The 144,179-nt window shown below is 40.0% G+C and overlaps 3 protein-coding genes across 8 annotated transcripts; all 3 read right to left on the bottom strand.

Annotated features, from left to right (window-relative positions):
- Positions 1 to 12,579: 12,579 nt before the first annotated feature.
- On the bottom strand, positions 12,580 to 15,391 carry LOC111595196 (modular serine protease). The gene is made up of 5 exons (XM_023308791.1): positions 15,306 to 15,391; positions 14,564 to 14,873; positions 14,028 to 14,506; positions 13,413 to 13,965; positions 12,580 to 13,289 (listed from the first exon to the last, which is right to left on the bottom strand). Exons 1-5 carry the CDS (start codon positions 15,370 to 15,372, stop codon positions 12,785 to 12,787), a joined length of 1,914 nt encoding a protein of 637 aa, XP_023164559.1. The 5' UTR covers positions 15,373 to 15,391; the 3' UTR covers positions 12,580 to 12,784.
- Positions 15,392 to 18,216: 2,825 nt separating this feature from the next.
- On the bottom strand, positions 18,217 to 109,481 carry LOC111595201 (homeotic protein ultrabithorax). Of its 6 annotated transcripts, none has more exons than XM_023308803.2 (4): positions 108,491 to 109,481; positions 99,042 to 99,092; positions 81,015 to 81,065; positions 18,217 to 19,200 (listed from the first exon to the last, which is right to left on the bottom strand). In XM_023308803.2, the coding sequence occupies exons 1-4, from the start codon at positions 109,251 to 109,253 to the stop codon at positions 18,896 to 18,898; spliced, it is 1,170 nt and encodes a 389-aa protein (XP_023164571.1). In that variant the 5' UTR covers positions 109,254 to 109,481; the 3' UTR covers positions 18,217 to 18,895. The 6 variants fall into 6 exon arrangements, with proteins under 6 accessions (XP_023164571.1, XP_023164590.1, XP_023164581.1 ...); XM_023308813.2 differs by having other exon boundaries at positions 18,219 to 19,200; positions 108,518 to 109,481; XM_023308841.2 differs by lacking the exon at positions 18,217 to 19,200 and adding an exon at positions 47,431 to 47,786.
- A 21,441-nt stretch (positions 109,482 to 130,922) lies between these two features.
- Positions 130,923 to 131,386, bottom strand: LOC111595884 (dynein light chain roadblock-type 2). Its single transcript, XM_023309816.2, has one exon. The coding sequence runs from the start codon at positions 131,274 to 131,276 to the stop codon at positions 130,971 to 130,973; it is 306 nt and encodes a 101-aa protein (XP_023165584.1). The 5' UTR covers positions 131,277 to 131,386; the 3' UTR covers positions 130,923 to 130,970.
- Between the last annotated feature and the right edge of the window lie 12,793 nt (positions 131,387 to 144,179).

A 144,179-nucleotide genomic window follows, 5' to 3' on the forward strand; every position in this document is an offset into this window, starting at 1 on the left:
TTTCTTCTGATTTGTTTTGCTGTGCTTTGCTCTGCTTTAGCAGGCATCCTTAGCGCCGAGATTTATGACATTTTAGTTGGCAACGTCCACTTATCTTATCGCATTGTTGGCATCGCACTCTCTCGGCATAGAGAGCATCGCAACCAAGTGCCGACTCAGCTCTGTTGCTCTTGTAATGCATATCTTTGGCCTGACCTTACCGTACTGTCAGCCCTGCGAGTTGACGAGAATCTGTTTTATTGCCTAGCAACGAATCGGAGGTCATATCGGAGGCCTTTCCGCTGTGGTAGGTGTACATTGTTTTATGGCTGAATTAATGTAACTACCTGTGCGGAGTGCAAGCCGGAAAGCAAAAGTGCTTCGGCTGTGACCTAATAACGCGTAATGCCTATAATTTCTGCCAGACAATGGACATCGTAATGTGGCGTAAGGTCAAGGTCACAGACCGCTCACCCCAAATGTTTCACCTGTACTATTTAATGGAATTAATATTTGTAGCATTCCAAATTGAAGGCCAAAATACATGCTCTGTTTTCATTTTCCAGCTACTCGGCTACAGAAAGCCGCAAATGCTTAGATTGTTCTTGCTACCTTCATAATTGGCTTGAAATAAGTGTGATTCTTACACAGTTTTCTATACCTTCTTATTATATGGCTTAGCTTTATATTTAAGAACTGAAAATCCATTAAAAAGATTTCTTTTATTGTTTTTTTGAAAAACTATAATAATTATATTATGCAATAAAATTAATACATTCTGTCCAGTTCGAAAACGATTGGATAGTTGGGCACTAAGGCGTACGTAGGAAAGAATAATAAAATCAGGTATTTTACATTAAGAAATCTTTAATGAATAAATCTTTTAATGAATAAAAAGCATATATAAACATTTGCAATTGATGAGTAGACAACAAGTGCAGAAGAAGAAGAAGTAAATTGTGGTCTCAGATCCTGGTCAACTAGCTCGGGTTGGGCTCGTCAATTACCGTGTTGACGTTATAAATTACAACAATAAGCTCAAGGTGAAACTCCCACTAAATTCGAAATGATATAAGCCTGCTAGAAGTGCCGACGCCGAGCCGTTGCTGCCCCCCTGGACGGTTGAAGATGCCTAATTAATTTCCATTACAACGTGCCACGAGTTGCAATTTTACAACGCAGCGAGCAAAAAACGAGCTACAAAAATCCAAAAATACATAAAACAGAGCTGCTCCGCCCATATGTGGGTGGGTGGTGGAGGGTGGGGCTGACTGGAGGCGATTAAATTAAGTGGCGCATTAACAATTGCACTGCCAGGGACAAACTAAATCATTTTGACGCCACTTGCTGCGCGTCACAATTCACACAGAAATTCGTGTAGCTAACAGCGGATGAATAGAAGAGTGGAAGATGAGTGGAAAGTTGGCAGCGTGAATCGCGGGCTTTTGGGCAATTTGTCAAGCCGGCAATTGGCCGCACTTTGATGGGGTTGTTGATGGGGGTGCAGTGGCAGTGGCAGCTTCTTTAGACCAAAACGTGGCACTCAGTGAAATTGGCTCATTTGCATTCGAAATTTAAATTAATGCAAAACCGCTGAAAATGGCAAAGTTGGGCAAAACTTTTGCTACCGGCCGACTGTTGGCTATTGCAGGAGCTGCGGACGGACAGGCAGTGGGTGGAATGGGCTGGGGGTAGCGGGCGATCATAAATATTCGCTGGCGCTCGTTAGAGGCTGCCAACGAATGGACGCGAACGCGGACGCGACTTCCTTACTAACTACGCACAGAAAATCAAGTGGGGAAAAATGCTGCGGCAGCAGCTGCTGCAGCAGCAGCAACAGCAGCACAAAATATGTGGCCAGGGCGTGGGCAACTTTCTTGCCGCAGTTCCTTATTTCTTATTCCCAGGAGCCAACAACAACAACAGCAACAGCAACAGCAACAGCCACAGCAACGGCAAACAGAGCAACATTAGAAGCGGGATGGAACAGCTGGGGGAGCGTGTGTATGTGTGTGCGTCGAGAGCGCGCGTAGAACATCTTACTCGCTTTTTAAAATGTCCAATAAAAATTGCCGACACATTTCGCCCATATTTCTTCGGAATCCCATATAAATCACGCGCTGTAATCCCTCATGCTATCGCCGCGTCGTCTTGGCTGCCGCTGTCGACTTTGCCACCGCCGCCGCAGAGGACAGCAGGGCAGGAATGGGCAGAGGGGCCGAGTGGGAAGCGGGCAAGCGGGAAAAAACGGATGCGGCGGCAGGTCTGGGTCTGGGTCTCGGTTTGGGTATTGGGGCCTGGGTTCGGTTTCGGTTTCGGTTTCGGCTCTGAGTTTGGCAGTTTTGGCAATAAGAAAGTTTTTCTTTTCTTTGGTATGCCAGGCTCCGCATTGGCTTTGTTTAGGTCCCCGCGCCCCTCCATGGGGTGGGAACGGATACGGGAACTGGGACTGTGTCCTGGTCTAGGGTGGTTTTTTGCTTCACCCATTCTGTGTGTGCTCCAAGGCCTCATTATGGTGCCTGCGATTATTTGAAATTGCAAAAGTTTATTCATTGTGGGCGGACAGGAATGTGTGGCATACGTAAGATCGAAAGATGTATGTGCTCTGTACAGATAAATCAATAACAATACATGTGCTGAATTCAGATTTCAATGATTCAATGCCTGCGACTGCGTTCGGTTGAAATTCTCAAAACAATTAACAAAAACATTAAGATATTTCTGCAATTTTCGAATTGTATTGAATGAAATTATATATTTTTCTTTTAGTTTACCAAATATCTCTGAGGTATACCTCCAAATAATTGCCTTATTTCTATTCTTCGATACAGCTATCTGTTTACAGATGAGCTCTGCGAACTTAGGCATTTTTTAATGTAAATAAAATTCAAAATTGAAGAATCAATTATATTTGTAGCTTTATTTTCTTCAGTCAATTTTTTATGATTCTCTGGCAATTTTTAAACGAAACTCATGCTTCGAATTAAGTTTTAATAGAGTCGCTTTAGATATAGATATTGTTTCATAGCACGAAAGCCTAGGTAAGAGAATAGAAGTAAAACGAGTTACGAACTCGAGCCTAACATCACAACCTGATCTTGATCACAAAAAATTTCTATCTGATCTCAAAGATTTCTGCTCTATTTTAAGTGAATTATAAATGCCTATAAAACTGTGTCTTATGGATGAAGTCTATAGTTTTATAGAAATTTATTTGTTACTTTAATGAAATTATTTATATACAAAAAACAACAAAAATACTCCCAAAACTAATTGAAAATTAAGTTTGCATGACTTAGGGGCAAATGTCGTCCTCTTAGCGTCTTAATTATGGAGAGCAGCAACAACCATGCATCATCTTTAAGTGGAATGAGGCAGCAGCTCGTATGCTGGTTCGTTTGCTAATGTGCCGCTCCTCCACCCACTCCAGGGCTACTAAACAAACCGAAAAACGCGATGCGATGCGCTTTATGAACTCTACACACATCCATGCACACATGTGTGTGTGTGTGGATGCGTGTTGCTATCAACACCAAATAAATGTACGAAACACGCGAGAATAATGCGCGCATATTGTCCAAATTTGTTCTCTATAAATTTTATTAACAAAACACAAAAAAAAAAAAACAAAACAAAAACAGCAGCAAAATGAATTTCGCGCTGCTTGTTTACCGGAGAAGTAGCGCAGGACAGGCAGGATTCCGGATATGCACGGACTTGAGTGTGACTCGGCTCACGGAACAGGGCTGGGTTGGTTGGTTGGTTGGTCGGTTGGTCGGATTGTTGGTTTGTTGGATGAATGTTGGAGGCTGGTGGAGTATTTCTGATGCTGCCGAGAGGCAAAAGAACTATGTTTGGCGAGAGATAAAGCAATAAATTCTGTCAGAAATTTAATTTGATAATAAATCTTTGGTTCTAGCGCTACGGAATTTATTTGGCTCGCACTCACGCACATACACTAGTGTGTGTGTGTGTATATATATAGCATATGTATATAGAAATTCGTGCACATAATAAAACAAAAAGGGCGCAAAAAACGTGCGTGCACGCCAAGGATGAATGAGGATACCAAACATGACACTTATGGATGTTCCAGCACAAAATCACACTCATACACCCACACACACACACTCACACAGACGCACACACACACACACTTTTGGGCAACGGCAGGCAAGGATACGTCGGTGTTGGCGACATTTGCCGGGCTTGTTGTCTCTTTATCCCTTTTCAAAATATCACCTACACCTAAGCAGTGCAGCAATGTGTTTATAGATGCCTGTGTGTGTGACACCGCCCCCTCAGCTGACACATAAAATGGTTTCTAATCCGGTTAAGGGCCAAAACCACTCACGCTTTCAGCTGCCATTTGGCCTTATCACATGGAAATTGCCTCAAGCGTTGATAAGTTTTTAAGTAGCTTGCTGATGCTCATACACATACACTTCCCATCCACATACACACACACATTTACTAAGAACATATGATCAAGATCAAACGGGTTACATTTTGCCTAGCACAGTCATGAGTATAAGCTAACTTTAAAGGAGGAGCAAAAATCATTTTTTGTATATTGAAAATGTTAATTAGAAATAATTTTATAGCATACTTTTTGGCGCCGTCTGAAAGTGTGGAAATATATTCAAGGCATTGTCACTTTTTCAAGCTCCGTAACGTATGCATCAAAAAATAACTTTCGATGTTCGATGTTTCCTGAAAATACTTATCAGTAGTTCACACATTGCACCATGAAATAGGTCAACCAAAATATCGATAAGAGACATTTTCGAGACCATCTGTAGAAAAAACAGTTCACAGATAATAACCTTAACTTTAACTTTATAGAAAATCTTTCATAGTACAAAATATTTGATACAGTTTAAATATTAACATAAGTCTTATATGGATAAGAACTTTCTTAAGTGCTTAAGTGAAACACGTTGAGCATTGTTCTCATTGACGTAGACTATGTCCTGCAGTAAAATGGGTTTCTTCCAATCTGTGGCGCGCGACTTGTAACTAAAAATCAAAATAAATTAAAAATAATTCTGCTCGCCTATAAAGTCTTTAGCATTACCCTTTTGGTATGAGATTCATAATATTGGATCTGGTTATCCACGTCCCATAGTAGGGACAAATTGTGTATTTGTCAAAATCAAAGCTATTATAAAAATTAAAATATTTCTGCAGTGCATCTTGTAAAGCTTTGGGGTTAACTTCTACCTTCTCTAGTCCCAAATCCGAATGGGAAAGATTGTTGAATTTGCTTATGTTAGCTTAAATACAATACATAAAACCTTTAGTGTTAGTGTATATACATTGGAATTGGTGAAAACTTACGCCCCATATCCGGAACTAATTCCTTTTGCAAATTTTCCACTGGCGGCAACAGCTGAGAGATTTGCAGGAAATAAATTACCATCAAAGTATGCAGATGACTTCGCAGCTGAAAATTAAGATCGAGGCTTCTCGCTCTGTCCCGCAGATAGTGAACCATGTATCGACCTGAAACAGAAGCCCAAGATCTTCATAACATTAACAGTGAGATTACTATAGCAAATATATTCTAACCAATCGGCTGCAGATCCAGCAAATAACTAAGGAGCAGGGCGTGCTCAGGAGCCTCTTTTCTAGAGAAATTGAGATCCAGACTGTTGTTGGTTTGCATGTGAGTCATGCGTATGATCGGAACTTTGGTATGGACATACGTAACTATTTTCCAAGTTTGGTTAGCTTCTTTATGCAGCACATCGGCAGTCGTATATAATTGCTGAACAGCCGTGTGGGATGGATGGTCTAAAAGAAAGAAATATTTTTGAGTTTCGCTTACCTTATCTTTAGAAAAACTGAATACATACCAATATTTGCAAATATATCTAGATCAGAGTTCTCATTGGCCACACCCACTATACGAGAGCCAAAGAATTCAATGTTTATGGTCCGATTGGGATAAGCCTGTTTGAGTACCTTAAGCACGTCATATTTGATCTCTTGCTTAATCGGAGAAAGTCTCAGTTGATTTGCTGCGTCAACCTGCTGAACCAACTTCGGCCAATAGCTCTTAGACTTGCCTAAACATAAAATCGCATATTATTTGTATATTACGAGGATTACGAGGATCCTTACATACCAAGTTCCTCTTGCAACTCCAACAGTGGATAGTTCTATAAGTATTAGAATTTATTAAAGACATTTACAATGTTTAAAATAAAATATACTTACAATAATATCGGCTGAAGTTGTCAACAATATTCCAAAGAGAGCTGTCCACAAAAACATATTGTTTTTAATTGGGAAGTACATTGCCAAGAAATTAAAAAGTAGCGACAAATGTCTTCGACGGGCGCTTGAGCTCAACTGAATCGATCGTCCACAGGTTCCATTAAATTCTGACGCTCAAATAAATCTGAACCTCTCTGATTAAATACACTCCTAAAAACAAACAAAGCATATTTGATTATACAATGCATTTTTGAACTTTTTATAATATATAATAAAAATATATAATATATAAAACCAATGGCTAAACTGAATCAATTTCATACATACATATGTATACTCTATAGGATCTTTCAGTCTTTCTTCTGTTTGTTACATAACATGAAAAATTGGCGATAAAACAATTCTATATAATTATGATCTCTTTCGTTCTGTGCCTTGAAGATGACGCAAGTCGAGTGCGTCAAATTTATAGAGTAATGCTTGGTTTAACGCCAAATATGTTTAATCTGTGTTCATAATCTTTTGTTAAGTGAACCCCGTAGAAAACGAGCGGTCATTGAACAGTGAATAAAATGAAATGTATTTTTTATAAATTTTGGTATCTGAGAGAACTCTTATTATTAGCTTATACCTTTTTCCAAGTATTTCAAATGCACTTCGGAGGCGTAAATACGAAATCCTTTGCCAAAGCAAAAGTTTCGAAAGCAAACTGATTTCTTTTTCTGTTTTTGCGGAATCAACAAACTGGGAGAGCAAAAGCTGAAAAACTATTGGCGTCATCGTGTTGTCGGTGGCACAACATTCATCTTCCTCGCGCCGGAAACACCATTGGAAAGCTCAGCAGTAGCAGTAGCAGTCGCAGCAGCAGTAGCTCTGAGTCGGCACTCTGGGCAGAGTCTGTTCTGTTTTTCGCCAGAATTTAAATAAAAAGTGAATTTCTCATTTCGCTGCTCCTGCTGCAGTAGGAGCCACTGCCAGAGCTGCTGTAGCTGGAGCCCGCCGCAGTGAGTGATGGTTGTTGCTTGCTCACAGATTGAATGGAGTGCTTCCGACTTCCGGATTCGGGTTCAAATGCGAGCGCTGCACTTTCGTCTGGAAGACTGCACTGCACCGCAAAAACTTGACAGCCGTTGCGCCAAGCAAATCCCCCCCTCCAACACCGGCGCCCCTGCCAGCAGCAAGCACTTCTTGGATTGACTTTGACTTGGCCAAGTTTCTCATCTTGGGGCTGACAACTTTTTGCTTTAGTTTCGTTTTCTTGCTGCGACTTGATTGGGCGACGCCCGCGCAGCGCTAGGAACAGGCTGACCGAACCGCAGACACTTTGTCTGCCACCCGGCCATAAATCTAAGTGTGCGTCCTGGGCGACGCACTCGTCCTGCAATATATGTATATAGAAAATGAAATGATTGCGAAGCATCAAAGTGTTGGAGTTCACGGTGCGCCAGCTGAGAGTAATGTCTTCTCTGTTTTCCATATTTTTGCTGCAACAGCCAACCATCAGCAGCTGGCGGCCAGTTAAATTGTTTCAGCTCACTCGGTTATTAAAGTCGTTGAAGAGCGCAGCGGAAACTAAATGGGAAGTGTATTAGCTGGCAAAGCGGAAACGTATTAACTGATCGCATATCTCGGCGCCTCGTTCAGCATCAGCACCAATGCCGAAAACGACACCGGCATCGCCACCAGCAACGGCAGCTACACGGCTATTGCTGGCTGCAGCAGGCGCCACTGCAGCAGGAAACGCAGTTTTGGCTGCCCGCCCGTCTGGTCATCCATTGACGCAGGTCCGCAGCTGCTCGCTTGCCCTAGCCCCAACCAGCCCCAGCCAGCCCCATCACGCCACATTGCCAGCCTGGCAAGGATGCTCTTAATTTATGGCATTGAACTTTTATTGGGCGAATTTCTGTTCATTTCCATGCGTGTATTAAGAATAATGGATGCATGTGCCGGAAGTGCTTCATTTGAAAAGGGGCGAATCTGTTGCCAGTTTACCCAAGGCTATATAGATGCTTATATATATTTGTGCACGTAGATACCTATATATTTATTTATTTAAATAAACCTGTTTATTCGCACTGAGTAATTGACTGAGTGACTCACTGATTGATAATCCACGACAGCTCTATTCCTCTATTTATCAAATATGAATAACTGAATATCTGATCACATATTATATATGATCTGTATATATCTAAAGTGAGCTAAATGTCTCACAAATTGAAATACGCTCCATGCGTGCTTATTCATTGATATGAAAATATAATATCGGTCAGAGAAGAGGTCGACAGATATAATTCATAAGTGAATTTTTCTCTATTGCAGACTTTTTCTTTATTTCGCACTGTCTCTCACTTTCATTCTCTCCGCCTTTCTCCTATCTGCTCCATCTCTATTCTCCTCTATTTGATATCAGCAGTATTTAAATTTCCTTTAAATATTTAGCCTGCCTAGCACAAAATCGAAGCTTCAGCTGTCAGTAAATATATAAAATTAAATTAATTACAAAATATTTTTGCTGATATATATTAACAATTGTGCAACTTCATTAAATTTACGCATTCATTTATCACGACTCCATTTCTGCGAATTCCATACAAATGTGCAAACAATGCAATGTTGTGGTCAGCAGTGGCCTATCCGAGCACAATTTGGAATGACATTCAGTTGCAGAAATAATAAACTAAACGATCTTGAGGATAATATGTGAACTAAATGATCAGCTCTCTCTATTAAATTATCTTTTATCTGTTATGCTATGAGCCAAAAAAAGTCTATGAATATTTTATATTCTTTGTATGTTAAAGTATGCAAAACTTGCGAATTATAAATATTTAGTTCGTTTGTTCACGGAAGTCAAACTTTGTTAGTCTGTGCAATGCATTTCAAGTTCATTTCCAGGTCGTATTTAACAAAACTCAATGATAAACTCACTCGGCTGGGTTGGTAAATTCAATAAAAAATCACAGTGCGAAGTTGAGTGCAAAGAGTTGCATTTGCCACCGTGCAACCGCTAGGCGTTGCAAGTGCGTTTATGGTTTGATGATTTACAGTCACAGCCATAAATATTCGCACGGCCAGTGCGCACATTATTCGCGATTTATGCTGCGCCGCCATAATTCATGCAACAGCACATGTAAAATTTATGCAATTATTAATTTAACACTCCCACGCACCACGCACCACCCCCATCCTACCACCCTTTCGCTCAGTACCACCTCCACACCCTGTTCACTCTAACGCGTATTATCAGCTGAAAACTGGACACAAAGGCAGATCTAATCTGACCCAGCTAAGCGTTTTGGCCGTACAAACCAATTTGGGGCGACAATGCAACAAATGAACTGCTGGCAGTTGGGCTCGTTGCTGGGGCTAGCTCACCCACCCACTGCACCGCCACTGCACCGCCGACCGGCTGTGGAACCATAATTTACCCGACGAGCAAAAACACTCACGAAAATAATAAATGTCCAATATGTTAGCCTGGCTGGCAACATGGCAAAGTCGGCAAAAGAAACCAACGCCCACACAGCACAAAATCGACAGAGGCAACTGCTGTAACAACAACAACAACAACAGCAGAAGCAATAACAACAATGAGAAAAAAGCTCATTCATTTGGCATGTGTGAAACAAACAGCAGCTCCAAAGCGTGGCAGCCTAGATGTTGAGGCTGGGCAGCGGGCTACGGTCCAGTGAAGGTTCGTCCTGGGGCTGGAAGTAACTGCCGCAGCTCTTAATGCAGGCCACCTGCTAGGCTCGAGTGGACAGAGCGGACAGACAGAGTTCGGCTAGAGCATGGACAGCATGTCGCTCCATTAATTTGCCATAAAACAGAAGTGGACTAAAATTTGTTTGTAGTTGTCGTTGTTGATGTTGCTGTTCTTGTTGTTGCTCCAGCAAAAAATTACAAATGACACCAGGCACTACTGCCACTACTGTGACTCCAGCACAGGGCCGACCAGTCCTTGCTAATTTATGAACCTAACAATTTTGATGTTCTGTAAAGTGTCCACAATGACATATTGAGAACAGCACAAAGAGTAGATAGAAAAAATTAGGATATTAAAAAAACATATCTACGATTGAGAACATTATCCGGGAATGCATAAATTCAAAGGGATTAGAGCCTGGATCCTTTTTATGTCGTTGCATGTCAAGTAACGCGAGCTTACTTATTCCAAAAATAACTAGAATTTTTTCCAAATTTAATAAAATACTAAAAACAGGAATTATTAAGGCTAAAAGCGTTGATTATTAATTTCATTGAAATAAAAGTTATTGAAATTCAAAAGGCTGGGAGTTCTGCCAAGATTTTCAATATTGAATAAATAATAATAAATAATGTTTTTTATACCCTGATATAAGGGTTTTGTGCAAATGTATGTAACAGGCAAAAGGAGCCATGGCAGATAAAGTAAATATGTGTATTGTTGATCAGGACGACAAGCCGAGTCTATTGGGACAATGCTGTCTGTCTGTCCGAATGTGTGTACGCGTCGATCTCAGCATCTCCAAGAGCTAAAGACTTAACATTCTTTTTGTAGATCCGTTTATAGCACTCGCTTATCATATATTCAATAACCATTCACAATTTTTTTTGTTATCGATTAAAAACTTAATTGATATGCAGTTATTAAATTATATCTAGTACGGCTTAAGAGCTAGAACCTCCAAATTTTGTATTTATGTTTATGTATATTTTCTACAATTTTCATTTTTGTTATAATTTGCATACCGACACCAAATTTCGCCAAAATATTGAAATTTAAGTTCAGTTGGAAATAGGGTCAATAAGTGAAGTAGTTCGCATTTCTACCGAACCAATACAATATGTAAATCATATGCTGAACATTTCATTAAAGTCCATGAAGTAAACCAGAATTGATGAAACAAAACGATTGGCCAATTTGCAAAAGCACATGTCAGCAGCGCCACGCGCACGCATTTTTCCTATGCGTGTGCACACACACATTCAAATTCTTTTTTATTCGATTCGGAGTTGGTAGAGACGGCACTCGTAAGAGACAAGTTGTAGGCTCGAGCCCAGGCGGCGAAGGGTCGTTGTTTTTGTTCTTTTTTTATAAATTTTAGTTATGGTAGAGTTGATGCGCGTAATGTCACTTTTTATGTGTTTTTTTTAATACTCGATACAAACTATTGAAAATAATAAAAACGCTGACAGGACTGGGATCACGGTATCTACTGGTTGGGCACCCCGACTAGAGCTTTCAGACTTATTTAACTATTTGCTAAATTATTTTTGAACGAATTTCAGTTTGTTTGGCAAGAATTCTAAAATATTCGTTTCAAAACAAGCTTCAAACCTATTTCTGGGGTAGACATTTCAAATATTTGTAAACAAAGCATCGGCTAAAAACCCTGAGCTGAGAATAGACTACTTACATACATACTGACATACATATACTCCACTCTTTTGCCAAGCTTTTTCGAGTGTTTAACACATAATTTCAGCTCGCATTTTTATAATCAATTAGTATGTTTGTCAAAAAAATAGCGATTATATATAAATTGTGTGTGGTTTTTTTTCAATTTTGAATATTTACCTTTGAAATATTCCGGTTATAGAAACAATTATATCAAACGCAATTGCTCTATCTGGATCTGGTTTTTTAGTTTTCCTAAGAAATTATCTAGCGTCTTATTTCTTCTGTACTTGCTTACATTAGCATTAATTCAAATGTATTTTAATATGTGTAAATCAGTTTTATATTCTCAAAACTTAACACGAATCTGCTCGTTGATTGACAGCCCAAATGAACTGACTTTAAAACTGTTGAAACAGCTCCCTACCTTAGCCAAAGCTCCAATTTAACAACACATCTATGAATATATTCATATTCATAGACATATTAGTGCCTATATTTTAATGAAATTAGTATAGTATAGCCTATGCATACATATTTGTATATTTATAATATCACAAGAGTCGATTTAATATATTTTATATGGCTTTTCCCTACATTATGCTGCAGCAAGAGTATAAGAACTGACACAGCATAAAGCTGTCGATACTCGTTTCACAAGAGAGACTAGTTTAGCTTCACAAAATGCTGAATAATAAAATACTTAGAAACAAAAGTACTGTAACATCACCTGCCGTTTACTAAGGCATTATATACGCCGTAGCGTATCAGCGAATATTTTAATTCATTTTGAATATTTTCCCTTTGTAATATGTAAATAATGAATTCATTTTGTTACCTCTCCGTTTTAGCTGAATATCATTTACAATAATTGTCACTTTTTCATAATCACTCGGAAGTATTGAGTATTTTATTTAAGATATACAATTAAAAAAAAATTTTATAAGGCAACTAAATATATGTATTTGGTTTTGAGTAATCGAAATACAGTGAGAGAAATGGAACTATAAGTTGCCAATGCAATACATTAGGATATCAGACATAACTTTTGTCTATTGATATGTTAATTAGAAAATTATATTTTTTATGACTGATTATATGACTTAAATTATTGTGTGCATTTCCAAAATTCAGAAATGAATTGTTGCTTTTTTGCCCCATACTCTCATAAGTACTCTTCATATATGGAAACGAACTCTTTTAAGAGTTGGAGTCGATACTCTTCCGTATGGCACTCTTGATCATTTCATCGAAGTGTTGGATATTTGTCAGGGTTGTCAAGCTTTCGGCACACTGGCCGGCATTTGGAGCACTGCTGATGACACCGTACAGATAGTGGCGAGATCGATCGCGGGAGAAGGCGGGTGTCTCTCGCTTCGCCGTGAACCCGCCCCCGCTGTCGCCTTGGCAGGCCAGCGATCTGCCCTGTGTGAACATGCAGAACTTATCGGAACTTATGTCCCGCAGATGGGTGAGGCACACGGAGTTCATTTGCGATTTCGCTGGCACAAACTGCAGCTCGCGTTTGTCCTTAAAGTTCCATCCAGCAAATTGACCTTGCACTTCGTTGTTGATGGTCTCCTTTTCTGAATAGCTGAAGAAGTCCACACACACCGGTCGGATGACGTTGCTCAGCATGTATGGCCTACTTAGAAAGATCAGCGCCATATCGTTGAGGTAATTATCCTCCCGGCCCTTATAGCCACTGAAAGACGAATTTGTATTAGGCTTGTTGGTGTAACAATAAATATAAAATAAAATAAAATATCTTGCTTAGAAACAAGTTCTCTTCTTCCTTTTTGAAATGACTTAAAATCGCAATACTTACGGAGCAACTGTGATATTTTCGACCTGCCGCCTCTTGTCCTCGTTGGTGACATCGTTGTAGCCCCTATACAGCTTGGCGGCAACCACACGAAACGTGTCGAAGCTGTAAGTCTGCTCGCTCACCTGGTTGAACACACAGTGGGCAGCCGTGATGACCAGGTCAGGGGTGAGCAGGGAGCCACCGCAGACGAAGTTGTATTTCTTCTCGTCGTGCATGACGTAAATACCCACATGCCATGGCACCACCGTGTTATTGATCGAATAGCCGTTGGCCGAGAACTGCGTGATGGGGGTCGCAATCTGGCCACACTCCTGTTCGCACGGCAGGCGCCCACGACTCCAGAACCCACCGGGCAAGCATTTCATGGGCGACAGCGTAGTGCTGATTGATCTAAACCCGGTTGCGCAGTTGAAAATTACCTCGGTGCCAGGCGGATGGTAGCGTTCGCTGCAGTTGACCGTTTGACCCTCGTAAGTGCATGTGGGAGTAGTCGAATACCCATGGAGTATGTTCTTGGAGCGGCCCTTGGAGTCACGCAACGAGTCGCAGTATTCTGTGAGACAACGATATTCTTCATTAGAAACAAAGAGGCAGCTGAAGTAGACCGCTACTCACTCACGCATTTCGGTATGACGTCTGTGCTCCACTGTCGATTAGCACAACGGCTAATCTTTGCGCCCTCCAGGACGTAGCCGGAGTTGCAGGAGAAGAAGACCGTTTTCTTGATAATAGGCGGCTTCAGGTAGGCGCCGTGCTGATCCTTCATTATGGGAAGCTCATCGCCGTGAGGCAGTGGGCAACCAATCTGGTCTATCGGCAGCAAGATCGGTTGCTGTGTGGGTACGGAGGTGGTGTTGCACAACAGAGGCGCCTCGTCCGTGCCGTCGAAGCAATCCGTCTTGCCATTGCAAATCAGATCGCCGGAGATGCAGCCGCCACTGGCGCACTTGAAGGCGTATCCTGGGCACTCGATGTGTCCGCACAATTTGACAGATTCGTCATAGCCATTTACATCTCCGCAGTCGTTCTGGCCATCGCACAGATACTTGCTCTTCTCAATGCATATGCCAGACGGGCATTTGATCTCCTCGTTCCTAGAGGTAACAAAAGCATTTTTTGATCTGAATAATCCCAGCACTCTGGGTACTCACAGGCAGTTTTCCTGCAGCCGGACTTCGAGTTCGCGTACGTCGTCAGCAGATCCGCAGCGCAAAAGCGTCTCGTCCGAGCCATCGGCACAGTCAATTTTGCCATTGCACGCTGCCGTGCCGATCACGCATGCGCCATAACTGCACTCGAAGTAGGGCTTCGTGCAATGCTGTCGCTGGGACACACAGGTCATACCCGTCTCGTCCGACCCATCGGGGCAGTTCTTGGTTCCGTCACACACCTCGAATTTCGAAATGCAACTGCCATTATCACACTCAAATTGGATGGCACCACAGGCTCCATGCACGGATCCTTTTACGTATAAGAAAGTTTGAATTTAATTTCGAAAAATTGTATTTAACGTGAATTTGAGATCTCATGAATAAGTATTAGGCATTCGCCTAACGTTCTAAGTTGTTATAGCATGCTTAAGCGAGGCTTATCTATCGCCAAGATACACCGGGCATCGAATCCGAAAACGAAAACAAAAAATAATAACAGAGAGCTATTATACATATATTGTTGAGCTCTGCCTCATGTCATGCTCTCTTTCTCTCTCTCAATCTTTCTCTCATATTTCTCTTTTCTTGATTAAAGCAAATATCTGACAATCTTGACTCGATTGACGACCCCAGGTACTGACTCAAAGCAGACCTTTGCATTAACACACCAGATATGCAACGAGTGAGCGCATGTGCACTTATTTTAAGCCTAAGTAAGATTAATATTCTATAATTTACTTACTTGCAGTGAAGCTTAACAAAGTCACGCAGATGCATAGAAAACGTGACTTTAAATACTTCAATACCATATTAAATATTCCCAAAGTGTACTATATATACATATATATATATATATAAATATATATGTATATATATATATATTAATATGTCTTTTGCTGTTGTTATATATATTAATCCGAGTTTTGACTGAGAGAACTGTGCTATCAGGAAGCACTTGTCCGATCGACAGCACAAGCTAAACTGAGTTGGAAAATATTAAAGCAGCAATTGATATGAAAGAAAATATTTGCAGAACGTCGAAGTCTAAATACCCTAACACTCAGTCTTATAAGGACTTTGCTAGCTTAGAAAATATAATTTTCGTATTATTTTTATTTCATATGTCTATTATTTATAAACAAATTGTGTCAATTTAAACTGTTTTCATTGTGTTTATCTGGTACATTTATATTGCCAGTAAGAGACTCAATATACACTGCCTTGGCACGAGAATAAATTAAGGTTGTTAAGTGCTAAAACAAGTTTTCAGCAGAAGATACTCAGCGGATCTCAAAGTAAAAGAGAACATTTGCGCTCTTTGAGTACTAAAGTTCTCTTGTCTTATCTAGCTCTACCAGATATTGATAAACGTATACAAAAAGGTTAATTTATGTATTCACTCAAATGAAAACAAGTAAACAAGTTAAATAGAGAAAACGTATACCTGTTCATTATTCCTTGGACATACATACATATTCTCATAATGGAAGACTTATATGCGTCTTATAAATAATTATAAATTTACTGATTCGTTTATTTCGTAATCTTTAGCTTTCTAGTAAAAAAATCTTTCGTTATTAACATGTACATACCAATATTAATTGACCCATAGTTACCTGTAGAGGATACAGAATCCGCTTAAATGTATTTGATATGAATGCTAACTATCGATATATCCTATCAGGGCTGAACGATGAATGTCAATGATACAGGGTGGCAAGCAGCCGTTCGTGGCGCCACCTGCTGGACAGCAGTCCAACTGAACATGCGCTGATTTTGTAGCAGTCAGCTCCCGTCAGCCTTTGCAAAGCTGCGAAAAACGAGCATAAGGTGGCGCTAACATTTGCCGCCATCTGTGTGTCAGATTTGAAAAGTCGACATTTTTGAGTTTTAAATCAAATATTTATTTGCTTTATTTTGTTTACCACATTCTCACTGGATGTTTTTTCTTTTATTTAAAGTACGTATATTTTATATTGATAATTTACAACTTACGGATCTAACATAGAATGGCGTTAAATTAGAATTACATAGTATGCGAGTATAAACGATTTGATTGCCCTACACAAAAAGACATTTGGAATTTTCCTCTTTTAATTTGTTTCTCTGTGTGTTCATTTCGGGTATTGCTTGTTTCGTTTATACATGAGTTAGGTTTGGATTAGAACAAACATTATTAATGTCAATTGGGCTGTGAGGCTGTGGTGAGGGTAAAGTAAAAAAGCCACAAGAATGTACAATAATCGTAATGTAATGTTTTATTAATACATATACATACACATACACATATGTGTATTACATAAGTAAGTAGTAGGTAAGTTTGTAGAGTGAAATAAATTCTAACGCCGACGCGCTCCGTTCCATCTTTTACGTATATCCGTTGCTACGACAATTCACATTTAATTCATTAAGTATTGTATTTTAGCATCTGGGTTTCTTGTTTTTTTTTTATTTATTTTTTAGTTTTTGGGGGAGGGGTGGTTGGTGCTGGACCTCTCTTAGCCACGTTTGCCGCGCTTCTTCTTTGTATATATATTTACGTATATGTTTCATTTAAAATCTATAACATTTAACTTATCTCTTACGTACTGTCGTCTGTTTGTTTCTTTTCTCTTTTGCAAATATTCTCTTATTGTTGTTCATTTATACTCGATTTTCATGTAAAATACATAAATATAAATATATATATGTATATATAGGGATTTATGTATATATATTTATCTGTTGAACCTTATGCGCTAGTTACGTATACATCTTGTGAAGGTTGCTTGGTTAGCCCTTAAGTGAATCGAACTGAAAATAGTATAACACACAATATCTCGAGCACAGCTCGGTTGCAGTATCGACAATCGATAATCGATAATCGAGTGTGTTATCGGTGTGGGTAGCATCTCTATTCAACTTACGAACAATTAACGAAAACGAGATCAAAAGCAATTTCGCATGCACAATAAACGGGGGCGATGAGTACGACCCGACGATATCAAAGAACTCTAAGCTCTATAATTCTAAGTGGAGACAAAACGAAACAACAAAAATTGCAACTAAAATAATAACACAATTCATTCATTCGTTTTTCTTTGATTTTTTTTTTGTAGATTTTTTCAAAACCAATAATTTATTCGTTTTGCCGGAGCAAAATTTTTGTTTTTGTTTTTGTTTTTCTGCTTTGTTGTTGTCAGATAATCTCATAAACGCTTTTCATTAAACTAAACATAATAAAAATAGGATTTAATTTAGTTTAAAAAAACTTTAAAAATTACTTAAAGAAAACAGCTTCACGATTGTTGTTTGTGTTTATGTTTATGTTTGTGTTGTTGTTGCACGCTTAAAAAGCCTTAGACGAAAACTAAACAAATTAATTTAAAATTAAACAAAGTTAACTAAAATTGCATTAATTTTAAGCACGAACTATACACATTCTTTGTATTATAATAACTCTCTCGTTTTCAAGTTATTTTTATTTACCTTTCTATTATACCTTTTTTGTTTTTATTTATATATTTTTCATATTCTTTTACTTTGCTAACAAATTCTATTTATATTTAAGTTAAATTTTCAATAGTTTTGTTTTAAGTAATTTTTATTTTTGTTTTTTTCTTTTTTTAGTTTTGAATTTCAATTGGTTTAAAAACGCGTCTTACAAAAATTCATATCAACAGAATTTAATTTTTACTTTTTAACATTTTGAGTATTTAATTTAATTTTCGAAACGTTTTTATCCGAAAGAAAATAATATAATTTAAACATAGCAGTAAGCAACAAAGGGGATTTCTTTTATTTTATTTTTGTTTTTGTTTTTGTTATTTTTTTGGGGGGTTTTTGGGATGGGACAGGGCTCAGGGCTCGTAAACAACATGTGAACCGAATTTTTGAAAAATAAATTTGTTGCTCGTTTTAAACATAAATCTTACGCGGGCAAACAATTCTCAAATTTAGGTTTTAGTTTACTTCTAACACTCTTTGTGGAATTTAAATTAAATTTGTATTTCGTATTCGTATGCATAGATTTACGTATGTATGAATCTAGGTAAGTAGATTTCTTGTATTATTCCCACTACTTTTATATTCAATTTTTAGTTTTTAGTTTTTGTTTTTGTTTTTGTTTTTGTTTTCATTTACTTAGAGTCTACGAAATTTATTTGTAATTTTTGTTGCTGTTTGCTGCTTTACGTATTTTCGGTTGCTTTTCAAACAATTTGAAATAGTTGCTTTATGATACCATACAATATCAATATGATTATTGAATTATTGAATTAATTTAGGTTAAGTAAACGGTTTATTTGTTACAATATTGTTGCACTGGATGGGATGCAGCAAGTTGAATTCGTTCTAGTTCTGATCTAAATGCCCGCCCTGCACGGCCGCCGCCGCTGCCGCTGCTGCCGCTGCCTTTTGCGCCTGCGCCTGCTTCTCCTGCTCGTTGAGCTCCTTGATCGCCTGGATCTCCTTTTTCAACTTCATTCGTCGATTCTGGAACCAGATCTTAATTTGTCGCTCTGTCAAACACAGCGCGTGCGCCATCTCGATTCTCCGTCTGCGGGTCAGATAGTGATTCGTGTGGAACTCCTTCTCCAGCTCGAGCGTCTGGTAGCGGGTGTATGTCTGTCGGCCGCGTCTCCTCAGACCATTTGTGCCTGTTGAACACAATTGCAATGACAAATTAGTAAAACTTTAAGAACATTCTAAGAGTAAGTTCATTATTAGATATTCAGGTACATTGACAAAGCAAGATATCTATCCCAATGCAGTGTATTCAAATGCCTCGACAAACGAAGACAGCGAGTGTGGGTTCAATTGCCTCATTTGGCTTGATTATAAACATTTCAACAGGCACATTAAATTGAAAAATCATTTCGCAAAATTTGCAACAAAGATCATTTGTTTTGTGATGCTTGTTGTCGTTGTAGTTGTTGTGCTGTTTTTTGTCGTTGTCCAAAACATAAATATAAATTTTTCAGCAACGATCTGCAACATTTTGACGTAGGTTGGCAACAAGAAACCCAAACAAAACACAGCAACGAAAAATACATTTCATTTTTATAGCCAATGGCTGTTGCCTCTGAGCTCTTAGCTCTTAGCTCTTAGTAGTTGCCTGTTGGCAAGCTCGTAGCTTGCAGTTGCTGTTGCTGTTGCTGCAGTTGTATCTGTATCTTGAGCCGCAGAGATCGTTACTTTAAATTGAACGTTTGCTGCTGTGCTGCCGCCGAGCGACGTTCAAGCGGCTGTCAGTTGAGTTGCACGTTGCATGCCGCACGCTGCACGCTGCACGCTACATGCTGCATTCGGAATATGCTGACTGTCAGGCTTTCAGTTGTCTGCTACTTAAATTGCAGTTATGCCATTGTAATGCAACTTTAATTGGCCAAGCACAAAAGTCGCCAACAACACATGGAATGTGTTTGCACTTTAACGATTCCCGTATGCCTCCCTCACTCTACCTCTCCGTCCCACTCTCACGCTCTTTGTAGGCTTTGCTATTCTGCCGTGTTAATCTCTGATTTTAAATATTTATGAAGTTTAATTTGCCTCAAGTGCAATAACTCAATTTTATGTGCACTCACACACATTCGCATTCTCGACTGCATTATGCACAATCAGAAGAGCACACGAGCTGGAGAGATTTTATCAGATACTCCACTCTCCTTGCGACCTGCTGCCAATGGACAATGTTAAGTAACTTTCGCATTTTATTGGGGCGGTTTGAGTCTGGGCCTCGCCCGAGCTGGCCCGAGCTGGTCCGAGCTGGCCCGGTGCGGCCCGGCCTGGCAAAATGTTAAGTTAAATATTATGAGCATTTATTATGTTATAAATTTGGCCTAAAGGTATTAACAAATTTATGCCGACACGAAAGTCATAAAGTGAAAACGCATTTATCTTTCACATTGGCTCATGTACGAGTATTCCAGCATGCCAGCATGCATGTATCTGAGCTGTCTTCATTTGTGTTTACCTATGTGTGTGTGCCCAGACACACGTTAAATAAATGGCGAGAAAATTTTATAGACAATAAAAACGATATGAAAATAAAATTTCCACCATGCAACAAAGAAATTATCTACTTATATGCGCAGGCCATATACATACACATATGCACATATGCACATGCGTATATATATTTATTTTTTGTGCAAAAACATTTATTTAATTGGAAACAACGCAAATCGACTACAAAACATAAACATTTACATAAATTGTTTGGAAATCTGTGCATTTTGGGACTTATCTGATGTGGGAGGAACAGATAAGTCGTCAGATTGATGGCATAATAATACTTACGTATATGGAACATGGTGAAATATCTGTTTTTTATTGCCATGCAACTTGAGCTTTAAAGCAATTCAAATGTCATTTAAGCTAATTTCACTGCATAGGAAACTCTCTATTGACTTATGTAGAAACTATTTGCTGTGATCTTTAGACTAGACAGATTGCACTTCGACTTAATTTATTATTATTTTGAATTATATTTTATTTTATTATTTACTTGAACAAATTAAAATTTCTTTAATTGAATCTTTAAATTATTTTCATTTACTAAAGTCTTTATGTAGTAAAGTTCTCAATGATTTTATTATATTGACAATGATTTATTATATTGACTCAATCGTGCTGTTGCCAATCAAACTTATCTTTTCTGTTTTGGTTTTCTCATGGTATTCAGCACTCTCAAGTCCCTCAGCTCCCATCTGGTTGCCTTCAAATGCAGAAATACAAATGAAATGGCAACCCGTAAGCGCATAAATAAATTTATTTAGCACTAAACCTGTTTGCTGATTAACTTAAGTCTCAGCGCTTCACTTGGCCAGCCCCATCGGCCTTCTCCAGCGCCATTTCATTCGCTGGCTCACTCGCACGCTCTATCTGGCGCGCTGGCTGGCTGGCGGAAGTCCTGGCGCATGTCCTGTGCCAGTGGAATACATCACGCTGAGGTTAGCAAAAGTTTCATTTTGTTTAGGAGGCAACTGGCAAGAAGGCGGCTCCCGAGTCGCTTCCTGCCAGTACGTGCGTTGAGCTCAACAATTTTAAATGGAATTTGTCACGCGCCTGCCACAGAGCCGCCTGACCCCTAATGCTACTCCAACTCTACAGATATATATATATATTTATATATATAAATATATATATATATATAGATATATATATGCAAAAATAAACTTTTTACCAAAGTTTGCTTCTATATTTTTTTCCATCTTTGGCTTATTTTTTTCGGGGCTCACTTTTTTCTTCAGTGCTGGCCAAGTTTTAAATTTATTATGCGAAAAAGTGCGAAATTCATTTTGCTGCCGCGCTCTTCTTCTACTTCTTTGCTGCTGCTGCTGCTGCTGCCACATCTCCTGCTGCGCCACGCCATTTTCTTTTGTAGACTTTCGGAGCATTTTTGTGTATTTCTAAGTACATAATTTAAATGCTGGCATGTGGAACGGAGGGGGCACGGGAGGCAGGACTTCAACTAGACAATAAAACTTTCTATGGCAAGGCGCGAAATTTTCTTAGATTATTTAGACGAGTGCAAGCCTTAGAGCCGAGGGGAAAGGGGAAGTGGGGAGCGCCGTTGTCTACTTGAATTGTTAAGGCACACTCGTATATCTATCTGCCTCTGAGATACAATTTCAAGGTTCTGTCTGCGCGGCTGATGGCTGATTTTGGTTTTCATTTGAGCGCGGGGCGCGGAAGCAGCGCTACTTGCTGGATAGCAGCTGCGCCCGGGTGCCCAGTACGTGTTGTATTTTTTAACTTTAATTCCTGCGGGATTTAAAGTTTTGACAGCTTACGTGTTTGCCTTTGCTGCGAACTTTGAACCGAGCGCGAGCGCCCAAAAAGCAAGAAAGAAAGACACAAAAAGTAGAGCCCACGTCTTTGGCCAACTGCCACACAGTAGCTACATCTCACTCTCTCTACCTTCGTGCGCCTCTCGCTCTCACTCTCTCTCTCTCTCTCTGTTCGCGTCTCACCCTTGGCCGGGACGTTGCCAATAAATCTCCAGGTGACGGTGACTCCATGTTGCATGCGGCGCATCGTGTGATCTATGCTTCTATTATAACTATTTATATACACACAGATACACGACTACAGCTACAGATACAGATACATGTGGTGAAACAGGCCCAGCTACACGCACCAGCAGTGCGCATGTGTGTGCCATACACAGTTATATACAGGCTGGCAGGCAACTACTTATATCTAATTCGATTTCCCAGCTCCCAGTGCCAATGGCTCCCCTAAACGCTACCTACAAACCTCCTCTCTACCCTGCTCCGCCCCTTGATCTAATTTATGTTTTGTTTTGTCGTCGCTCCTGCCTTTGCCGGCACATAAAATTGTCACGCACGCGCCCGCCACTGGCCCAAAAACTGGGAAGAATCCATCGCGGTACACGTCTCGTCCAAGGTCTGGGAGTAATCAAGCAACAGTATTTAAGTGTAATTCGCTGGAATTACAAACGCTTAGCTGGAAAAGGGCTGAGCAGAGCAAAAGTAGTTGACTTTTATGCGATAAAGATCAGATCTGAGATTATTAGAAAAAAAAGAGAATCTTTTCTTTAAAATACTTTCTAAACTTGAAACCCAAAGAATTTTGATTCATCAGAAATTAAAGAATAAATATTTATATGCTGACCAAAAGGAAATTCAAATTTAAGTATTCAAGTCCAGTAAATACTTTAAGTATTTACTATTTGTTGTTCTATAATCCAAATTGTTGCTTTAGTGTACCACATAAATTAGTTGACAATTTCAGTAGTTTGTTCGTAAGTTCCACAGCTGTTTGTTTCGCTTGAACGGGTCCAGGCTGATTCCTGTCCTGTTTCCTCGCAAGCTGGACTCAAGGCCAGACGCAAAAGCTGTGCCAAAGTTGCTCAACCGGAAATTGTTGGACAGAAACCCTTTGTGGCCATAAGGTTCGCATACGCACACACATATAAAATCAATACAAAATCGATTAATTGAGTGTGTGATGGCCTCTCTTCCCCTTGCTTATTCCGATTACAACAACTCACGCTTTTTGTTCGCAATTTAATTAAATCTATTTTCGTGCGTGTCGCTCGTGGGCGTGTTTTCACCTTATAAGGTATACATATTTGTATGTATGCGTATAAATATCTATGTACTGCCCGGGTGTCGATAAAACAATTAAAGAGGGACGTACAAAAGCCTCAGAAAATCAAGCCGAAAGCTGATTGCGAGACGGAAAACTAATTTTCCGCACTGCCAATCGAGTCGCACTAAATCTGTCAATTAAATTGGCCGCAGGGAGTGCGATTCCCAGTGCGTATAGTGTGGGTGAGTGGCTGAGTGGCTGAGTGGGTGAGGGTAGCCGCTGTTTCCTCAGACGTGATTATGGTCTATGCCTATGCCGATGTCTCCCTACAGAATATTGATGTTTGCGGTGGCAAATGCGCAATTGAGTTGCAATTGCGAACACGAACGCAATCTTCGAGATACACAGTGCCGGCTGTATCAATACATACGTACGAATGTGTGTATATGTATGTGGTTTTCAAATTTTGAGCTACACGTTTGGGGTGTGCACAGCTGCACAGACACACACACACACACGCACACGCACACACCTTTCAACTGCATCTTGCGGATATGCAGCCAAACAATCGGAATTTCAATTTTTCTCCAACTCATATCCTTGCAACAGTAGCAGGCAATCAGCTTTTAATTGCACACACACACATACACACACAGATACAGCTATCTGCATATCTAGGGGAGCTCTGCTGACACTTTGGTAATTGACTTTGTTTGAGTTTGGCGATTTATACCAGCGCTGCAGAACTGCACTTCAAAGCCACTACATTGGGCTTGGCCCAATGGCTTATTCTTTCTTATTCCCAGCACAAGTTTACTTGGCTGCCTGTGCCCATTCTCATGAGCCCGAAATGATGTGCCAAAGATGATTAAGCGTACGTATATGAGCGCACTAAAGTGCCTTCCAAATTATCTGAAACTGAGCATAATTGTGGTCCCAAAAATTCACTTTGTCGATGGGGCCTGCTGGGCTTCGAATCTGCTCATGCTTCATTTCGCTGGAGAAATTGCCGCGTCGATAAAATCAGCTTAACGGACGGACTTAGGGCTCAGCTTCTTTTTGGGGCAACTGCAGCTCACGCATTCTTTCTTCTTTTCCTTCTTTTTATTTTGGCAATTTTAAGGTGCAAGCGCAACGCTCAATGGCCGCCTGATGGGGGAAGGGGTTGATTGCAGTCAAAACTGGTTTTAACGGCATGGCGGCAACTGGTGCTCACGCATGCGCAGGACACGCGGACAACCACTTGCCCAGACGGACATTTTGCTCGTCATTAAAATAATTCATTGCCCGAGCTGCCGTTGCAACAGGTAGCCTCCTGTGCACGACCAGACCAACGAGTGATCAGTGAGCAGCGATCAACAATGACCGAGGGATAAAGGCCACGAAGTGCAGCCTGCATTTAGTTTTGAGTTATGCATTGAAGCTTTTACGGTACTGCAATTTAATGAAGTTCATTATAAGCGTTGGTTGCAGCAGCCAAACAGAATGGCTGCTTTATTACTCTACTAAGTATAAGCTTTATACATCATTAGATATAGTCAGTTTTGTGTGATATCGAAATCTATCGTAATAGAGATGATCATTAATCAATGCACAGATTATTCAGCACATCTTGAGTCAATCTTTCCATAACTAAATATTGTCTACAGTTCATCTTCAATACGGGCTTAATCAAATTCATGCATGACTGAATATGTGAGGTCGTATGTTATAAATTTTCCATTAAGTTGTTTCACTTTCAAGTTGGATGCGATGAATTGGCCGCCATGTTACGGCAATTAAAAAAACATTTGAATAGACAATGAATACATCAGAAATTTATTGTCGCTGCTTGAACATGTCTTCTGCGTATGGCTGTATTGGATTGTGCTGGGTTGTATAATAATTCCGTCATTGGTTGACTGAAGCTCCAGATGACGACTGACCCAGTGGCCGAGGCTGCTGAAACGCTTCGAAGCGTCGAAGCTGAACAAAAAGCGCTGCGGGCTTATCTTAATAGCTCAATTAATGAGAGCCGTGAAACGCCCCAACAAAATACGAGAAATAGATATACAAAATAGAAACGAACCAGAAACAGAAACAGAAACGGAATGAAAAAAACGAAAACCAAAAACCAAAAACAAAACTCAATTTGAGCACGCAACACGCCATTTCCATATTTCCATAGATATAGTAGATACAAAGATACTGAAACAAGAGATACATACATAGATAGCAATAGAGATAGATGGGCATGTGTGAGTGCGTGGAACGCCTTCTGCTGTCGTGCCTTCATTTAAATAATCAACGACTCTATTTTGGCTCGATTCCATGGACAACCGACAGCTGGCGGGACGCGCAGAGATATATCTACAAATACTACAAGCGACTCTTAACAGTTCCCGCATGGGCAGAAGCACAAGCAAAAGCATTTGGAGAGAAGAGACGCGACTATAAAATGAAGTTATTCGGCAGCAGGCAGATCAAGCGCCAAATCCAAAGACCAAACTCGATGTCGGACATTATAAATAAATAAATAAGTGGCACGATGTCAAGCTGTTTCATATCGTGGAGCAGCATCGGCAGCAGAGGCGGCAGCAGCTGCAAGGGTGTGGAGCCAAGAGGGGAAGCTGGCAAAGACGATGGTGATGTGAATGTGGATATGGATGTTGATGTGGCCAGTGTCCAGTTTTGGCAGCGATATATTTTCAATTTTAGACTTCATTAGACAAAAACTAAAAACGCACAAATAAAGCAACAGCAACAGCAACAGCAACAGCAAGAAAAACAGCGTTCGGCTCTGACGCAATCGACAGCTCTTGATGATTATCTGGGAGAGTTATGGGAGCTGCTAGAAACGGAAATGTGCAACATTTCCGCAGGCTCTTCAAATGTTTTTGCCCAATAAAAATCAGCGCAAGTGTCAAGCATAAATTACACTGTGCAACAAAATGGCGGCTCGGGCTGATAAGCGGCAGATGCGATTATTTATGGAGCGAGCGCCGGCGGTGTGGGGTTGAGCGTGCACGCAAGGCAATCTTTGAGATACATTCCGTATCTGTATCTTTTAATTGCATTTGAGTGCGCCCCACTGATTTGACACGCCCACTCGCTTAACAGGCTGCCGTTTGGCTTTTTTTCTCTTGGTTTTTTTGCCGTTTGCCTTGTTTATCGTTTCAGAGAATCGCATCGAATGCGTTTTTAATTGCTTTTTCAATGGTGTTGCCAGCTGCGGCGGCCATTTGCAAGGAGAACGCCTCGCTGCCTTATCAGATGCCTCACTTGGCCCAGAAAGAGATTTTAAACTAGCTACAAGTTTCATATGAGCTATATAATTAGCTTAAAGTTCGCAGTGAGTTACCTTACACACCTTAGCTCATATTACACAGATGAGTGTGTGTGTGTGGTGTGTGTGGCAACTGCAACTTCATTAAGCGCGCATAAAAGTAAACAAGCTAAAAGTGTCGGAATTTCACACATAATTGGCACTTGAAGTTTTATTTTTATTTGCCACCCAAAAACTAAACGACAAACTTATGGTCCAAATGTGTGGGAGAGCCACAGCCAGAGAAAGAGAGGGGCAACAAGGGAGGGAGGGCGCCCTGGTAGCCTGTTGAGAGCAGCTGCTCCCTGGCAAAAGCCAAAAATTTCTTTTTCTTCTTCTTTTTTTTCATTGTTTCTGCTGTTGCCCTGTGCAAAAGTGAAAGTTTAGTGCAACATTTCTTTTAGGGTTTTCCTCTTTTTGCGCGACTTTTTCAACTCGAGGCTAGCCTGCTGCCTTTTGCCCTTCCTTTAGCTGGCTGCTAGAACGTGTGAAACTAGCAGTTAATTTCGCTGGCTGCGGCGTTCATATTCCTATTGCTGCAACCGATTCCTATGCGCAGTCCTCTGCTTGTAGCTATTCCTGTCTCGTCCATTTTCACAACTTGCCTTCCACATTGACTCCTCTGTGTGTGGGTGTGTGAGTGCAGGCGAGTTTGTCGTTTGGAAGATTTATGCTCAAATTGCTTTTGCGCAAAATCAACAAAAACAGCTATAGACGGCCAAAAGCACAATGGGACAGATATGTATTAAAGTTGTTATAAATTTGAAGCATTTTAAATTAATATTTTTCAATATTTACTTTGCTTTAAGGTATATTGTCTAAGTGTCTAATTGTCTTTTCAAATTTCCATAATTTCATTGTTGCACTGTGCGATTCACAATTTCATTAAGTTGGCCCACTGTAGCCTCAGCTCATGCAGTTGTTCTCAATTTTTGGCCTCAGTGACGCAGTTGCTGCTGGCTGCGCACTTTTGTCATCGTGTTTCGTGTGTTTCGTAATCAATAACATTTTCGCAAGTGAATTACATGCCATTGTTTTTGCTCTGGTGCCCCAGCCGGAGAAGCGGTAGCAATTCAGCAGGCTGACAATGGGCCAGCGGCAAGTGCTAAAGTTCAAAATTGTATTCGAGCTCCATTGCGGGCCCCCGCCACACTTTCTTTTATAGATTTATGATGCTTTATAATGAACTTGTAAAGTAATTATGCGCTGCGACGCGCTCACTCGTGTGCACCACCTTCGAGCACCACCCGGCTCATAACTCAGTCGCAACCCTTTTCAAAAAATGGCTGTCGTCTTTTTCGCGCGCGCGAGTATGTGAGATTTTTCACGGGGCAAGGCAACCACCCACTCAGCAGCCGTATCCCAACCAGCCATCCTGCCATCCTGCCATCCTGCCATCCAGCCACCGCTGCGTCTTGGGCCGCCGTTTACGCTTGTAATTACACGCTTCATTGTTGGCCTTTGCGCACACGGGCCAGGCAGCGTCCTGGTCGCATCCTTGAGCCCACTTGGAGGTAAGGGCACGAAGGCTGGCTTCATTTTCATGTTGTTTCATCGCCTCACTTTGGTGTCGTATATCTCGTTTCTAATTGGGTTTCGTTGTGCGCTGAGCGCGCTAATGTCAACCTTGTTGTCTTGCCCACTCCCAGTGCCAGACAGCCAGAACCGAAGCAGGAGCTAGTAGCAGCAGTCCCTATTCCAGTCTCGAGATTCACTTAGCTCATGCACATGCAAAACAAAACGTACTCCAAAAAGGCAATACCCATGCCACCTACACCTCCTTTTTCATAGTGCCATTAAAAGTGGGCGGCTGGGCGTGGTGTGGGTGTTCGTATGCTGCTTGAGCATGCAGGAAACGGAAACGTTAAGCTTCGTCGCTTCTTGGGCTGGCTCTGTCGCCAGTCTGTGTCTTTGTCTTCGTCTCTGCTCCACAGACACTCACATGAGTGTGTCTGTGTGTGTGCGTGGCAAGAAGCTGGCTGTGTTGCCTGCTGAATTATGTTGCATGCTTTTAGGTGATTTAGCTCACGTTCGTATGCAGAAACGTCTGCAACGCTTTGGTTTATGTTTTGTTTAACTAATATTTTATAAAATCTTGCTCGAAATTATGAACTGCCCCACTCCCGCCCCACCCTCTCTCTCTCTCTCTCTCTCTCTCTCGTTCTCTATCTACCTCCCTGCTTGTCTAGCTGGCCACAAGGCAAAGTTTCTTTATTTTGCTGCTTGCCAATTTCACACTCTGCCAAACGCTGCTGGGGCAGCCATAAGTTACACCCGATAGCTGCCCCGGAAAGGGGTCAGCCGGTAGAAGCCAAGAGTCTGGCAACAGCAAAAAAAACAAAAGCTGGCCAACTTTGCTGCCCGCCATTGGCCGAGCATAACGTATATTGATCTGTAAGATCTTAAAGACTACAACAGCAAATTTTGTTGCTTGGTAAACATATAACACAAACTGTTGTAGTTCAATTTAAATGTCTGTAACTAAAAACAATTTATCTTTGAATTTTATATTCATAGAATCTATATATATGACTCATATAATCTATTTATATGGCTAAAGTTGTTAGCCACAATAACAGAAATTTAATTTACAATATTCATTTAATATTTATCAATATGTCATAAAGATTTCATTCTTATTTATGTTAAAACTTGTTATTATATTAAAACTTTTTAACTTTCAGTTCCAATATTTTCTAGATTTTCCAGTTCATTTTCTTGCCTTTTCTAAAAGACTCCATTTCACCTCTATAGTTTATTGTATAGTTTTCATTCATTTGTCAATATGTGCATCAGAAAGAGCTTATATTTTCAAGCATCGCTCCATCCATGAAAGTTCCCAAAATTATTGTTCGATGCCTGACGCGCTTATTAGGCAAAGCGAATGGCGGCTGTCAGTCATAAATCAGAGGCAGAGATGGAGTCTGGGGCGGCTCAAGAGTTGCGACAGTTTATGGTGCACGGAGCTCAAGAGTTTTAAGACTCTTTTCACATATTAAAAAATCCCTACAACGTTTTGCATAAAAAATAAAGCACACACACACACACATGTCTCTCTGGCAGGGTGTGTGTGTGACATCATATCGTATATTGTCGCATGAATTTACGTGACCATATGTTGTCGCTGGAGCGCATAAATTCCAAGGGGCCACAGACTGGGCGACGGCTTCAGTGTTAACTCTCAAGTGGAGCTTCCCCTAGCCGCCAAGCCATTCTCCAACCTCCTCCGCACTTTTGAACCCTTGCAAGTGTTGATATTTTACTGAGTTTCTGCATATGCAAAAAATTTATTGAATTTAATTTGAAATCGCATAACAGCCGGCGACAGCTGGCACTGCGATAGTCTGTTACTTATGTGCCCACTAGTATATCATTCTCGGGTGGAGCCGTAGATCCGTAGATCCGGCCATTGATTCTATACGTAAGCCCGCGCTGGGCATATGAATATTTAAAATCGCATTTGGTCGCGTCGCCTAATGAAGCTGCGCGAAATTCGTTTTTAATTGCGACTGAAAATCCCGAAGATGGCGACCAGAAAAATTTGCTTTTAATTGCTGGCAAAGGCGGGCAGATGCCCGGCAAATGCCCGGCCCGGCATCCTGCTTGGGCACTTGTGTTTTTTAGTCTTTTGTCCGCCCCCAAAACTCGATTTCGCAGCTAATGGAAACTGTTGTTGTTGGCCTGGGCTTGGTCTGTGGCTGTGACTGCGGCTGTGGGGCTCGAAAGTGGGTGTCGGAGTTGAAGTCGGAGTTTGAGTTGGAGTTGCCGTCGACATCGGCAGCGGCATCGGCACAGCAGCCAATTAAAGGCATGACATAAATCCAGATGTGACTTGTATTGGGTGTTTCCGCCTGCGGCCCACATTCTCTCTCTCTGACTGCAGCACAAAAAAGACAGCGCCAAAAAATGTTCAAGATTGTTGCGAACAAAACAAAAAGTCGAGGAAAACTTTGCAACAGCGCAAAAGGTGGCACAACCAACCCAACCAAAGAGCCAAACAAACCAACAACCAAACAACCAAACAACGAACAACAAACCAACGAAGCGGCACTCGCTCGCTTTTCATGCTCACGCCCGTCGTTTCATTATACCCTGATCCCATTAAAAATGGGAAATCAGGGTATAATGGTTTTGTGCAAATGTATGTAACAGGCAGAAGGAGGCGTGGCAGACCCCATAAAGTATATATATTCTTGATCAGGACGACAAGCCGAGTCGATTGAGCCCTGTCCGTCTGTCTGTCTGTCCGTCTGTCCGTCTGTCCGTCTGTCCGTCTGTCCGTCTGTCCGTCTGTCCGTATGTGTGAACGCGTGGATCTCAGCATCTATAAGAGCTAGAGACTTGAAATTTTTTTTGTAGGTCCGTGTATAGCACGCGCAGGTCAAGTTTGTTTCAAATATTCGATAACTATTCACATTTAATTGTTATCGAATAAAAACATTATTGAAATGCAGTAAATAAATAATATCTCGAACGTCTTAAGAGCTAGAGCTTCCAAATTTTGTATTTAGTCTTATGTATATTTTATGCAATTTTGATTTTTGTTGGATTTTGGATACCGGCTCCAAATTCCCCCATATTCTTAGAATTTAAGTTTAGTTGGAACTAGGGCCATTATGTAAAGGCGTTTGCATCTCAACCATGCCAATAGGATATGTAGATCATATGCTGAAAATTTCATTAAAATCCATTAAGTAAAACAGAAGTTATTAAACAAAACGTTTGGCTAATTTGCAAAAGCACATGTAAGCAGCGCCACGCGCACGCATTTTTCCTATGCGTGTGCACACATACATTCAAATGCGTGTTTTCTTTTCTATTCCAAGAATTGAAATTGCGATTGAATTGTGCTGAATTATTGCTGCTACTTATGTTCAAATTTGCAACGTCTCGCGTAAGAAGGATAGTGGCTGCGTTGGTAGAGGCGCCGCTCGTGTGCCGCTTGGGCCGGGTTCGAGACCAGTGAAGATGAAATGTTTTTTACTGTTCTATTTTTTTTTTTAGTTATGAAGTGGCGGTGTTGGTAGAGTTTGTGCACGTTGCGCAAATAATACGGGTTCGAATCCTGGTCTCGCAATGTTGATTTTTATTTGTTTTCTTTTTTTTTTGAATACTCGATACAAACTACGGAAAATTTAAAAAAAACTCAGAGGACTGGGATCAGGGTATCTCCTAGTCGGGCACCCCGACTAGAGCTTTCTTACTTGTTTTACAATGTTTTTTTTGCAGGCTGATTTTATTTTTATTTTTTTTGTTTTGTATTATTGCATTGTACGAGTATTTTTCTACTTGAGTTGGCAGCTCCGCCTGCCCTGCCCTGGCCAAGGTTTCGAGTGTTGTTGCCTTTGCTGTTGTTGTTGCTTTTCCAACATGCACTTCACTTGCTGGCAAAAAGAAACCGCAGCTTATGCTAGTTGTAGCTGCCTCTCTCGCCCTCCCGCTGCCGAGCTTCGGAGCTTGTACCGTTGCGCACCCAGAGCTGTACGACTTCGCCTTGGATGCTCTCGCCTTTCCCTTGAGGGAGGACTGTGAGCGGGCAGCCCCTTGTGTGCCGCCACATTAAAATTCTTCCCAGCCGAGACCGAGAAAGAGAAACCGAACGGGACTGAGAACGAGAATGGGAATGAGACAGAGGCAGCGACTCAGTCCGATTTCGAGTCCAAGTTAACTAATTTATGTCGGACGACTTGGAATTAATGAATAAATGGCGGGGGCGCTTAGACGAATGGCCAGGCCATGCTTGGAAATATGTAAATTACTTGGCAAAAACAAAAAACAAAAACTTCAGGAAAAAACACCAACAACAACATTGAAAAGAACAAGAAATTGTTTACACAAACATGCAAGAAATGCCACACGCAATCTTCGGAGGGCAATGAAAACTTTCCTATTCTTCGCATACCATTTATAAAGTGCAAATTACTAAGGGTTCGCCTCTGAGCAGTATATGAACGCTCGTTAGAAAATATAAAACTTTAGCGGCCCTAAATTTCGAGTGTATCAAGAGATTATTTGGATCAGCATAATAATGACAATTTTTAATAAGCAGCAAGAGCCTCAAGAGGAATATTGTCGTAATTGCTCCTTTAAGAAAATCCTAACGCATAGCTGTATTTATTTTTTAGGCTTGTGTCTCCCATCTCTCACACCTAACACAGCGGAACAGCATTTGCCAAACTACCCTGAAGATATATAAAACGAAATATTTTTAAATTATGTAGAGGACTCGAAAGCGATTCTTCAGAAATAAAGACATCCATGATTCAATCACATGTGATATAAATAAATGTATGTAAGCATGAATGTATGCAGTTATAATTAATTATATATATTATAATTAATAATTACAAGATAAATACCTAGCTGTGCTGACGAGCACTATAAAGTGTTACACTTATTATTTGAATTTATTGTTAATTAATGATAAGATTTCAAGTAACGCGTCAGGAACCATTTGGGCCTTATGTTGCTGCCCTTATTAAAACGGTGCCATCTTCTGTTGTCCACAGCTACAACAACATATTCAGAAGCAGCAGATGAAACCAATAAAATTAATAATCATAATTAATATGATTTCTTCTTATCGAGGCGCGCAATTAAATTTGCCAGACATAAATCGAGCAGGGTCCGTCCATGTTCCCCTCGGTCCTGGCTGTGCGCCATATTAAAAATGCCCGCATTTGTCGCCCAAAGAAAGTTTGGCAATTAAATTGGCCCAACACATGACGACAATGGGGTAAACTGCAAGTGGATAGGGCGCCAGGAGCGAAGTGGCGGGATTAGGGGAGTACTCTGTACAAGAGAAGTGGCTCACAAGACGCTGCCCGGGCATTATCTCTGAGCAAACAGACATGACAGCGAGCCACAAATAATAAATCGCATAAAATATAATTATGAAATTTGTAGCTTGTTTGCTTGCTTGCGGGGAGGGCGATGGGCGGGCAGTAGATTGAGAGGGGGCGGGAGCAACTGGGCGGAGCGAGCCCTCTCAATGCAGTGCACTGAGTTAATACGCGACTGTAATTAACTTGTGATTTATTGGTTTAAGTTTTTAGCGGCGTGGCAACGCTTCATTGAGCTGCCTTTTCTTTTATTTTCTTCGTTTTTCTATCCCACTCCCTTCGCCGTCCATTCTTTTCTTTCATTTTGTTTTCTTTGTCTCGCTGCTCGTGGTTCATTTTGTGAACTTTCTCCGGGCGCTGCTTTATTCGCAACAAAATGTCTTAAAAGTAAAGCTAATTTATAAGTGGTCGTCCCACCCACCCGTTGCCCAACTGACACCATCCACCCGTGCCGCCCACAGCCCCTTTGGTGGCCGCCCACCTTTAATATTAAATGTTACACCAGGGACACATTTCGATGAAATATTTCGTAAAAAGTGTCTACGAGCGAAAAATGCGAGCCTGGGCCGCTCCTATTCTCAGCCAGTTTCACCTTTGGCCAACGTCTTGGTTTTTTGGACCTTGAGTCGCGTTTCGGCCAAGCACAAAACTTTCTCCTTGCGGCATTCATGAGCTCCGGCTCCAGCTACCGTACCGGGCTCGGCTCCGGCTCCACGCCTTCGCCGGCAGCTCACGCACGTGGCAGCTGGATGCGGCGCAGAGGAACGAAAAGCAGAGAGGCTGAAGATGCTGCTGGCATTCTATTCTGGCTTCATTGTTGTTGCTTTTGTTTTAGCGCCCGCCAGCCTGCGTGCCAGAGAGAGAGCGATAGAGAGGGGTTGAGGAAGAGTGAGGGGGTTGGAAGGTGGGTGGGTTTTTTTGGCCTGGCAGAGCACAAGAATTATTACCGACCAAATAAGCGATATTTCTCGAGGGATGAATGTGCTTTGGTGCGTGTTTTATTTTATTTCTTTGAGCTACTACCCGCCAGCTAACGGTACATGCCCGCCCTTTGCCTAGGGGTGGGTTGGGGGCTTCACTGTATGTATCTGTGTATGTATGTGTGTGTGTGTGTGTACTAGTTGTATCTTGGTACGCATGGCTGCCACGGCAAAGGAGGCGCCTGTGCAGGGGAAATGTCGAATGCGAAATTAAGAAAACATGGCAGTAAAATTGGGTAATAAATCATTGGGGGGCCTCAAAGTGTTGCCTTCTATATATATATATATATATATAAATGTATATAAATATATATATATGTACACACACAGCTGGAATTTGTTGCGCTACAAATTATATAGATTTTGCGACATTTTGCTGGAGTTCGCTGTTGTGCTAGAGAGATGAGAGTCCCATCTGCTGTGCTGCGGGCTTATGGAACATTTTCAGTGATTCAATTAAAAGCTAATAAGCTATGGATTCTATTATAATGTACTTTATTTATAGCTACTGGAGAAGCGAGCTATTATGTTTATTTGTAGCCCACATTATCATATATTCAATTACATCAGCATTTTATTTTGTGAATTCCAGAATCTTTTCTATGTGCTATTCAATGAGCATCATCAGCTGAAGATTATCAGCAACTGTTGCACATAGCCGTACACCCACTCTGCTCTCTTTAGTATACCGTTAGTTGCTTTTACAGTCGATTGCAATTCCCATAATCCCCACATCGCTGGACACATGCTCAGTTGCATGTGTGTGATTAAAATGGCGATATGAATGCATAATAATATCAGAGTTATGAGTGTTAGGCCCGAAATGAAAAAAGGAAGGAAAAAAGAAATGCCATGCCAGAGCCGACCATCGCATGGTACCCACTGACGCATGATGCTGCAGTGAACTAAGCGGCGGGCGCAAAGTGCAATGCCCCTCGCTGCCCCCCTCCACTGCTCCCTGGGCATGGCCATCAACGCCGGGTGAGTAAGTGAGCTGAACTTTGATGCCGCCACATTCTATTCGCATTTGCGCTGCAACTACGAGTACCTATGGCCATATATCTGCAGCGGCCGGACTAGGTCTGGCTCGCACCAGCGCCAGGCAGGCCGCCTGCTATTCCTTTTTTTGGTATTTCTGCGAGGCCGAAGCCGAAAAGCCGTAAAGCCAGCGGCGGGACGAGGAGCACGACGCACAGGCAAAGACTGCCGCCGTTGCCTCTGGAAGATTTATGCAGTTCATATTCACATTTTCCAAACGCCGCATACCAGGCGCAGCATTCGAACGCAGTCGAGGAGCGACTCACATGGCTATGGACATTGTAAACGTGCCTAAGCGTATGAGCGAGAAAGAGAGATCAAAAGAGAAAGAGAGAGAGTGAGAAAGAAAGGGGCGAAGTGAACGGCCAGTCGCAGTTGTTGAAGCTTTTTTGGAACGCTGAACATTGCAGTTTGATATTGCTGTTGTTGTTGTTGCTGCTGCTGCTGCTGCTGCTAGCCCCAACAGCACACAGCCACATCACAGTGGTGTTTATATAAACAAAAATGTATGAAATGTAAATTAAAAATATTTAAAATGGTTGTTTAGCAATTTTAACCTAATAATAATAATTGACTTCAAATATTTCATGCATCGATATATATATATATATATATATATATATATTTATTCATATATTTATATACAATGCTAGAAAAGTGTAAAGCTCATTTGGGAACTATTAATACATTGAGAAATGTCTTATAATTTCAGCCTCACTGCATATGGAATAATTGAAGTTAATTTTATTCGAATCATTATTATATAACTGTATACATTCTATATTCCGTCTATATTTGCCTATATACGCACCACTGTGCGCTGCCTGGCTTTTGGCCTGGCCTAGCGCAATTCTGGCCAAATGCTGTTGGGGCCACATTGGCAGAGCGGCGGGGCTGGTGGGGCGGGGCTTTGGCTGCTGGATGACTGCAGGCTCGTGCAAGCGTTTGGAACACACTGCATATTAAGTTATTGTATATTAGGTGTTAAATCAGATAAATTTTCGCATAATACCGCATACAGCACTCGGATTTTCAAAGATTAACGTGGCGCACACTGTTGTTGGTCAGTTGTTGTTGTTGTTGTTGGTGTGTGCACGCGTGTGTGTATGAGCTGAGCTGGGTCTGTGGCTGCAGCATTTCGCAGCTGTTTTAATCATTTGAATGCTGCACATTGTTTTCATGCCCGCCCCCTCAGCTGCCCGAGTGGCAGTGCCAGCTCTAAACACTGTTGCACTTTATTTGCAACAGTGTATGTAAGTGTGTGCGTTAGTGTGTGAGAGTGTGTCGGAACTGATAAACATTATTGGACTGAGTATTCCATAGTTTTCGCAATCGATTTGATCAGTCGACCGGGCAGACACAATTGCATTGTTAACAGATTATTAAAATTAAATATAAATTTATGGAAATTTATAATTGCAAAATGATTGCAAAACAAGCAACAACAACAGCAGCAGCAAAACAACCAGAAGCCAAGGCAAAAAAAATCGAAGTGCATGAAATTTGTCTGCGGGCGCTTCATTAAGGCGAAAAAATAATTGTTGCTGTAAAATAAATTTCACTGTTATTAAACAAAAGCTATTGTGTTTTATGAAAAGCGCATAAATAAAATGGCAAAAAGGCGACGCAGCGTTCGCTCCAAAATTTATTATGACAAGTTGCTCTGGCACTTTTATCTCTCGGCACACAAATTTTGCAGTCGCCCAACAACAACAACAAGGGCGTATACACATATATACTTATATAGTGTTTGTGTATTATACAATATATAAATATATATATATATATATATATGTGTGTATGTGTGTGCAATAAAATAGCCGCAAAACAAACTCTGCTCAAAAACTGCTCTGCTTGGGCAGCATAAACTAACTGCCAGCCCATTCAAAAACACAGATACACACACACACACATCCACACAGAGACTCATAGCTCTAACAAATTCAGTCTGCTAGCAAACTGAAATGACAAATAAGTTGGCAATATAATTTGCTGTTTTGGTAATTTTCCTCGCATTATTAGGCAATTAGTTAAGTTAGTGAGTGGAGTTAGCGACAGAGCCGAGATACTTATAATAATGTTCACATATTAAGGATTGTCAATTAACTGAAATAAATAACTATTTACTATATATATATAATGTCTAACAGTGCTGCAATTTATAGCTTTACGAAATTGTCTGCCTTGAGATTTACGTGCGTGAATCAGATTTCTGCCTATTTATTTATTGCTCTAATTGGTTAATTTATGATTTTGATTCAGTTACATTTGATTTACAAGCAAAAATAAATTTAAATAATAAATAATATTCCATATTTTATTTGGCTTCCGCCAGCATTATACGCATTATAGAATACATTATTGCTATAAGTGCAAGATTGGATGACTTTGCCTTTGACTGGTTCAGCATTTGCTTGTGCCTTTGCTGAACTATTTTGCGCTTCAATGGCTGCAACATGGCCAAGAGGGCGCTTTGGAGCCGTTTGCATCCTGCACAGCAGGCTGGCCAAGATGCGATCTAGATGCCGACTACACTGCTGGGGCCAACAACTCATGGCGTCTGAGTATGTGCTAAGATGGGCACACGCAAGACGAGACGAGCATGCAAATAAATTTGCAGATTAAACGCATAAACAAGACGAACATTGGCCAAGGAGGCATTAAGAGTTGCCGAATGCAATTGCAGTAAGTGAGGCGCGTATTTAATTCAATTTATAAACGTTGACTCAAGCAGTTGCTAAGCTCTGACTCGAGTTGATTAAACGCAGGCAACAGATTTTATTTATTAAATAATTCCGTTTTTTTGCAAATTTGATCTGCGATTTGTGTGCCGGGACGAAAGGCAATCGCAGCTTGATTACGACTGCTTGCGGCGGTGGGGTTGCATGCCCCATGGCCAGGGACACGTTCCCGAGTCAAGAGTTGCGAACCAACTCTGACTGGTCAGCAGGTTGATTTGTTTTGGCCAGTTGCTGTTGCTGGTGGTGTTGCATCGCTGTTGTTGTTGCTGTTGCCGTTGCGCGCTTTTCAAATTGCCCGTTGAACGTTCGCCGGGTGAGTAAAACGATTACCCGCCGGCTAGGCCTGCTTTGGTTAGTGCTCGCGTATGTGTTGGAACAACTATTATTAAGCGCGTTCACTAGTTGTTGTTATTACAAGCTTCGTTGTTGTTGTTGTGGTTGTTGGTGGTGGTGGTGGTGCGGCCATTGTTCTGCTTTGGCTGAAAATTATTATTCGCATGCCAAAATGAATTGAGCTGGCCGAGACGTTGTGGCAAGAGGCTCGACTCTTGGCATGCAACATGTTTAGTTTATTCATAAGCTCACACGCACAGCCACAGAGTGTGTCTGTGTGTGTGTGTGCTGGGAGTGAGTGCGTCGGCACATTCAAAAGTAGCCGCTCTAAATGAGCGGGCTTCAGCGCTCACTCAAATTGCCCAGTTATTAAGTAAATTGATTTTAAGTACGTTTCGAAATTATTTGCCTCTAAATGTTTTGTTGCCTTTGCCCCCGCTCGGATTCTAACAACATTTTCGCGCTGCTTTTTGTTGTTATTGTGACAAAGTTTTTTTTTTTTTAATTTTATTATGCAGTTGCGATAAGAAGTCGAGCATAAAAATTGATTGTTAACATCGCCAGCAATTTGCTGCTGATTTCCATTAAGATTAAGCCACGCTAAAAGTGCGGCATAACATGTCCGAAGTCTGAACGATAATTACGAAAAACGTAAGTAATTAAAAAAGATTTTTTGTTTTGTTATAAAGTTTTTAAATTGAAAAAAATTTAACGAAATTCTATGTTTTAAATTTGATAAATTATTAAAATAAAATTGAAAATTATATATTTGCTATATACACATATATTAATGTCTTTACTTTCTATTTAAATTTTATATATTGGCCTTTTATTTTTTAGTTTTATCTCTTTCTAAGATCTTGGAATTGATGGCTGAGATAAACTTGTAGAAAGTTGTTGGTCGCGATTACGATTTGAGACTTAAGCTTATCAATTTTTAGTATTTTTTTATCTCACTTAGTTAAATATAGCTATTGCTGGCTAGCATAAATTGCATATGCAAGTTATTCTTGCAACATGGCAGAGCAGCTGCACATTGCCACAGCTTGCTTGCATGCGAGCGGCATAAATGAAGTTTTCTATTAACTGACGTTAAATTTAATTTAATTTAAAACTAACAACACACAACGTGGCCAAATGAGCGACTCGCATGCAAAATGCAAACAACAAACAACAAACAACAAACAGCAAACAGCAACAAAATTGTTTAATGATAATCAGCTAGTGGAGGCACGCAGAACCAGCTGCAGACACTTGTTGGGCAGCAGTCAATGAAAACGCTTCATAAACAGCGCAATTAAACTAATGACTGTGCCCGCCACTGCGCTCACCATGATGGGCCGGACCCCGGTCTGCGGCGAAAGCCAACGGCGATCGCATAGAAACTGCCGGCCACACACGAAGAAGCTAAGGTAGACACAGGTTCGACAACATCAACAGCAAACAGCAAACAGCGAATGCGAATGCGACTGCGAATGGGGCTCGTTCATCAGTCGGGCTTTTGGCACTTGCGCATATGATTAACCTGGACTCTTCGGCGGTGCTCGCGGAGGTGGATACGTGCATACGTGAGCCACGTGCAGTGCAAAGTGGTTGACTTGATGAAATGTGCGCGATTGTCTAATGGGTCGCCAAATAGGCAGCGGCTCCCTCTGCAACAGTTGCAACTGGATGAACCAAGCTGATGTATTGCCCGTTGCACATTGCCCGTTGCTTACTGCCTACTGCCATTGCATCTTTAAGTCGCAGTTGTTGTTGCTCTTTGCCATGTTTATGGTTGCCATGGCAGCAGCGAGTCGAAGCAAACCGGTTTTTGCTTATCTTAAAAACTCGACTCAAGTCAGGTAGAGCAACAGCAGCAGCAGCAGCAGCAGCCACAGCCACAGCCGGTTCCGAGTGCCTACTGTGCTACAGTCATCATCGTCGTCGTCGCATGTTGGTGGTGGCTTTAATGGCTTCCGCCAGCGGATCATAGGAGTGAAATAAATGGCCAGACGGAACCAATAAACGTCGCGCGTTGTTCGTTCATCGCTCGTTCAGCCAAAATGAGTTAAGAACTGTGGACAGTTTGCTGCAGTCGTTGACTCATTGCGATTTATGGCCAAGTATAAGAGCGAGTATAAGACGCAGCAGAGGGCGGCACAAAGGTAGAGGTAGAGGCAAAGGAGGGCTGCATATAGCCGCAACGCCCACGGAAAAGTTGCTGAAAAATTCCTGGCAGCCATTTACTTGTAATAATACATTTTGCATTATAATAATATCAGACTATACTTTACGAAAAACGCCACGATGCATATATATACATAAAAAGTCGTATATAAAATTGCCTAGGCAGTCATCAATCAGTCGGAGCTCAAAGGAATTGACCTGCGCCAGCACTCGGCACAGCTGCCGATGTTCCTGCTGCTGCTGCTGCTGCTGCTGCGGCTGCCTTTGGGGTGAATGTGAAGGTGAAGCTTTGGCCAAGACGCTGTCCGTTGCGATCCGCTGTTTGTCCGGTTGAATAATAAAAGTAATTGCGTCTTTACCCTTTAGGGTTAGCGAGTGGAGCAAATTGCGACTTGAATGCAATGCGCTTTTCTATAAGCATAAAAATTGCTATAATTTGCTGAAGATTGCGCTTTATCCATAACCATAACAATGGCCACCCCCTCGTCCACCCTCCACCTCTTCCTTCTGCCTCTCCCCTTCTCCTCTTCTATGCCAAACCAACAATTTATTTTCCCTGAAGTGCATTTAATCAATATAGACAATACGAACAGCTTTGCTAACTATTTATTATAAATGATGGATTGCTCTGAAACGTTTAAAGTATTTTTTTGTGGGTGAATAGTGAAGGGCTGCTGGGAAGGCAGAGCACAAATAGGCTTAGTTTATTTTTCAAAAAAAACTTTAATATTAAATGAAATCTGAGAGAGCGAAAAGAACATAAATATTTAAAGATATTATTTAAAATATTCTCTTAATTTGTACACAGCGTTTGTATACCTAAAATGCTTTAGTCTTTCGATGAATGCCGACAAACGAAAACTATTTCAACAATCTGCACTTTATAACTGAACCTGCCCAATGAGGCAAACATCGTTTTGTGGCGCCACATGGCTGGCTTCTGCATGTTGTTGTTTCTTCTCCTGCTACTGCTGCTACTCCTGCTCCAGCTCCTGCTGCTGCTTGTTTGCTATTGGATTTTGGTCTACTGGTTGGCAACGGCTGCTGGCAGCGCCACAAAGTAGATAACAAATATTTGCAGGAAACCATGAGCCCCTTAATTAGTGTAAAGAAGCTCTCGAATCGCCCTCTGGCTGTAGGTTGGGGTCTACAGAACTCATAAAATGCCAGCAAGGAAGCAATTTATCAAAGTTTTGTTGCTTAATTGTCGTCCATGCGGTGTTGGCAGTGAAAGTTTTGGCCATTTGCTCGCTCCAATAGGCAAATAAGGGGGCGTGCGCAGGCGACTGTTCATTTAGCAGCCCGGATTCTGGGCTAGAGCAGAAGTCTCTTATGAGAAAGGACATTTTTCAGTTGCCCCTGCGACAGCAAATATCATCGATTTTGCCTCACTGCAGTTTTCAAGATATTTTCCACATCATAAATACATAAGTACGCAAAGGTTGGGAGATTGGGAGGCTAGGAGGCTGGGCAGGCTGTACGGGGTGGGGGCAGGCGAATGGAGCTGAGCGTAAACACACGCTTCTGTGGACTGCCGTCACATTTATAACAATTTAAAATTGCACGAAAAAATGGCAATAAAATCCCACAGACAAACGAAATTACGTGACCAATGTGTTTTATTACGATTTTATTGCGAAAATGCGAAGAAGTCAGGCGGTCACAGGGGAAATGGGCGAGGGGCGAGAGGCACGGCGCATTGCGGGCGGGGCGAACCGCAAATATGACTGCGTCTGGGAAGCGCTTTATTATTTATCTTTCGGCTGAAATCGGCACAGAAGCCAAACAGAAAGCAGAGCAGGAGGTGTGGATGGAGCTGGCGCTGGCGAACGAGCAGGAGCAGTTGCTGCCTCGTATGGCACGTGAGCGTCTCGAACGCGAGGGTTGCAACAAGAGTAGCTGCTGCTCTTATTTATGCCTTAAACTTCTCACGTGTCAGGTTAATGCGATATTTATGTGCTGTCACCCAACGAGAATGCCAACTTGTGAGGCCCTCAACCCCCGCAGGACAGGTTCATCATTTCGCTTCGTATTTTCTGCTCGAAAAACTGTGTCAGCCAAGTGATTTAACCACCAACACCACGGGGGCTGCAGCACTCGCCAAAGGGGTGGACTGGCTTGGACTGGGGGTTGCCGCCCTTAAAACACCATAAATGGCCAACCAAAAAAACGCCCCTTGGCGAGAGCTGACCGAACTGGCCAGGGAGGCAAATGTTTATATTGGTCTATTGAAATTGTATTTAGTTTTGTTGTTGTCAACATTTTATTAAGTAATTTGCATACATTTCCACAGCAGCATATGCTGCCCGAAAAAAACAACAAAAAGGATCGGCAAGGTGTGGAAATTAAAGAGCTGATTATAATGCTAATAAAGGATTTGCATCAGCCATTTAATATTACCAGCTTAAACATGAGTTAAATAATTTTAGAATTAAATAGATGACTCAAATATATGAATACAAAGCTAAAAGCTAAACTTAAGAGCAACAATGAAAATACTATCGGGAAACTAGAGACAAAAGACTACATATTTTTAAATGAGTTTCCTGTTTTATATGAAATATATAGTTTAACTAGTAATTAAGTTCCTTAACAGCTAAACTGAACACTCAATTTCTTTCATGTTTCTGATATATTGCACTTTACTCAGCAAGCCAGTCATGTTGATCTGTGCCAAAAAAGAAACAAATCTATATATATGGAGCTCTACTGTTGGCAAAAAAGTTGCTCAAGAAATATCTTGGACCAATAAAAATGATAAAGATTTGCGCTGTTTTTTTTTTCATGCGGAAATATAAAATTGAATTATTGCATGCAATTTAAAAACCAACAAAAGCTGACAGCAGTCGAGCTTTTAGCCAAGCAACAGCAACAACAACAACAGCAACAAAGAGCATTGCCAAAAAATTTGTCAAAATAATGGCGTCATTCTGCAGTGGCCGCCGGAGGGCTAGCCAAAGGGTCTGGTGGGCGGGGGCGGGCGATGGGCTATTGGATGTGGGTGTGGCGGGCGTGGCGAGCCGACAAAGATGCCATAAGGCTGCAAGGAACCGCCGCTGCTGGCGACGCTATGGTTTATCCTTTTATCCTTTATCCTTATGCTTTTTTGCACATTATTTGCTTTTGCAATTCAAAGCGATTAAGTGCGACGACGAGGCAGAGGCGAAGGCGAGGACGGCGACTCGAGTCGACTCGACTCGGGGGTCATTAAGGACGACATAAAACATGTTTTTGTTGCAATGGCTATAAGTATCTGTATCTGTAGCTGTATTTGCGCTGTGTATCTGTGTATCTGCAAGCGTTCGCGTGTTAGTATATAAAAATATTGCATGCCTAATGGCAAAGCCGAAAGTCGTATAACTCAATGCAACCGCCGCCTAACCCCTAAAGCTAACCCTAGACAGCTAACTGGCCATTAGCACAAGCGGTTGCAGCCCCATGTCGCATCCACAATAAAAAACAAAAGGCATTTCCAAAGTAAGCCCATTTAATAGAGCAATTATGACCAGTTGAAAGTCGAGAACGCAGCTGAGAAAAAAAAAATAAAATAAAAACTGAATTGAAGCAAAGTCGAGCGTCGCGGCCATATTTCAAAGTGTTTGCCCGTAACTAATTAAGCAATTAATTTTCGAGCAGAGCCCGCAGTGAAAGGCAAGCGAGATACACTCACACTCACACACACACATACACGCCCATATACCCAATACGAAATGAGAACAAGTTCAACAAACTTTTCTCGAATATAATTTACAGGCTGCTGTGAAATTATTTATGCCTGCCTACCATATACTATGTGCTGCTCGGTGCACAGCCCATATCCAATTGCTTGAGCCCAATCCTTTGCTTTTGGCTGTGCCTCATGCGTGCGCCGTGGCGTATGCAACACTTTTCCATTCGAGGCCTGCGCTGTCATAAAATATGTTAAACGCCCGAATTGCCGGAGGGTGTGAAAACTTGAATCAAAGAGCAAAGCAAAAGCACGCTGAATATTTATGATACGATTAGCAGACTTTTGCTGTTGCTTTGCAGGTTGCAAGGAGACCAAATTTACGCTGGCCACATAACTAAAATGGAAACCGAGCTGGCTCCGGCGGGCGAGCTTTCTGCCTGTGCAGGCAAGGCCAGGCTGCCAATTAAGCTGGGAGTGTGCCGCATGAATATGTAAATAAAAGCAGCTAATAAGTGGGTGTTTAATAACCGGATGGCCAACAACCAAATGGCCCAACGACCATTTCAGCCCAACCAGAGGGCCCGAAATGTAAGAGCAATGCGAGAGCTGAGCGCAGTTTGTCAACCGGCAAAGGTGGAAAAAAAGGGGCAGCCCAAAGGGACGAGGTAGCAAAATAAAAAAAGGTAGCATGTTTAATTTGCGTGGCATTTGCAGCTGCCTGCGGCAAAAAGATAACGAAATAAAACGTTTGTCGGCATGGAGCAAAACAGGGGGCAGCCGAGGGAGCCACGTAAAAACAAAAGCAGAAAAAAGGCAACGGCCAAAAATCGGTTGTAGCGCAGTGTAAACTAATTAAACGACGCGCAAAAGTGTTGCATGTGTTGCAAAATACACACACATACACACACTCTTATAGATATAAAAATATATATATATTTGTATATAAAATTAATATGTACAAGACTATATACATATATGCATAAGGATGGCCACAAAATGGCAATAAACGCGTAGAGCCATTAAAATTATGATTAAAATTTAATTTAGCGAAAATAATCAGACTCGCCTTTGATTAACTCCAAACAAGCGCGCAATTAAATCAAAATATTCAGTGAAAAAAAGGTAGAAATGCACGGCCCATGAATTCCATTAAAATTCAATTAAAAATTGAAAATCAACAATGAAAAGCGCAATAAAAACTAATAATAATCGTAAGTTAATGACTGCTCATAGGCTAGGAAGCGCGTTCAGTAGCTGCGACTGCTCGACAAATATGCTTACAGCTGTGGTATATACATATGTACAATATGGTATATATGTAAACATGCATGTGGTTCGGTCAGGAAAACGCATTTATTCATTCATTATACGCAGACAATTAAGTACCAGGAATTTCGTAGCACCATAAATTGCTGCCGCCCAACCCTTGGAGCTGGGTATACCCCATTCTGGGCAAATTGTCAGGTCAGCTGAAAATCTACATATGCACTGACCAAACAACTATTAAACTATGTGGGGGCTGCACAGAGCACTGCCCGGCCATCAACTATGCCTGTGAAAATTTTGGAAAATTTTCAATTTACTCGCTGAACGGCCATTTTGCATTTGGTCGCGAGCATCATGGCCTCCACAAACCGCCCCCGAAACAGTCCCTATAAGGGTGGCACAACGGACCGGCGTTTAATTGAAAATTCTTCAAATCATATTGAAAACGATTCGCTAGACGCAACTACTTTTAAACCCAGCATAAGGTTTGGCAGTATCCAATTTGTGTGGAAAATACTATTGAAGACTTGCATAATCAGAATACTTGAAAACATATATAAAGATATATAAATCAGCACAACAATTATTGAAAGTTATATTTCACAACTAAAATTGGTTAATTAAAGTTAAATTGAACGAAGCCAAAACAGAATTTGTTCTCTTCCCTTCTATTTCCCGTCTTTCTTCCTTTCTTATTAATATTTATCAGATCAAATCATAATTTCTTCAATTTGAACTTGGTCTATACTATATCCAACACTTACATGTCCACATCTATACGGGAATATACATATTATAAGCCCTCTTACTCCATTCAATATATTAATCGGAAAACCATTTTAGAGACTTTCGTTATCTCTGCTCGCGAGTCGCTTATCAGTGGCTCGGCAAATGTAACTTGTGACGTGTCGTTATCGCGGCTTACTTTTGTGAGTAAGTGTATTAGTGTGTGTGTGCTCGAATGTATGTGGCTCACAAGAAATCAAATTACTTTCGTATGCAAATCAGCGGCTTTTCTGCAGATTTTTTTTGCCAACTTAACCCCCTAGCCGCTCTCGCAACTTCGAATTTTTTTCCACGCCCAGGCCGCAACATTGGCAGACAGTCAGAGAGCTACAGATAGCAGACACGGCATTTGATCGCCACCAAATTTATCTCAATGATATGCAGATAAAACTAACAAGTACCAAGTTTCGTTATTTCTCTTTCCGTTCCCCTTTAGCCCTGCCTTCCTCTCGTTCGCTCAGCTCTGCTGCAGCGCCTCAACATGTGGCTAAGAGAGAGACCGAAAAAAAACTACATTAGCAAATAAATTTATTTAGCATTACAAAAAATGAGGTAGCTGAGTGGCTTGGCAAAGGGGGCAAAGTCACAGGGCGGGCGGTATGCCGTGAGGGTGTGTGCGGGCGCCATGAATTTATTTAAGATGCTTATTGATTGGATTTGATTTTATGCTATGGGAAAGTAAATTTGCGCAAATAAATTTAAATGAGGGCGTTGAGTTTGCAGTTGCTTTCGGGCCCCACCCACACTTGTGGGCAGGCAGCAAAAAATGTCTATTTTTTCCGAGCGAAACGTAAGCTCGCATGTGTGCCCATATTGGCAGCAGGCACTGTAGCACACGCATGAGTAATTTTCCAATTTTTGTTTCGCATTTGCAGCTAATCTGGAAAATGGATTTTTCTTCTCACTTGGAGAGGGCTGGTTTATTCTTCTCATTCTTTGGTTGAGGGGTATCCTTTAAAAGTTGTTCGTATTTATTTATTTACTTACTAGAATCTGCTTTTATCTTGCTTTGTCAATGTTTGAGGAAGAAGTGTTTAATGAAATTCAGCACTTACCTGAAAGATAAGAAAAATATATTTAGTTAGAGCAAAATTGAGTAACAATTTGAATTATATAAATATTATTTTAAGGAAGCTATGAAATATTTTTAAATGGACTTTCAATTATTTATGAAGATTATATATTATTTACAATTTTATCGGCTTAACTTAATCTCAAATTCAATCAGCTAAAACATGCATTTCGACCATAATTATATGTTCTTTTATATCTCTTATTATATGATGTTTATAGCATGCTTTTTAATTACTCGCCCAGCTTGGTTGTGCCCCATATTTTTGTGGAATAATTGAGTAAAATGAAATAATTAAAATGCGTCGCATAAAGTAACTTAAAATGCTTTAACGACCTTTTGTTAATAACGCAAAGTGCAAATGTTCTCACGCTGATTGTTGCACGGTTGCTCGGTTGCACGGTTGCAGGTTGCTGGTTGCACAGTTGCACGTTGTCCACTGGCCATTTACATGCGTTATGCCAACTGCAATAACAGCAACAATAACAACAACAACAGCAGTTGCAACTGTGCGCCACACGCAATTTTCATTTGCTGCTGTTATTAAGTGATAATTGAATTTTTATGCCCGCGCCAACAGGCGACACGAAATGAACTTCAGAGCCTTTTGCAATTGCCAGAGAGGTCAGCGCGAGAGTTAAGATGACCCGGTTCATAAAATGAAGCTGCAGCTTAAAGATGACTCAGTGAGTCAAAAGGTAAGACTTTTTGATGCCATTCAATGAAATACATTCTACTCGACTATATATTTTCGAAAGATCCAACAGTAATGCGATCATATATTTATATTTGTAATTATTAGTTGTATTATTTATTATTATACTATTATTTAATATACCTTTTTTAAAATTTTTTGTATTGGAATTGTTAGATATTTAAATTTTTCTAATTTTATTTAAGCACTTTATTTTATCTTTTTTCTTATTTCTTTTTTTTTACTATTTCAACTTTAACTATTTTTCTTGCCCTTCGTTCAGACTTTCGTCCCGCTGCTCTGGGCCATATTGCCGCAACTGATGTCAGCTCTGTTTCCACCAAATTGTGCCGCCAACTTTCTAAATGGACAAAATTGCCGCTGGGCCATAAATCACTCGAGCAGCGCTGGGCCTCAATTTCGGGGCATGTAACGCACTTTCTAAACAGCACGAAAGACCCAGAGATAAAAACAAAAAACTGGGCTAACAAAAAACTCGAACTGTACGACAATTGTTATGAAAATGTGTCAACAAAAAAAGATAAAGAAAAAACAACAGAAACACTATATGAAAAAGAAGGACAATTTTGCTCTGCAGCTGCTTTATGACAGGTCGACCTGTGACTGTGCCAGGCGAAAACCGCAAACGGTGCAAAAATTATGAAAATTCATATTGCCGCACGCACTTGGCGGGAAACTCGGAAATTTGGCACGGCACAGGTATTTGCCCATTGTCTTTTTTTCTATTTTAGGGCATCGCTGCGGGTGGTGGGCGTGAAATTTGCATGCGTCAATGGAATATGAAAATTTAGAAACTGTTGCAATTTGCAGTTGCCGCAGTGGCAGTTGCAGTGGCATTTTGCGTTGATTTACGGCCAGTTGCAGGGACGATCATAAATCTCTTCCACGTGCGTATGTGTGTATGTGTGTGGCAAATATTTTGGTTGCAGCGATTTCATGCCCCGCAGACGGCAATTGCATTGCACTTGGGCCCATTTAATTTGTGCAAAATAAAACAAAACTAAAGAAGCAAAGCCTCCGTACAGCCGGAGTCCAGCCGCAGCAGCAGAGCAAAAAAGGAACAAGTCGCACACATTTCACGCGGCTTCCACAAAAGGTAAGAGTCGGCCCAAACCCTGTCTCCGTTCCGGGACGACAACGAAAAGCAATTTACAAAAAGCACGCAGCGTTTAGATCAAAAGCAAAGACGACGTCGCCAATGGCAGGACGCACTGCAAAGGACGCAGGCAGCGGGAGAGGGGCACACACAAACGATGCTATACAACGCAAAACACATCATTAAGTATAAAATTCTTAAAATGGAATTTTAAATCATTAAAAAAACGCTACAAAAAAGTCAACAACAGCCGCAGCAACAGCGGCCAACGAGGAATTTGCAATGCGTTTGCTTTATTTGGCAGTGGCTCGCTGAAAGCTGCAACAGCAGCAGTGGCCACATGCAACCAATGTCCAAAATGGTTGTGGCAGCTACAGCAACAGCGGCTACAGCGTGCAGCATTTTTTTTATGTACACGCCAAGCCAAACAGCTTGAATGGAAGTAATGATGCTGCCCCAAACGTTGTCCAAGTCTTGAGAAAGGCGCGCAGTTGTTGCATTCGCAATGAGTTGCTGTTGTCGCTGTTACTGGTTGCTGGTTGCTGTTGCTGTTGCTGCTTGCTGGCTGCAATGGCAATCAGCAACATGGCCGCCTGGGCAGCCAAACGAAGCTGAACTGCCATCGTTGCTTTTATCGGCATTTTAGCTCTTTTCCTATATGCAACACAGTCCCGGCTGCTGCTGCTGCTGTTGCTGTTTGCTGCTGCGCTTTTTGGTTAACATGTTGCCGCTGCACGAATTCTATGTTGCACTCGGAATTTGAAGTAAATAATTCTTTGCTGTTCGTTTTTTTCAAGTGCTTCGTGCTCGTTAAGCATTTTGCTCTGCGATTTCTTTTATTTTGTTATTGTTGCTGTTGCTGTTCCTCATAATGCACCACCAAAAAAAAAGATAATATATATATGTATCTAAATGTCTAAAAAGCAAAGTAAAAAGGGCGCGCCAGCTGCGAAAAGTGGTTCCGTTTCGTTTATCTCATGTTTGGGTGCGTTCTGCAGTCTGCCCTCCTTCTATATAGGATACATATAGAGCATAATACGCTGAGTAAAGTCGTTTTCAGCAAGTGACTCACTGGGCGGCATAATGACGTCAGTATTGCAGATATGGCTAATCAAGGATTAATGATATATTCATCTTCAGCTAAGTGCATTAAATGGCAGAGCAGTTAGAGCTTAAAGTGCTTAAGTGAAATGCTAAAGCATGAGTCCAATTCAATCTAAGGAAAGTTAAGTGCTTAAGTGATGGAACTCGAAAACTTACAAATATCTATCAAAAGTACAAGTCTGCAAGAACAGTCTATTTTCTATGGAACTTCATATTTTTTGTCTCTCTAAATATGTTTTCAATGACATTATTATTTGCAGCATAGAAAACATTCCTCAATCTTCTACTGCTTCGTCTGCCATTTAAAATCAAAGTTGTCTGCGGTCCTGGCAAAATACTCCACATAGCTGGCAATCAGAGAAAACGCGCTGTAAACCATTAAAAGCTTAACTGGTTCTGCATTTGTATTGGCTGGTCTCCATCTTTCGGCCTGGACAAATGCCCGAGCAAATAAATTCAATTTGCGACTAGTCGACGAGCTGCGACAGGTTTTTGCCGCATTTATCATCGCATCAACATCGAAGACAGCGACAACGAGGACGAGAGACAGGCTCACATGAGATGCCAGCTCCAAATGAAACGCCATTTACCAATTTATTTATTTATATAAGGCGAATATATTTTATAACCCGCAGCAAATGCAGTCGAGCACTGAGCAGAAAAAGAAAAAAATATCTTGGCTGGAAGAAGGCTGCAAAAAGAGAGGAAAAAAAAACAAAATGTTGTATGAAGTGACCAAACTAGTTCGTTAAAATAAATTCGAGAGCCACTAACAATGTTGCGCGGACAGCCAGACGGACGGATGGACGGATGGGCAACATGCAACGGCTGCCGCAGCAAAAGAACCAGCACAGAGCAAAGAGCCAGAGCCAGAGCCCGGGTCTCAGGTTCCAGTTTCGCTCCATGTCGATGGATGCGGCAGGGCGAAGATGTATTCCTTTTGGGATGTTTTTAATTTTTCTTTAAAGTCGTTAAGCGTCGTCGTTTTTTGCGCCTGCCTCGGCCTCGGCCTCGGCTGCCTTTTGTATGTGCCTCTGTTCGTTAGCTTGCAATGGAAGCTGGAAGCTCACAGCTCGACGCTGGGAGCTGGAGCGCGCCATTGCCATTTGCTTCCTGCGTGCCGCCGCGTTGCCTTTCTAATGGAGTTTTGCAGATAACAGGCAACGACAACGGCAACGGCAAAGGCAGCAGCAGCAGTAAAGGCAAAGGCAACAGCAACAGCAGCAGCAGCTCCATCTGCACCTTCTACTTGCCTCGTCTGGCCCCCTCTCAGCAGCTGCTAAGCATAAACACACACTTACACGTACTTGGGGCAATGGAATGAAATGAAATTAAACCCTTTTCGGTGACTGTTGCTGAAGAGGAGCGTTGCCGAGAATGGTTTGGGGCAGCAGCAGCAGCAACAAAGACAAGGGGATCGGGGCTTGGGGCATGGGGCATGGGGCATGGCAAATAGTTGCAAAAAATTAACATTATTGCAATTTCGCAGCCTCGGAACGGGTGTACGCGACTAACAAGCAATGCGCCAGGGACGCAGAGGCCAAGTTGCTAGCTAGCCGCCTGCCTTACCTGGAACCCAACCAAACTCTCGTATAATTGAAGATCTTGACTGCGTCGAGCCAAAACAGCGGCACATAAATTGAAAATCGTTTAGAAAATTAAAGAAATGAGTCTGTGAATTGGAGGCAGAGATGCTCTAGCTGGAGCTGGGATTGCGTGAACTGCCCGGACTCGACTGGCTGCTTTTACTTCTGGCCATGGCTCAACTCTCGGCTCGTATTTCTATTTACTTTTAGTTGCAAATGGCAATGCCGACAGTTGCAAGCCAAACAGGCAAACAACAATGCAGGCAGCTAGACAAGTGGAGCAAAGCAAAGAAAAATAGCAAAAGAACTTTTTGCCATTTCTCTAACCCCGCCGAGCCCCGCCTTCAATCCCCCGACGACAGGCAGCATATGAAAATTTCTAAAGTTGCGCTGCAGCTAGAGAAAGGCAGCGAGAAATGCGGAGAGAAATGGCGACAATTGTTGGGCACTCCTTGAAGAAAATGATTTCCTTGCTCCTAGAGCTGGCTTGCATTGCAAATAATTCACAAGTTAAGGTAGAAGTTTCATTTTATGCATTTTTTAAAAATGTCTGAAATGATTCGCTTAGTTTCAAGCAGTTTTTCACTTTGAAATTTATTAGAAAATAAATGAAATTCAAATTGTTTTAAATGAGTATTTAAATTGACTTCATTTGAAGTTTTAATACAATAATAAAGTCCCGAATAAAAGAGACTTTAAAGTTTACTGAAAGCTTTAATAGATGAAATCTATGTTCAACCAAATTAAGTATGTTGGATAGACAATTTGTGTGACATTGTCTAATTATGATTTTGAAACTATTCTAATTAAATTTGTTGTCAAATAGCTGCATGTTAGCAGCTAGCTGCATGTTAGGAAAAACTTAAAAGGTTAGGACTCCTGTCGCTCTATTGAACGAGCTTCCATTGGGAGCTTAATGGATCTGCTGCACTAGTAGTTTTACCTACGCCAACGACTGCTATCGCATCCAACATTCAATTGTAGTTTTGATTACGAATCAACTGCCTTTGGCGCTGGCCAGTAAGCCGCTGCGCTGTGTGTTTCCCGCTGTGTCTGCAATGATAACAGCCATTCCACAGTTCCCACTCCTGTTCTCACATTCCAGTTGGCCATGTCGAGGCTCTCAATTCTAGAAATCGCGCATTTACTGGCGGATTTCTAATCTGTCTTCGCGTGCTGTTTGCTTGCATGCGAGCATTGCAGAACACGAGCAACATGCGATGCAGTGCCCCGCCCCGACCCTATCTGCCCTAGCCCTACCTTCAAACGGCAGCAACATCAACAGCAAGCAGGCTACCACATGCTGTGCTGTCCTGTTGTCCCTGTTACACACACACACACTCAGCTTGCTGTACTCTTTACACATCCACACACACACACATTTATGCAAATGTCGGACCATCATAAAATTGGATTTGGCAGCTGATTCGGGGGCTATTTTAAGCCGCTATTTCGCGCACAACATTTCTGAATTAAAATGCTGGCCTGCAATAGAGAAATTAAAATTAATTTTAGCCAACGTTTCGGCCATAGCATTTATTTATTTTTAGTTTTTCATGTTTTTGCTTTTGTTTTTGTTTTTCTGCGTCGCAGATTTTTCAAAAAATGTTTTTGCCTTATTTTTAGTCGCATTTTTGTCGCATTGCGAATCTCTTTTGCTGTCTCTCTCGGTTTTTGTCTCTGGGCCGACTAAATAAATTTCGCTTTAAGCGTTTTCGCCACACTCCATATACAAAAGGAGCTGCAGGAGCCGCAGGAGCAGCCAGCGCCCAAATAGCCAACGTTAATAAAATAAACAAAAGGTTTGCCGCCAGCTTTGGCCAGCTGAAGAAACCGAAGTCGAATGTCTAAGACGAGGTCATGGAGCCAGGGGGCAGTGGGGCATTGCCTACAAAGGTGAGTCGCAGTTGCTGCAGGTTCGCCAGCTTTTATTTGTGTGTTTTATTGTGGGCATATCTCAAAAGCGAATCTTTCGGCGGGTCGAACTGCGGCGTGAAACAGATAAAAGCAGTAGACGAAGCAACACATGGAGAAAATACAGCAACAATGCGAATGCATAGCCAAATAATGGAGAGCGGATAAGCAAAAGAAGACTACAATAATATCAATAGAAATACTGCACTCAGCACGACTCACAGATACCCATTAAAAGCTGCCGATAGTCTCGAAACATATTTAAGTTACTTTACTACTTCGGATAAATGTAGAGATATTATTTAATGTCTATATTTTTAAGACAATGTGATTTATATATATACAATTCGATTTAGATATATCCATATATATATATATATATATATATGTGTGTATGCATGATATATATATAGCCATTTAAATTGAATTTAAATTTAAATACATATGTTTTCACCTTAAATTCAGATATACAACATAAATAATATTGTCGGCACTATAAATTTAGCTCTGTTTGTTTATCTTCCGAATATCAAAGAGAAATATCGAAAGAATTTAGCAATATATGACAACAATTCTATTTTTGAATAACAAATTTTATCTAACTATATTTTTTTTTATCAGATTTTCGAGTTTTTCTTATAATTAAAATATTAAAACAAAATATTATGAAGACCTTCTGTTACAATCGCGCACAAGTCGCACCGCCTTAAATACTTTTGGCTTCTGCCACAATGTTCGAGCTCATTTTGCAACATTCGCCTATCGCCCAGCAGCCAATGCCTTTTCCTGTAGTTGGAGGACTGCGTTTTATGCTGGCGGCATCAAGGCGCTGGCCCGCCTCCGCTCTAACGCCTCCCTCGCACATATGCAAATAATGCAACATGCGGCGCAACATGCGACTTGGAGCTACGTTGCACGTTCCGCGTTTTGTGGCAGCCCAAGACTTGGCTCCCAGTGCAGACAGGCAACCAGCCAGACAGACGGACAGGCAGGCAGACAGCAGGACAGCTGGCCTGGCAGTCAGACAGTTGGGGTGCATCCGCATCCTCAACTGCCTTCGTGTATCGAAGATGAATAAGGAGCTATTTTTACTTTTAAATCTTAAACAAGCATTGCTGCTGCTCTGCCCTCTCCCATGGACTGTTGTCGCTGCGGATGCGGGTCTTTTGTGGCACTTTAGCGCTGGCGGTGGCAAGTTTCTCAGGCCCCAAACTCGAAACGCAGACGCAGCTTGATGATGTTGTTCGTTGTTCGTTCTTCGTACTTCGTTGTTGCCCTTGCTGTACTTGTCTCATGTTGTTTTGTGGCGATGTCATCGAACTATTGGCAAGTTTATTTTCTTTCTTTTTTTTTGGTGTGCCGCCGAGTAGACAAAACAAATTTGGCCACGTATGTACGTAATCCATAATATCTGTTATGTTCTAATCCGAATGCCTGGGCTCACTTCAGTTTATGTTGTCCGAAGCTTCAGGTGTTGCTGTTGCGGTTACTCGAACACTGCCAAAAGATACTTCGGCATCCACAAGATACATTAGTGCCGTATGTCTGAGGCATCTTTGTGTTGTGGCCAACGAGTGGACTTACGGTCTTAGCCAGTGTGCGATTATTTAGACACTCGCCTGCCTAATCGTACACACAAAAAGCCAAAATGCTTGCCAAAGTCAAGTCAAGGGTCCCCCAGACATAAGCATGGCAAATGCACATATTAAATTTTTGAGAATTGTTGCGGATGGGGGCGATGGCAACCAGACGACTGAAATCCTCATGTGATTTATGCAATTAGCACTCAACTAAGTCTGCTTAATGAACGACATGCCGCTGGCAACACTCTGGCAACGCCGCCAGGCGACGAACCGTGGCGCCAATGAACGCTCCGGCAACTCCCACAAAAATCAAATTATAGCCGAATATACAGCTACAGCTGCTGTTGCTGTAGCGCACTCCAGTTGGAGGAGTCCCTGAGCATAATCGAATTTCCACGAAAAAAATCCACATAATGTGCCGAGTAATTCGACATGGCAGCATTTGCCCGATCGGGTTCTACTTTATGGCCTGCCAATTGGTAGGCAATTTTAATGCATATTTCATTGTACAACAAAACTTGGTCGAGGGATAATGTCCGATGTCCCATTGAATGCTTGTCTAGCTCTTGTTAAACTCTGCCTCCCTCAGTCTGTTCCTCTATGCCTTTCTCTCTCTCTCTCTCTCTGCTGTTTTAGGGGGAGTTGTACTCCATATTGAATTATGATTTATGACTGGAACATGTTGTAGCTGGCGCAAGGGTACTTAGAATACCTACGTGTACAAGTGTGTGTGTGCGTGCATGTATGTGTATCTGTAAAATGTGCACATATGCGCTAGTTAGCGAGACATTTGCTGCAGTGCAGCCCAAAGTTAGGAGCTCGGAGTTGGAATCTGAAGTGGTTGTCGTCCCAAAATAGCGACATTTGTGATGCACTTGAGAAAGGAAAAATGGAAACAGTCGCCATGTTTAAAAAATGTTTCCAGTTCACAGTTCTTCGTCCGATGGGAATGTATGACAAGTCAATGCAATGTAATTGGAGCTGCAATGCCTGCAATGGCCTAACAATTATCCCATTATCCCATTCGGGAACATTAACAGGATGTGCATAATCTCTAGAGTTTAGCTGTGTATAATAGAAATTTAAATGAATATAAATTTGGAGCGTAAGACTTCAGCTATGCGCATTATGTGTACATTAAGACTTCAATTGTGAGTTGTGTGTCTATGAGTTTTAGACTTCGGAGCTATCAATTTAAGTGGCAATAGCAGCCCTTGGAGTCTGTAGAGTAAGGCTAAATCGTATGTCTGGATCTGTTCATCTCTATCTGTTGATAAAAGTAAGGCAGAAAGTAGGATAAGAACTCAATATAGATTATAGATGGGATATATGAAAACTGCTTTGTCATTCTTGAAAATTGCTTGTAAGAATTTATTATCAAGGAATGCAAGGCACAGGATCTGTGGAAGATATTTTTACCACTAAAGTTAGATATGTTTGGTCAACGGAATTTCTGATTAACGCTAGCCACACAGAGTAGCCAAACGTAGTTTCTTGATCTTTATAAAAAGTTTGATCTAAAAGATGTTAAGAAAAGTTCTATCTATCGATTGCGTGTTCAGCTATTCAAGAGGCGTTTTTAATTTATGTAGTCGAGCTGGGCACCCTTGACTTGACTGGCCCAATAGCCTGCTAGACTGTTGTCGACTGTCTAATCACCACAGCTGTCAGCTACATTCATCCGATGCGACAATGAGTGGCGAGTGAGGCTATTCAAGTGTCGTTGTATTTTAACACGTGAGTGACTTTTATACGTGGCCATTGTCTGGAGATGAGTCGTTTTAAAATGCCAGCCCAGGCACAGGCACAGGCACAGGAAAATTCACACATACGCGCGAAAGGGCACAGGAGGAGCGGGACGTGCGGTGTATGTGGTGTGCAGTTGTGCGGTTTGTTGTGGCGTGTTGGTGGGGCTGAATTGAGCAATGGAAATGGGGACGGGCGCTGGGGATGGAGCGGCAGTTGTTCTCTTAGGACCGCATAAAAATGCCATATAAATGTGACAATTTAAATGCCAACGACCAAAATAGTTTTGAATGCGGAGGGGCTCTCAAAGGAGGTGGGCGGAGTTACTTCACGTGACGAATTCGTGACGTGACAAACAAACAAACGAAAAGAGGAAAAAATGGCAAATAAAAATGAAAATGGCCAACTTACATTTATTTGCATTTTCAAGTTTCTGGACAGTGCGCGAGGAAATTTTGTATTTTTTTCTCTTCTTTTTTATCGCTAGAGACATTTGAATTTGGCCACGTTTTTCGCTTTTTGTGTGTGAAAGCACACGACGAGTTGTTGGGCACATTCCTCATTTCAGTTTAGCCCGTTTCGTTCCGTTTTGGTTTGGTTTGGTTTGGTTTGGTGTGGTTCGGTCGGGCTCCTTCCTTCCGCTTTGCGGGCTCTTCACACGACACATTTTCCACAAGAATGAGTCCAGCGACATTTGCATATGTGTACCAGAGTGTGTGTATGTGTGTGAACTGTCAACGCGCCATAGAACTGTCAACTTGATGGTAATTCTGAACAAAGCCATGAAAACTGCCAACAGGATGAGGCGCTGTATCCGAAGGGCTTGGAGTCTCCGCTTTCACTTGTCGCGTCGCCGTCTGGTTTTAGCTTTTTTATTCTTTTTATTTTGTGTGTTGGCCAAGACAAAGGCGCTGATGGATTCATAGAAATTAAATGGCGTGCTTTGCCGTATTTCGACACAGACAATTTCTCATTCGAAATGCATGCAAACATGGCGTATTTATGAGGCCGAGGCGAACCACCCACACAGAACGGCTTTGCCGCAGGGGTGACTGGCAATTAGTGCGACACTTCCGCTGCATCTTGAGTGCCACATCCGACGGCGATGGCAACGCCTGATATACACACGGCAGCAGCATGGAAGCAGCTCCAATTATAAATCAAATGCTGACAAATGGGAAACTCTATGGCAAGATTACTCGTATATTCCAGGAAAGTTCTATCTACACATATATTTCAGCTAGCAGCTCTTATCAGCTGATGTAACAGTTCATTATGAATATTTGTTGTAACTGAACTTTGTCTACGACTCCGACTGCTGCGCCAATCAACGCTCTTAATTGCAGCCATTATTTTTGCATTTTTACATTTTTTCCTTTATAATAAAAAGAAACTAATTTATTTTATATGCATGCGTGTCATAAATCCTAACGATTTATGCTCATTGCAAATTTATTGACAGTTCCACATAAAAATAAAAAAAAAGGAGCGAGAGGAAAAATGTGCAGCGCCAACAAAGTTCAAACAATCAACGCCATTGTCCGGGCTGGAGGGTTACGGGCAGCAGGCCGGGTTGCTGTTCATTTTGTCTACATTTCACAGTTTTCATATATCGATATATGGACAATTTACTATCAGCAACAACTGCAGCAAAGGCCGCGCATCGCATTCTCGAACCCAAAACAAAAAGCGAAAAGGCCAGTAAATTATGAAGTCCCAAAGCTGCACTTCAATTAAAATGCATTTTCCCAGTTTATGAGCTTAATCTCATAAACAATTTTTGCATTGTTGCAAAATCCTTTTTGTTTGTCGCGATTTCTGACTGTCAGCAGACGGTTTAAATACTTTTTTGTTAAATACAGCACAGCAAATTAACGTTAACTGAACTTTAGAGAGACGAGCAGGCAAACACTCTTGTAAAGAAGAAGCCTTAAATAAAGCAGATTACAAATTCTATTTGAGGATAGAAAGGATAGTGAAAATTCTAAAATTCAGTTTCAAAATTTCAAATTTATTGCCATGAAATAAATAATTGAGGAAAATATGAAATATAATTATTTAACTTGAATGTGTACATAAACATTTAGTGATAAACACAATATTTTTTTTTTAATGTTGCAAAGAGTTTGAGGAAGAAAAATTTCCAAAAATTAGTGGCTCTAAAAACACAGAAAAATTTAAGAAATAGTTGTATTTTTGAATTTCTCAATATTTTCTCTTTATTTCATTAAATTAATATATTTTTTCTATGAGATATGAGATGTTTCACATGAAAAATTTTCACTTAGAATATTTTTCAAATGTTCTCTATCAAAGCACTACTTATACTAGGATATGTTTCAAATTTCTAACAGCGAACAGAAGCAAAATAAGTTCAATTTTATTATAAATGCCAACTCAACATTTATAAAATTTAAATTCTCACTATTTATTAGAAAAATAATTATTTAACTAGTATATTTAAGTTTAAAGGTATATTCAAAGATCAGTTTTCACTCAGCAATATTCTAATGCTCATCCGGTACGATCTCTCGATCCATCTTAACGCATTGCCCACTAAAATTGTCGCACAGCCAACGTTCAGCACACAGACACCTTCCTAATCTTTAACCTGTTCGTTAGCTCTGCTGTCGCTTTATACATTTTGCTGTTCTTGTTGTGTGTTTGTTGTCTTTTAATAACTTTATAATGGCGTGTTGTATCACGCGCTCGAACTTCGTGTGGACACGCCCCCAAAAAAGCAGCGATGCCTGCCGACTCACACACAGCCTGACCCCTGTGCCTGACAAACCAAACAACAATTGCAAACTGCTGCGAGTTGCTGTTCTTGTTGTTGTTGCTGTTGTCTCTGTTTGTTGTTTGTTGCTGCAGTTCGTGCGATTCTTTTTTCGGTTATCGACAATTTTCAATCTATGCGCATAACTCAAGTGTCGGCGCAGCAGCAACAGTAACAGCCACAGCCACAACAAAACCCGACACCCCAAAGTCCGACCCGCATAACAGCGCGCGACCCCTGCTGCCCCGCTCCGCCGACTTCGCGACTCCCACTCCCCCTCGCTCTGTTCGAGGCATATGTGCAACTTCCGTGCACGTCTCTTAACTGATGCTGCGTTGCCTCAGCCTGGGCAGCGGCTCGTTCTGCGGGCCCCGTTTGCATCAAAGTTGGCAATAGGCAGCAAACAAAAAAGAGGAAAAAAAAAGAAAAAAGAAAAGAGAAGCAATAGAACAACAGCGAAATAATATTGGCAACATTTTATTGCACTGTGACCTAGAGCATCTGTGGCAGCCACGTTCGCTACTGAACCTACTCGATTTTGACTATGGTCGACTGGACTATCATGCCAGCGTCATCTCGCTCTGGGTTCAGTTCAGCCGCCACCTCCTTATCGCCAGCGTCAATAACAAGCCACCCGACGACATTCATTTTGGTCCACCCTAACCCCACAAGCCTCTTCGCCTCTCCGTCTCTGTCCAGCTCAGATCCTTGTGCGTCTCGTTTTGCTGCAAAATTTACATCCTGTTCGGCTGATGGTCGTTTTACTGTTTCCGTGCCGGACTCCCGACCCGGACCCGGAGCCGGAGCCGGACTTGGAGCTGTGGCCATTGCCACTGCCGTAGCAGGTTCTGCAACGCATATGAATATTTTGCAGCAGAGGCAACAATAAAATCCATGACATCATAAATATCGATGCGTTGCCATTGCGAACATTTTCGGTGCGGGCTTAGCGCACACACAACACACACAACGCACAACAGAGCACAACAGCCAGCAGGCCCGTCAGGGTCATACATTTCGTTGGGTGGGTCGTTGGGGGCGTTGGGGTTCACACCCGCAGCAAGGCGCCGCGCGATAACTCGATAATTATGTCCGCTTTTGTTTATTTCGCACATCGATTACAATTTTCGACTGCTGTGGGAGCCATTTTGTTGGCCGGTTGGCCTGTTGGCCGATTGGGTTCTGGCCTGGTCAGCCAGTGGCATGTCCCATTAGATAGGGCAGTCAAGGGGACTGCTGCATACGTCATAGTCTCAACACTTGCAGAATTTACAAACTTAACCTGTCCAAAGGGGTAGAGCGAGTGCGACAGTGAGCGGGAGGTGAGACTGAAATGCATCAGTTTCCCCCAAAGGCAGACGTAACTGGCCCACAGGTGAAGCAGGCAGCCAGGGTATCTAAGGAGAGGGCACCTGCCTCTCTCTCTTTCTCCCTGTCTCCGTGTGTGTGTTCGTCTGGCGTCGCCTACTGCTCATAAGTAAAACGTTGTGAGCAAAGTTTTATAAATTATCCTTGTGAGAATCCTTATTTATGGCGCGTGTGCAATTTTCATTTTATCGCAGTAAAAGCAAAGTTAAGTTAAGCTGCCGCCAGCACCCGTGCGCCCGCCCCCTTCGTTGCCACCCCTACAGCCGCCAACTGCAACTTTGCCAGCAAATGGAGGCGTTGCAGCAGCAGCAGCAGCAGCAGCAACAACAACAGCAAATCGGTCATTTCTCTCTCGCTCACGCTTGCTATCTCTATCTGCGGCGTTCATTTTTTATATTTGCCCCGGCGAACTTCAATTGTTCAGCAACAAACACAAACACAAACACACCCACACCCCACACCCAGACACCTACACACACACAAATATATAACTCCGACTCTTAGCTCAACTCGAAACCGAACCAACTCGTATATTGCACAAATGTCTGTCCAAGATTCAAGTGTTGCAAAACGCACAATGGAAAAGTTTCGTGTTGGTAATGTTCAACGTATAAAAAAGGGTTCATAATATGATTGTTGTAATGTTGTTGTAAAGATATAATTTAGAATCTCTTGAATGTGGAAATTACATGAATGCACATTTTGATAGATCAGCAAACATTACTGACATACAACTAACTTCTATATAATATATAGATTAGATAGAAAATAGAAAAGATAAAAAATATAATTACAAAAAAATCCCGATACTTTCGGACAGAATTCAATAGTCATTCACGAATTTATATATGGATATAAGAAGTTTAAAAGAATAAATAACAATAGCAAATTTTAAAAAATGTTTTTAAAATTGATTGCAATTGTAATATTAATTTTTAAGAGAAGAGAAATCAGGAAAAATCTTGTAAAGGATCTGAAATTATTGTTGGATGCACAGCTCCTATGATAGCTAATAGCATTCACTATAAGAAGCCTGCAAAGCCTGGTGGCAAATTCAACCCTAGCTTGCATATTTATAGGCTATAAAATACATATAAAAGACATTCATAGATCAATTTAGGTATTCATAAGCAGCTATCATTCGCTGATCGACTCAAAGATATATAAATTATATAGAATTTGCCATTTTCACTCAATAATAATGATCTGAGTACTCATAAATTGAGAGATTAACACAGTCTGACGTTTTTCTTGCCCATTGTACAGACACTTGCCAGCACGATTGCGGCATAGGGCGGTGGTTGGGTGGGTGTACGAGACGAAGTAGTAGAAAATGGAGATCTCTCGTTGAGCTGCCAAAGTTTTTTATGGCCTGCATATGAATATTATGCGCTCGAGTATAAAATGTTGTTGGCCACACTTCCTACGTTTCACTTCCTGCACTCGACTCGACTCGCCTTGCCTCGCCCCGGCTCGCTTCGGCTTGTCTCCAGAGCACATCTTAAGCACACATGCATATCTTATATTGTTAGAGGGAGGGGTAGGGGCCTCTAACTGTTTCTATAGCCTCCACTTACAATGCACAATAACAATAACAACAGCGCAGAGAAAACGCTTTAAGAGGCGGCTTTAACTTTGAGACTGAGACCCAAAAAATAAAAAACAGAAATCCCCGCACTTGGCCAAAGTTTTCTTTGTTTTCCCTGCAACCATCTCTCTCGACCACGCTCTCTCTCTCTCTCCTTCTTTATCTCTGGCTGTGTGTGTGTGTGCGCAAAAAATATTTAGCTAGCAAAGTTTTATTGGCAAAATCTGTTTATGGCTTTTGAATTTTAATTAGTTTACATTATGTCGAAATGTTGCTGCCTCGCTGCACGCCTTGCCCCTTGCCCCTGGCGCCCCTCCCACTTGTGGCAGCCACACAATGGAGCCAGAAGAACTAGTGTCCTGGCTGGCGAGAAGAGTTTTCATTACTATTTGTCTGCTGCCTTTCCGCACAGCAGCCGCAGCCGCATTTTATGCGCAGGATACAAATGTACATGAATAACTAAGCGGCAATAGGACTTCAGTTGCTTGCGTCTGCCACAGCCTTGACACGGCGGCAGAAGCAGGGGCCAAAGCAGACGCAGAGATGCTGTGCTGCATGCGGCCTCTGCTTGCGGCAGGATCAGCGCCAAACTTTGGCAGCTAACTGCGAACGTGCCACGTTGCAAATTTTAATTCGACAAAAACATGCAACTGAAATTGTTATTGGTTATTTGGTAGCTGCTGCTGCCACTTGCCACATGCAACTTGGCCCAAATGTGAACTTGCATTAAGAGTTTCACTGAGCCTTATTTTTTAAATTTTTTATAAATGCATTTGCTTCTATCTAATATTACTTTCTATCTTTTATATCTTACTATATATTATATAGATTTATTTATATTAAATTCTAATCTTTTTAAATCGAGTCTACTCAATCTCTTTTAACATTAAATATCACATTTTTGCAACTGCATATTTAGCAACAATTAAATACTCCAATTGAGTCAATTTTTTGCCAATTGCCGCAGCTTTCAGCGCTCGGACATAAATATCCAAGGAAAACTTGGCAATTGATTTTAATGATTGACTGCAGTTGCTCATATAAGGCAGCGGCTAATTAACGATGTTGCATGCCGCCTGTAGCTGCAGCACACATCCAAAATGGCGACAAGTTGGCAAAAAAAAAATGTATAAATAAATATATATATATATGAAAACCTTTCTGCAAGTCAGCCAAATTTGATGCAGTGCAGCCAAGCGGCGACAGCAGCGGCAACAGCAGCGGCAACTGCAGCAGCAGCAACAAGAGAATCGACTCCACTTTTTGCGCATGTTTTTGCTACTGTTTTCAGTTCATTTCAAATCGTTTCGTTTGTTTTGTGTGCATTTTTATTTAATTCATTTTTCACGTTTTTGCTGCTGTTGCTGCTGTTGCTGCTGCTGCTGCTGCTGCTGCTGCTGTTGTCGTTGTCGTTTGGGGGCTGCAAATGTGCAATTAAAGAAACAGGTTACACGCCCATAAATCTTGAAATGCTGGCGACTTCGACGTTGTTGTCTCAGGCAGCAGCAGCCGTAGCAACAAAAAATCAACTACGACAGCAACTGTTGCCGCTGCAAATGTATTCGTATTCACATGTCTTAATGCTGACAGCATTTTTGTGATTGTCTGATTTATTGCCAGCCAATTGATGACAAATAAATTACGTGCATTTTTTGCCATTTGCTTTTCTTGCATTTTAGTTGACGTTTTTCCTTTTAGCCGGCTTTGCCCGTTTTTGGTATCGCGTCGGCCTTTTTTTTGGCTTTTTTTGTTGTCGCTGCTGCGGCTGTTGCTGCTGTTGCTACTGCGTTAATGGCTGTGGTAATTACTTTTAATTGCCATTGTAAAGTTTTCGCATCGCACCAAAAATGGCAGCGCCTCAGCATCTTGGCCAGGCCTCTCTTGGCCCTGACCGCTTCCCATGACTTGACTCAAACTCCGCCTTGGCTAACTGGCGCCATTTGTATGCCCCGAATAACTATCTCAAGTAGGAGTTTATATTGTTTAATGTCTGTAGCAAGCAGCGCGCTGCAGCATTCAATTGTTAAATCAGATTTAAAAACATCTTCTAAATCGTCTTTATTTAAATGTACAGATAGAAAATGTATCCAAAAAAGTAACAGATGAAATTCTTTGTTGAAAGGGAGTGTCAATTCTTAAGACGAAAAGAAAATTCATTTTCATTTTAAATTTGTAAACTTTAAAGTCATTTGCCACTGATTGCTTAAGTTGGAGCAAAACTAAGCTGAGTTTGCTAATCTGTCATATATCGACTAGAATTATATGCTTTTTGAAAGTAGCTGGATACGAGATGAACTTATAAAATGTCTGAGAAAAAATCTCTAGCCATTTCCTTACATATATATAAATTAAATAATTGCCTTGATTTATATTTATAGCTTATGTCTGTCAAGTTATCTTGAAATATCCATCAGAATCAAATCTTCTTATGCAATAACTTTTTGCATAGATGATCAATAAACTGTATATTCATATAAAAATAATATAAATATAATTTATTTTTAATGACATTTCAAAATAAACATTTCATTTCTACTAGCAGGGAGATTAGAATTAATAAATTGAAATTCACGATGATTCAGACTGAGTATCTTAAACTGAGTTTTAGTGTCAGCAGAAATAAGATATATAAATAATATAAGAGTTCAAAGAAGATAAGCATTAAACAGTTGCTGACAATAGCCAGAACAATTCATAATTATAGAAATCAAAATCAAACTTCATGATTCACGTATAAATAATAAGTATGAGGAGAATTAGCCCTCTTAATTAGTTAATTCAATGCACAATAATTATTTACAGTATTAGGTTGTTCAATGTAGAAACAAGTTAATAATAATTATTGTAATTATTTGGGAACATTTGGCAAATTTTAATCGCCGCATTAAGATAAAAGCATTGTAAATAAAAAACACTTTCTTCGACATTTATTATTTAAAGCGCAAATTCGAATTGATAATAAAAATTTGTTTATCACGATTGTTATTAACTTGTTATAAGCTTAATTTATAAACACTTGCCAAACACATTTGTTTGTGTGATTTCTTTTTGTCTTTATTTTATTTTTGTCGCCCTTCGAAAATAACTCGAATACAGCTCAATTGCCGCTTGTTGTTTTGATGTGCCGCCCCCTTTGCCTTCAACAGATATATATAAATATTTACATATATAACATGTATGTATATATTTTTATACATATTTTAATTATGCGCCTCACGATTTTGTACACAATTTGAATTGGGTTGACAGCGTCGAAATATTTCGTTTCTCTCTTATATTTTTTTCGGGCAATCTTATTGAGCTGAACGCTCAGGTAAAACGTGACACTTCCCAAATGTGTACCTTAAATATATTTATATATTATATATATATATATATATATATATATATATATATATATGTATGTATATACATATAAAGTAAGCTAACTTGCAGTGGACATCTTTATAAATTGCGCCAAAATAATAAAAAAAGCTGCTCAACATAAATCAAATGAGATTTTTTGTGTGGAAATTCTGCGGGCGTGCTGCGATCAGCATCGGCTTGAAGCTGAGCCCATCTTTGGCTTAGGTATCCCGTTGTGCAGTTGGCCAAAAGGGGCATTTGAATTCGAATTCAAATTTGATGTCGAAGTCAAAGTCGAAGTTGAATTGAGCATTGCGCAGTGCGCTGTACGCTCTCGTAGCTCACGAAATGTTTTATATCTCGCGCATATTTAAACAATTTCGGCTCGTTAGTTAAGAAAACGAGTTTGGGCCAATAGCGGGCAGCGGGCAGCGTACAACGGACAATCGGCTGGGGCCAGACAATCATAGCAAAAATCACGAAGTGTCCTTAGCCGGAGCAGCAGGGCAGCCAACTGCGGCAAAGGAAATGATTGCATTTAAAATTCAAACTCGACTCGGATCGTTGGAAAAACAGCTGAAGTCGGCGCAAAAGCCATGTCGCCACGTTCTCAGGCAGCAAGGGAGACACGGAGGAACGGCGACAGAGGGACACAGGGGCCACACAGCGGCGCTTGGTAAGAGGCTCAGCGGCCATTTAGGCCGCGCCAGTCGACGAAAAACTTACAATACAAAAGGCAACGGCAACGGCAGCGGCAATGGAAAAAAAAAACAGTCAACAACTGAATAAAAAACATTTTCGAATACAAATGTTGGCATTGCATAACAAACGTTTTCTAAATGAGGCTAACTAAGCAGGCAGCGAGGCGGCGGGGCTGGCAGCATGGAGTGGTCTGCATATGTTTGAATTGATGATGACTTTTTCTCCTTGTATGTATGTGCACAGCACACAGCCCCCTTCACTAGCCGCCCTACACCCTCCGCACCCTTTGGGCCCCACCATTTGGCCTTTTTAGCCGTTTCGTGTTTGGTTTTTGTGTCGTGGCTCTTTGCTTGGCTGACTGGCTGGCTGGCTAGGCCTGCGCTTGGTGGTGGTCCGACTCTCCGACTGCGACTTTTTGCATAATAAGACCACAAAACTAACGGTTAAATGCTGGTATGCCCCCCACTCTTCGTTGCCCTCTGCACACACACACACGCTCAAGTTTTGGCCGTCCTGACCGGGCAAATATTTGATTTGGTCTAAAGGTTTTTTCTTGCTTTCCTTTTTCTATTTTTTGCTTTTTTTTGCTGGCTCCGTCGACATTTCTATGACTGATTTAATCAGCAGACTTTGACAAGAGCCAGGAAGTCGCCCAACCACCACCTGCCTAACCCCCTTGCCCCCTCGCCCCACTGACGCCACTCTCGGCTCCGCTCACTTTTCTGTCGACTCAGCCAGTTAACGGGAAAGGCACACGGCGCAAAATTAAATTAATTAGAAATCTGATAAGCTCTCCTACTCGAATTGCGCCTCAGTTAATTTGCAAAAACTGTCAAGTTCTGTGTAGCCAAGAGCACAGAGAGTGACCGCGAGAGAGTGAGAGGAGCAAGTCAAAGGTTGGCATTAAGGCAGATAGTAAACAGTAAACTGAATTCTAATTGCTTCCAGCATGGCGCTAGTCGAACCATTAATATTTTATATTTATTGGCACAGACAATAAAGTCCTCATAATATTTACTGTCTGTCACCTTAGACACGACTATGGCATTGCCATTAAAAATTAATTCCCAACTGAGAATCTGTATTTAGAAAAAAAAACAGGTGCTCCATAAGAAGGTCTTAGGTCATTCAATGACATTTACTGCACAATCAGTTAGTTGTGATTTCGCTTGTCAACAAATGTAGTTTAGATGCTCACAACTATTAAAACGTTTTCCTATTTATATATGGACTATGAAAAAAAAAAAAAAAATATATATATATATATATAAAATATATAATTATATATAAAGAGAAATGTTTATGTATATATTTCTACACAATTTGGAACTGAAGTATAATTATTCTTTCTTTAACTGAACTTCTCATAAATAAACTATTTTAGCTGCGTCATTTTAAGATTCTGGATAAAAGCGAAAATTTTTATTTTAGCTGCTTCATTTGAAGATTCGTTTTAAAAGATCAAATTTTGATTTCCATTCACATCCAATTTAGACTTTGTATCTCAATAATTATTAGATATACTATGTTTCAACTGCAGCTGAAAATCTATTTGAAAGGAAACATTTCTGTTATATCTTCAGTTAACATTTGCATTTGTTTTGGTTAAATATTCGAAATGAAATGAAATTCAAAATAAAATTCAGAAATGAATTTCAGTTCTTAGTTTAGGTAATTAATTTTAGTGATTTTTACTTCGTTTTCCAAAGGCAAACCCGACTTTACGTAAATTATCTTCTTTCACTTGTCTTTTGCTCATTTGTGCAGCTATTTCGTGGTATTTACCTGCAATTTGTCGACTTTGTGCTGCTTCTTTTTCGTGCTCCTGGCAGTTGGCAGTTGCTGGACACTTAATAAAAAACTGACAAATGCCAGGCGCACTCGCGGCCTGTCTACCTAGAAGGCAATGCCAAAACACGACTTTATCTGCCTATCGGTCTGTGCAAGAGTGTGTGCGTCCGTGTGAGTGTGTGTGGGTTCGCGTCCTGTCTGCCAGCATCCTGCGAGCGAATTTTCAACGGAAGTGCAAATTAGCAGCGCTGCCGCCGCACGAGGCTCGCGCGTTTCGTTTATGGCACTTGGAACTATATTTTTTATGACCCAACAGATTTTTAAAAAACAAAGAGGCAACCTCAAGGCTCAAGGACGAGTCGGGACCTTGACTATGTTGCCGTTAAAAAGTTAATGATCAATCATAAAAATATGCTGCTGCTCATGTGTTTCGACTTTTGGCTAAAAAATGTGTGCTGAGTGCATAAAAAACCTGGGAAAGGGACTCGCTCAAGGATAAGTCTAGCATTGAATGTCTCAACGTCTGCCAGCAGTCGTGCCGCCTTCAATTTACGAGCATTTGTACAGAAATAACGCGGCATGAACAACATTTCTCATTCGCTTGGAGTTTTCGGCACGAAATTCTTGTCATGATTCGATCGAATCCAGAGGACACAGACACGATGTGACCAACAACAAAAGCAACTAGCACAGCGAGTGGAGAAAGAACAACTGCAGCTACAACCAGCAACGTTCACATGTTGCACTTCGGGGGTCACAAAGGTTCAGCTTCAGTTACAGAGTCCAAAAGTCGTGGTTCAGATAACAAAAACAAAAAAGTGCTGAAAGAAACGTTGAGAACTTTGTTGATGGGAGAATTGTCAACTACTGAGAGACACACATACAGCTGTAACTGTAGCTGATCGAAGCAGCAATCCAATTAAAACTATGCTCAAATCTAAGACAAAGTCTAGGCAGTTCTCAATAGATGAGTTCTCTAAGTGAGAACTGACAAAGATCAAAGCAGACGATAAAGAAGCAATTCATAAATAATCAGTCATGAATATATATATTTTTCTAATAATATTTCTATAGATATATATTATATTTTAGAGGTATACCCTATACATTTTAAAATAACTATCAATAACTGAGTCCTTTTGACGCCACGCTGAGCTCATCTATATTTTTTGAAAGTATTATATTAAAATACATATTTAATATATTAAAATTGATATAATTGATAAATATATACATGAAAATGTTATAATAAATATGAAAATTTTATTTATAATAGTCAGAATACTTTCATATCAAGCTTCAAGGCATCATAGCTTTATAAGCCTATTAGATACATATTAAAAATAAAACATTTCCTCAATGAAATAAAACGAAATAAATGACAAACTTGCTATCTAATATTAAGTCTAACATTCAGTTATAATCTAGAGATTAGGCACTTGTCGTGTAGCTGAAGACTTTCGATAACACCCCAACAAGACGATATATATTTCCACTATATGCACAGATCTACGACATACTTCATTGGAGCAGATCAAATAAAATTATTTATATTTATATATACATATGAGAACAATAAATCAGGCAAAACTGACAGAAAATTTGATAAAAAAGCAAGCGCAAAGCTGATAAAACGAATATAAAAGGCAGACGAACTGGACATTGGGAGGGGGAAAGACACAACAAACTCGTATAACATTTTAATAAAGAATCATAAATTTTAAAAGAGACGACAACAAGAGGAGAAAAAAGACACAAGAAGTTGATGAAGAAGAAGACGAAGCAGCAAAGACAGCGACAAAAGCGACTTGGAAGATGAGCGCTAAAAATAAATAAAACTATTAATCAGTGGAATGTTGCAGGCGAAGATGGGGCAGAAATTTTCCCTTTGCTCGCCGCCTGGAAAATGAACAGCGCCAGCGTTTGCGGCCATAAACAATTTTTAAAACAACTCTTTTTGCCAAGTCTTGTGCTAAGATGATGATGATGAAGAAGTAGAAGCAGAAGAAAAAAGGCAGCAAGACGCTTTGCCAATTGTGGCGCGGTTTTTCAACTGCTGCCAAGAAAAGCCAAGAGGAAAAGTGCAGCAACAGCAACAGCAATAGCAACAACAATAATATGAGACAGCAGCAACAGGAAAACAGTCGAACAAAAACAAAGCACACTGGCAGAGAGCACAAGAATGCGACACTGTCCCTGTGTATAGAAATGTATGTGTGTGTTAGTTGAGTGAAAAAGGGGGCGGGCTTGGCCGACGGCATAAGAAATGCCACTTGCGAATATTGTGTGCCAACGATAAACACTTCACTTCGGCCATTAAAATCAGCCAGAGAGAGAGAGCGTGCGAGAGCGAGAGCGAGCGCACAGCCACACACACAGTTACTAAACCAACGCACGGAGATACTCACACACACCACAAAGGCACTCACACGCACGCCAGCAGTAGCCGAGAGAGCGAATGAGTGGCCAAGAATGAACATGAGTGAGTGAGTGAAAGAGCGAGCGAGCGCAAGACAACAGCCCAAATGAATAATAGCGTTGCCGCAAGACAAATAACCCAGCCTTTTCTTCATATACGCTCGCTCGCTCTCGCACACGCTGAGCTTATAGGCGACGAGCATGTGCGCGCGCCTGCTTTGACTTATGGCAAATAAATCAGGCAGACATTGTGTGCACTGCTTGTGTGTGTGTGGGTGTTTGCCTGTATGTGTGAAGGGGAAATAAAATTCCAGCACTTGCTCACACAGACTCGAAACTGAGTGACAAAAAATGTTGGGCACTCTTCACACGTAGTTAATGTTAGTTGTACCTCCGCTTGTTTATTAATTAACAAAATGAAATTCATTTAATATTTATAACATTTCTTACCGTGCGCGATTTACGAGCGACAATCGCTCAAATTTTGTGCACATAAACAATTTATGCTTTCGGTTGTGAGACGAGGCGACAAATGAGCATAAAGCGTATTAAGCACGTCTTTCGCCTGGAAATTTATGTGAGAACCAACAAAGACAACAACAGCAGCAACAATACAAAGCACTGTTGCTCGCATTTTAAATACAATTTTAAATGCAATAAATAAATTTAATTTGCAACACACGCGACGCTGCTTATTTCTGTTTCTGCTTCTTATTCGATTTGCTTTTTGCGCATGTTCCGTAAATGTTGCCACAAAATAAACAGCAACGAAAAATTACTCAACTGCAAGTCGCATGTTTTATGGCCGCAGGGCTGCAAAATTTATCGCACTTGCCGCGCTTTCTTATGCGCCGCCATAAATTCCATACACACACACAGCCACATCGAACGAACGTCAGAGAGAGAGAGAGATTGGGAGAGTGACTGCGAGAGGACGCAGCTTGAAGCGAGATTTGGAAATATTTCAATGTTCGACACTCGATTGTGTTTATTTATAGATTTAAGCTCTTTTTAACAATTACTTGCTAAACTTACTGCACTTGACACTTAATGAGCGCATAAACAATTCGATAGCAACAACAACGTACTCAAAATCAATAAAATATTACAACTCACGGAGCGACGCGGCTCGACGCGGCTCGAGCGCTCATCGATTTATTTATGTGTGCGCGCCGAAAACAGAAAGAGCTCAGACTCCGTAGCACACGGCCAGACGCTGAAGAGAGCGCGCCTTCTCGCCTTGAGCTTGAGCGCTTTTTTTGCATAAGCTGCCGGTCAATAAAGCACTCATTTATTGCCTCGCTTTATCATCAAAAGCAGCAGCAGCAGCGACGTCACTGGAATGGCAGAGCATTCGATTGTTATATGGGTCAATTCCACTGGGAATTGTATGAGCCGCTGGCCTGCTTAGCAGTGGCCGTCGGAGTTTGCATGCCGCACACAATTATATAATAGCGCCATTGCGATGCATTAAAAATTCAGTTAATGAATTTTATTTTAATTTTTGCTAACACTGTCATTTAAATTACAGTCAACACCTCATCAAAACGAATGTTTTTCCACCCATACTGAACGCCTGCGATGCATTTTAATGAAACAAACTTCAATTGTGTGTGTGTGTGTGTGTGTGTAAATATGCGTGAGAGGATGTTGTGTCTATGTATGGCTTACGATTTATGTTCGATTCAATTTGAGCTGCATCTGAATCTGAAATCTGATCCCGCGTAAAGCTTACTAAAGCTTTGCTCGGTGAGCCCTTCTTAGTTGCCGCTAATGTCCAACAGATGGCACTGCATGGCCCGCTTGACTCATTTATCGTGCTCGTCTCTCTAACTCTGCTCAATTACGGCTGAGAATGAGCGACGGCCAAGCCCTAAAAGTTATTTTTGGCAAACCTACACGAACAAGTCATGAATGTCCGTGGATGCAAAATGGCATTAGTCAGACGGGGAGAGGGTATTTCACGTGCGTGGAAACACAAACATTGAGAAGTTTATGAGTTCACCGAACGAATGCGAAGCGTGCAGCATTTACAATGAGTCAAAATCAAGCGGAACTGGCAATAAGTGCGTAGCGATCAGTTGTAGATCAAGCTCAATAGGATTGGATTTTAAGTGTTTGGATTAATAAGTAATTAAGAAAATCAATAATGCATTCGGTAAGTTATATGTTAAGCTGATATGTTAAGATCAAGTTTGAAATTGTTGTTAAATTTGATTTATGTATTTGTATAGTTTCTTTAAAATATTTTTGTTTCTATTTTCAGGCTGATTCTTGACCTCCCCAATGCTAACGCCTGTCACATTTCAATTAAAGTGCTGATAAACGCTGTTGATTTATGCCAAAAACTTTTTCATTTTCCCTAAGCGATATAGAACTGTGGCCCTTGGGGAATTCAGCAGGCCGCAAAGTTTAATCTACACAAAAAATAATAAGAATCTTGAAATATTCGATTTCACCTATGTCGCGGAAATAACTAATAGAAACCTATACACGAGTTTATTACGAATAACAAAAAGAAAAAACAAGAATTTATGAAATGTTTTTGTTTTATAATACAACATTGAACAGACTAATTTTTGCGAGTGTACCACTTAGTGGGTGTAACTGTTGTCTGTTTGAAAGTGTGCGTGTGCCTGTGCGTGTGTGTATGTGCGAGTATTTCTGTGTGTGTGTGCAGCTGAAGGCACAATGATAAATGTGAAAAACAAAAAAAAAGAAGAAATTGGGTGAATAAATAGCCCAGATTCCGTTGAGCAAGCAGAAAAAAGGAAAAAATAAAAAAGCTGAATGAGAAAGAGAGCGCGAGTGAGCGTGCGAGTGCGAGAGAGAGTGGGAGAAAGAGCAGCAAGGCAAGTGGAACAGAAACAAACAAAACTTTGCTTTGCCAAAGGACAAACCGCTAAAACGCTGTGCGAAAAGCGAAAAGCGCAAAGCAAACAGCGCGACGAAGAAGGAGAAGTAAAGACGGCGCAAAGTCGAAAAAAGACGACGAAGACAAACAACAACAAACAGAGCTCCAAATGCCATTTATCAATGGCAAAGGAATTCGGAATTCAGTGCGGAAAGCTACAAAATGTTGTGGAGAGGGAAAATAGTAGCAAAAAAAAATTAAACAGAACTGTGAGCGAGAGAACATTAAGCACAAATATGAGAAACTAAGTAGAAATTGGAAGTGGAAGCTGAAAAGAGGGGCACTTAAATGGACTTGACATTTATAATATATATAATATATAAATAAATATATATATATATAATGTAAGCTAAAATTATTTTAGTTGGAATTAATAAATAGTTAGACAGAGACGAAACAAAGCTTAACTTGTGTTTACGTATTTAAAAAAAAAAACAACCCTTAAGCGTGTGTAGGTAAACATTGAAGGGTTGTGACCATATTGATCTATTAGGACTTTCAGTGGAGTACTTGGGGATGTATATTTAGTATTCAAAATAAACATGCTTATTCAGTATCGAATGATATCTATAGAGTAGATATAGTTGAATATATCAAGCAGCAATATAGATTAATATAGCTTAGACATATTTAAGAATATATTTGAATATATGTGTGATATGGATCTTAATATAGACTGAGATATGTTTGATATATGTATCTAAATAGACATAGCATCTTCCAAGATAGAGAGAAAGATACGAAATCTGATATTATTAATAAGTAAAAGTCTTATCAAATAATTATATTAATGTTTCCATTTTTTTATCATTTTTATATGTCAGGTACCTAAGTCATTAAATATGATTAATATTATATATTTTGCATGTATATAGTATATAAAGTAAATAGTTTATTTGCCTTATCAAAGAAGCTTATCAAGCTGTCTAATTTAGCTGAGAAACCTCTTGGATATCTTTTGTATCTATGTAAACACATGCATATCTTTTAAATTGCTTTATATTTCTCAGCAGACCAAAATATTCTTCTATGTTGACCGATTTTTAAGCCACACGCACACGCGGTCTACACGCAATCAAAATATAAAAAGAGATATCCAAGTAAAGCTAGCGACATAAATAAATAATTTTTATATGCGTGCTACATCTGTGTGTGTGTGTGTGTGTGTGTGCGTAGGTGTGTCTGCTTGTGTGAGAGAATGTGCGAAACAAGGATAACATGACTGATTATGTAAGCAAATGTGGCTAAGGCGAGGACGCGCACAAACAAAGCTCAACGCAGGCAGAGCTGCCACGCCCCCTCAGCCTGCCAACCCGCCAGTCCGCCCGCCCTTTGCCAGCCACCCTCCCACGCCGCAGCCTGAGGCGCTGTTTTTCTGCTTGGCCTGCCCTTTTTTTCGGCAGTTTGCCGCAGCAGGTTGATTTCCACACACAGATACACGCAGGCTGTGCGTGTGTGTGTGTATTGTTGTGCGTGTTTTTGAGCAAGTGGCACAATTTTTATTTTACGAACGCCTAATGTAATAAAGCCCGCCCTGAGACAGCCAAAGGCTGGCTAAAATGTATTGCCTGCGTTTAGCATTTCGGGCGATAAGGCCAGGACCAGCAGGACACACAGAGAGCGAGAGAAGAGCCTGCAGCTCCCGTAACAAATCTGAGGTTGCCAACCTTAACAGAGCGCATGGGAGCCTGGGGGGTGGGAGCGCGGGCGCTGTGGCTGGCCATGTGTGCGGGCGAATGTGTTTTGCGCCTGGAGCGGGGGTCAGCGGGCATAAATCAAACCGAAAATTACGCACGCATTCATCTGCTGAGCTGGCAAAAGAAGAAAGAAATATCTGCCACATTGCCCTACAAACGGTGGAAGCGGCGGCGGGGCTGGGGGCGTGGCAGGCGCTACAAATGGGGGTTGGCAAATGGCGGAAAATATGGGTAACTGTGCAAAATTTAATGGCGTACGAAAATCAATAAAAGGACGTCGTTAACAGCGGCATCTTCAGGTAGAGATACCTTCCCATGCATTGCCATTATTATATTTATATTAGACTACTTTCTCTTCCTCTTGCCTTTAAATTTCTGTGCTTCTGCATAATTTTATTGCAGGTCGTTTGTTAATGCTAAATGGCGACTTGTTTATACGCGCGACTCCATTGAAATTCAGCGCCGTTTGTCAAACTGCAAAAGGTTCAAGTCGAATCGCCGAATTGGCGAATTATAAATGCAAAATATTGCTGTCATCGAGCCAATGCTGAACAGTTAATTCCAACTGGCTACTAGTGATATGAAACTTGTGAAAAAATCATAATCAAAACTGCATAAATAATAATTATTGATCTAGCTCAAACTTTGACCTTCAAAAAGTGTTTGGTTTGCTTTTGCAGTTTGCTTTCGTCTCTTTAGATAAATCTAGTTTTTTTTTTTTGGCATTTCATATACTATCAGCTCAAGCATCTCAAAGGTAAAGGTTCTTCCTTCAGTTCTGTGGGCTAAGCAAATATTATATATATATATATATATATATATATATATATATATATATATATATATATATATATATATATACTTATGTAAATCATGTATTTATATATTTTATATTTTATAATTTAAAGAATATGCCAAGTTAAGTATAAGCTATGCTTTAGCGTAGAATTAGTCTTTGAAATTATTGCAAAATATCATTAAATATGCAAATGCAAAAATTACAAAACAATTTGAGAGAAATTGCCATGAGTTTGACAAAAAACCAGTCGAGGCGTTAAATACTCTATTCCTAAGCAAAGATTTGATTTTTTCTTTATGTGAGTTTTTTATTTTAAATTGATTTAGTATCTTCAGCTTAAAAGTTTTTGCCTTAAGTGTTGTTTAATATTTTAAATAATTGCTTTATACAACTCAGAGCAGATATAGTAAAATTTATATATAGGTTCTGTGAACTCGTTTAGATTGTCTTTCATGGGAAGCACTTGGCACTTACTGCAGCCGCCATAAACTGGCCGCCAATTAACTAATTTGCAAAAGCTTCTCCGAGGGGCAATTAAAAGTACGTGGCGCATGGTGCCAGCGACATGTGTGTTGGATAGAGATACAGAGACACACACAAATACACAATTGTAGTTAATTAACTAGGAACTGCAGCCAGTTGCTGCTTTACCTGCAAATGTCAAATGCCAAATGTCAGACGAACTGATAATTTTCTAAATAGTTGGCTGACAGATAAAACTTTACAATGTACCGGAAATCGTTCTAATGGAACTTTAGAATCGGGCGTCCAAATTGAGAACCAATAACATTGATCTCGAGCGACACTGACTGCTTAATACTCGTTCAGCTGACCATTTAATATATATGTATCTGAGGCGAAGGTCTAAGCTAATTCAACTGAGCAGCTTGAAGCTTGTTGCTTTGAAACTCTGAGCGATATATTTTCCTGTCCATTTGGGAGTATAATTCTTGATTGGTTGGTTGAGGAAACGAACCAAGTAGAGGAGTTTAGATGTGCTATATGTTGTATATGTCAAGTCTCTTATGAGCATAGATATCGTCTCTACACTTTCAGTCTCTACCTCTAAGCTCCTCGAAAAGTATAGATCATAGAGCTAATATGTTGATTTCTCAAGTCTCCTATGAGCGTAGGTCTATCGTCTTCACACTTTCAGACTCTACCTCCACCTAGCATTGGTAATAATTGAGTTTCTGATATAAATAGAAATTAAATTTAAGGAAAACTCTTATGGTTCTCATGGCATGCACTCAATGTGCTCTTATTCGCCTTACGAACGAGTATGAAAACTAAAAATTACCTCAAAATTAGGAAAGAAAAACGAAATATTTGGCACACGCTCAGCCAGTTGCCCACTTCAAAGCTATGGGCGGGTCGATGTTGCAGAGGGGCTGGGAGGATGCGTGAGTCCAATTGCTTCGTTTCATGTTTTGCGCAAAGTGGCGCCAAAGTTTATCAACAATTCAACAAATTTAGATAGTTTATTGCACATTATTATGCTCCTATTGTGAATTGCGTGCCAGTTGGAGCCCCTCGGGCAGCCGTCGACCGTCGACCCGGCGTCCCATCGATACAAGACATTTGCTCCATCTTTATAAATAGATGCTTTGTTATAATTGTGAACGCGAGTGGCGAGTGCCCGACATATGGCCACGAGACCACAAACTCGAGCACGTGATAATATTCCGAATTTGTTGAGTCTGGATAAGTTTCTGGAGCACTATAAATAGATCGGTCAGCTGATTGTATGTTCCGATTACAAGGAAACTTGTAAACAAGCGTGTTACAGGCTAGTGTAATAATTATATATAATTTCTAGCTTAAGTATAGACCGTTATAAGTGCATTAGATTGCGGTAAATAACATTGTGATCGATTTCCTCTAATGGCTAGAAACGACTTTGAGAACGTTAAATAAATCGCGAGATTATGTTTACATATATATATCTTTATATAGATCTTGTGGTAAGTATTATATACAGATATTTGAATATATTTAATCTATGTTTTATTTACATATATAATGTGTATAAGAAAAAACAACAGATATTTATTTACACTATTTTTGTTTGAATTAAATATTTACAAGATATTATGCCTATATATGGAGCTGCATGCATATTGATATAAAAGTTATACAATTGTATGGGGGTTCCAAATTCCTATCTCTGAGAGCAACCAACTGTAAATCGAAACATTAGCCAGACACAAAATCATTTTAATCAATTTAAGCTCGATGTCAACCCCCAGCTGAAGTTCTATGACAAGTTTCTTGGGCTATAGGGGGAGGAAAACCACATTTATATACAAATATATAAACATATACATATATATATATATATATATATATATATATATTACAGCTGTAAGTATATTTCTATGGGCTCTTTATTAATTTTCTAATGGATTTTACGTTTCTGCGTTTGAAGATTTCAACAATTCAGATAAATATTTATGCGCAGCGTCTCGGCTGTGAGGGGGGCGCAGATACATCTAAAGATGCGGATGCGGATACGGATGCTGACTTGCTGACTTGCTGACTTGTCTGCGACAGTCTTTTGGGTCCCTTTTTTATGGACACACACACAGCCATACACATGAGCATTGATTACGATTGGCAAGTGGCATTTAGTGAGCAAAGTTTGTTTATGTTTTTTCTCTTTACTGGCTGTGCGTGTGTGTGTGTTGGTAATTTATGCGCCTGTATAAATTGCCAATAAACAAACCACATTTGGAAAAGCGGAAAGCTGCAAAGGTTGCACATTTGAGCCCTGTCGCTGACAGCCAAAACACTTGAGGCCTGGTTAACACAACTAAAAACACACACAAAATTAACAACAATTAACAATTGGAATCGTTTGTGTTGAGAGTTGTTAACTCAATTGCGTTTAATTGGCTGCTGCCTGGCCTAAACGATGTGTGTCTGTATGTGAGATTGCATGCGAGGGAAGTTTGGTCGGTTGCCGGCTGCGTGCCCCAAAGCGGTTTACGATAAAGTGCAGCATGCTGAAAAATTGCTAACAAAATGATACGCTTTGTAAATGGTGCTCTCTCTCGCTCTCTCTCTCTCTCTCTCTGGGTTGCGGCTGCAATTTTCGCACCCGCTTTTCTTTGCGTGCCAAGTGATACTTTTTCCACACACATACAAAAAATGAAAGGAAAATCAAATCAAGAAACGAGAAAATGCGCCCAGTCTGTGGGGCGGCTTTAATTGTGCAGCAAAGAAAACCTAAAGAGCAAGCAGCTGTGTGTGTGTGTGCAGGTGCGTGTGTGTGTATGTAAGTTGACAAACTGAATAATTGCCAATTATTTGGCAAGTTTTATGAGCTGATAATTTCACATATTATATATTGTTAAATTCATATCGCAAAACACCTATGAAGTCAATCTGCTTTCTCTCTCTCTCACTCACTCTCTCGCTCTCTCTCTTTGTTGGGGCATGCACATGCTAAAGTCTATATACAGTATATACAGTATATATTGAAATATATGTGTTTGTTGATAATTTTGGCAAATGCACACAACATTTACAATTTATTGGTATTTTGAGTATATTTTAGGGTTTACCTCTCTCGCTCTGTGGGACCTCCTTTGACTGACACACTGGACACACCAAATGAAGAGGATGCAATATGCGCAACAACAACAACAACAACAACATGAACAATAACAAAATTCAAGAAATCAAAAACAAAAAGAAGTCGAAGAAGCATTTTGATAGGTTTCAGATGAAAACAATTGCGGATCATGTGAATGGATTGGACAAAGGTTTTTCAGATTTTTCGAATTTTTCATATTTTTCATATTTTTGTGGGAATGGCTATCAAAAGTTCTGAGTTTTTCATTGGGTTTTGGGGATCTTTTTTTTTGTTTTGGGCACATCAAAATTCAAAAATTTCTGAGCGCAGCAACTGATACAAAAATGTATAAAACAAACAAAAAATTGCTTTAAATTGTCAAATGAAAAATATTCAAAATATATTTGTAAGACAAAAAGAAAACAAAAATTGTAAAAAATATATTCGTAAACTATAAGCTTAAGAAATGAATATAAATAACATTGCACTTACCTAGCCAGTCTGGTAGAAGAGAGCCCGCAAGAGATTCTGAGTATCTCTTACCTGAAAAGCAATAGAAAAATGTTTTGTTTAGTTGGGAGTGTTTTTACGGCCAAATGCCTAACTTGGGTGTTAGTATTAATATTAACAAAGAAAAAGAATTAAAATAAATAATTATTGTTATAAAGCATCAAAATTAGTCCTTTATAAATATATTTATAATTTTATATAATTTAACATAATTTAATAATTAGTAAGAAAGTTAAGTAATCATAAATAAATGTTAATTTTAATATAACAAAATAAAATTATTTAAATTTTAGTATAAATCAAATTAAATTGAAATATATAAATTGAAAAAAGTATTTTTAATATTTGGTAAAATTTGTAAAAATTAATTGCGATTTAAATATTGCATAAATTAAAAAATATATAATATGATAAAATATTATGTATACAGTATTTTCTGCAAATAACTGTCTGTAGGATTATCAAAGAAATTTATATTTGAGTAAAAAATATTCAGTGGTTGACAATAAAATAATTAAGAAAATTAAAAAATGTAGTCTGTTTAGGCTTATCATTTATGTAATTTAAGTTATGTTTGAAAATTTCCACAATTGTTTAAGGAAATAAAAAGTTGCCTTTCAACATTCAAATGGCTAAACTAAATTTGGTATATTTCCATCTGCATTTTCCACTAGATATAGCTGAAGGATGGGTGTGGGGCACTATAAAAGACACATGACTGCCAGAAGAGCGGCAGGGTTTTCATAAATTTTAGCCAGCTTCGCGGCATTCTGTATTTGGTCTATATGCATGTAAATAAGCTCGGATAAATCATAATTTCAAGCTTAGCGAGCAGCCAGCAAGGTGCAGGCCAGGCGCAAGCTGCCTCGCTCCTAATGCTAATCTAATAACTTTAGCCGTCTACAATTTATTTGTCCTAACAGCAGCGCACAAAATTATGCACATAGCACGCAGCCGGCAAAGACTCAGAGCCAGCTCCCCAGCTCCATCTCCAGGTAATCCAGGTACTAGTCGCCATTATGTGCCAAGGAGCTGGCAGTAAGACATTGAAGCGCGTCAGGTGCGCGCATTAAAAGTGCTTCCTTCCCTCTTCGCTCTCTCTACTAAATTTCTGCCAAAGTTTTAAATAATCGAAAACGACTCGACGCACTTGGCGAAAAGTTGAAACATGCAAAATTTGCATAAATAACAACTAAATGCAACTTGACGCTCAAAATGGCGCCAAATGATGAATTGCGACGGGCCGGAGTAGAGCAGGAGAAGCCAAATACTTAATAAAGATATTCTCAAGTGTTTGCAAGTGCCAATAGAAGCTGGTTACTTACGGCAAATGCTGAATATGCTTGCTGCATAATTCATTTCTTACTACATTAATATATTTTTTTTATTATTTATAGTAAAGCACATTTTAAATTATTTTTTTTTATTTATTGTATAATTTTGATATTGCTTTACAACATTTAAATTTGAGTTGAAATTTAATTTCTTATACAAATTTTAGAGGCACTCAGACACATTTGAAATTTGATTGTAGATTAAATATTTTATGATTCGAAACTGATCTGAGAAATTCGTGTTTCTAGACAGTTAAGCAAACCAGATTCTAAAAATTGTTTTCTTTTAAATCATATAAATATCTGCATTTGTCTAATAAGATTTGACATCAGTTTTTAGTTAATTAAGTATATTTCGAATTCAATTCCATATTCCGTTCAGCTCACCCAGTTTGCGTTCTGTCTGGCCGTAGCAAAACACATTTTGATTTCTGATTTGTAATGCATTTTTTATGAACTCTCAAAGGCCGCATCCTGTGCCCGCCTTCTGCCTTCTGCCTTCTGTCATTTGGCAGCCCAGTCAACTAGCCCAGTTTCCGCGCTGGTGTCAAAAAGGGGCGTTACGCAGCTGTTGTTGTTGCTGTGGCTGGTTTGTTTATATATTTTTGTATTATTCTTGTTGAGTTCGTGTATTTTTTATGCACGTCTGCGCTTTTGTATGCAAATAAATCAGCGACGCCGCGTCACATGTCGCATTTCTAGCCGGTTGGGTAGGGCGGGCAGGGGCCAGTGGGCCAGTGGGCGTAGCCGGGTGGGGGCTCTGGCATTTGGCGGCTGTGCTGGCCGCATTGCGCAAAATCATATCTCACACTATTTGTCAGAGCAGAGATACTTTTATTTTGAAATAAATTGCAAACTCTTTTGCCAGTTTGTTTGGCTCAACTGCATTTCCATATTCGAGTCGCATGCCAGGCGATATTTTATAATGAAAATCCTCGCTTGACATACGTGTGTGTGTGTGTAAACTGCAGTACACATACAATTTTCACATTTGACTAAATTTATCGCACAGTATTCGGGATTTGCGCCAATGAAAGAGCAGCCAATAAATAAATTAAATTAATGGCAGCTGCCGTTGATTTTTTGTTGTTTTTCTGTTGCATCCCTTTTAGCCACAAGCCCCGGCCAGTCAAGGGTTAAATGTCTATGCGACTGTTTATATCATTAGCTAAATCTACACAGCTCCTTCCATCGGACATTGGCTATTAGCTAACAATACTGGCTCGCCTTGCTCTCCGCCCAACAGTCCCCTGCGCTGCCAAGCGTGAGAGAGTAAAGTCCCTTTGCTGGATTTATTATTTTTACAAGATAAATGCAACATTTTACATTGGAATTTACGGGCGTGTGGCAAAAAACAACAACAACAGCAACAATAGCAACAACAGCGACTACAATGACAAAGTCAAATGTCGCTGCACAGTGACTTGCATATGCCGATAATGGTATGAAAAATGTGCTCATTAGCAAGAGCTGAAAAGTGAGTAAAGTAGAAAAACTCTTAAAGCAGATATTATTAAAACACCTGCTATAAATTTGTATAATATACATGGCTATTTCATAGAAGATTTTTCTTTTAAATTAATTAAAATATTTCAATTGACTTTCTATAATTTTTTAGAATTTATAGAAAGGCTTCAGAGAAGTTATATAAAATAAAGATCAGCTTTTAATTATGATGAAATTATGTTCATTTTTCTAGATGTTTATTTTGTTGTAAATATTATGCATAGTTATTACATTTTCTATGATGTTGTCTATAATTAATGAATTTATTCTTTTATTTTAAATTTTTATTTTTGGAGCTAGACTAATTTGAGTGTACGATAAAAGATAAGCTTTAATTAATTTCCCTAATTAACTCAAGTTCACAATGATTGCATTTCATAATTAACTAAATTTTCCATATTTTGTACCAGTGTGCAACTAGTATAAATTTCATGTGGCGGCAGCAGCAATACCCAGCGACCATTTGGCCATTTGGCCATTTTCGATAAAGCACATTTAAACAAATGAAAATCCTTTAAACAAGGATAACAGCAAGCGGCCAGCCGGTGCGTTCAGACAGCAACAGGATCACACAGTGTGTGTGAGTGTGTGTGTGGAGCATGCGAGAGACCTGCACAATGTAACCCCACAAATTCGACTCGCTGCGGCCCACCCTTGGACTCACTTGAGTGTGTAATTGTGTATTTATTTGCGTTATTTGACAAAATATCAACAAGCACAATCAATCCTCGGCAGTTGCCAGGAGGCAGTCGCCAGTCGCCGGTCGCCAGTCGCAAGTTGGCAGTTGGCAGTAGGAAATCGGGTGTCGGGAGTCGTGAGTTCTTCGACCCCCCACTCGCAACTCCATTGGCAATTGCGAATGCTGCCATATGTCTGCCATGGTAGCCGGCAGAGAAATCCATTTAAATTAAAGCTGAGCTGCATTCGAAAAGGCATAAATATCGAGTGGAGTGAAGAAGGGACGCCAGGCGGGGGTCAAAGAGTTGCTATTGTGACTCTGACTGTGACTCTGACTGTGTGTTCTTGCCTTTGCTAACTTTCAATTTGAGCTGAATTCAAATTTAGCCCCGGCAACAGCCCAGGCCAAAGGCAATAAACTCTCAGACTGTTTTTTATTTTTCTATTTTCTATTTTGTGTTTTTTTTTGTTATACAGTTGAACTTTGGCTCAATTCTCGCACAAATTTAGAGACTGCAGAGTGCAGGCCCCGGACTCGCAATTGTATCTTATGCAAATTTACGTAAATTAAACAAAATCTTTGGAAAACAGAAAAATAAGTATTTGCTATTTATGTATATGCAAAACTTGTGTATCGAAACTTAAGTTATTAAGCAGCGGCTGTTCCCAAAGATTCTCGACTTTGGTTCAGGTAGCTTTGCCCAGTGCCCAGTGCCCAGCCCAGTGAAAAATAACATTTTATGCAAATTATTCGAATAAACTAGATTTTGTATAACGTTGTAACTTTTAGTTTTAGTTTCAGGCCTCATATTTATTTAAAATTCTTAAATTTATTTATATATTCAAATACAAGACGAGCGCTGTCATTTTTGGCCTTCTCATTGACGCTCTTCAAGACAGAGATGATTTAACTTTTTTTCGTTTCAATCAAGGTGTAAATATCTTTTAAGAATCGTATAATCTAATTTCGAATCACGTATTTCATAAATGTGTTCGCCTGAGCAGTACTGTTCCATGTGCAAATTTCCTACTGGGTTGTCAGGACCACACAAAGATAGACTGCACACATAGACTCATATGTGCTCGCCAATATGGCTGTGTATGTGTGAGTGTGTGTGTGTGTGCAATGCGGCAAAGACTTATGGTTTCAGTGCCGGAATTAGAAGCTTTCTGCTTGCATTTGCACCGAGCTGCACTTGTTGTTGTTGTTGTTGTTGTTGTTGTTGTCGTTGGAACATTTGTCGTCCTTGTTGCTGCTGCTGCTGCTGTTGTTGCCTGCTGCACCTCCCGCCCGCCCACGTCTGCCAAATATATTGCAAATAATTCTCAATATATCGTAAAATGTCTGTTGCTAGTACAGTAAATATGCAAAGCTCGTTTAGCGGTGCAAATAAAGGGTTAGTTAGGTCGCCAAGGGGTAGATGCGGCAGAGGGGTTGAGGTAAGTGCTATTTCCGAGGGGCAGAGTGTTGTGCTGCTTGCTGTGACTCTTGGTCACTGCGGCTGCGAGGACTCTTTCGGCGACTTAAATAATGTCGAATGTCGAATATTGTTTAAGGACAATCCACAGCTCAGGTCAACTAATTAGGAGCACATTCGATGCTCCCAACACAGCCACACACCCACAGCTATATATACAGTGAAACATATGGCGCTGAACTAAATTGACGATGGGTCGCACACTTTGACAGTTAATTTTGCAATTGTATTTCAATAACAATAAATTCTGCACGTACGACATGAGATACGATGTTGTGTACGCGACTGTGCGTGTATGTGTGTGTGTGTGTGTGTGTGTGAATGCTTCACACGCAATGCAGATAGAGGACGACCACACCCTCCAGCTGACTGGCTGACTGCAGCGCCCACAATGACCAAAACGCATTTGGCGCATACAAATACAAATAACGCATCTAATTAAATTTTAGCTGCAGTGCACACACACACGTACAGTAAGGCCCCCCTAAAAGGGCAACAACAACTGCTGCTGCACTCTCTGTGCATACACATTGATCAATTAACAGACAATATTTTCATTTGTCAATGGGTTAATTTATAAGCAAATCAATGGCGTTGCATTAAGCCCAACCCTCTGCCAGTCCTGTGTGTGTGCTGTGTGTGTGTGGGGGTGGGGGTGGGGCTGCTAGTGTACATGACATTTGTGCCTCATTTCCTCAATAAGGCAAAGCGTGTGCCGCGGCGCCGCGCCGCATGCCAAGCGAACCATATTGTTAATGGTGCAAAATCCGGAGGGCAAACACACAAACATACACACACACAAACAGACATGCACACACACACACACACACACACACACACACAGTGACGCTGTCGCATGGCCGACAGGTGCTGCAATGGCCGGCTGTCTGCGCTCTGCATGTGTGTGTGTGTGTGTGAGTTGCTGCTGTGGGTCAGCACTCACCCTCAGCTGCTGCTGCAGAGGGTTGCAGACGTATGTGCGCTCTCGCTCTTTCTCTCGCCTGCTCCCTCTCGCTGACTGCTTGCAACTGTTTCGTTCTAGTTGGAATCCCTTTGCCCAAGTAGCAGTTGTTGTTGTTGTTGTTGTTGTTTGGTGTGTGCTGGCATTCCATGGCAGACAGCCGAGGAATGCCAAAAGTGCATTGCTGCTGTGTATGTGTGTGTGTGTATGTGTGCGTGTGTGGCTTGCAATTGTTTTCAAAGAAGTCCCCGAACCGTGTGCTAAATGTCAAGTTCAAATGCCAAAGTTCTTCAAATGAAATGATGCTTCGCCTTCTCGTTCGCCCCTTTTCATTGTTGTTGGCTGCCTCGTTGCAGCTGCAACTTTATGATCTGTGAATTTGTTGCCAATTTGCAGTTGTTGCTTTAACCGTTTAGTTAATTTGGCGAACGCGAACTACTTTCACATGCTCCCCAAGCAATTCTTGGCACTTAGTTGGGCATGAGAGAGAACTCTGAGCGAAAGGTATTTAATCGGGCTCAAAATGCTAGTGAATGCTGCTTATGTCAGCTGAGTTATTCTTAGCTCTTTATACCCAATCATAATCAAGTCGTGCGCTACTCCAGAATTTACTTTTAAACTTAAAAATCCGTGTCAAATCGATTTAAATATATATATTTATTCTCTGTGCGCCGTAGAAGCCTTTGGACTCCTTCAAGTCGCACAGGAACTCTTAAAAGCTCTACGAGCTGCAAATAAATGTTTTCTATGTCAAGCGCACACAAACATGTATTATTACACACACATACACATACACAGTAATATACGTGTGTGTGTGTGTGTGCATATTTATAGTATGCTTGTATTTGTGTCTCTTCTAGTTGGGCGCGTGTGTTAAGCTTCACTTGAATGTGATTTATGTGATCCGTTTCAAATTTATTGCCACAAGTTTTGTTTGTACACACACTAAGCGTGTGTGCGTGTGTGAGTGTGTGTGTGTGTGTGTGTGTGTGTGCGAAACGCTTTCATTGTAGAATTACCGCGTGGTTCGCTGCGCTCCCCATAATGCTGCTACAGTTGTTGTTGTTGTTGTTGTCGCTGTCGTTGCAATTGTTGTTATTGTCACTGCGCCCAGCAACTGCCAAGTGACACAAACAAACGAAAGTACAAATACACAAAAAATATGTAAAGAAAATGCCAAGGAACGGCACAAACCCCTTGACAACAATGGTCTGCAGGGAGAGAGAGAGAGAGACAGAGAGACATAGAGAGAAGGAGGGCAGCTCTGACTAACCGATGCACTACCAATTGCAGTTGCAATTGCAAGCGCTTGACGTTGACGGCCTTATGTGGGCCATGGCATTAAATGATTGAATTGCCAACTCTATATCAGTCGGCTTCCTCTTGCCCACTTTTGTGGCGCTCGGCTAGCGCCTACTTAGAGCTCGATTCAGGTCTAAGTCTCGACGCCTGCCCGCTCTGCCAGCTGTGGAGTAGTTACAGCTGCTTGGCCTGGCGTTTAGATACCAGAACGTGACGAGCATTGCCAATGGGTGCTGTGCACTCTGAATATTCTGTGTGCCGCAGTTGTCAGGTGGAGCTCGTTGCCACCCCCGCCTTTTGCCACGCCTCGCCCATGCTTAATAAAGTTATGAAATTGCAATGCGTGCGTCGAGTTTTGCAGTTTTAAGTGACATTTGTGTGACAGACATGCGCCCGTGCATCCGTGAGCCGTGAGGTTTCGTGTCACGCACAGCTGTCAGAAGTTGTGCCAGACGAGACGAGGGGGTGGCTTTAAGCAGTGGTTGCTGCCGATGCTCACAATGGGCGACAGTAGACAAATCTTGCAAGAGTTTTAATGTTATTTGTAACTTTTTAGATAGCTAAGTCTTTGGATATGTTTTTACCGTTGATATTTAATGGTATTTAATATATATTATTTATTAAATTTAATTTGATATTTATTTTTCTGATTTTATAATTTTTTTTATATATTTTTAAAAATATTTTGTGCTATAATTATTTTTTAAATATTATTGTTATATTTTATTATTTATTTTTTTATTTACTTATATAAAATGTAGAATAGTATTTTATTTTCTTTTATTTATTTTATTTATTTATTTACGCTTTAAAAATAATTTTAAGCATTAATAAAAATAAATGAAAAAGTTCTTTGCACCTTTTAAATAAGTTTTTGAATTGTTTCAGTTGTCTGTTTCCCCTTTATTTCATTCTAAAAAAAATCTAAGATAAAGACTAAGTTAATTTATTTCGAATAAAACAGTTTTAAATAATATTAAATACTTTAACAAGTCCAATTCAATTTTATAAGTATTTGGATTTTCATTTAGCTTTTTCATTCATTCTTTCCCTTAACCATATTCCACTGTCCCTTTTCTGGCCGAGTTTTCTTTGCGCTTTACGCAAATGTTTTCAATGCGAAGGTCAAGTGATTTGTTTATGAGCCCGGGACGCACAACGGTTAGCAATTTGTTGTGACATGTGTAAGCGGCACGCCAGCAACAATAACAGCAACGGCAACGGCAACAGCAACAGCCACGGCTACAGCTACAACAACAGCGACAACAACAACTCATTAACCCATGCTGAACTCTGAAGCCCCAACCCAGCAGCCAAGCAGCCAACCAGCCAACATCTGTCAGCAGCCAAGATCGTGACGCTGAGCAGGTGGGGAAGGAGAACAGGAACCAACTGACAGCTACAAAATTGAGTTAGTTAACAGTTTTATACGCAGGCGCGCAGATTTTGCGTGTTGTGCGAGGAATGCAGCCAACTGGGATATGGCCAAACGAAACTGAAGACGGTCGACGGGACAGATAACACCCAAGTCTCCAAAGTCGCCAAGACTCGACTGACTGCGACTTCGACTCCGACTCCGACTACCAGACCGAGCTCGAGTCAACAGAGCAGCCAAGTGACACTCACAAAATCTGACAGAGGCAGCGGCTTTAGATGTTTCTCATTGTTGTTGCTGCTGTTGTTGCTGAGTGACTAGCGCGCATGCGCAGCCGTTTTGCTTTATTACAAGGAGAAGGAGACGAAGCAGCTCGCTGGACGCTGGCCGAGACCGGCGTGCGCAGGCGCGCCAAGTGACACATGAAAACGAAATGAAAATGACAGTGGCAAGTGACAGCATCGCCATCAGAGGCAGACGTGGCCAAAGACCCAATGACACTTGCTTAAATTGCGCTTAACATATTCAATTAAGTTTCTTTCGCCTGGCAGGCATTTGCAACTTTACGTATTCACAGATTGTTGCTCATAATGAAAAAAACATGGTGTCTCATTTGAGTTTATAAATTAATTATTTTACGGGCCAAGGATGCTCTCTATATTTATATAAATATATAATAATATTATATAAATATAAATTTATTATAAGTGAAACAAGTTTTAATAAGTGCTGTCTGCTCAGAAATAAAGCTTTTATGGGATTATCTTCTATGAGAGTGTAAACATTTCAAGGAAATATTTAAGTAAAATTCTAAAATTCAATTATAATTTTGATACAATTAATATTTAAGCTGAAGCTTTAAAGAGCTTCCAAAGCTGTTGTAACAGCTGCTTTTACGTATTTCTTACAACTGATTGAATCTGTCTCTATTAAACTTTCTCTCTCTCTCTTCCTTAAGCCCTCTTACGCTTTTAGGGCTTTCATAAACTAATAATAGATATCTGCAACCAGTTTATATATTTCCCTAACTCGTTATCGCTTATTCTACCCCTTTCAGCTCATGTCATTGTGGGCTTAAGCTGACTGCAACTGGGACTTGACCATTGTAATTTCATTTGTAATTAGCTGAATGCGGCATGAGTCGCTTCTCAAATGGCACAGTGGTCCGCAGTGGGCCAAAAAATGCAGCCAAGTGCCAAAAAAAAAAAAAAAATAAAAAAAGTGTTGCTGCTGTTGCTGTTGTTGCCTGGTTGTTGCTGTTGTTGCTGCTGAGTTTTTGGTGCGACATTTTGGTGCGCCGTATGCCATATTTTATTTCCATTGCCAAAAGTGTCATGTTACAGAGATTTATGTGCGCTGTCACCACGGACGACGATGCTGCTGCCTTTTGAGCCATGTTTGCTGTTGCTGTTGTTGTTGTTTCTGTTGCTGGGCAGTTAAGTGTAAATGCTTATGCACGTGTGAGTGTGTGTATGTGTGTGTATGTTCACGCCCAAAATGTTGTCATGTTTTGTGACGTAGAGAGAATTTTTATATGTATAAATAAAAATGCGTTGTCTACCAATTCAAATGCACGATAAGCAACAGCAGCAGCAGTTCGAAATGCTTGACTCTCTGTTAGTTATCAGCACACACACACACACATACGCACACACACATTTGGTCAGGCATCCAATCAGTGATTTATGAACGACCGTTTTCATTGGAAAGTGTTGCGGGAGTCGTAACTGTAGGCATTCTAGCCATTCGATTCTAGTCGCACTCTTTTACCTGTTTCACAGAGGCCTAGAGCCTCGTAGACTGCTGACACTTTCTTTTTCCTTCACTTCATTTGCAACAGCAACAGCAGCAACAAGAACGACGACGAGCGCAACATCAACAACAGAAATTGGCGCCAGAGGCAAATGGTTCGATACGCATTGGTTCTATTTGGGTTGCGTCTGGGCTCAGGTGTCAATACACTCGCATTTGGTAGCCGCAGAGGCGGCCATTGGACATGCCCTGTTCATACCCTGATCCCAATCCCAATCCAAATCCAAATCCCAATGCCCAAGTCATAGCCAAGCACTGACAATGACATATTTGGCTGGCACTTTCATCGCACGTCCATGTTAATATGCTCAAGATTTATTGCCTCTCGATGACAAAGGAAATGGCATTGCATGTCCACTGTTGTTATAGTTGTTGTATTTGTTGCAGTTGTAGTTGTAGTTGTTGCTCTATGTGGGCACCATTTTGTAGCTGCTGTGGAAAGTTGCATAATTTTTATGGGCGCTCGTTAATAGATCATCAATTGAGATTGGAAGCCATTTCGATAAGCTGTGGTGGGTCGCATTCGAAATTCGTTTGAACCCGAAAAACGTTTAGGAATGTCGTTTCGATAGTGGTTGCTAACAGAGAGTGAAAATGCTATCTAGCTGAGGATTTATTAAATTGAATATCAAATAGGGGTAAGTTCGAAAAAGGGTTTTATAATTCAAAATGAGTTTGCTTTGAGGATTAATCTAGCAGTTGGGGAAGTAAAATTTAAGTACTGCATCTGAATGAAATGTTCTTAACTTTCATACAGACTAAATTCACAGTAATAAATATCTAGAATATTATCAAAATACTTCGGAACCTTCTCATATTATCCTAATTATAGCTTTTTCATATGAAAATTTATTTGACTAGAAAAAACATATTTTTGCCTTCATTTAAGTTCATTTAAAAAGCTAAATGCCATAAAATCTGCTCAAAAACGAATTGGAAGATCCGGGTGTAATAGGTGCTCTGTATAACACTTTTTAGCTGGCTGCTGTTATACGCTGCGGTCAGACTTCTAACATCAAACGCAACTCCAAGCAGAGGCAGCCGCAACGAACTCGCATGGCGAATATCGTATACGATCATCGAGAATCCAACTAGCCAGCAAAATGTTCCAATTCGAATAATAAAAGGTGAGATTCATTCAGACGCAACGCTGAGCGCACATAAATTAAAAGAAAACCGGCTATGGCTGAGCAAAAGATGATCAATCACCCTACCCAGAGAGAGAGAGAGAGAGAGAGAGTATGGGTGAAAGAGAGTGAGCGAACAACTGAGCACATGGCATACCTGTGCTCTGAGCAAGCAGTTCAGCAGCTCGCTCAGGTGACGTGTGTATAGTTTTCTGTTTTTGATATTCTATTTGCTGTACCTGTAATTCAAAATGGGTTCGCACAGACACAGAGACAGTTGCAGCTGAACAGTTACAGATACAGATACAGATACACAGGTTGCAGTTGCGATTTGACTGATGGCCTCTACACTTGGCTGGCGGAGATGGCGGTGACATGACGTGAGTGTCGCCTGCTCTGCGATCAGCTGATCGCCATGATGGCCGCGGCCCAAAGCAGGTTTCCGTCTGGTTCGTTATTAATCATTAGCACGCAACAGAGAGACGGAGAGAGCGAGAGAAAGAGAGCGAGCAAGAGATACAGCAGAGAGCGAACAAGCATTTGAAATTTGAAAACAATTTTGATTTTGAGCTGTAAATTTATGGGCAAAGCACAAGCCGACGGTCCACACAGCGCGACATGCACAAAAGTCATTTATTTATTTTATTTGACCTAGAATTTTGGCCAGCAGTAGCTGCGATACATATCTGCAAGATACACAAACTCGGCGCATACAAACACACAAAAAATATATGAAATAACAGACACACGCACTTCCGCTGCCAAGGGGCTGAACCTGAAGCCTAAGCCCATAAATTATCTGCACCACGTTCCTCTACTCTACTTCTACTCCTTGCTGGCCTGAGCCACAACTGAGCTTCAAGTCAAAGTTGCCTTCGCAAATCATAAGTAAATTTGTTCAAAGCAAAATCCGCAGCAAACGAAAATCCACTCCACAGAACTCCTTCATTTGCCAGCTGACCGCCGAGGGAGAATGTGAATCGATCCGGCTACCAACTCGCAGAACGGTATCTCTATAGCCAGATCCTATCGCAATCGCTATCTGACAGAGGCCCCAGTTTCTGATTCAGTTTCGGCATCGGTGTCTGTCTCGGTTTACCGCCGGCATTTCGCCAACAACGCGCGCTTCTATCTGACTCTGTGTGTGCGTGCGTGCTTGTGTGTGTGTGTAAATATTTTGATGTGGAGCAAATTGCTTTTTGGCGGTTAATAAATTTTCAAATTAATTGACTAATTGCATACCTACAGCGTCGCCCAAGCGGGCAACCAAAAAGATACAGCAAGAACAAAAAGTATCTCAAGCTGTGCAGCAAGTGAATTTCGACGCGGATTTCTTATCGTTTGGATTAACGTTCGTAATTACGGCTCTAATGTCACAATTGTCAGTTGCCTATATATACGTATATATAAAACAAATGGCCACGAGTTCCATAACATTAACAACAAATGTAAAGTGGGCGTGCCGGCGCCCCAAGATACTCGGATAAAGTGCAACCGTTCATTAGCAGCCGTAAACAAATGAAGCGAATACAACGAAGGAAGCAAAGCAAATAAACGTGGTTCGTGGTCTCGCTGGTCAAATGCCAGCTCTCTGGCACTGCAATTACAAAATTATCATTGCTTTAAAGGTATTCTCAATTTTAATACTTTTAATGGATGCCTCTCGTTCCCCGACTGCCAGCAATTGGAACAAATGTGTAATTGTTTAGCAAATGTTTAGAGTCAGCTCTGCCTCAGATAATACAAGTTTATGGCACAACTAAATCTATATGAATACTTCATTTGGGAATTCGAATTGGCACTCGTAGTTAAGTTTCTGGTTCATTGGAGCAACTTTTGTTTGTTATTCACGAGTTCGACTTAATGAACAACTACGAACTATGTCAATATGTCGAAATGTATGTGAGTTTATATATTATATATTATATATTATATATTATATATTATATATTATATATTATATATTATATAAATTATATATCACAAAACAAGAAACAAGCTTGTAACTATCGCCTTCGTATATGAACTCATTAAGTTAAAATTGGACTTTCTAATTTTTGATTTGTTTAGGTGTATATAGAAATATGTACCTAGATCAATTACACTATCCATTGTAAAGATGATTTCGTGTCGCCTTCCTCTGCACTTCTCATGAATTCAAGTAAGACCTACAGCCATTAAACCTTCGTCAAGTGAGGTAGATGACAGATGTAAAATGAATTTGTAATTATGTAATTAATTATGATTATAATAATATAATAATTATAATAATTAAATTATTCACTTCAAATCTGAGTCTAAAAAAATATTATTTATTGCTTCTAAAATATGTTTATGTTTGATTTACAAGCTAATGTGACCTTAAGAGCACTTTTGAGCCAACTCTACTTTTGGCAATGCACTAAACTAACTTCTCTGTTCGTGCAAATTCTAAGCCCAAGCAGTAATCCACCTGCTTTATAGCAATATTAGCAGAAGTTTCGCACAGTAACAATTCATGCGCAAGGCTTTGGTCCAAGTGTTCATTACAGCAATGAAGCCGAAATTACTAATTCATTAATTGAAACCCGGTGGTCAGCTCCAGCTGTCGTTGTCCACTCACTCGACTTCTCTCTCTCCCTCTCGCTGTTTGTCTCTTACTCCATCTGCCTCTCCCTTGCACGCTCTGCTCATGTTTCTATGCTTCTGACCATGTCCATCCACGTGCTGCAGATGCCAACGGTAAAACGGAAAGTGCCGTGTGCCATTTTATGAAGTGTTTGCTGTTCGGGGTCCAGGACAACACTTACGCTTGCCGAACTACAAAATGCTCCCCAGTTAATAATTTCGAAGTGTGTGTGAGTATGTGTGTGAAATCAAATGTTGAGTGCTGTTGTGCGTGCGTATCTATAAGATACTTTAGCTGAGTTTTGCTCTGCTTTCACGTTAAGAACGATGGGCTTGTTGATTTGCTGCAAGCTTTCCTAGAGTCACTTTTACTCTGCCTAGCAAGACATAAATTAAACGTAATCCAATGAATTGAAAAGCCTTTGAAGCTTGCTCTTGCTGAAGTCTCCATATCTCTCGCCCTCTCTTTCTCTGCCTCTCCTTGTCTACTCGAACGCTTTATGTAAGCTCCATTTCATGCCAGCTCTTTTTTGCCACTGGCCGCCAAAAGCATATGTGAAATTTTTGCACTTTGGCCGCTTTTACACTTTGCAGATACTTTTTTTGGCGACTGTTAGGACGGACATTTGTCCGTATTGCAGGTGCAGCTAGCGACGCGGCAGCCTCGTTTGTTTGTTGTTGTCTGGTCGCTTGTTATGTCTATGAATATGAATTATGGAAATTGCACAACAACGGCTAGCAAAGCGTATGACAAGGACAACAGCCAACAGCCAACAGTCGCCCAGGATGCAGGACACAATTACAGCTACAAGCGCTCGTTGCTCGCTCTTCCCACACTCTTCTTCTTCTGTTTTTTATTTTCGGACGAGATTTTTATGGAGGTCGTTGGTACAGTGACCAAATTTTTGTGGGCGCCAGCAAATTGACACACAATTTGTGCTAGAGCAAAGCAACTAAAATGCAAGCTGCGAATTCCATTCGAGACTTATCCATAATCCATTTAAGAATGTCCCATAAACTACATTAATCATTCAGTGGCAAATCAGAGTAAACAAAAAGAACGACGAAATTATGCGATAAAATGGAATTTGCGCTGCCCGCGGTCACGCCCCCGCCACATTTGCCCAGCCAGCCGACATTTACATTTAATGCTTGCAAATTTAACAAATAATATTCAATTAACAATTTGAATATGAATTTATTACAGGGGCCAGTCCGAACGGGGGCCGGCCCGCTTTTTAAAGTGGTAACAAGTCCGAGACATCGAAACAGAGGGCTAACACGGTGCTAGCTGCTGACTGGACAGAGCCGGGCGAGGGGTGTCCAACGAGCTGCCGGCCAAGTGGCCGACTTGTTTGCCCAGCCGGTGGCAACAACAGCCGAAGACGGACTAAGCCAGCCAAACGAAAGCGAACAACTCGAAAAAAAAACAACAACTGAAAAGTTATGTGAAAAAGGTGGGAAAATGCAAGCATTGTTAGTCTTTAGCTCAGCAGCAGCAACAGCAGCAGCAGCAGCAACTATAACAGCAGCAGTGCTTAAAGGTAACGATGCATGCAACATTGACGCTGCCTCCGCTGCCACTAACGGAAGCCGCGCAGGAAGCACAAGGAGCACGAGCACAATTCCTGGCGGCCGCACATTTCAATAATTATTAACTGCAACATGCAACATGGAGCAGCCGCGACACACACGCACACCACACCACAGCACAGCACAGCACAGTCTGGGCAGCGTGCGACGTGCAACATGCAGCACAGTAGCCGCTGCCACAATCCGTATGCGATTCTGGACCTCGGACGCGGCCGCGCCTGCAATTATCAAAACTTGTCCAAATTGACATTTTTTGTGTTTTTGTTGCAGTTGCTGCTGCTGCTGCTGCTGCTGCTATTGTTGTTGCTGTTGCTGTTGCCAGGCGAACCGCGTCGTCGTGCAACGGGCTGCACGGCCATTGGCATTTGGCACGTTTTGGATTTTGAAATGCAAACACGGCATTTAATTCTATTAGGCCCGCAATTTAATTATCTCTTTGGGGGAAAATGTCATGTTCAATGTCAGCAGCATTGCGAATGCAAGCCACGCCCCCCACATGAAAGCGCCCCTCGCACACAGGGCAATTCGAACTCTGTTGAAACGAGTGAGAAATGACAGCGAAATTATGAGATTTTACCTGTGCGGCAAAAAAATCAAATGTTTATTATTATAGTGTAGATTAAGCTGATAGAAGGTGGAATAGATTGGCAGGGCATGAGAAGAGAGAGAGGGAGAGCAATTGTAAATGGAATAGAACAGTAGATTATATGTATATACTATATAAATTTTAGTCAGAATCGTTTATTAAATTTTGTGCTGATATTTGTTTACCAAGTGAAGGGAATTTGATTGTAAAAGTAAATGTTATAAAATAAAAATGTTGAATTTAATAATGTTAGATGAATGTGGATTGAAATTCATTTCATTTTATAGACATAGTTAATAAATCTATCAAATTACAGTTCAGTAGGAAAGAAGCTTTTATGCCTTGAAATATCATTAAACATCATCATCAAAATGTCATAGCGCCAATATATATACTTTATATATATGCAAACATAACAAATCTAGCTATACTTTCAGCAATATTTTTGCTATGATATCTCTAGCATATATTCGTAATCAAATTTATATATTTACAGCTCAGCTAAAGCTTCAAGCTGTAGCCTAGTAATCTATCAAAATAATATTATTTGCTATATAATTGATTGCAATAATCCAGATCGAAATTAACAGATCGTTTCGCTGAGTCAACCTTCTTATAAAGCCCACACTTGGCCAAAGTGGTAGTTCTTCACGGTGGCAGCCAGCTTGCCAGCTTCAATCTATATCTTGCATCTTATCTAGCACTAGACCAAGTGCCAAGTGCCAAAAGAGCTGCCCACCGCATCGAAAATGATCAGGGAAAAAGAGATTCTCTAGAGATGCAAACGCTCACGCTCGAGCTAGCTGCCCACTTGCTGTGTCTGTGGCAATATTTAGCTACCGATTTGCACGAGATAATCAATTGAATATAGTCAATAATAAGCAGAGGTGCAGCCGAAAGGGGAACAAAGGGGCTGGGGCTTGAGTCTGGGTGGCGCATCTTGGTAATTTTGCGCCTCAATGCATGCCTTCTGCCGGCGATTCCTGTAATTTGAGTGGAGAGGCAAACAAGCGCTGATCAGCCGGGCAGCTTTACAGTCTCTCAGTTGCGCATTCTGTCAGTCTGCCAGTCTGTCAGTCTGTCAGTGGGGCAGTCTGTGCGTGTAATTGGATTTTAAGAAGTAGCTGCTTACAGTCGTCGACGCGCTGATTGATAACCTGGCAACGCAAAAGGTTTCGCCGCGCAGCAGGCTGCAGATGCAACGCCTCCAATGGCTGTTGGCTCCAACGACTGAAGTTGCCGATGGCCGAGGCAGTTTGAGCTTCGGCTGCAACGTGTGGCTGCTACTTGACTCTGTTTAATGTTAACATTAATTGCACTGCCGTTGCGTGTTGCCAGCCAGCATTTGGTCTAATCAGCTCGTCAGAGCCGCATGAAGTCGTGTAATCAATCATTTCCACACGGGCTGGGGCTGGCGCATTTGCGTTAACATTTGACGCCTAAGAGAAATTCTGCAAGCTCATATTTTGCAGGCCTTTGACGCCCTTCGATGGTTACCTAGAGAGTGTGGGGCCAACACCTTGTGCTAATTTCTAACTAATTTGAGGTATTAGTATGCAAGTTCTACGGTTTTAGACTAGAGCTTAACCAGTTTCCTTTGCGAAATAAATTTAAAATATAAACGAAATAAAAATGTGGAAATTTTCTTACCCATGTCTGTTGATATGCCGCCGTATTGTGTTAAATCAGATCTTATCTTACCTGAAAATGCAGAAGACCAGAGAAGAGAAACGTTTAAAAAATGTTAAAAAATTGTTCAACGCTCCACCAGCCGCAGCAGCTCCATGCCACCGCCACAGCAGGCGGCATGGAGCGGGCAGGGGCTGAGCGTTGCATGAGGCATTAACGCTTAAGCAGCCGCACGTGTGGTGCAGGCCACTCGAGTAAATTGAAACTAAGCATTGTTGTTGTTGCGGTTATTGCGGTTGCCAGCGAGGAAGGTGGCTTGGTGGTGCTGAATCTAAGTATAGGCTAAACAGTAGCCGATTAAAGTGTTCTTTTGATCTCTAACCTATGCTACTGATCATATGAGCAGTGCAAGACAAGACTTGTTAACTTAGCTTTCGATTGCCATCACACAAAGTAACTATGAAAGAGAGCTAAAATCTTAGCTATTTTAGTTAAAGGTGGAGTAGATTGAATGAAAGTGGCATTAAAGTGAATTAATAAAGTTTTATCTACCGAATTTATTCTGATGATCTATTAAACAGGCCACAATTGAACTCGAACTCCCAGCTAATTTCCTTGTTACGGCTTAATTTCTTCAAGAAACTTGCATTGCTTTTCAATATCTCTAGTGCTTGAACTACATGTTAGACCACTTGACATTTCGTCTGACACTAGAAGAGCCATTTCTATAAGCTCTGACCCAGCCCACTCGCAGGAGCCTCACTACCCTTCTACTGGCCATGCGCCAACGGGACGTTGGCACATCTCCGCCTCCTTCTGCAGAGGCAGAAGCCTCTGCTTCTCGTTCGCCTTCTCCATCTCTGTCTCGTGTATCTATTTTTTATATTTTTTCACAATTTTTAACGCCGTTTGTTTGTTTACGCCGTGAAAGTGCAAAATGTAAACAATCAAAATGCCAACGTGTTGGATGGGAGTAGTTGGGGCCTGGAGGGGTGCTTGGAGTCATTGAAGGTGGCACGGCAAAAAGGTAAAGTATAAAAATATGATTTAATGGCAGCGATAAAACACGTGTGTATTTAAATATGCGCGCCTGGCGCCTGAGTAAACGTAATTTCCAGCTGAAGAGCATACAGTCGGAGAGAGGGAAAGAGATGCAGCAATAGAACAGCTGGGCGAGAGCGAGAGACCGTTGCAGACACAGTCGGACAGCCAGATGCAGACAGCAGACACAGCGCTCAAAAAGAAACAACAAAGAAAAATATTAAATTAAAAAGAAGAAGGAGACACAACTATGAGGGGGCAGCAGAGAAGGGGGCTGTGCACAGGGGCGCCAGCTAAAAGTAAACGAAAAATTTGACAAACGTTATTTTTGCAGCAGCAGCAATGAAAATTATGAAAATGCTATCAGAAAAAGTAAGAGAGCTAGTGAAAAAAGGGGACGAAAAAAGGGGCAGCCACTTTAGACAAATTCAAACAAATGGTTGGCGGCTCGCCGTAGCGTCGACAGACAGGAGTCTGTGGGGTAAAAGAGAAGGGGTGAGCGAGAGAGAGGAGTGAGGGGGAAAAAGTGTTTATAAAAATTAAACATTTAGTTTGCGGCTTGAGCTGGCAAGCAGTTCGTCAAGTGCAACACCCCAAGCTCCGCGCCTGCTGGGTGTTTTGTGTTTTCACACCTCGCGCAGTTAGCTGATTTTTATGACTCTTTAAAAGCGGCGCACGCTCTTGACAAATACCCAGCCGCATAAATGAGCTAGCTCAAGAGAGAAAGCCACACAGCGACAGAGAGAAACAGAGAGAGAAAGAGAGGCTGAATTTGTTTGCAAGATCTTCACGCATTTATTGCCCCATCAAAGGCGCTGATATAAATCTTAATTGCCGACCCAAATAAATAGCTGGCACATTGAGCCAGACACATGTCAGAGCAGCCATGGCATATATACTATATCATATCGTATCATGGCAGAGCAGAGCTACTGCTCTAAGTTTAAAGCCGTTGCCAACTATTTGGTTGGACTCTCTTCGCTTTCGTGGAGAAAACTCGTTAGCTATTTAGCATAAACACTTTCCAGCCATGCGACAAGTTTGACCAGCAACTGATAAGAACTAAAACAACAACAACCACAACAAGAGGCAAACAAGTTGCAACGAAAGAAGTCATTAAGGAAACATTAAATTGACATTAATGTTGTAAGGCGGCGGCGGAGGCGGAGGCGGAGACGAAGGTCCCGCTGGTCAGACTACGAAGGTGGAGACTCGTTGGACACCGAGGCGCCAGGGGCAGGTTCTTAGGGTCTTGAGTTCAATGTACGGCTGTAAATCAAAATATTTGGTCTATAACTCACGCTGGCCAGAAGTCGCATATAGCACATCGATTTGCTTTTACCAAATATTTAAACTGGTATAACAGTTACCCAGTTTTGCATGTCGCACTCGTAAATCACAGATTGGAGACTCGGCAAACAGACAAGGCTACTGTTCACGTTGAGCGAAAGAGTGCCAATGGGCTAGCAGGAGCAATTGGTGGCTAGAAAATGCTCTTGCCCAGAAATGCATGGAGAATTGGGTATCGAAAAGGAATTGAAAAATTTGTATAAATAAATTTTTTCTTAATTTAAATAAAATAAGTTTATTTATAATTAATTTTAATAAAATAATTATTTAAAGAATATTAAAGCAAAGACTATTAAATAATACATAGTATTTAAAAAATTAAAAATTTCTGACAGAAATCCAAAGAAACTTTTTGATTGCATCATAATATTTGTCATATTGTTAATAATTTTTATTTCTTTTCTAGACTTTTCTAACTTTTTCAATTCTCCCGTTGAACCCTTACATATTTCCATATAAGCCAGCTGTTATTTTTATAAATGAAAAATAAATATAATTTATGCCATAGGCAAATATAGATGATTCGCATGGCTGGTTGTGTATGAAGTCTAATCTAATGTGATCTGCAACCCTTTATTCCAAATATATTCAAAGATAGTTCGTTTCACAGTGTGTATGTGCGTGATTCACTAACTAGTTAGCTTGTACTAAGTCTCACATAGTTTTGGTCTTTTGGTCTACAGCCTCAAGGCAGTCACTGCATAATTGTGAACCCATAAATCTTTGTCTCTTTTGTTTTCGAGATTTCTATCTTAATTGAAGCTCATTAAAATATGCGTTTCCTACGTTTCCAACATAGTTAAACGCAACTTGTGTTACCTTAGCTAGCTGCTGGCTGCTGGCTGCTGGCTGCTGGCTGCTGTCTGATCGGGCTCAGCTAAGCACATTTATAGCATCCACTATATGCCCATTCATGGAGTTCGAATCGAACTGATGTATCCGATCGTATTCAAATGGCGACCTGGCTGGAGATCGAGTTCGGACTGTGCTTTTGCACTTGAGCAGCAGCAGCTGCTGCTGAGGCTGCCGCGGCTGCTTGGTGGCTGGTGGCTGGTGGCTGGAGATCAGATCGCAATCAGCGTCCAAGCCAACACAAATCCAATCCGATCTCGGTGAGGGCCCACCACCAATGAATTATTAATAATAAATAAATCATTATTAAAATCAAAATAATACGCAAATATGCATATTATACGACAGCATGAACACACGCAGACATAGCTACAGATACAGATACTCATACTCAGATACTCGTATTCAGATACAGCACATAGTTGGCCATGTCCAAAACTTCATGGCGTTGGCAACTCGTGTTTCTTTTCATGTTTACGCCACTTTCTCATATGCACACACACACGCAAGCACATACACCTATGGGTATGCGTGTGTGTGTGTATGTGTATACATCTGTGTCTGTACACAAGTGGTTATAATGAATGATTTGTTGTTTTATAATAAACACGCCGAGCGGCGTCGCAGTCAGCGTCGAAACGACGCGTCGCTGCTATGACGTATGTCGGGGACCTGGGCCCGAAGACAATTTCTTCTGTTGGCCACTGCGGCGCTGCCCTTAAAGCTAAGGCAACCCTGCCTGCCTGCCTCTTCCCTTTCTCTCTCTCTCACTATCTCCCTCTCTCTCTCTCTCTTCCCCATCTACAGTTGACCCTTTGGCATGGCGCGTTTTCGATGCAGTTCTGCATGTGAGTGAGTGTGTGTGTGTGCTTCTTACCGGGGCCGTGTTGTTGTTTTTATTAGGTATCAAAAACACCTTAAAACATGATTTTGCAACTGCCAAGAAGCGACCAACGAACAATGGCACAAGACCAAAGAAATCGAGCAAAGGGTTAAATCTCAAATTATGATCAATTAATATATTTTTAAGCCAAATTCAACTATTCTGTATCGATGTTGCGATTACTTTAAAATTTTTATTGAATTGAATAAGAAATTGATACTAAATTTAAATTTATTCAGAAATATTTGAAGTAAATTCAGTATATCAAAAATATAACTTATCTAATAAAGATATATTTAAAATTTATTTATAACTTATTAAGTATAAATTTAATAAAAATTAAATTTTTTTTATATTTATATATTTTTAATATTTCTTCTGTGCGCTGGCTTTCTGTATGTAAACCTTTATTTTCTTTTAATATTTGGCAGAGTAAATCATAAGTAACATTGGAATAAATGATTCTTGTTCTATAAATACAAATTTTGTAATTTAATTTTAGTTTCGTGTTTTTAAATTTAAATGTTGTTCATGGAAATTGCAAGTTGAAACAAAAAAAAAACATAAATAAAATCAAACTATATAAAGTCTCGAAAATGAAAATCAAATAATTTATATGTTTGAAAAGTTTTTTATTTTACTATATATCCAAGTGTAATTTCCGTAAATTTGATTCAGTTTACTTAGAGCTGTGTGCGATTTTTTTTAATTTTTGACTATATTGTTGATTTGTGGCCCACTGTCTGTTTTGGGTTATAACCAAAAATTGCTTCTCGCCCTGCAGTCTTTTTGTCTTATTTTTTTATTATTATTTTCTTTTTTTTCTTTTGGGCCATGTGTCTGGGCCACTTTGCGTTGTCGTCGTCGTCGTTGTCTGTGCTCGAGTCGTTGTCCGAGGGCCGCCAAGGTGCTTATTAAATTCCTTATTTAAAAATACATTAAAAAATGCAAGAAGCTGCCCCAGAACACAGACCAATCCCCGAATGCGGAGAGTCATCTGAGTCAGCTGCTTGCTCGACTCGGCCTCGGACTCTGCCACAGCGTCTGCTGCAGTCGCATCCGCTGCAAGTTGTTAACCAATTTTTCAATTGATTTGATTTGCTTTTGATTTTGATTTTGGTTTTGATTTCGGATTTTTGCAAATGTTGATTAAAAGCGCGCGTTGAAAATGTTTTCCTGTTTCTCTTGCCCTGCTTTACATAATCATCAATGAAACATTTCTGGATGGGGGTGTGTGCCACTTGTGGCCTATTAATTGCATGTTGCCGTTGCAGTTGCAGTTGCAGTTGCAAGTTGCATGAGAGGCAGAATGGTTGCAGTACATTGGCATTTGAACTGCCTGCAAAACGATGTGAGTTATGAGCAAGGGGCAATATTGTTATGCAATGTTGGCCAAAAATGTTGCCAAGCACATTAACCTTGGCTGCCAGGGAATATGAGAATTCGACGTGCCTTTGGCCATTGTACGTGTGAACCACAATTGCGCTGCACTGCAGCTAATTGACATTGAGATTTCCGAGACAGAGAAGACGGCTACGAAAGGTCGATAGGCTGCTGCGTTCATCTACCTAAGCCCCGAGAGACAATGCCCACTGATAATTGCGTTCATTTGGAAGTTGCCCTTAAAATATGAATTATGATTGCAACAGAACGTGTCAATTGCAGGACCTGCTGGCAGAGTCTCAAGGTCATTGTGGGACAAAAAAAATTGAACGAGCAGGCAAACATTTGCGGCTTGTCTTTGCCAATGATATTGATCTTTTTTGTTGTATTTGGCTTCGGCGTGGGCGCTGATACAAGCAACAAAATTAGCCAAACAAATTTAGGCCCCGAGACAGAAACTTACACACACATACGTTGCTGGTTGGCGCATATGAGTGTGTGTGTGTGTGTGTGTGTGTGTGTGCGTGTGCGTGTGGGGCCCAGGCAAATAAAGCAAATTTACGAATTTACGAATTTATGTTGAAATTTATCGATAATGACTTAAAAGCCTTCAGGACAATGATTTAATGGCTCCGCGCTCAACGTGTTCACACATAACACAACAACAACAACAATAACAGCAACAACTGCTCAAGTCAAGCCAGCCAACACAAACACCCAACAGGCCAACAAATCTGAAGTAGGTTCTCAAATCTTAAACCATGTTTAGATACGATAAAAACGGAATTTTTCATTATTTTCTTGCAGTTTTGTATATGTATATATATTTATATGTATATGTAGATGTAGATATATGTTTGTATTGTTTCTCGTTTCAGCTTTGGCGGTCGCTGGAAATGATCGATGATCGCTGGAAGTGTGCGCCGATTTATTTATGGCTTGATTTGGCTTATCCCCCTCGCGAATACTTTTGCGATGGAATCAGTGGCTCTCTCGCCATTACAAATTGTTTCGAGTGTTAAATAAATCACGAGTGTAAACAATTTAGATTCAATATTGATTTAAATCTAGATTTTGAGCGTTGATTCAAACAGCAAATCAATGTTATGATGGGACTGGCAGACTTAAAATATGTTTGAAAAGGTTGCAAAATGATTGAAATGTCGATATAAAAATATCAATGTGACTATTTTCATGTCAAATTTTGGTTATGCAGAAATATTCAATTTTAAATCAATGGGATCAGGGCATAAAAAAGTATTTATATAGAAATTATAATGATTTCAAATAATAAAAATATTATTTTATAGATTTTCAATCTAGATTTAATTGACTCTTATTTAAAAACTTGAAAGTTTGCTTAAAATGAAAGATGTTTTGTTATTATTATTTGAGAGTTTTATTATTATTTACTTTTAAGAGATTCTAAACTTTGAAGACATTTTCATTAAATAAATACAGAAAATCATTACTTTTTATGAAGAACACATTTATAATAAATCACATTTAATTTAATTTTATATTTTTATATAAAATAATTTTTATAAATTGTCAAAAATAGTTTGTATAATATTTAAAAATGGCCTATGCTCCGAATATTTATATCGCACCAACTGCTGACAATATTTTTGGTGGTGAATATATTTACACCCCACCAAAAATTCACCATCAGCGCACACAACACTAAGAGTGTGGTGAGTAGAATATGCGCATATATCGTATTCTTATTGGAAGCTCCTATGGCATAATTACAGCGAGTCTCAGGTAAATTTGGCTTGCCTTAGACTTCTTAAGGACTTATGTGAATCTTGTTCGCAGTTGGACTCCCTCTCTCTCAGGTAACACAACAAGCAGTATTTGAAAGCTGTACAAATAAAATAAACTTGGAGCACCCTGTATAGAGATTTCATCAAAATAAAAATTGACTCTGTAATACAACGTCAGGATTTCACTTCGGACATAAATTACATTACGATCATCTCTCTGTTGTAGCAGAATCGATTGATTGCGATTGAGTTTGGCGTGGAGCGAACCAGTTCCGGCAAAAACCTGTCGCTGGAGCGTACCTTCAACTCGTATTTAGTTCAACTTTAATTGTTTTTTAACCAGCTCTGTCGGCCCCTTCAGCTGCTCCGGGTGCCAAGTTTGTAATTATCGATAGCCCAAGTGAAATTTGATTGATTTTTTGCGAACTTCTTGCCTGCCTGCAGCTCAAGTGCCACATACTTGTTGCAAATGTTTAACGCGTTCTGAATGCGAATTCCAAATTTATGCCTGACCAGCTACATGAAGCAGATTATAAATTTTGCTTATTCAGATTATTTTTTCGGCGAGCTCTTGAATTGAAGTTTGGTTGTTATTGTAGACGATTTGAATTTAAAAATGGAATTCCGCTGAAGGTGTTATGAGTGCTTTGTGCCTTGTGGCTTATCAGCGACTCTTTGAACCCCCAGTTGTGGGCTCTGAGAGGTGCAGCTGATAAGACTTAGGAGTCGGCAGGCTGACGGGTTGACTGGCTGACTGGCTGGCGAGGCAACCTGTGGACTTGGCTCGGCTGGTGGCCTTACTGCTTGAGTTGAGAACGTGCTGTACATAATTACATAATGGCGCTGTTAACTGTAATAAGCGCGACTTCTGCTCAACCGCCCAATGTGCACGCTCAGTGTGTGTCCTGGCAAAAGGATTTTTGCTATTTTCGCAGCTCTTTCAGCTGCTTGGCCATAATTTACTGCGCTGCCAGTTGACTGCCGTTCCTGTTGCACAAATTGCAGCGCACTTTTGTTGCCACTTTGCCGCCAACGTTGTTGCAGCAATTACGGACAACGTTGTCGGCGGCGGAGTCGCTGCTGAGCATCATTAAAACCAAAGGTGACAAAAATTAGTAAACAAAGTGTTGAAAATTATGAGGCAGCTACTGCGCGAGTGCTTCAAGGCGTGTGGCAGCAGCGCATAGACGACAGCGAAAAAGGAGAAGAAGCAGAAGCAGACGAAGAGCTAACTACCAGGTGTAACTGCCACTGGTTGGCTAGGTGGTTTATTTATGAGTCTGTTGAGGTGACTTCAAGCTCAATTTGTGCACCGATTGCACCCTATAAATTGATGAACTGCATCAAATCGGCGTCAAGCAGATTCATTTAATACTTCTACAGCGATTATATTGATTATTTAAAAATTCAATCAATTTCTTAATATTTTGAATATTTAGTGCATAGAATTGTTTTTTTTTTTTTTTGAAAAATATTTTTATAGAATTTTTGTTTGAATTAGGAAATATCAGAAAAGATTAATTTTTACACATTTTATAGAAGATATAAATAAGAAAATTGCTGAAGATATTTTGAGTTAATTTATCTATTTAAAATATATTTGAATTTCTGTTAATAAAATGTCAAATGAACACAGATTTTTTATTTTTTTTTTTTTTGATTCTCTAACATTTTTTGAAGTATTCCATATTAAATTAAAAATTGTATTAAGATGATATGAACAACTTTTTATTTGTAATATTTCTTTCTTATATAATATGATTATATATATTTTTTATATTTTTTTACAATTTTTTTATTTATTTCTTTTTTAAACAAATAAGTTTGAATATGTTTTGCCATAAGTGCAACTAATTTATACTAATAAGTCTGTTTACCCATGTAAACTCAGTTCTGAAACTGTTTTACAAGTATTTACAACTGCTTAGAGAGTGAGAGCAATTAACTAATAATAGTCGCATAATTGTTATTATTATTCTGTGTTCATTCACTTGCCAAGTGGCTGTCCAATGGCGCATCACTTGACCAGCGAAAACAACTATGAAAACACATATGAAAACACAACTGCTACAACAGCAGTAACAACAACAACAACAATAAATAAATAATAAAAATAATTAAAGGCATTCAATTTGAACTGAAACTTAAGATATAGATCAAGTTGATCAAGAGTCGAGACTGCGCTAGACACTCACTTTTGATTGGATCTGCTGTGGACTCACCTGCGATTGCCATCCAGGGGTAGAAGGTGTGATTGCTGGCCTGGTGTAAGCTGCTGGCAGCCGCTGTTTGGGCCGCCGCAGCGCCCGAGATGGTGCAATTGGCATTCCAGGCTGTGGCCGCGCCCACACCGCCGCCCACGCCGCTGGCTGTGTTCTGTGGAACGCCGCCGGCGCTGCCATTGCCGCCGCCGCCGGCACTGCCACCACCGCGATGGCTAACTGGGCTGCCTCCCGATGTGTCCAAGTAGCCGCCGACGCGGGAGTCAGGCGTGCAGGCGGATGGACGAACGGGCATGCCACCGCCGCCAGCATTATTCTGTCCGTTGGCAGCGTTGGGCGCATTGGAGCCGTTGGTGGTGTTGCCAGCGCTGCCACCGCCGCCACCTCCGCCGCCGCCCCCGCCATTGGTGCCGCCCGTGTTCCAAATATCCTTATAGCCATTGACGGTGTCCGCTTTGATGTTGAGGCAGTCCTGTTTGTAGGCGCTGCCAGCATCGCCGTAGATCTTGTTGCAGGCGGCCGTGATGCTCGCATCGTACGGCGAGTCCTGTGTGGTGCGCTGCAGATGGTGGTTGGCATACGGCGACATGCCCAGCGATAGCGGGAAGCCTCTGTAGGCGGCCGCCGCGGCGCTGGCCGTCGTCTGATCGTGATGCCCGCCCGTGCCCATGGCCATGCCCGTTGCCTGGTGCGGATGGCCATAGAAGCCAGAGGCCTGTTCGAAGTAGGAGTTCATGTTGTGGCTGCTGCTGGCGGTGAGAATTTTGGCGGCTAACTGTCAGCAGCTACAGCCGCTACTAAAAGTAACTGCACGCGGTGCACGGCACTCGTATACAAAAACTCAACACTTAGTTGTGCTCCACAGTGGGCATTGCCTAAGCAATACTTGCTTCAATAAGTTTAGTTAATAAGATTCTCTAATTTTGATATATAAAATATTTTGGTTTGCTGTTCTTAAAATGTTTTAACAATATGTATGTATTTTTTTAAATTATTTTTTTTTTTTTTTTATTATTTATTGCACTTTTGCCGGCCGTAGAATTCTAGAAAATATATTTCTTTTTTTTTTTTGTTTAAGATAAAGTTTCGTATACTTGATTTTGGTTTCGTTTTTAATTTTTGTATTTTTTTGTTTTCCAATTGCACGCGTGTTTTATTCACTTGACACTGACACCATAATTTATATAAAAATTTGTGTGTTGTTTTTGAATGGATAAATATTGATTTGAAATATTCGATGTGGCGCCTATTGAATCATTTTGAATTCAATGACTCGTTTAGCATTCACTGCGTTGTCATTATTGTTATAACAAACTATTATTATTACGATTATTATTATTATTATTAGTATTATTGCTGTTATTGTTATTATAATTATTATTGTTATTAGCGACGACAACCGACGACAGCGACGAGCGCGCGCTTCACGTTCAACTGACGCTTCAGCTGAAGATTCAAACTGAAATTCAAATTCAGATACACATGCAGATGCAGATGCAGATGCAGATGCACTGGCCACTGGACTACAGATACGTATGCGAGTGCGTATGCGAATTCAGAGCGCGAGGGCCATACAACATTAAAATTGAGCGTACAATGCCAATAACAATAATGCCGCTGATAATGTGGGATAATAAAACAAAGCGCGCGCCTGTTATCCAAACCGTTGCCATCGAACGAATGTGCCACCAAATCGCAGTTGGTTGTGTTTTGACTGAGACTCAACTAAACTCAACTGAATGGCAACGAGCCGCAAGCAGCGAACGTCGACGGCAACGGCAGCGGCAGCAGCAGCAGCAGCAGCGTTTTGCCTGTAGAGCTCCCCCGATACGCAGCAGCGACAGCGGCTACGGAAGAAGAAGCAGCCAAAACAGAGAGGCGAAACAACTAAATGAATGAGCGAAACTGAAACAGAATGAGCCACAGTCGCCTTACTCACTGCGCTCACCAAGTGATAAGGGCTACTCAAACCAGCGGCTCGCTCCCTCTCTCACCAATGAATCCGACTCACAGCCACAGACGATGCTCGCTCGCGTTCATTCGGCATGTTTGAGTGCGTTCATTCCAACATGTTTGAGCGCTCAGCTCGCTCTGAGTGGAGAATTCATCATTTGCGAGTGTGGAAAACGCGCTCTGGCCGTGGAAATTCATCATGGAGAAGGGCTGATTTTTCTTATAGGCCAGACAGCGCACGTTTGCACTCAAACGATTTTCGCCACTTTTGCACTCAATTTGGTAGCCGCTTGACGCTCGCCAGTTGCCAGTTGTCAGTTGGCCGTTGCACGCAACGCGTTGCAGATACAAATTTACATTCAGATACAGATACAATGTGCTCTTGGCCATAACTTCATGACCATTTGTCCGCAGCACTTTGTGCGATGTTGTTTAGCAAAGAAATTGTAAAAAAATAATAATATATAATACGAAAAATATATAGAAATATATATATGAAAAATTAAACAAATGTAAATAATAGAGAAAAATATCGAATGTTTATTAGAGAATATTTAAATATATATATGTAAATATAAACAAATATATTTTTCTTAATATTTTAAATAGAAAAAAATATAAATATATATTTTTTCCTATCATAGACAATTCTTATGAAAAACATTGCTTTGTTTTAAATGTCTCTGAATCACATAGAAAGCAAAACAAATTGTATTTACTTTTTAAGTTCCGTTTTATTTTTCGTTCAGTCTTAATATAACTTTAACTTAATGCTATGCACTTAATTATATGTAGAAATTAAGCCAATATAAATATGTGGAAGCTAAATATCAATATCTAAACTAAAGAAAACTTACAATACAGATATGAAGCATTTTCTTCATTTTATATTGGAGTTCACCAACTTTATAACAATTGTAGGAATACACATAGACTTATCGGTGTACCTGAGCTGAATGAATATAAATTTATATATAAATAATTTTTGATAATTATTAATAATTACAAATTCATGTTGTATATCAATTGGTTATTAATTAAGGCTAATTTTTGGCTATATTTAAAGTTTTAACTCCTTTGGATGGCCTTATTTTATCAGTTAATTCTTTCTTGTTAATTTCTTTCTCTTTCTTTCAATCAAATTTTTTGTCTAGCCAAAAAAGTCGATCAAGCAACTGGGTTTATCTGAGTTATTTTATTATTATTTAATTATTTATTATTATTTAAATATTTACTTGTTTCCTAAATTATATATTTTGGGAATGGATAAGGATATTATAAAATTCGTTTAATAATTTGATTTTCTGTCTACCTTAGCTTATGTTACTTTGCTTTTTATTAAAAACATATATATTTAAGTAATGAATTTCCTTATTTCTTGACTATATGCACTTGGATTCGTATGACTCAGGCAACTATTCTATTATTCCACCTGCATTTGTATCATTTAAAATTCAATTGTTTTATTTTGGGGTTTGTGCAATATTGTAAAAGCTTTTTGAATGTCAATTTTATAGTTCTGGTAAGTCGAACGATGTGTTTAAAGAGTGTTTTTTGAATAGTAATGCGCAATGGAGCTTAATTTTAATTGAATTATTATTATTATTCTATTTAGCTTTTTATAGCTTATTCACAGGTAGTTACCATTTCTTATATAGCTTGAATCTCAAAATAAAGTATCAATGCAGTTTGCTAAATACCGATTGACGTCAACATAAATTGTTGCCCATACAAATATATATATATATATGTGTGTGTGCATTCATATTTGAGATGTGTTATTAATGCGTCTCCAAATTGATGCTAATAAATTCATACGCATAATGCAAAGAGATCGGCGTTCGGCTCGTAGTTCGCGCAGTTGCGCAAAACTTTTGCAAATATTTGTCAAAGTTTGCACATTCGCACAAACGGCTCGTAGATTAGAGGCGAACAAACAAAGTTGCTTGCCACAAGTGTTTGCAAAATAAACTTATTATAAGAAGAAATTTACTTTTGTGCAACCTCCCTAGCATCCCGGCAGCTCAGTCAGTCGCAGTCGTCGCTCGCATTCGTTGCCAAGTCTCTAAAATCAACAACATGCGAAAAAGATACAAAAACTTGCACACACAGCGCACGGATGTCCCCACACACACGCAGACAGACGGCGACATTTTGCCAACAGCAAAAGCAACAACAAGCTGCACAGTAACAAGAGCGGAAAGCCAAGCAAAAAAGCCAAAGCCAAAGCAAAGCAAAGCAAACCAAACGAAACGAAACGACAGCCAAAAGTAAAAATCGCAGTCGCAACTGCAAACTAAATATCGTGAGTCCTTGTGGCAGCACCAGCAGCAGCAGCAGCAGCAGTCAAGCAGGACTCCGAGGCCAGGGACAGACAGCGAATAGCCTCATAACCATTTGAAGCCATTCGAAGGCGCATAAAAGGATCACAACAATCGCCGAAATGAGCCATAATGAGCTCGTAAAAATTTTGCTACCTAATATACTCAGGAATCTTACGAGTATATTCAAACTTGGTTCGTTATGTGGCTCGATTGTTGTTGTTGTTGTAGCTGTTGTCGGGATGTGGCTGCTGTTGCTCTGAATCGATGATTGTTGTTGTGGCGGGCTCCCTGCTTGGGCGCCAGTTGGTTGCACAATTGGTTATGTAAGTATTATCGAGCCATGATTGTCTTAAGAGTTCATCAAAATAAACACTTCAATTGATGTACTTAAAAATAGGTTAGCTGCGCTTTCTATAAAACCAAAATAAATTTAAATTCAAAACTTTTTATCAAATATATCAAATATTTAATTCAGAGCTCCAAAACAATTCCTTTAATTAACTCTCTCTGCCCCAAATTACTTTGCCTATCTTCAGCTTCCTTTTCACTGCTGCTTTTATAAAAATACCTTATGTTCCCTACTAAATAAAACTATATATTTTATAGGTCGATCTGTATATGAAGTCAACATTAATCAACCGTGATAGTGAATACTAAATTTGATGATTGATGAATATATATTAAAAAATTCAAGAACTAAGCACCATATACATAGACTTATAATTTGACTTATGCCGAGTATAGTAATGATTTGATCAAAATTAGCGACTTGTAGACTTGACTCAGTGGGCCTGGAAATATAGTTTTTGGGCAATCACAGATTGAGCTTAACAGTAAACAGTAAAAACGCATACCTTAACAAGAGTGGTAAAGGTAAAGTTATTAGTATATACTTCAACTACCAAATCATTCAATGGAATATAAATAATATTATACAAAATAAGTTGATTACAAGTTTTTTAGCTTATTATATTCCAATGAATATTTAAATTAAAAAAAATTAATCATTTAAATAAATACCATAGTATTATTTCCATTAGCTCGTGGGTTAAATATCATTATTGAATGATGGTACTTTGCAGCTCATCTAAGCCAGTGCTAATCAATGTGCAGTCAGCGGGAGTCCACTTGAGGTAAGTTTAGGGCCCATTGCAATGGCAATGCATCAAATGCGCCTCGTTCTTGGCCCATAAAAATGTCGACGGCGGCGGCTTCAAAGGCAATAGTAAATGTATTGAGTTTTTGAATAACTGAAGGATTGTTGGCATAAATCTGTAAGGCGGCGATAACAGCGCCCTTCAAAACAGCCAACAGGTGCCGAGACAAGCGCCAGCATCCGAAATTCCAAGTCTCTTAATAGACAGAGGCACACATAAACAAGGGCAAAGCGATCCGGCGATCGAGTGTTTTGTACTTGCTAGGAAATGTTTTTGTTTTGTGTTTTTGTTGTAAATAAACCTCCGCACATTTGGCGTTTGATGTTAGGGTGGTGCCGAGTGGGGCAACGGTGGGGCTGCTCGCCTTTTGATGTTTTGTTTGCGTTGGCAGTGGCGTCAGCTGCCAAATTGCTGCTTTATTAGCTGCGTAAGTGGCAGCCGCAGCACAGCACAGCACAGCCGAGCCCCACCCACTTGCCAGGCACAGATGCAGATACATTTGGCCATAGCTACAGAGACAGATACAGATACAGATATAGTTGAAGGCGTCTCACTGTATCGACTTGGGGCAATCAGCGCCGGCGCTCGCTTTGAGCGATTATGGGCCAATTAAACAGTGGGTGGGTGTGGTAATTAAATTAGCTGTCTAATTGCTGTGTACTTAATCTGCGAGACCAAAATGAGCTCAGGCATTAAAATGCCATTCATCAACAGGTGCGCCGTGCACTGCCTCTGACCACCTCGAAAGGTGGCAGAAACTCTCACACGATACACGCTCTATTCTTGCCTTCTTTTCCCTGTACATATCTCTATACATCTCTATATGGCTATATCTTTGCCTTTGTATCTGAACGGTGGCACTCGTAAATTTCCTACTCTCGGCTACTGTTGACTGCAGGTGGGGCGCATATGTTAATGTATTTGCTTTGTATGCAAATCCAACTTGCAAATAACATCGAAAAGAATATTTAAAGCACAAGCTGAATGCTTTACCAGAAAAAAATGTTTTAAGGTATGAGTTTTCTTTTATAAATAACTTTTTCATATGCAACAAGTTGAACATTTTTAAAGCAAATAGTTGTTTCACACCCTATGTTCATTAAACATTTACTAATAAGTCAAAGTCTCTGTGAAAATCTCTATGAAAGCTGAGTTAATAAGGAAATTTCCATGCATGAAACTAAAAAACCTAAGCAATAAATAGTTAATATATATCTGAAATATAATGTACACATCCTATATCATTTTAGGTTTTCTAATATCTTAAGAGAAAGAAATAAATATTAAAATATAACTCAAAGACTATACAAACTAGAGGCAAGTAAGTCCCAGTTAAATATACACAGATTTTGAATAGTTTTTTTTATTGAATACCTTTCCCAGAGGCTAGAGCCAAAAAGCTAAAGTCAATACCTTAGCTTTAACATCCCAAATGCCTCAGATACTCAAATAGTAAATGCACAGATGCCACTCCATTTTCTATGGGTATTTCCTCGACATTTATTTAAAATTTAATTTATAATAACAATACAAAATTGAGTTTTTTAAAGCATATAACAATCGAAAGAAAAGAGGAAATTACGAAATAAAATGAAATGGAGCCAAAAACATAAAAAAACAAAAGCGCAGCAGCTTGGGTGCACTTCCTCTGCCCAGTTGCGACTGGGCTGCGGCAATGGGTGCATAATGTACGCATGGATTAACCAATTACAATGCAATTTTAATTTGCAGGCAAGCGAAATTTTATTGCAAAATTGCGGGGCGCACAAATGAAATCAGCGCCGAGTATGGAATGCATTGATAAGGAATCCTGAGCGAGGCTCTCAACGTAAAACAACGAAAAAATGACCCTAGCAGAGAGAGAGAGTGAATGAGCGTGAATGTGGAATGTGAATTGTGGAGAATACGAAATGCAAGCCAACGGATTTAAGTTCTTTATTAACACTTAATAAATCATAGAGCAGCGGGCAGTCGCTGCTGAATGGAGCTCGAGGCGGGTCTCGTCTCCAGCTGCCATCGATTGATGCGGACGAAGGGAAGTGGAGGCCATAAAACTAGCGCCAATGCCGCAGTCAGTGCTGTAAATGTTTGTCCATTCATCCATTCATCCAGCTGTCCAGCTGTCCAGCTGTCCAGCTGTCTGGCTGTCGCTCTGGCACTATCTGCCATACTGCGACAGTGTCAAGCATAAATCCTCATCATAATTCAAAGCATTGATCATCGCTCCAACTCCCATCTGCACCCCTTTCCCAACTACCCCTCGTCGCATGCCGCAAAAAATGACAAATTGTTTGGCGCTCGATTGGCGCAGGAATTGGACGCCACATAGACGTCGCCGGATTGGAGCTGTTGCAACTGAATGTGGCGCCTGCATTTTGCACGTGCAACGTGTGCGTTGCATGCACCACAATAAAATACTCGTAAAATGCAGCGGCCCACAAAAAAGGTAGGCGCAAAATTTCCTCTTTCATTTGTAAATGAAAGTTTATTATTGTTGTTGTGTTTAATGTTGTTGCTGTTGTTGCTTTTGTGCGACAAGATAAGGTAAAAGTCGTAAAATTTTATTATGTATTTATGCATTAAACATTCTACATTATGAATTTAATACGGAATTATAAATATTTGCGGATTTAAACTTAACGCCGATTTGTGTGCGAATGCCTCGCACCCCGGCCATAAAATATATAAAAATTGTGGAACTGGGCAAAGCTGAGCATTAACACATTCCACTAAAAACTATCTGTTAGGCCTTAACTTGTGTTTGTATGTGTTGTATGAAGCGTATAGAGTAGTAAAATCATATTGGAATCTATATCTTGAATCTATAACTATTTATTTATTTAATTATTATTAATTTCTAAAAATGCTTTTTTTTTATATATCACAATAGAAGCTTGCTGAAGTTGTTCAAATTTCTGGGGCAGTTAGACTCGAGCAACATCCCATCTCTTATCTCAGTACTCACTCTTAATATAACTTACTCTAGAACATTTAGAACAAGACACCACAGACTACTGGGATTTGACATGCAGCAGTGCAGCTCAGCTCAGTCTCTCTTAATGGACTCATATTCAAGCTTTAAATTCAGCTGAGTAGCCTTTGCTTAAGAGCTAGGCTCGACAGGCTAGACAGGCTCGGGTAAACAGAATCTAAAATCTACATTAAACAAAAATTGGAGTAGCTCAAACTATAGTTCCAGGGACCATGCTCTGCATACTGTCTCACATTCTTCTATTCAGGAGCTGATGGGTGGGTAGAATAGGGTCTACTAAAACCTTGAACACTTTTGTAACCGTTTCAGTTTCATATATATATTATTACAAGGGCAGCTAAGGCTTGAATATTACAGTCAATGCAGCTACTTAGGCTTTTATGACATAAACAAATTATTATTTATATTATTGTTTATGTTTCATAAATTGCTGAAAAAGTATCTAATCTCAAGCAGAAATTTCCTACTTAAATCCTATTTAAGATTTATTTAATTTGTAAATCAGATTTTTTCCGCAGCTAATGAATAAAACATTGTTAACCTATTTCAATATGGACAATGTACATATGTTGCACACATATGTGCACACATGACACATGATCTGTGCAAGTTTGCAGCAAATATATGCATATATATGTGCATGTTTGTAGATGGATAGAAATTTAGCATTCAGTAGGTGCTGTTTGTTAAGAGTCGCTGTGCGAGAGCTGGGCTTAGGCATTTTTCTTCATTAACCAGTGGAAAATCAATAAAGCGAGGGGCCAAGCACGCACGGCAAATCCAAGAGGAAGACCAAGGCGAGGACGCGGACACAGATGAGCACAAGGAGGTGACTCGGGACGGAGACGAAGACGGGCAAGACATACAAATTTTCCAATTAAGCAAAACACGTTTTCTAACGATTATTTTATGCAATCGAAACGAAGAAACGAAGCCAATTAAGACTATCAACGATTCAACGGCGAATGCGACTCTGCATCGCAAATAAATCGTGCGGGCTGTGGATGGGAAGGGAATGGGGGGCACGCGGGACTGCCATTTTGATGAATTAATGAATAAGTTGACGTGCCACCGACTGCCGAGCGATCGACTGTCAATGGATGTGCAACAATTGGGCGTGCATTCGTTAGGGGCCAGGAGTTGGCTTGAGTTAGAAGCCCGTTTGCCACCAACGTCGAGGAAACGTAATTGCCAACCGGCATGAATCAGCGTGGGCGTGCGTCGAAACGGGGCGGGCCAGGCCCCAGGAGCAACAGCCACAGTTGCAGGCACAGTCAAAGCTGCCACGCGCTGCTGCCTGCGCTGATTTCTTGACGAGCTGCATCGTTTAAAATATTTGCCAGAGATCGCATGCGAGTGATACGGAGACCTCAACAATTGTTCAGAGCTATTTTCATTTTTATGCCCAGCATTTCCACAATTCAAATTTGCACACAAAGTGCCAATTTGGCCCAAAACCGTTGCGAGCGCCTTTTATGGCCAGCAGTTGCAGTTGCAGTTGCATTTGCCGTTGCCGTTGCCGTTGCCATTGCAGCAGAAGTTGTAGTTGAAGTCGGGCTGCAGCTGTTGTTTGTCAGGTGGGGCGGCAGAGGCCAATGCATAATTGAATTGAAGCACTCTTCGCGTTTCTTCAAATGAACGTCAATTAAAAATGCATCATAAACGCCCCCAGCGCCATTTCATAAACGCTGCCTTAATTTATGCTCTCAACTGCTGCTGCTGCCCGGTGAGCTGGTGAGCTGCTCGCTCCGTCAACGCCAACATGGCCATAAAGCAAACCAGAATCACGGCCACCAGCAGTCCGATTCCTCGTGCCAGTCGCCAATCCGAGCCAGCTAATTGCCCCATGTTGCTGCTCTTGTGGCAACTCAGTTGCTGCACTTACCACTTGATTGCCAGTTGGATTGATAGATGACTATCAAAGCCAATATTTGATTAACTATGGCAAATTAATTAAAGCACAATGAGTCAAACCAGAAGCGCCTCGACTTCAGCTTTAACTCGCCAAAACATGCATTACAACTGCTTTTTAAGTATATGTAATACATGTAGTTCAAATGTACATTTTATAAAAGAAAGTAACTATAATTTTATGTCGATTTATAAAAGCAACTTAAGGTTGTTTAGTTGCTGATATAACACACAAATTTGGTAGCCGACATTCAACTCACAATCAACTTTAAGGTCCTGTCGAATAAATATATTGAAATAAGATCAAATAATGCAGAGCCTGCAAAATAAACATTTACTTATAATTATCCTTTATCTAATATGATTTAGCTGAAAGCACCAATTCCATTAAGCGACAGGTCGAGTAAGGACTTAATCTAATGCGAGGGGAACATACAGACTCTAGCCTAGGACTTCAATAAGTATTCAAATTATTTCAGCTGTCCAAATATCAGCACTGTTTAGACAATATAATGCAAATATATTTCAAATATATCTGAATATGATTTATATTTTGTATTATTTTATTTTATTACTATTTGATTTTATTATGATTATATGTATTTTTTTTTTTTATTTTTGTATTTACTCATTTTCTAGTAAATGTATAAACTGAGTTTTAGCATTGAATCAGCTTGACTCAGAACTGATTTGCCTTGTCAACTATATAAATATTTGCCAATTGTAAAAATCTGTACTCCAAATGATGTCCCATAATCCACATTTACTCAGTCAACTCTTACAACTGAGTCAAACATATATTAATCCAAGTATAAGGAAGAAGTGCTAAAAGTATGCTCTATTGACAAGCCAATTCATGAAGCTCAGCCATCATTCAAATGTCTTAATTAGAAAGTTTTCAAGTGCTTGCGACAACAAGGGAAGGGAGGGTCAAAGCTGAGACAGAAAATTGCCCTTTGGGCCACAGAGGCCAACCCCTGTGTCTTAGGGTGGGGTAGGCAAGGGACGAGGGGCAAGGTCTGGGCTGGCTGCAGCCATCATCATCGGCGCCTTGGCGTGTTTGTGTGCAAAGCAGTCATAAAAATTACAATAAACAATCATCATCGCGATCCGTTTACACCCACTTTGCACGTTTTCGCAAGCGCCGGCCATGGAAAGTGAAAAAGGATTTCAGTTTGTGCCACTTCCCACTCGAGTCGGCCAGGCAGGTAACACGGCCAAAAAGGGTGGGCGGGCATGGCTAACCAGCTGGCTAACAAGTAGGCAAAACCGTGAGCTATCGCAGTCAACGAAAAATGCTCAATTAGCCCGGCTAAAGGACTCGCTGCCATTTGGCTGGATTTGATGAGCAGGCAGCAGTCAGCGGCGCATGCAAATGCTGCCAATTGCCTGATGAACGTGTCCAAGGGTTCATTCACAGGCCAGGCCTAACTCTAGGTAACTCTAACTGTAACGAATGTCTTCATTGCGGCGGTTGCTCTGCCGGTTCTGTTACCTCTACTCTCTTACTCTATTCAGCCAACGGCGGCTCTTTTGTCCGACCTTTAGCATTTTGCATAAGGAGGCGGTTGGCTTTGTTTCACCTCTCTCCATTTGGTGTTTGGACTTGAGCTGCAATTGATTCTTGACCTCGTAATCAGACGTTTGTGTCTGTGTTTGTGTTTGTATCGGCAGCAGCATCGGCTTCGGCACTGCTGAGCCACTTTGTGGTTTTGTGGGATTAAGTCATCATTTCCGCGGGTTTCGCTGCGAGCAGAGCTCAAAATATCGTTCGCCTTTATTGTGGCTACGTCAAAGGTGATGCGATCAAATTGTATTTGATTTTAAGACAGGCTAGCGTTAGGCATCGAATGGCTTAAAGAACCAAAAAAGCATTAATAAAAATGTCTGGGGTAATCATTTTTTATTCTTTCTTTTTATTGAGCTATAATTTACATATTTAATTTTTTAGCTATGCCAAAATATTTGATTAAATTTGTAAATAAATAAATTAGATTTGTTACTAAAATATTATTCAAGATGTAAACAAATATCTTATTAATGTTTGTTAACAATTTAAAATTATATTTATTTATATTAAAATTTTCTTTTTAATTTGTAAAGTGCAAATGAGCTAAAAATTATTTATTTTGTTGAAGTTTTTTCATGTTTGATAAATAAATATTCTAAAAGTATAGAAAGTAGTAGAATTTCTCTCTCTCTCTTTCTCTGTCTCTTACTCTTTCTTCCCTCACATTTGATGGGCCCTTAAATTATGTTAAGTGTTTAGGGATTACGTTAAGTATATCATTATTTTATAATCCCTGAATTATTGAAAAACAAATGGGCGAGCAGCAACCTGTTGATGTGTCAGCCCGTACTTTCGGCATATTCGAAGAGAGACCATTTAAATTGTCGTAAAAATAAATTTTATTAGGTTTGCCCACTTTGTGTGGTCGTAAAAAGAAATACAAGCAGCAGCAGACAATTAAATGCCGAGCAGAATAGCACAACAAGCCGAAATGGCATTTTAACAACTATATAAACAAATTGCGGTTAATACAAGCGCCTGGCCCGAATTTTATGTTCTTTTTACGACTTGACGCCACTTGAGTCAATGCGCTGCCAAATCCGCTCGCCGAGCACTCGCGCGCTCAACTCAATCGCTCACTCACTCGAGGAGGATCTGTTAGCAGGGGTTGGATGTCCTGAGACTCTGGCTGAGTTCTGATCCTGTTTGAGTGCAGTTGTGGCTCGTTGCGGCGTTCATTTGCTTTGCACTCGAGAGGTTTTACGACTTTTTTACGATCTGTTAGTGTGACATGATGACAACCAATATAAAGGGCATAAAAGCCAAGTTCCGTGACGTATGCCATAATTATTTTGATACCCCTCAAACTCCTCAGCGGAGGCTGCGATTGTGGCTGTGATGCTTGTATCCATCAGCTACTTTTTCCATAGACGTCGTTACTTTTGCGAGGTGGCTCGGATGTTGCTGCCGTTAGTTTGATGTTGACGATGTTTGAGGAAACGGTGGTAAAATTTTATTGAATGCATTTGCCTCGCCAGCTCCTCTACCGCTGCCCATGGCGGCTGCATATGGACTTTTTATGGCATTTTAACGATTTGTTTTGACTGCGCATTTTGCCAGCATCTTGATGAGCTATGCGCGCACTGCCACAGCTCGTTGGGGCTCTGATTTACAGCCTGGGAACAGCATATTTTGGCCTGCAATAAAAAAGAACGAAGTGCTTTAGTAATCTCTGAAACGCACTATTCTGCTCTAGCTCCTCTAGTCTAGTTCGATTAGTTTATATAATATGTCTCTAACTGCTTAGATTCAGCCTTCTATGAACACTTATTCTTGTCGCGTTTCGTCTTTCAAGATGGCAGCTCAAATGCTTGAATTGAAACATATGTGGAACGCCCGTTCCAGAGCTCGGGTTCAGAAAGGCTGCTGCTTCTTAAGTGCCTGCACAATATGCGGTCACATTAAATCATCTGCTTGTAGTATATCATCTTGGCTTCGGAATGGAGAAAGAGCAGTATGCACACGCACACACGCACACGCATAAGTACAGGCCTGACAAATATACCAAGTATATATATAGCATATATGCACATATGAATTTGGAAATGAAGTCATTCTCATCCAATGAGAGTCTTAAATGCGCTGCGCATTTGTCTCTGACGAACGCAAGAGCTTCCTATACTAAGTGCTCGAATTCAGTTTTGCTGCTGCAGAATTTTAATTGCCTAAAAGCTCAATTGTGACTGCCTGAATAACTATTTGAGACATTTATTGCAAACGCTAAAATAAAAATTTGGATTTTTTTATAATTGATATTTATATAATTTTATGTAGAGAAAAAATATAATAAATGTAAAGATGGAATAAGCACTTTATGAAAATATTATTAAATGTTTATGATGTTAAAGGAGCACGGCTGACAGTGCTCAGCTTGAGCTTATAGAAGAGCTCCATCTCGGTGGCTTATGCGGGTTAGTAACTGGTGGGAGGAAGTTTTTAGTCAAATGTTAGCAAATTTAGTCCAATATTTCAGGCAGATTGACGAACTAACCTAACTACAGAAACCACAAAAAACGGATATTATGAAATGAAATGAAATGATTTTATGTAGTTTATCAACATTTTTTTATTTAAATTCATAAGAATATGTTGAAAATCTTAGCAAAAATAAATATTTATTATTGAAGACATTTCAAAAATTTTATTTACAAAGAAAACTCACTTAGAGAAAACAAATTTCATATTTACTTAACAGATTTTTATAATTCTATTTTAAATCTAAGTTTTTTAAATTCCTTTAGTTTTTATCACACAATAATGCAGGCGCCTCTTGGCGACAGGCATATACCTATATTTGGTTTATATTTTGCGAGAATAAATCAAAAATGTTTCATATTTTGAGCAGTGCAAAAACGAGTCGAAGCAATGAGCTGAGCATCAATGCGGCCCAAATCATGTGAGGCAAAAGAGAAAGTTGTTGGCCTTTTGTTTGGGATTTGGCAGTGGTTTTGTTATCAGATGCTCGAGGGCGCGATCACCGCAGCAGCAGCAGCAGGAGCATCCCCGTGACAGACCCAAATCCAAGCCCAATTCCAATCACAGTTGTGCATTACCTACAGCGAAACACCAGACCAGCTAAAAGGCTCGGCAGTTGGGCAATTTTACAGGCATTTACAATTGCAGCGTGTAACGAGCGAGCGACCAGAACGATCGAACGATCGCTCGGTTTTCGGGCCAGTGAAACATATTTTTATGATTTATTGTCACGCCGGCAATAATCGAAAGGCCGCCGAGCACAAAGCCAAGCGCATCTAGCTGTAGTTATGTGTGTGTCCTTTATGGACTAGGACTACAGATATGTGAGATAACAAGCCTCAGCCGTGAGTCAAAACAAATATATCTGGCTCTAAGGTCAGCTAAAAAGTCTCCTTATTTCGCCTTGAGCTATGTTTTTTTATGCTCGAGGACATGTTGAAAAGCAGCTTCATAGCAGCAACCGTGTTCCGTTTAGTTCTTCAGCATGTTTTCATTTTGTTTTTCTTTTTTATGACACATTTTTATGATTTATGAATTGCTTTGGTTTTCTTTTTTGGGAACGCGGCCTTCAGTAAAAAATACTGGGAGGGCTTCATCTCGAAACGTTTAGCAGCCGAAGTTGGCCTTAAGATCAGCCTTAACAGGCTTTGTTTATAATTGTTTACGTGAAATTGGGCGTACCGATGTGACTTTTGAGGAAATCGTAATTAGCCAATTGTCGAGCTACCAAAAAGACCAAATAATCAACGACTTGATGAAAACTGAAAATTTATCTTATACAAAATGGAATAATTATGCTGGAATGAATGGAATATTTTAGTGTATTAAACTATTTTAGTTACTAGCAATGGGAATGGTTCTTCGTGAAGCCTTAATCACTCGAGATAGAGATCGCAGGATATAATCAAAGGATTTTTTGATAGGCAGAATAAATGGATATCTGTGGAATATTTGACCTCTAAGCATACTAGGAAATGAAACCCTAAATAGAGGATCGTTCAAGGATTAAATATATATTAAATAAATATATATTTTAGATATTGATGCAGAGTATCGCTATTTATTGACAGTTTTCAAAAGATCTGATGGACACCAGGACAGCTTTTAAGATTCTTTATAGATACAGCCTCTAGCTGGAGGCAAGACCGAGGCGAAGAGTTCTTATGTGAAGCATATGCAGCTGCATATGGGAGTGTATATATTTCATATAGTAAACTTTAACAATTGTTTTAATTTAATTTTCTAATTCTGAAAACTTGTTTTAGTGGCTCATGTGAAGAGCTCTTCACAATTATGTAGTAGACAAGTCGACAATGGCAGCTCTATGCTGGAAATCTCTAGTGTTTACATAGCGAAAACAATTGAAATCATAACAATAAAATCAAATTCGAAATTTGTGAGTACGCGAACGGGCGACCGCAACGGGCAACGGCAATGGGCAATCGGCAACCAGTTGCGTCAGCCAACAGAAAGACAGAGAGAGAGAGAGAGAGAGAGAGAGAGAGCGAGAGAGAGGGAGGAGGTAAAGAGAGAGTTGGCAATGTGAGAAAATGTCTTGCACAAGCCAAATGTATAAAGGTAAATGGGTGAAATGCTTAAGAAAATCAACTCAACGAGCAGCGAGCATGGCAGAGCCGAGCTGAACGGCAATTCGAGTGCGGCAACTGCTGCAAAGACAGTGCAAACGAAATGGCCATAAACTTAAGCCAAACGGCTAAGCACAGGGGCGCAGTGCGGGTGGGTGCCGGAGGCTGGCTGTCAGGAGGAGGAGAGAGACCCAACCAACCAGTTTCGACAACGCGAACTCCGAACTTAATCGAAACATCAAAGGAGTCCAGAAGAGAGCCACAAAGAGCAACGGCAACGGCAACGGCAACCAGAAACTTATTAAAAACAACAAGTGCAACGCAGCTCGGCAGCAAAACAAGCTTGTGGCAGCTGGTAGGGGGCCAAGGGCCACTCAGTGGGTGCAGTGGGGGTCTACGAGCTGTTTGTGCAGTGGCAGCACGTCCCACAGCCAGAGACCGTCTCCATCCACGTCGGACATCGCTGCACTGAGCGAAACGAGAATATCAGTTAATGCCAGCTGAGAATCAACAGCAGCACTCAAAATGGGCACTTTCGGTCGCAATAACCACGACATTTACGATTATTTTACGGCCACTAAAAATCAAAAGTGTAATTTACGGAACCAAAGCAAGGCGAACTGAGACACCGAAACAGAGACAAAACACAATGCCAAACTCAGAGCGTGAGTGCGAAAGCCTGGAGATAGAGAGAGGGAGATAGAGACAGAGAGTGAGAGAGAGTGAGAGAGAGAGTGAGAATGCCACTGTATCGATGCAGCTTTGATGCCAGAGTTGATGAGCCAAGCTACTTCGACTCTAAATGTTTAGCCTGGGTCAAAGGCAAAGGCGTCGAATGGGGAGGAAACAATAGCAGAAAGATTTGGATCAAATGAACTGAAAAGATAGATGAAGATGAACCAACATATAAATACATAAATATCAATACACAAATATATAAATATATCAATATGTTTTAAAACGTGCACCTATTTATGTAAAATATGCATGTATAGCATTCACTCAATGTTTCATAATTCCTGAAAAATTATCCGTGTTTCATATTCAATATTGTCTTTGCAGAATTTGTATTAGCATTTAATGAATTTAATTATTTTTTTTAATTAATTATTTATTTAATATTTGTGTATGACGCCTCACTTCTTCTGAGTTAACAAAGATCTCTGCATATTAGACTCACGTATGATTGGCTAATATCTATCTATTAAAGCTATATATAGAGAAAATATATAAAACATAAATAAAAGTATATAAATAAAAGTATACTTGGTATCTCTACTTTACTTTACTCTACTTTAAGTCAGTTCAGTACTTTCTGTCTATAAGGCCAAGCTCTTTCACATCTCATCCCTTCATAATACTATATGTCAAGTTCTGGGTTGACTATGATCAACATCTATAAATAATATAATTAACTAAGTCATTAAGCAATAAAATTGGCTTACAATATTCACTTAAAATGTTGCAATCGCTAGAGCAAATCAATAGTCTCGGATCGGTAGAGGTCCATCTCCAGAACATGCTGATAAAGCGGGAAAATAAATTTGTAACCATCTATAGAGCAGCTGAACAGTAAGTACCTCGCCTATGTAGGCATAGCTCAGACACAACTCTGTAAGCATATTTCAAATATCACGTCACGGATAGAAAGACTTAGCACGAAAGGAATTCTTCTTAAAATTATAAAAAAAATATATAAAAATAATAAATTCGAAGAAAAATAAAAATACGAAAAAATACATTTTCAACAATTAATTTTCAACAAATTAAGAACCAAACTTTTGTGATTATACAACAACATAATAATTACAATTATTTTACAACTACTCTCAAATTTCATGTAATACGCCATAGACAATTATTTAGTATTTATTATTTATATATGAGTTATTTTTGTAGCCATTGTGCCACTATGTGGCTGGTAGGGCGAGAGGGCGGCACCTTGTTCATGAAAACCAGTTAGGTTGGCGTCCGAGGCGGACGGAATGCATCGCCATGTCGAGGTGCTCGCGTGCAGCGCATTTTGTGGACAACGCCGGCAGCGAAATGAAAAGCTGGAATTGCAAGTACGAAGAGCTGGATGTGGCAAGTGAAGCGCAAATGGTTGCACTGGACTCGGACCGCGACTCAGTTGAGGCTTTAGTTAACGTATTCGGTTTTGCCTCTGCGCATGCAGCACCTCGAGACCCTCCAGCTGCCGCTGCAGCAGCTTCAGCAGCTATTGGGCCCCATCGAGCTAGCGTTGAAAGATGATTTTCATGTTTTGCCTCGCCAAATGCCCTAGACCCGCTAGCCATGCTCACAGCCAGCGCAACGTGGCCACGTTTCGCCTCAATGGACTCAAGGATCCTAACGATGCATCGATGCAATCTTGTTGTCTCAAGCTCGCACTCACTGACATCTTGATGCCTCGATTGCTCCGATTTTGAATGAAATGCTTTGCCCTGCTCTGCTCTGCTCTTCAATTTAATGCGCTGTCCCAAATGTTGTGACAAGCGAACGAAATTGAATTGAAGTCTTTGATTGGCAACTGAGTCGTTGGCTTCCTTTTATTAGCTCATCCAAAATAAAATCGGGTTTAATTTAACTGCACTTACTTATTATTACATTTTGTAGTCAGTTTGCTCTGTGCTACTCGTTTTCCATAATTGCAGTTGTAAATGGGCACGTAAACCTTGAAGTTCTGCGTCTTCATCAGCTACTGCACAATTACAGCGCCAAGCAGAACCTTGATGAAATGCGACAACAGACTAAATATACGTGTATTATAAGCATAATATTTGTAAATATACGAGTTGATAAGAAATAGCTTGCTTCATATGCATCTAATCAATGAATTTTGAAATATTAAGCATAGCATGAAAGATAACATATCTGAAAGCATAAATCGCTGTTACTTTGCAGAGAAACTTCAAAGGAGTAACAATGGCAGTCAAACCGCCCAAGCAGTGACTCTTAAAGCCACCATTGACGTCAGCGTATAATGACCCATAGATGGCGCATGCAATAGCTGCTGCCATCTATTGCATAATAGCTGCAACTGCTGCTTACTGTACATACTGTGGGCAGCAGCAGCAAATGGCTTATTTATATCAATATTTACACGATTTATTTTATGTAAACATTGCTTTATATTTTGTTGCATTAACTTCATTGTTCATTTTTTCCATTATTATTTTATGGGGTTTTGCGTTTTTCACTTCGGGTCTTTCTGTATGTCAAGTAAATGTCATTCACTTGTAGTTTTTTTTTTTTAATATTTGTATATTTATAGCTTTAATTTAATTTTAACTAAAGAATTTTTATTTAAGTTCATTTATATACATAAGATATATATTTGAATTTATTTATTTAATTATTGAAGTTGTTTTTAATAGAGCTTCTTCTGTTCTTTTCCGTCTGTACACCTATCCGTCTGTCCATCCGTCCGTCCGCCTCTTTGTAAGGCAACACTATGTCTGTAATGCCTCCACCGCTTTATGTGAATGACGTCTGCGCCGCTGCGAGTCTCAACAGAAAATGTTTGGTGGTTGAACGAGTCAGAAAAAAGTTGAGCATTTCATCAAAACGGGTTCGGCCAAAGGTGCACTGCGAGAAACCGGTTGAGCTGCATTGTTGAGAGCTATGTTTGCCTACAAAAACTAAAAATTAAATCAAAAAATGTGTTAGTAAATCAGAAGAGTTATTCATGCAACTGCCAATAACATAGATTACATTATTCTTTAGCTCCTTCAAAAAAACTATTAATGAATCTAAAAATTTAATTGCTCAGTAAATTTTTCTTAGTGTAGCGGCAGGGGCTGAGCCAGTTCGAGGCAAAATGGGTTTGGCCTGCGCATTTGAGTGAGAGGATTTTTCTACTGCTCTTTTCGCTCCGTCTCAGTCTCTAGCTCCATCTCCATCCCTGTCACGCACTGTGCACGTATACGAAAGTGTGTGTGTGTGTGTGTGTGTGTGTGTGTGTGTGTGTGTGTGAGTGCGTTTTCTATATTTAGCCGTTGGTTCTTGTGGCACTCACTTAAATCCCATTTCTATGGCTTTTCGACGATTGAATTAACTTAATTGATTTGGAACAGGCTCGTTAATGCAACAGCTCCGATTTGCTTTGCATTTCATTCAGAAATTTTTGTTCATAGTATCACTAAACAAATAATGAGAATCAGGAAAGTTTTAGGAACTGAGTAAATGGCCTAATTTTTGAGCAATGAACTTTTTATTTGTGAATGAAGCTTTAAAGAATTATATAAATATAATTTTTATTATGCCAGATATTTAAGTATTAACTTTTGCTTATTCACTTTGGATAACTTGAATGGAATCATAGCTACAGAGATGTATAGAATGTGATAACTAAACCGAATATCTAAATCGAATATAATATGTATATTGATATTGTCACATCCAATATTCTGTTGAAGCATGAGTCTTATTATAATTTTTAAAGAATAAACGTGATGCAGAGTAATTTTTTCAACGACAGTTGACTTCGGGCCTGAGCAACTCGTTTGCGGGTCTTCCCCAGAGGTACAATGCTAGTCTAATATACATATATGATTCTTGTTGGCTTGTTGTTGTATTTCATGTTTGGTTTGTCGCACAACTTAATTAAATTCATAGAGCAGCTCGCGTTCTCCTAAAAACTGAATGCATGTGCCATGGACACGCCCAAAGGGACGCAAGCAGAGGCAGAGGCAAAGGGGGCCATACTAAAGGATATGTTCGTATGCTATTAACATGTTAGCTTGAAGTTCGAGTTGAGCAGAGAAAAGCGTTTTATTTGAATATAATGCCGAGTGTTACGAATCGCCAGATAAAATATGAATGCTCTGGGGGTAGTCAGAGATGAGTTCTTGAAATGAAGTCGTCAGCAAAATGGTCCATGGATTAATTGAATTTCACGCTGAATGAAATGAAGTGCGCAAAATGAACCCGACCTTGCCACCAAGGTGGAGTTCACAATAGACCATGAGCGAGACGAACAGCCAGTTATATATTCAAGGAAATCCTCCAGATACAATTGCTGTACAAATTTTTATTTATTTCTCTATCATGTGTATGTACCACAAAACGGCTCAAGACAATGGCCAACTGCTTCGAGATAGCAATGGAAGAATGGCTATGGGAATGGGATCGAGCATGGATAAGTACAATGCGCACCCCAGGAGCGTCTTCGTGGTGGTTATGGCGTTGCCGAGGCCCGGGGTAAAAAAGGCCAGATAAGTTATTGTAACGAGCGAGCAACCCCTGCAAAGGCCTAGGCCTGTAAAAATAGGACAAGTTCACGCACACACACGCACACACTCCGATAGTGTGGAGGGTGCGCCGTTAAAATGAGTTACGAGCTCTGCCATTTTAAATTAAAATAGCAGCCAGCATCCATTGCTAGATGAAAATAGCAAAAAAATAGAGAGAAGAGGAATACGAAAACGAAAAAGGTCAAAGGCCATTTCCACCCCAAGTTTGTCTACAAAATGGTCATGTTGACAGAAGTAAATCTTTTGAATTATCGCATTAGAATGCCGCATTCTCATGGATAAATTTCCAGCCTGGCTGCCCAATGAAGCCATGCCATAAATAATGCCAATGTCACTTGGGTATTATAAAGGATTTTCGGCCTGCTCATGCAATCTATACCTATTCGTATTGTTGACTCAAGCATTCAACTGTTCCTCCTTTTAGCCAGACGAAGGGTTGCAAGCTTAAGGCATAAGCAACTCAATATACGATACATGAAGACATTTTCTATATATTTCGTAAGTTTGTCTTAAACGAAGACAAATAAAATATAAATTTACTTTGTGGTATCATAGCTAAAGCTAAAGTCCAAAACATCTTCCATTATTTTACAGTCAGCAAAAGATAAAGCAAAAGCTAATAACTGGAAATACTAACAAATATTCAATATATTTAAATGGCTTTTTTTGGAATTTTAAAAATGCTCTAAGTACACACGCATGCTCCTCCTGACACAATTGGCTTTTCTTTTATTGGAGTACGGTTATAGTAAATAGTTCCTCGGGCGCAACGAGATATTCAAATTTGCGAGTTAGCACACGGAGATAACAGACGGAATTGGATGGATCAATATCACGGATGGCACTCTGCACTAGTCCGGCCAAAAGGATATTCATGTGCTTCACAATGCCTTGGGCGCTGGTATTATCGAAAGATGTGGCAGCCACATTGCCAGTGATGTTATCCGACACCACGTAGCCCAGTGTATTCTCAGCTGTTATACGCTCCGTGTTGGCTATGTTTTTGTGGATGACATCCTCCAGCGTACGATTCATTGTGGCGTCGATTGATTTGGTTGATTTTCAAATACGAATTTCTTGGTGCGAGTCACAAATCTTTTAAAATGTTTTTAATATGAGATCTGTCGGTAGACTGAAAAACCAAAATTTTAAAATATTGGACAAGTCACAGATTTAGAAAGGTGACTTCGTTTCTTATTGAAGTTATTAATAATTTGGTTTGTTGAGTAGATAGAAAGGTAGCAGAAATTAGAAATAAATAAAAGAATATTTTCAGATCATATTTATTTATTTTAAAATTTCTCTGAATTTTATTGTAATAATTAGCATAAGATAAGATTAATACCCAACACAATTAATTTTTAACTATTTTTCGACTCAGATTTTATTCCTGTATTCTAAAACTTCAATAATTTATTGAATTTATTTTATATTGAAAAGATGTATATGAAACATATGCACAGCAATCCATAAGTTATCTCCCTTATCTGAGAATTTTGTTTAAATATAATTCAATAACAATCTATCTTGAGTTTTATTATGCACAAATGCCATTGAACTTGTCTGGGCTACAGTGAGGTCAGCTGGAATTACTTCATTGAATTGAACGGCTCAAGTGGGCGCGTGGCTGTTGCTTTAAAGACCGCGCCCCACAATCTCTGCGTGGCCCAAGGCCCGCCTCATCGAGCGGTTCTCATTTCATTTTCATGCGCATTTAATGGCGTCTGTTATTGACTTTTAACGAGATTTCCACTCGACTCCATTGCGCTTTTTAATGCACGCTTATTTTTAGATGACTGCCGCCGAGCTGCTGATGTTCCCCTTCCACTCGTCGACAGCTAATTGAGTTTTTGACTTTGAACCGCATTGGCCCAGGTCGTTGACTCGGCTTTAATTGCGATTAGCTTAAAAGAAATTCCCCAGTTGAATAAATTGATATAAATCAAATGCTTCAAGTCGCAAATAGCCATATTTAGTTGGCTCTCCGTCTAAGCTCATCTGTATTCAGTGTTCTACACATTTCTGCTGGCCAAGTGCTTGTCGGACAAGACCGGCGAGTGCATATGCAGCTCCCTCTCTCCCTCCCTCACTGGCAACAAACCCAAAATGGCCACTTGAGCACCCACAACGGCCATAAAACACTTTTGGACATGTTGTTGTGCCAGCAACAACAACAACAACAACAGCAACAACAACAGGCACACGTACAACAACTCAAATGTGCTTTTTCTCAGTGTTGTGGTCAATAAAATGTGCATAAATTTTTGGTGCCATTCAACGGAAAAACTGAAACTGAACCGGGAGTTAGCTCGAGCGCTGGATTTGTTGCAGCCACTCATTTAACGGCTAGCGGGAGGCAGGACCAAAACCCGTTCCAGACACCGCAAATAAACACCATGGACAAAATTTCAATTATATTGATAAAAAATTAATGTTAATAAGGAAGATAATAGGTAAGAGATATTAAAAAATAATTTGAAAGTGACATAAATTTTAATTTGAAAAAGATTCAACATTCCTTTACTAAATATATAAATTATTAAAAGTAATTTGTTTATTAATTTGTAGAGCTATATAAATAGACTTGGCAACGAATATCTATCTATTTTTGCATAGTTATTTATAAAAAATAAATTTAACAATCCCTTAATAAATGAATATTTATAATACATAAATTAAACATTCCTTTAATAGATACAAAATTCTATAGCGCTGATTAATTGCAAGAAAATATATTCCGAATTTGGAAACTAAACACGTTTAAAGTGAGTCCAACGTTAAATGTAAATTAAAAAATAAATGTAAACTTTTTTTTTAAACTATAAACCTATATATAAATACTTTAATACTATATACTATTATAAATACTATATTAATTGAAATGAAGTTGTGGCTGGTTCGCCTTGCTATTCAAACTAAACTCTCTGAGGATGCATTTTGCAAGTTTTGGCTCTTGACATAAGGTTGTAAAGCTGTGTTTCTCAAATTAAAAGAAAACCCGTTAATAACTAAAATTAGCTTGAAATTTATTTTTTAATTTAATATAAAATTATTGTTAATATTACAATACATTTTTATAAATAAATTCGTGCTATATTTGGGCTCCCGATAAGGTAAATGCGTTCTCAATATGGTTAGAAGGTTTTTAGCCAAGTTAAAGCCAAGTTTAGCCAAAACATTCATTAGACAATTTTGATTTATTTCCTGCTTAAATTCGTTTATTTACTGAGGTTGACCTAATACTCATGATTACAAATTTCTTCTAGCACAAGTTTTAGCTATGATACGATTTGGGGTAAAATCAATTCGAAGTTTCAAATATTTAAGTAAGTTTTTCTACCACAAACAGCGTTTCCATCAATTGCCTATTAAATTTTGGTTAATCCTGGCCCATTGTACATGGATTTCTGCTTTGGGGCACTTGTGGGGCGACTGCTGGGCAATGATATATGGCCACCAAATGCAAAACGGCAGATTTGTATGCGGCTGTGCGACGCTTTGGATGTGGCTAGTTGGGCCGGGTGAAATGAATTGTGTTTTGGGCTTGAATTTGTGTTGCGGCACGAGTATAACAGCCATTTGAAACTATGCAAAATGCGAGCTCGTAAATTGCGAGAACTGCAGCAACAGCATTTCGCTCCCCTCGCCGCATGCGCCACTCGCTTATCTGTGGGCTATGTGGCATGCGGCTTGGTGTTGCAGTTTCAGTTGCAGTTGCGCCTGGCGGGGATTAGGTGGCTCGCTTATCCAGAACCCAAAATAGTTTAACATTATGCAGAGCGCATAAATCATATAATTAGATCGGTATCAAGCCAAATGCATAACTCATTCACTCGCCCAGCGATAGGCCAAAAGGCGCTTTAATGGCGGCCGTGAAGGCATAAATAACCAAATTCAAAAAGGCAACGCACCAAATTGGTTTGTTAATTACAAAAAACCAACAAAAACAAAAAAACAGTCACGAGAATCGAATTGAAAGTCGCTTTTCCTGTGGGCAGCAGCACTTTCCCTGCTACATTCACCGTTTGCCGAATATGCAAATGAGTCTTTGAGTATGTCATGCCGCCCGCTTTGGCTCGAGATTCGTTTGGAACTCCGCACCGGTCGACGCCCAGCGGTCAGCAGACCAGACGGCCAACCGGCCGCACTTCACCTACATTCTGTATCTGTATCTCGTTCTTGTTTTGGGCTCAGCGAAAGGGCAACATGGCACACATGGCACAAATTGGACGACACGTCCAGTCTGCCGTTCCTTTTGGGCCAGTCTACCAAATATCCTTTGCCCTTAGCTACCCTGCCACAGGCACACTGACACACATCCAAGCTGTGCCAGTTTTATTCTCGACTCCACATTTCATCAACACACTCGACACAGTTGAGTTTCATTATAAAACACACACACACACACAACAGAATGAAATTCATATAGAAACACTCATAAATAAGGAGCTAACACACATTTATTCATATGCATGTGAAGAGGCACTCACCTAGACGCATTTGGAATTTTTAATGCTCAAATGTTGTTCATTTTTTGCTGTCCAGTGTGGAAATCCAATTGTATCTGTCCTCTGGCCAATGTGTACATGTGTGCCGTCCTTTAATTAGAAAATGAAAGGATAATGTGTTAAATATTCACAACGATGAAGCATTCTTTTTCGTCATTTTAATTGCATTATGTGATCTAAGTGAAAATATATTGGAAATGCTTCATATTATGTAACAAATTAAAAATTTAACTATTTAAAGATTGTAATAACAAAAACATACTTCCCTATACTATAAAATATATATAATTTTAATATAAACAGAATATTTCAGAACAGACTTTCGTCTGTTACAATAATACATTATATTCAAAATATTGTTTAAGTTGAAGCTTGTTTCCACAGATCCGATTATTGTCATATGAATAAAGTAATTTATAGTAAAAATATATCTTAAAGACTATTTAAATGGTTATTTTATTAAAATTTAAGTATATTGTTAAGAATATAGTCAATGCATTATTAAAAAAAATTTGATCTTAAGTCGAAGCAAAGGCAAAATTTGTTCAACTTTTTTATCATATTATTATTTAAATTAAAGATTTCCTTTCCAGTTTAAATATAAAACTGCTCAAATAATTTTTAGCCTTAAAGTATTTTATTTCAGATTATTGTCATTCTTTATAACAAACACTCAATTAATTTCTCTAGCTATTGCCTGAACCCATTGCAAGAGGCGAACTCAACAAACCGAATTGGCGCTGTTTGGCTAACGTTTGCTTGGAGCCAAGTTGAATGAAAGACTTGAAATTTACGCAAAATCATCATTAAATGTGACTGAATATTATACCTAGATTGCAATCATTACATTACAACCAAAGCTAAGAGACTAGAGAGATCAGAGTTGGTATTTATATTACTCCACTCTTAAGATACCTCATACATAATTCATTCAAAATCAGAATATGAGCTTAAGATGGGATTGGATATAGCTTTCCGCCATTTATATTTGATTAAAGCCGTCTTACGTGCTTTTCTATATAGAGGCAACTATACATATGTATATTTATATGTATAACTGAGCCCTCATGAATTAGTTAATGTGTAATAAGTACCCTTATAAAAGTAGCAGGAAATTAAATTATGATAAACTTCTGTTCAATTAGACAAAATTAGGGTTTCATTTCAACATTTTGAGACCATTTTTATAGGTCTACCATAATTAGGAAATGGCATAAATCTTGTTTTGTATTCAATTCCTCAAATACGCCTATGACAGATTCAAGTTTCAGCTCAATTCGCACAGAGTTGAAACTGTATTTGTTTACAATATTTGATTTTTCTAAACTTTAGTCTTATTTTCTCACGCATTATTTCACACAATAAAACAAATTATTTATTCAGTTGATCAGCAGCAAATGTCGGGCAATTAAAAATCATTTGAATGTTGAGAAATAGATATCAATTTGTGAGCACGTTTAATGCGTGTTTCTAAATTGTTATGGGCACCTGGGGACAGAGCTGAGCTAAGCGATTTGCCATTAGCACATATTTTCGGCACTTTATTGACGAATATTTAGCATGAAATGCGAATTAAATCAATTGGGAACAATAAAAACTGCGAAAATATTGCAAACTCAGCCAAACGCAACTCCGATTGACAAACGGCATGTTTTGTGGGCCGAATTTATTTAACAGCCTTCTAAATATCAGCTAATTTAAGGCAATTATTTAGACGAGGCGTAATTTCGTATGCAAATGCCGAACGCTCCCCAATTTAGATGGCTTTCCGCCCTCTCTGGCGTCAGAGTTTGGAGGTGCAAAAGGTGCAAAGCTGCGCGCTTAGATAAATCTCCGAAATTAAATTAAGCAACTCGTTTAGCGCATGCCAAAAGACTGCAGTATAAACAGGGCATAAATTTAAATTTATTTAGGCAAGAATTCTTGATAAAATCTTAGAAATCTTGCTTAATTATTTTCGTTTTTTCTTCTGATTTTTGCTTAAAACATGAGCTGAAAAAAAAAAAACAAATACATAATCAAACGAATTTCAATTTTATTTGCCAAAAGGTGAGAGATTTTTATTTCTGTAAGCAACAAAGACGACTTACAAAACAAAGGCAGACACAAAGGGAACACGAATTGAACGAAAAAGCAAATATAAGAAGAAGAAAAGAAAAGACGCATTCAAAAGATAAATTTCTTAATTTAAATTCAGACCCCAACGCTGAGTTGCCAACGAGTCGAGTTTTTTTGGGGTTTTGCCGACGCAGCCCCTCCTCAAAGCTAGTGAAGGGAAGACATGGAGAGTGAACAAATGGTTTTCATTTCCGTTACAAATGTTTTCAATTTGGTTAGAGATGAACATACAGAGAGAGAGTAAGAGAGAGAGAGAGAGAGAGAGGATAGAAAAAGAAACCCGAAATTCAATTTTCAAACGTTTTATTTCGACAACATTTTGATTTAGTCGCACAATTTTTCGTTGCGCGTCTCGCTTTGAATATTTTAGGCGTTTGGCTTTCGATTTTCTCGCTTTTGGTTGTTCGTTGTTGTAACTATGAAATATTTATTATTTAAATTTGACTCTCGCATGGCATCTAAATCATGCGACAGGCTCATTCAAGCAATACACAGCACTCCTACAAGATACATATACAGCGGCAGATACATATACAGATGCAGATACAGATACATATAGATAGTAATATTCAAGCAGCATGCGTTAGTTGTTGCTTCTTCTTTTTTTCGTCGCATGATTTAGATGCAGCCATAAATTTAATTTTAAGCTTTTAGGTATTTCATTTCGTTCCATTTGAGTTCTCGAACTGGCTCTGGGGCTCGGGCCAAGATAAACACTTGACAACGCGCTAAGGCCAACAACTGGCAACGCGATAAGCGCATAAATAAAGCCCCAGTAATAAATTCAGCGTTAGTTCTGACACTACCAACGCCGTCACCATTGCCATAGCCAACGCCATTGCCTTTGGCTTTGTCTGGGCATCTGTGGCCCCATGTGCTGACTCCACTCGACCAATGCACGATTTGTCAACTTGAGCAGCGGCCAAGAGTCATAAATGCATAAATTCAACTGTACTTGACTTCTTAAAATGGGGTCTAGAGCGTCAAATGATTCACTGGTTGGCTTAAACAAGCTAAATGTTTGTCGCTTGTCTCACTTTAAGGCTGAGTGAGATGGCTTAGCTATTAGTTGTGCAAAAATGTAATAATAAATATTTGTGGACACCTGGAAGTCATGCTCAGATTAACTAATTGAGATCCTCTATGTCTCCTTAGTTAAGCAGCTAAAAATACTTATTTAGTATTAAGCTGATTTGTCACTATAAGACGTACATTTTGTATAACTGTTAGATATCGTATAAACGAATGAAAATAGTATTAAGTCAATATTCTAAATTAATAAATTGAGCGCAAGCTCTTTTTTTATTTTTTTATTTTGTATAATGAAGTGAGCAGAAAAAACATTTTACAACAAATATTTTATATAATTATTTATCAATAAATATGAATATAATTTTTGAAACATATTCTGAGGCCTTGAACAGGCAGTTAACTTAACAACTATCAACAACAATCATTGGCAATCGTTTTTTCGCTAAGAGTACAATTAAATTATTTAAATTCTAGCACCTAACAGCAGTGCAACAAGAAACCCTATTTTTACATCTTTTTCTATAAATCTCTCCTTTGTCCTTCATTTATGTGCATTTAATGACCGCAAAGAATCTGTCAGCTGGTCAACTGGACAGCTGCCGGATCCAACTGCTCGCACGCTACAGCGTTCCGTAATTGCACGGCAGGACACTGAGGAGTTATGACTTGCCTGTGATGAGGGCAAAGCAAAAGAGAGAGAGAGAGAGAGAGAAAGAGCCAGAGTTGGGAAAATGAAAGCTAGTGGAAAAGGATGAAAATCATGCGGCAGCAATTCACGGCAATCAAACGGCGCGGAACACGAGTGCAACGTAAAAGGTTTGTAAAAGGATGCGACGCGCTGTGTGAGTGTGTAAAGTCCATTAAAAGGACATTCCACGTAACCGATCCGTGTGGCACTTGGTGTGGCAAATGGACTCGCGCCGCATGCGGCCGGGACGAGCAGGACAGCGGCAACAAGGATGTGGACGTGCTTTGTTTGTTTTGCAGCGTTGTTTTCCTCTTTTTGCTGCTGCTGTTTTCATAATTTTTAAAAATTGAAACTCGTGTGACCGACTCGACTCGACCCGTTCAGGTCGGCGACTCCTCGCTGGCTGCAATGGCAACGACAACGACAGCGACAACGGCAACGGCATTGCGTGCAATTACAAGAGCCTGTGTCGCGCATAAATTCCATCCTTTGCAGCCTTTCACGCGCGGCATGCCAAAGGAGTTGGCAATGCCCGGCTAGGGGGTCCTTCTCTTGGGCGAGCTAGCCATGTTGCATGCGGCATGTGGATTGCTGCATGTGCTGCACACGCAAATTCCTGTTGCAGCCCCGTCTAAGTAGCTGGCAATGGCAACATTTCATGTCGTGTTTACACTCACTTCCCGTCCAGCCCATCGTCCGACCGTCCATCGACCGAACCCAGAAAGAGGGCAAGCATATTAAAAACTTCAATTAATGCGATCCGGACCAGCTGGCAATTATGTTGAGTACGTCGGCTCGGTGCGACAAGTTCCACTCGCTGATTATTTATATCATAAAGTTTCTTCTCATTTTCTTTCTTAAATAATTTTTTGTAATTTATCAGTTTACCTTTTCCTGCCTTTAAACACAGCCAATTAAATGGGCTCGCAAGATGTGCAGCTTGTAGAGCTACGATGCCTTTCACATTATAATATGAGTTGAATAATATTGTAATTATACTCCAATTTATACATAAATATTAATTCCTTTAAATATTATATATTGATAACCTTATGCATTTCAACCAATCCTTCAATAAAAAACATTTTCCATTGTCTCATTTTATATTTAAACAGTTATATTATCTTCTTATCCGACTAAGACAATAATCGTTAGTAGATCTGCCTTAAGTTCGGATACTTTTGCTTTTTTATTCAGTTTTTTAACCCAATTAAAATGCATATGGGATTTCATGGCAGTTCCCAATTTGAATTTGCCAATTAAATGTTTATCTGCCTAATTACCGTTACGGGCGTTGACGCCAACACCCCAGACAACAAGCAACAACAACAAGAACCACGTTGAACAATAACAAAACCGAAAAGTCGACGCCGGCGGCCGCTTGGGCATTATTCAATTAAAAGTTGTGTTTTTTTTTCGTTTTTGGCACGCACTAAACCCCATAAAAGTCATAAAGACCCGCATAAAATCCATAAAATGAAAATGAAAAGAATCTTAAAAAGCAGCCCCAAAACAGAAAAAAGAAAGAATAAAGTAACGAGAATTAATGAATAGTTAAATGGCCAAAGAGAGCGGGCGGGACAGAAATATTAGCGCATTGCTTGTAAAGAAACTCCTCTTTGCTGAATATATAAACAAGTTTGAGGTGTTATTAAGGTGTCGCGGCTCCATTCGTAGGCCTAGAGCATTGATTAATCTCGAATGGAAGAGCGAATGGGGGCCAAATGCTCGCAACATGTTTGTCCCAGCACGGAAATGAACTCAACTCGCGAGCAGAGTTTCACTCAAAGAAAAGCCGAGTGGAAACTCACGGAATGAACGCAGCTGGTGGTTGGGGCGGAAAAACGTGCGATTTTCTTGGTCTTGGGCCTTCGCTCTGTTGGCTCTGCTTATTTCAATCAGTGCACAACAACAATGATTTTTATTTTTATGCGCCAACGTAACGATCTCGTTTCCACTTACTTAAATCTACATTTTAACTGCCTGGCACATTTTATGTCCCATTCTGGCAGCCGTGCGAAGTTGGCAGATGCGCACGCGAGAGCTTTTTTTGTTGCTGCTGCAAAAAGCGCCCCCGAAATAAGCACCAAGAGAGCGAGAGATTATGCCCGCAACGAATGCGAGTGAGAAGGTGTTTAGAGTGGAGTGAAACCTGTGGTCAGTGCTACATAACAGACAGACACATACACATATACTAATTAAATCAATACTAATTAATGCGCGAAAACATCATTAGGATGCATTGGCAAACAAACAAACATGCAAATGCCCAGAGGCCTGTGGATGAGCAGGCAGCCAGAGCGAGAATGGAAACTCGAAAAGAGCGCGTCGGTAACTGCGAACAATTGAGCAACATTCAGCAAACGATTATGAGGCCATCTCAGTCGCACTTAAAACGGCCATAAACGACGACAGTTATGGCTACAACAACAGACACTTCGCTGGCGACGTCGGCGCGCTGCCGATGTCGAAGAGCGTGAGAAAAGCAATTCTCACGAATGAAATCAGAACGGGCAACGTATCGATTATGCTCAACTGGCGATTTACTTGTTTTAATGCGAGAGACACGTGGCTCTGGCACAGGTTCACCATTGAGCGCGTCGTTTGCGAGAGAGAGAACAGCAGCAGCAGCGACAGCAAACCAGTCAACGTTGTATGCGCAGCCATTAGGGTGCGCAGTTTCGCTCTCTTCGCAGCGTATTCACTCTCGCTCTGTCTTTCTCTCTCTCGGGGCTCTATCTGTCCCACTTGCGCACGCCATTTGCTTTGAGTTATCGTTATGGCCGTTATGGCTTCCGTATGCGCGTCGCAGTCGTCGGCAGCGCTGTCGCAGCGGAGGCGTGGCCTATCATGGCAGTAGCGCTTCGCACTGGGGTTTTATGCCCGTTTTATGGCTCATTTTCGGCGTCCGTCGGAGCAACAGCAGCAGCAACAGTAACTGTAACTGAGCTCTGAGCATTTCCATTGCCTTTGCCGTCGCTTTGCCATCGGTGAAATTGTTTGTTTGGATAATTATTTGGATTGTTATTAGATTGTTGCAACAACTATAAAAATGCTATAAAAAATATTTTTATTTCTCTTTAAATGATTTTTAGTGGCCATTTGCTTGCCGTTCCTCGTTGTGTGGTGACAAATTGCCCCAAGATGATGCGTCTAATCACCGACTTGCCCCATCAAGGATCACAGTCGCCTTTTTCTCGGCTTTTGTGTGTGTTTGTGTGACTGTGCTGAGTGTTAGCCTCATTGAATCAAATGGCATTTTGTCTGCGTCTTTTGATAACTTGACAGCAAAGTTTTGCTGTTGTATTGTAAAAATATTACTCGGCTTACAGGGAGGTAATAAATGAAATATGCGTACAGGAACTTAATATAAAACATAATTATAGTGGAATATATTAATACATTTTTGAATATTTTAATACATTTTTGTGTCACTAAGACTGCCATATTTAGATTTGTAATAAGTTTTTAAATGATTTTGATAGTGACTTACTTTTCTAACATCTGACCAATTGACTAAGATTATTTGCAGCAAAATCCATATTTTCCTTACAACTTCGATTCAAATTAATTCCAAATTTCTGTCAATTTTCAATTCTTTTAGTGAAATTGGAATATTATATTTGAATTTTTCATGGTTTGATATCGTTTTAAATTATTATCAAATTTTACAATATTACTTTGGAGTTATATTTAAGAATTTTAAATCTGCTTAAAGAAGACAAGGAACTAAAGTTAAGGAGATGGGAAATCAACAAATAATGTAATGTAATGTACTTTACAATAGAATTTATATTTAATTTGGTTTCTGTCTGAATGAATATTATTTTGTTAAATATGCATATCTTAACTGTTTAACAAAGTAATAATTTTTAATCAATTCCAATTTCGATTTCATTTTCGCTATATTTTTAGTTATCCCATGCACATATGATTTTATTTATATGTCTTTCATACGCCAAACATAATTCTTTGGCCCGAGACAAGAGAAAAAATTGAAATGAAACGAGAAGAAAATTAAACAAAAAGCATTTTAACGAAACTGTCACGACTGCGAACGTGAATTCCGTGATTGGATTGCCCAATAAATGTTTATCGAACGGGCCACAAATGCGCATCTATCTATGAATGTTTGGCATGTCTGTCGCGCTCAATTGGGAGTTTTTATAAAGAAAACATTCCGCTACCAACTCCCCAGTTCCCCATTCGCCAGCTCCCTGCTGGCCCCTCAGTTGGCAACAACTGCTCGGGGCGCAGCTGTGCGAGAAACAAAAGACACGTTTTCTATAAGGGACATTAATGAAGAAAAACAAGCAACAACAAGAGAATAGAGGAAACAAAAAATGGCTGCAAAGTTATTTTTATGAAATTAATATTGACTGGCCCAACTGCCAGCTGAGTTTGTCAGTTCGCTCGGAATTGGTAATTAAAATAATAAAAGCAATTTTTTTGTTCATATATTTTCGGCTTCTTTCCTTCTCGCACTGTTGTCGCCACTGGAATTTTAATGAAAAAGTCGCATTTTCGGTCTGACTTATAAATTCTGCAGCGCGACATTCTTAATGAGCGCTGGGAATGTTTTTTGTAAACAATTAACAAAAATATTTGTATTCTTTAATGCGTTTTTAAGTATTTACCTCGCTCGCGCTTCTCTCTCTTTCTCTTGAGTCGATCAGTTTCATTTTATTTTTTTAATTGAGTCGCCTTAGACTAATTTGGGAATACAAAGACATATAGCTATATATATACGTCTGTATAAATATACATATATATAAAAATATCCATCAGCACGAATCGTTCTCCTTCCTCTCGCTGGCAGCTGTTTTTTTCTGTCGGCTTCCTCTCCATTTTCCTTTTCCAAAATGTTCGACGTCTGTTTGGTTCTGTCTCTTTTTGAATTTATGTTCATGTTCCAATGTTTTCTTTTTTCTCGACGTAATTTCTTTTGAAAATGTGCGACTTGTCATTCAACAAATTCCCGCTGCCACCCCCGACTTGCATCCCCTTGTGCCGTGTTCCATGTCATTCCACTCGATGGTCAACGCTGGCCATCGGCACTGCCATTTGGCACTTTTGCTCAGCTACTTTCCTTAATTATCTGTTTGCTCAATGTCATTTTTTATGTTGCACCTTTTTGATTTGTGTCACCTTGTCACGATGAGTTTTTTCTTTGCTTTTGTATCTCTTATTTGGTTCATGTTTTCACGGTACCTGTTTCATTTCTCATTCTTTTTTCTATTTGGCTAAAGAGTCATTCACGTTCATCAGTTGCGAGTAGTCAAGGTCATGCTAGCTGCAGATGGGTATCTCAGCTAATAAATACTTGTACTAGCGGTTCTTTCATGTGCCAGGTGGAGGCTCAATCAATTTATGTATTGATAACTTTATGCTTAAGTCTTTAAGTAAATATTCTCCATTAAGAGCTTGGCTATAAATTTTCAAACTATTTATTAGCTTAGATTGCAACTGCATTTCAACTTTCAGCTTAATCGACTTATGGCAAAAAAAACTTCATTTAAGATTACTCCTCCTTATGTTTACTTATATAAACTTGTATTATATCCTAAATACTTTTTACTTAATTATATTTTT

Source organism: Drosophila hydei, unplaced genomic scaffold (assembly GCF_003285905.1).
Source record: "Drosophila hydei strain 15085-1641.00,03,60 unplaced genomic scaffold, DhydRS2 tig00000063-arrow-pilon, whole genome shotgun sequence".
Classification (NCBI taxonomy): domain Eukaryota; kingdom Metazoa; phylum Arthropoda; class Insecta; order Diptera; family Drosophilidae; genus Drosophila; species Drosophila hydei.

Coding starts and splice junctions, on each gene's coding strand:
- LOC111595196 (XM_023308791.1), bottom strand. CDS start 15,372: ATGGTATTGAAGTATTTAAAGTCACGTTTTCTATGCATCTGCGTGACT. Junction 14,874..15,305: donor TTTGTTAAGCTTCACTGCAA/GTAAGTAAATTA, acceptor TATACGTAAAAG/GATCCGTGCATGGAGCCTGT. Junction 13,966..14,027: donor CGTCATACCGAAATGCGTGA/GTGAGTAGCGGT, acceptor GTTGTCTCACAG/AATACTGCGACTCGTTGCGT.
- LOC111595201 (XM_023308803.2), bottom strand. CDS start 109,253: ATGAACTCCTACTTCGAACAGGCCTCTGGCTTCTATGGCCATCCGCAC. Junction 99,093..108,490: donor CACAGCAGATCCAATCAAAA/GTGAGTGTCTAG, acceptor CTGCATTTTCAG/GTAAGATAAGATCTGATTTA. Junction 19,201..81,014: donor TCTTCTACCAGACTGGCTAG/GTAAGTGCAATG, acceptor TGTGTTCAACAG/GCACAAATGGTCTGAGGAGA.
- LOC111595884 (XM_023309816.2), bottom strand. CDS start 131,276: ATGAATCGTACGCTGGAGGATGTCATCCACAAAAACATAGCCAACACG.